Source organism: Melanerpes formicivorus, unplaced genomic scaffold, assembly GCF_026170545.1.
Source record: "Melanerpes formicivorus ecotype bairdi unplaced genomic scaffold, bMelFor1.0.p_v2 SCAF_1, whole genome shotgun sequence".
NCBI lineage: Eukaryota > Metazoa > Chordata > Aves > Piciformes > Picidae > Melanerpes > Melanerpes formicivorus.
In genome coordinates, this window is record NW_027142353.1 from 49,177,943 (window position 1) to 49,316,833 (window position 138,891).

Sequence of the window (138,891 nt, forward strand, 5' to 3'; positions counted from 1 at the left end):
TAACTGGCAGTTTTAAAAAAATGTCTTTTAATTGCCATTTCCAAAAACTCCCTTCAGTGTCGTATAAAGGAAAAAGATTAATGGTGTGCTGCTTAGCACCGCCTTGTGCTGACTTGTCCAACAAAAGGAATGCAGTCAAGGGAGAGAAGCACATTCAGTGTTAGCAAACAGATAAGATAAGTAGCGTTTCCATGGATGTCCCTGCAACTCACATGGATGCAAAATGCCATCTGGTTTGGAAAGCAGAGGTAATAAAGAGATGGTGCAAATGGCACTTCACCTGTTACACTGCTGTGAGATCCTAACTGTGATAAAGTTTACATGTGAAACTGTAACAGTACTCCTGGAGTACAGGATGCTTTTTAAAGGGAGAATTGAATATTTAGCTTCATTACATTCAATAGTCCAGAAGGATTTGGAGAGGTGCCCTATCAATTAATTCACAAATTGAACTATAATCACAAATCATTGATAAACATACTAATACAAATTGAACTATAATCACAAATCATTGATAAACATACTAATACAGGTCTGCCACTCATTATCACACCTTGGTTGTGTTCAGATTAATAGCTGACATATCTAGAGGGTTTGTACCTAACAGATGTCAAAAGGAAGCAGCGAGTCATCAAGTGATCTCCCTGAGAAGGTACCTAAAGAAGTTTAGACACCACAACAAAGGGACTTGTAAACAAAAATTATCGAAGCAAATACTTCCTTTAGTATTTCTAACAACTAATTATGGTCTTACAAATTCTGTAATGCTCTGAAAACAGCCTGTGCATAATGACAACAAAACAAGCAAGCAAAACCCAGATAAAGGAAAGACAGATTAGACTCTAATTGGTTTAAATTGATGTCTCTGGATTGGTACAAGGCTGTAAAATAGGTTAACAATGCGATTTGAGATGTGAGGAGCTAACTGAAGTTGAACCATGAGGAGTTTCTTAGTCCAGATGAAACTGGGAAGAAATTAGTAAATCTACTACTTCTGACCTGCATGAACTGCATTAAAGACAACTTTTTGAAATATGGGATTTTTAGAGGCCTCAGGCTGGGTGTGAGGAGGAAGTCCTTCACCATGAGAGTGGTGAAGCCCTGGAATGGGTTGTCCAGGGAGGTGGTTGGGGTGCCATCCCTGGAAGTGTTTAAGACCAGGCTGGCTGAGGCTCTGGCCAGCCTGATCTAGTGTGGGGTGTCCCTGCCCATGGCAGGGGGGTTGGAACTAGATGATCCTCGTGGTCCCTTCCAACCCTGACTGATACTATGAATATTGAGTGTAATCCACAATGCACATCTTCATTTTACACTTTTCATTCATTTGATGTTCAGTGGTTGCCTCAAGAAAATGAGTCAGACCTTCTAGAATTGGTACCCAAGCTTCTGATGACCTCTGGAGAGAGATCCTGCTTCCCAGTTCTGTATTCATAGAAATGGGTACCTAGATCCATTTTGGATCCAGCCTACCTAGATCACCTATCTTTCACCTGAAGGACTAATGACTTGGTGGCCACATCTCCCACCTTCTGTTGAGTGACTTACCAAAAGAGCACTTGCAATGAACTGGCTTCCTTTGGTCAGAAAATATTTAAACTCATACCTTCCACAAGACAGTCCTGGACTTCAGGATTGTAGGTCACTCAGTAGAGGTGATCTGCTGCAGGCATATCATCTACCTGTATGGTCAGGCTGGTCATTAGGCCAGGAAGAGAGAGGACAAAGGGAGCATGATTAGAGGCTAGTGATGAAGACATTCACCTGGGGAGAAGTGTGGGAAAAGTTTGTGAGAGTCAGCAATGAACATTTCGGATTCAGTCCCCCACTTTCCTTTATCTTTTAATTCACCCCTGTACATTGGTGAAAAAAATCTTTCATGACAGTATTATTCTCTTGTATAATTTGTTGATAGAGATTAACTCCTCCTGTGCTGTAGTTTAAAGAGCCTGTGTAATGTTCCTGTGTAATAAAGCTTCTGCTCATTTTTTGACTGATGAGCTTTATTGCAGTAGTTTACTTTGGTGTGATTAACTGAATTTTAACAAAAGACAGTTGTCTGGTCTTTTTCAGCCACAGCCTTCATTCACAATGAAATCGAGCTGCATTGTCTGAAACTTGAATATAACCTGGAATTAGTGGGTTGGGGAGCATGAGAAGGAATGGTTGATTTTTGTTTTGAAAAATGTGTTTGTGGATAGAAAAGCTCTTATATATATGCACGAATATGTTCTTTTCCTAGGCATATAAACCACGTTTTTTTTTTCTATAAAATCATCAGAACTATAGTTTTGTTACCAAATTCAGCAATTATCTGTTACATGACAAATAATAAGAGTCCACAAATGAGTTCAAAGATACCTACCCTTAGCAGTGGTAAGACTGCCAGATAGTCAGCAGCGTTATGAAAACTACCATACTTGAGAATTTCCCATTATTAATATCTTCTGGGGCGGCTCATTGAGGACTGTTAATTCAGCATCCCTTCTGCTCCACCTGGGCAGATTTTAAGCTTCCTTCTAGCCAAAAAAAGCCTTACACTTGTTGTTAGATCATGTCTAGACACAGTCTAGACCATTCCTAGTCCCCACAGACAGGTCCATATACAGGATCTCAGACCCAGATGTCCGTATTCCAGCTTCTCATCTGAGTGGGTGTGCCTTCCTGCCTACATCCCTCATACTCTCATCTGCCTTATTTTGCAATGGAAATCCACGTGTCTGCTCTGGACAGGCACAATACAGCCTTCATGAGCTGCTGAAGATGCATGACTGAGATTCCAGGAGTCTGGAACAATTGATGTAGTCAAGGTCAAAGTTAACAGATCAGATTCATGAGAGGCAGAGAAAAAGCAAACCAAGCTGACTTGATTGTCTGGACACTCATATCTAGTGTCATATTCAGTTACTTACAGTACTGAAGACACAGGGCCAGCCGGTATGACAAGAAGCTATAGATGATCTATGTGTCTAAGGAAAGGCAACTGAAGCCCATGCAGAATACACTAAGGCCTCTGACATGTTACTAGAAACTCCAGCTACATACCTCAGAGCAGTATCATAAGGCAGGTGGAGGAAGGTGAAACGCCTTTTGTTTTTTTAAAGAGTAGCCAAAATATTTGCAAAATGGACACTAAATGCAGAAGGAATATCTGAAATGGTTTATATCCTCTGACTTGATTTCTGTAGTTTATTTTTGGTTCCTTCAACAAATGTACCTCAAACTCATAATTTTTTTTCCCACACTTCACCATAACTAATGTGCATATAATGTACAGTGCATATACTTATTCTTTTTCCTTCAGTAAGTCCATAAATATCTATTTACCTCTCAATGGCACTGTAATCAAAAGGACTGTAATCAAAATGACTGAGCATTAGTGTCCAGTTTAAATAGGGTAAGATGTGTGTCAACCACAGCAACTATGATGAGTAAAATTCAAATTACACAATAAGACAGCCTTATCATTCTTCGGGGTTGTGTGCACAAACACGTTCACAAATAATAACCTTTATTAGAATAAACCAAACCAGGTTGGAAGAGACCTTCAAGATCATCGTGTCCAACCCATCAACCAATCCAACCCACCCAAACAGCTAACCCATGGCACCAAGTACCCCATCAAGTCTCCTCCTGAACACCTCCAATGACGGCGACTCCACCACCTCCCCGGGCAACCCATTCCAATGGGCAATCACTCTTTCTGTATAGAACTTCTTCCTAACATCCAACCTGAACCTCCCCTGGCGCAGCCTGAGACTGTGTCCTCTTGTTCTGGTACTGGCTGCCTGGGAGAAGAGACCATCATCAGCCTGTCTACAACCTCCCTTCAGGTAGTTGTAGAGAGTGATAAGGTCACCCCTGAGTCTCCTCTTCTCCAGGCTGAGCAACCCCAACTCCCTCAGCCTCTCCTCATAAGGCTTGTGTTCCAAACCCCTCACCAACTTTGTTGCTCTTCTCTGGACTCGTTCCAGCAAGTCAACATCCTTCCTAAACTGAGGGGCCCAGAACTGGACACAGTACTCGAGGTGTGGCCTAACCAGTGCAGTATACAGGGGCAGAAGGACCTCCCTGCTCCTGCTGGCCACACTGTTCTTGATGCAGGCCAGGATCAAACCCAGGTGCTCTCTGCTTCTCCACTGAAGAGATTAAACATTGTCTTAGCTGCCAATTAGCTGCACTGTATCAGACCAATCAAATGCTGCTAATTATGAGTACAGTGTGGTCTGGCACAAAGTGTGCAGTGAGATTATACACATTTGACATTAAGCTTCTCCAGCCTGAGCCAAGCATCTACTACTCTTTAACACTATCAGAGCATCATGGCTTCAATTCAGTCCTTGCTGTTGATCATTTATGTCTTGGGAGTATGTAATGCCTTAGCAAAATATACAGACTTTTTACATAATACTTTTAAAATTACCAAATCCCACCTTGAAGTTACATTGTAGATAATAGAGAAGGATGTTGTTTATTTTAAGCTTAATTAAATGTTTCAGCCCTTTTCAACATAAAATAGGAGTTAAAATATTTCTACATAATTTTTGCTTCACCTTATTAACTATTTTGTTTTTATTAGAAATGTTCTTTACCTTAAATACATTCAAAGAAGTAAACATCAGGATTCTCTAGGTAAAACAAATATTTCCAAATGGTATCTTGAATTTTTTAGTAACAGCTTAAAGATGAGAAAATTAAAGCCAAAGATTAAACAGTATCAATGGAATATAATTAAATATTAACATAAAGCATAGGGTTAAATCCAAGTCCAAATACCTCATGGCATGAATGGGTATTAGACCTAATTCAAACCTGGTCCACCAGCCTCAGCAGATTCATAGCTAAGCATATGGAACTCCATATCTTCTATATTATTTCATTAGTTTCATCCAACAAGGAAGAGATTATGCTGTGAATGCAAACATCTAACATCATCACATCAGTGTCACTCATAGGATTTCCTTGCTTGCACATATTTGCTTCACAAACTGAGTCTAACACTATGGTTGTGAGCACAGGATGAAGCCAGAGATAGGCAAAAATATTCTGCCCACTCACTCTACAGACCTATTCCTTCTTTATAGTGTAGGAGGAGCAGAAGAGACACTATGATGGCACACAGCTGTTAGGAGACTGAGTTGCCAGCACAGCAGCATGGGAGCTGGAGAAGGTTCAAACAGGGACAAAAGGCATCTTTTCATACATTCACAGATTTATAGAAAGGTTTAGATTGGAAGGGACCTTGAAGATCATCTAGTTCCCACCACCCTGCCATGGTCAGGGATGACTTCCACTAGACCAAGCTGCTCAAGACCTCATCCAACTTTGCCTTGAACATCTCCAGGCAGGGAGCATTCTCAACTTCCCTTGGCAATCTGTACCAGTGTATCACCACCTCCTCTGTAAATTATTCCTTCCTAATATCTAGGCTAAATCTACCCTCCTCAAGCTTAAAGCCATTCCCTTTCATCTTATCACTACAAGTCCCTTCCCGTCTTGTAGGCCCCCTTCAGGTACTGGATAGACTAACATCTGTTTCCAGTATTTGTAATGAACTTAGAGTTCGGTACACTGTTTTGGGGTGGGATCTCCATCATAGGAATGTATGTGACAGAAGTCACTGTAAGGATCCAAGGATCCAAGGATTCATCTAAGAGATGGGAAGAAAAAGAGCTACTGGCATAGTGTTTCAGCAAAACCTTTCTCGTTACAAACTATTAATGAGACAGTAGGATATCAGGCATTGAATGAGCTCCAGCTGGCAATTTACTATTCTGAAAAAGTGACTAACCTCTGTGAAAGTTATTGTAAAACAGCATTCATGCTTATCAGGCCAAGCACATTGACTGCATACTGAACATATGAAAGTATTTATTTACTATCACAAATCCAAACAACTGTGCAACTGTTTTCTAGGCTGTATTATTTCAGGTTCATGTAACATGGATAGAAATTATGAGATTAGAAAGAATCTACGGCTAGTTCATGAGCTTCTGCAGGCTCCAGGTCTCCCTACATAAGATATCAGATGTTTAATGCTAAAAGTAATGAAATCTAAGGGCAACATCTGTCATGGTAGGGCCAAATGAGCCCCGGAACAAACCCAGACAGACCCTCATGTGTCTAGACACAGTCCCCCTCTCCCCCCTTCTTCCTGCAGAAAGTCAGGGTAATACAGGAAGAGGAACAAAGGGGACAGGACCATGCATGTCTAGTAAACAACCCTGTATCTGGAGTAAGAGTACATGTACTTCCCATGGCTCCTGCCTGACTAGGCCTATGTTTCTGCCTTTTAAGGCCACAGCCTGGCAGAACCTCTTCTCATTGAGTAACTATGTGCTGGCTTCAGTTGCCCTATTGGCCCAATCGAATCTCAGGCAAGATTTATATACAGGCTGATTTCTAGTCGCCTTGCCTTGCTTAAGCCTTGCCTTGCTTGGACCTGTCTGGCTTGAAGTTGCTTTGAGTTGCATCACCTCAAGTTGCCCAGTCCAGAGCCCAGGATAAAGCCACGAGCCTACACACCACCAGCTACAAGAGAAGCCACAAGCTTAGGAGTCAGAGCCAAGCCTGCTTCCCCTTGCAACTAGGATTTTGCCATGCCTCAGTTGTCTCAGGACAAAGCAAGCACTTGTCTTGAAGAGCACATCATAAACAGCCCAACACCTGCTGAAGCCAGATCAGCCATCGAAGACTGTATGTCATTCCTGCTGGCAATCTGCTGTGCCTGGTGCAGGAGAGCACCCCAAAGCCTCAACAACTCACACATCAGCAGCACTCCCTACTTGGATGGAACCAGCTGTGAGTAATTAATTCATTGCCGCTTTGGCTTAACGGTTCATGTCAAGTTTCCCCCATGCTGTGTGGTCAAGCACCACTTCGCTCCTGGGGATATTCTCTTGCTGTTATCTCCTCCCTGTTTGCATAAAATTGATAAAGTTGCCTAAGTACTGTACATCCCATTGTAAATATATATTCAAACTGCACATTGAACTGATTTAATAAATTTGGGCAAGTTTCCATACTCATAAAATGTTATTAATATCTTTATTAATATTTGCTGTATCATTTATAAATTAAGGAACCATATATTCCTTAACAGCATCCTCAGAGGAAGTTTATATGATGTAGAATTATGGTGTTGGTTTTTTACATGTTCCATCAGTGGACTATATATATACTCATATCCTCAGAGTAGTGTTATTTGACATCCTGTCAAGTCATTTTACTTGACTATTGGAAGGAAGGAATTATTCAGAAGGCAGGAATTTGGGAGGAAGGAATTCAGAAGGCATGAAGGAAGGAATCTGGAAGGAAAGAAGGAATTTGGAAGGAAGGAAGGAATTCGGAAGGAAGGAAGCAAGCAAACAAGCTATCACTGTTTCAGCAGTTGAATATGGTGTAATATGACTTGTTTCAGCATAAACTGTGGCATCTGTCCTGTTCTATGTTTATTCTTCTATGTGATTATTACAGTACACTTTGAGCTACTTTCATTTGGACAGAAAGAAGAACATAAGACTAGGCACTGTGGTGTATTTTTCTTATCAGTTCTCAATGAGCAGAAAACAGCAGAGAGCCAGAAACAGGACAGTTTGGTCCTGTTGCAATTCAGATTTCAATTAGTTTGATGTTTGAGTTTTCTGAGGGGGCTGTTTATTTTCACACTTTAATACATTATGCTTTAAAAAACATAGTCATATGTATTTGTCTTAGAAAAAGCCAGTTTGAAAGCAGAAAATGTACTGAGATTTGTAATGGTCCCTAGTTCCCCAGTGACTTCTCTCCAAATCCTGACTTTGCCAGGAAAACTTCATGGGTATTGCATTGTGCAGGGAACAAAATCATCGACCTAGAGATTTAGGACAGCTTTTAGATATCCCTGGGATGAATCACTGAGTATTTTTTATGAACTCCATACTTTGTATTTTGATGAAAAGCAGTATAGGAAGACATAGAGTTTGTCTGAAGGACAAGTTTGATGTTGGCACATGTATAACTGAGAGGACATGCAGTAGTAAGCTATGGTTTAAAACATTCTAAGAGCTAAAAGACTCATGCCCAGCTAAGTTACATTGCTGTTGTGAAAACAAAATATCATGAACCACCATAACATTATTACACTATGTAACCTGATGCAGAGTGATTTTCTGTGGCACATCTTTCCAGCTGCTGACAGTCAATGGTTTAGGGTCTCCTTGAACGAAAAGTCACATCTAGATTCTGAAGCTGTCATCTGTGGATTTATCCTCCACAATGAAGATGAACTATTTCTAACTACTTCGGACTCAGGCTTCTGCTGCCACAAAAGTTTAATGATTTAGCTGTTCACTACATAAAAGGTACTTCCTTATGTTTCTCTTATCTTCAGTTTATCAGCAGCTCTGTTTGTTTTTGTTTTTTTTTTAATCTCATTAATGAAATTAGTTGTGACAAATTCTTAATAATCATTCTTTATTCACCTCTTGAGCAGTCAGTCTATGGATTGCTATTAAATTCCCCTAGCTATATCTTTTTCAATATTAAGATTTCTAGTCTTCTGTCCTTGCATGGACACAGTTTCACATGTTTCATCTTCATTCACTGTACTTTTAACTGTTATAGTTGATAGGATGACCTGCCTTAACATGACAGTTATTTCTAAACTGCAGACTAGACTGATCAACTTAGTAACTGTGATTCTGTCACTGGTCTTGGCCTTCCATTTATCCTTGGTTTGGTTTTCCTCAGTTTCTCTCTGCTGAGTGTACTAACAGATTCTGCAGCCTCCTTCCTTGTCCATCTTTGGCTGTGGGTGCTTAAGACCACCTCTTGCATGACAGGGCTGAAACCATGAGTGCAGCTGCTGGGAAAGAGCTATGTGATGAAGAGTCGAGAGAGGCCTTGTTGTGGGCTTCCTTCCAGCTTGGGCTCTGCTTTTGTGTTCAATCTTGGCCCACAGTACTTGTCTAAGCTGCATTGTAGGTCTGCCTGTGCCTGGCCTTGTGCTGTGCTTACCTGCTGACCTGCTTTCCCAGGTTGGCTTCAGACCGAGTCCATCACCACAACCTTGTCTAGCAATCAGGGCCATTGGTTGCTCTGGCTAAACCCCCAGATCTGCTTTGCTCCTCCAGTTTGGGATGGGGTTCTAGGGTCTCTGCCCTTTGCTCTGAGTTCACTTTCTCTTGCTGAGCAACAGCCCCAAAAATGTTGAAAGAAAAGATAACACCACAAGTGCAAGATCAAACACTGGAGCTGCAGGCATCTTTTGCAGAAGATACACACCTCAAGGATCTCAGTACACTACCCTGGATATTACTTCTTCTTCAGGCAAGATACTTCATCACCAATTCACTGCTCATTGTTAGAGTTCATCCTAATTTTAATGACAAAATGATGGAATTGATTCCATGAGCCAAAATGAGGATAGGGTGAAGCATAGATAAATATTACATGGACATATAAATGGCATTTAGTCAGCCACTTTGTCAATCTACTGAACAGCAAAGGAAGTAATAAGGATTGTCAAATGGCTAGAACTCCTATAATTAAGAGAGGCTTTCACAGTCCTTTTTTTCAGAAAATTCCCAGTCTTGCCACTTTATAATCTTTTGGCAGGGAAACCTCACTAATAGACAAGGTTCTGAAAGAGTTTTGTATAAAAGTTAAACTTTTTTAGGCTTGACTGGGCTCTGAGAAACCTGATATATTTGGGGATGTTGCTGCTTAGTGCTGAGGACTGGAGTAGATGACCTTTAAAAGTCCCTTGCAACCCAAGGCATTCTAAGATTCTATTCTTGCTAGAGTAGCTAAATCATTATGAATTCAAGACCCTTCATCCTTGTGTAGAACCTTATTGAAGTTAATAGTTCCATAATAGTGTAAAAATCCAGTGTAAGACCAGAATTGTTCATCTTTTCTGATAACTCATCTGTAGCCCAGGCAAACTATAGATCATGCAAAACAAGACCTAAATATTCTAAAATTCTCAAGAATCACTTTAAATACACACAGTTTATCTTATATTCTAAGCAAGGAAGACAGGACTATTCTCAAACTGGAATGGATCATGTTGGTGACCAAAGCTCCACCATGAAAAGGTAAGGTGGGTTGGGTCTGTCTTTTCTGACAGGAAATGTCCATTATTATTCTTAACAGCACAGAAACAGAAATAGAGCATTAGTGTGGAGGCAAAAAACTCAGAGGGAAAAAGCACATAAAAATATTCCCATTCACATGAGCTTGGACATCTACACAAAAAATGTGGTAAGTTATCAGCAGCACATTAACTTAATACATACACAATCAACAAACTTCTTTTATATTTGTCCCTGGCACCACTCACTCTCATTCTAAGCCAATAACTGTAGATAGGCATCAGGTTTGCAAGTATCTTTAGCAATTTTACTTTACTTTTACTGCTTGTCTTCCTTTTACCCTGTTTCTCCCTTTCAGAATTCTTTATGCTTGTGGAAACAGAATTTTCTCCATGAATTCTTGCTTTAATTCTGAACTAGTTAGAATTTAAAAAGCTCCAGATTCTACTTTCCAGGTTAGAATTCATGGACGATGTAGAGCTGCTGAGATCTGAAATAACAGCAAGCTTGCCTAAATTTGGTTTTGGAGATTTTCTTTTGGCAAACTGTCCATTGACAAAATTTATTTATTGTAACTTACCTGGGTCCAGAAGAGATAAACTAGGAAAAAACTTCCTGGAAGAAATTTTATGTGTGAATAAGATAGAATATGCTGAGCTGGAAATAGATGTTCTAGTGTAATACAGGCTCTTTCTATCACATACAAAATACATATGGCAGGGGGACAGGGGGCAGAAGAAACTTTACATAGAAGTACACAGAATACAATAGGGATAAATGAAACAAATTGCTTACTACAAATGTCCCTTAAATTTGTATGAAACTAGTATTTTCTTCTCTGTTGAGAGAATAAACATAAATCCTTCAAACAGAAGCACATAGTGTCAGACAGACTGTCAGAAAAAGCAGATCACAGGATGTGTACAGCCTTTGCTCACATAGTGAAAGCCAACTGGGAAAGGAAGTGCACAAATTTAAGTTCTTGTTCCTATTGATGCATATGCCTGAAGTGTGGGACAGAACATCAAAGCTTCTGCTTCTGACCTCAAGACAAGACATTTAAAGCCATACACAGGGACTTACATCTATGTCTTGATATTCAAGGAAGCTGGAAAGCAGCCACCCATTTAACAACTTCCTCAAATAGGTTTTCTTTTCCCTTATTTCATTTACTCACACAATAAAATTTTATTTAAAACATACTTACATGAGTTACCAAAAATAACCAAGTTGTATTTTAAGAGAAGTATGTAAGTTTTACTACTGTAGATCCTGTATGCATATTTTTTAAGGCTTTATAAGTAGACTGTCTTAATGGCATTTTAAATGTGTTAAGAAAAGTGGTAGTCCAGATGCCTTAGTAAAAGGTTAACTTTTATTGGATTCACTGCTGTTGTCTGGCTAGGCCCCAAAGTAGTTTATGTAATGCCAAAGGAGATGGACAAAAGCTTCATAATTAGGAATCAAACTTCTTACTCAGAGTTTCATGGTTTACTGGAAAATTTGGGTTTCAGTTCCTTAGAACTGAAACCTGGCTTGACTCCAATATCTAACAAACAATGACCAACTCTCATGTAAGTAATTCACTCCCACCTTCCTTCCCCACCTCATCCTCCTCTCTATTGCTTGAATTAGTCAGGCAGATGAACTGATGTCTTTCCACCACAAGTATGTAAAGTTTTTTTAGCTCTGAAAAAGAACAATTGAAATTATCAGGATTGATTATGCTTGTTGTTTTGTTGTTGATTATTTGTTTTTACTGTTTACTCAGGCATATGCACATTTTAAGAATTCAGACATACACAGACATACTGGGCAGTGACTGGTTGGAAAGCAGCCCAGAGGAGAGAGACTTAGGGGTGCTGGTGGACAAGAATCTCAACATGAGCTCTCAATGTGCACTTGCAGCCTGGAAAGCCAATCACATCCTGGGCTGCATCAAGACCAGTGTGGCCAGCAGGTCAAGGGAGGTGATTCTCCCCCTCTACTCAGCTCTGGTGAGACCCCACCTGGAGTACTGTGCCCAGTTCTGAAGCCCCTATTACAAGAGGGATATGGACATGCTGGAACGTGTCCAGAGAAGGGCCAGGAGGATGATCAGAGGGCTGGAGCACCTCTCCTATGAGGACAGACTGAAGGAGTTGGGGCTGTTCAGTCTGCAGAAGAGAAGGCTCCCAGGTGACCTAATTGTGGCCTCCCAGTATCTGAAGGGGGCCTACAAGAAGGCTGGGGAGGGACTGCTCAGAATATCAGGTAGTGATAGGACTAGCGGGAATGGAATGAAGCTCGAGGTGGGGAGATTCAGGCTAGATGTGAGGAGGAAGTTCTTCACTGTGAGAGTGGTAAAGCCCTGGAATGGGCTGTCCAGGGAGGTGGTTGAGGCCCCATCCCTGAAGGTGTTTAAGACCAGGCTGGACGAGGCTCTGGCCAGCCTGATCTAGTGTGGGGTGTCCCTGCCCATGGCAGGGGGGTTGGAACTAGATGATCCTTGTGGTCCTTTCCAACCCTGACTGATACTATGATACTATGACCTTATTTTTAATGTATCAGAATGCAAAACATATTCAAGAAAATAGATACATAATAAGGATGATGCATATTGATTTACGAAGGCCTAGAAAGTCATTAGACCTCACTTGTCTCCCAAATAAATATTTTGTAGTATACTTCACACTTGTCTGTCACAGTAAAATGAAAATATTGTAACTATGAGTCACAATAATTTCTTGGTTACAATTTGTTTAACCTGGAACTAGAATTTGAAAACAATTAGTTGCTGCAAATGTCTGTTGAAAGTATAAACATAAATCTTTCAAACAGGCACACATACTGGTAAAAAAAAAATAAAGAAGATCACAGCATATATACAGCTTTTGCTCACACAGCAAAAGCAAGCTGGAAAGGGAAGCACATAAGTTAGAGCTCCCATTCATATCCATCCCTATACCCAGTGTACAAATCCCACTGCACAGTGCACATACATGCAGCTGTATTCTCTGCCTCTTTAACACCACTTTTCCCACAAAAGTAGGTTAACACCTCCTAATGAGTCTTCTGGGCATGACCAAAACAGAGTGATATTGTCTACAATGGGCCATATCCAAAGCCACATTGTTACACTCTGTCCATATCTGGAAGTTGAGAATTTTGAAGGTATCCCGCTGTTAGGGCATAAACCCAGCTCAAATTTTGATGGTTGAACTACTCACATGTCAGCTTCACAGAGCAGGGACATTCTCAAATCCTGCACTTCTGCATGTTCTCAAAATAGACTAATAAAATCTCAACAACTACCCAGTTATATACTGCCTTTTCATAATTGCGTGCAGATGTTCTCTAGGTTGTTATGATTTGTATTATTATAATGGTTGGAAATCCCAGGCAACATGAAGGGCCTTTCATGGTAGATGACACACTAAAATGCACTGTAAGTCAAACACCCTCTGTCGAGGGTTGAGGGGAAGGCCTCAAGCCTTCTTCCCCCCCCGTAAGTAAAGGGAAGAAAACGGAAAGAAAAAAAAAACACAGCCGGATTAGCAAAGGATCGTGTGCTGTATTTACAAAGCAGTTTAGGAAATGCAGGGGAATATATACACAATTTACAATATTTACAATATATACACAGAAATATACAACAAAGTAACACAGAATGAGATTCCCTTCCCCTGTGAGGAGGAAGGGTTTTCCCCCCCGTACCCCCCTTCTCTCCCCCTTTTCCCCAGAGAGGGTTGGAAAGAGAGAAAAGGAATAATTGTTAATTAAAAGCAGTTAGTACAGGCCTTGCGGTTATCGGTTCCAAGGTCAGTCTGGCCGAAAGCCCAGAAGCTGTGAGCTGCAGGACGGGGAGAAAGTGCGAGACTGAGTGAGAGCAGTCTCACTGGGAATCAAAACTTAAGGCAGTGCTCTGCTTCTCCACCAATGAAATTAGTTTAGACCTGTCTTTGTTTATAAAACATTCGGCCATGGTGTCCCTTTGTTAAAGGCACCGCCTCAAACGGTCACAGTCCACCCCTTCTAAACAATTTCATTGGCTGTTCATACTGTCCACACCCTCCTCTGAGGAGCTAAATTAAGATAAAAATGCTCTGATTCCTGAATTTAGACATCACAAAACAGGGCTGTTGATGAAGCTTACACCTAAGAAGTCCACCTCAACTCCAGCAGAAGGGAAAAAAAAAAAAAGATTGCTAAAACACTTAAAAATCCCCCTCTGGTCTGCCCCAGTAAAGACTACAGCAGATGAAAACTAGTGACCCTTTATTCTAAATCATGATACTGCATTTTTTGCCATGTCATCCACTGATAAATGGCAAGTTCAGCTGTCCTCATATGAGAAAGGATGAAAGGAGAGGAAAGGCAACCCCATTAGCCATCTCACCTTCCTCATGAATTGAAACTCAAAGCAGAATAAACTGAAGAGTGGTAGTAAGGAACATGGTTTACTTGCAGACTCACAATGCTTAGAGTCAATATCTTGAACCCAGACTTTAAGAGTGACATCTCAGATTTGTAGCAGAGAAAACTCCTAGAGCATATGGTGTACTCATAAATCAGTTGATGGAAAGCTAAGTTCTACTCCGGTTAGAATTATTAATACAATGAGGAACAGATGTACATTGTTTTAAACTACTGAGTATCCTTGAATAAGTTTTGACTGGATAGAGTTAATCTTCAGATGAGCTGGTATGGGGATATGTTTTGAATTTGTGCTGAAAACCAAGAAGTACTTACACAGAGTGAAGGCCTTTTCTGCTTCTCACACAACCCTGCAATGAACAGGCTGAGGATGCTCAAGAAGTTGGGAGGCGACACAGCTGGGACAGCTGACCCAAACTGACCAAAGGAATATTCCATACCATGTGATGCTACACTCAGGGGAAAGAACAAGGAAGGGAAGACATTTGGGTTTATCATGGTTTATCTTCCCAAGTAACCATCACATGTGAAGGAGCCCTGCTTTCCTGGTCACAGGTCTGCTGATGGAAAGCAATTAATGAATGCTTGATTTTGCTTTCCTTGCATGTGCAACTTTTGTTTTACTTGTTAATCTGTCTTTATCATGACCCATGAGTATTTTTACTTTTATTCTTCTGATCCTGTCCCCCATCCCATGGGGGCCTACCAGCATATACCACAAAATATTGTCACTATACTCTTCAGCTCAATGAAGGTTATATTGCCTTTTCCTCAGAAAACTATTAAAAAAGCCAGATGAACTAAACAAGAGCAGGAGGAGTAAAGAAGGATGTATTTCTTCTTGAAATGGGTCATAAGAAGTAATATCATTGTAATTACAACAGTTTAAAAAATGTTTTCCCAAAATGTTGAAAATATTTTAATAATTTTTTTGATCAGTAAGGTCAAATGCAAAGTCTTACACCTGGAGAGGAACAACCCCAGGCACCAATTTATGCTGGGAGCCACCCATCTGGAATGCAGCTTGACAATTGAACACCAGATTAACGTGTGCCAGCAACGTACCCTTGCTGCAAAGAAAACCAATGTTTTACTCAACTGCATTAAAAATACTGCCAGTAATTGGAGAGAGGTGATTCTTCCCCTCTATTTGACACTGATGAGGTCACATCTGGAGTGCTATGTCCAGTTCTGGGCTCTCCAGTACAACCATATGTTTAATTCCAGGCATTGTTAACAGTGGTTAAATAGATACTTTTATGTAATAGAAAGCTGAACTAACATCAAAAGGGATGTTTCTACATTCCCCATGCTCCTGCATCCCTCCCTGGAGCCAGGCAGTATGCTGGACTCAGACCTTGATCCTTTCAGTAGCTAATAAAAGAAACATAGAAGGAGCAAAATGGGACAAATAGGTCATGAGGGGGCATCTCCTTCAGCAGCAGTCCAGAGGCATGCTAACTTAAAGTAGGCCTCTGACCATGACCTTAGTCTATTTCTTTCCGCTGACTGCAAAAGAAGTTTAAAAAAATAGTCCAGTATAGGGTCTGCTAGACAAAAATTAATCTCTTCTGCTGTAATTAAACACATTTCATATTAAACCTGATCAACTCTGCTGTGCCTCAGCCAGTGGTAAACTCCTACAGTCTTCAGTAGTTCAAAATCACGCCTTGTGTATCTGTACACAGTTCCCAGTGATGAAAATATACACACAAAGGAAAGGTAGAATTTTATTTTTGTTACTTTGATCAGACATCTGTAGGTTAATTGTTAGCATTGTAAATTTACTGAAAGTATGAATCAAAACTCCTGTTACTGGGATCCTCTTACTGCTATATCCAAATAACAGTTAATGTTAATGATAAATCCTCAGAAAGTGCATGTTTAAATGTTCTACTTAGGCAAAGAAAAATACATTATTGCATAGCATGATAATAATACTGAATGTGCTAATTACCATGAATTATATTAAAACAGAAACACATTGTCTTTGCAATTCACAAAAACTCTCCCAGAGAGAGATCAGATTCCAGTTATTTTTAATATTGTCGGTTTTTATCTGTTCATTATTCTAATTGCTTCATCATTTACAATTACATTTACAGTAAAGATTTGCATATCTAACATGTTGGACATCTGTGTGTTGCTTCCAGTTTAGTTTGTCTGACACAATCATATAAATGTTGCCATATGTCAATGACTTCATTCTAGTACACACAGAAAAGGGTGAGGGTGCCAGTGAATATTGCTAAGCTTCTTCCATAACTGAATCACCATGGCACAAAAAATCAAATACTGTAAAAGAATTACAAGCAATCAGTATAAGAAACAGCTGCATAGTTCCCTGAACCAGATTAAAGCAACATAGCTAATATTGGAACCTCTGAGGCTATGATTCAAAGGAGAAACAGACTGTTTATAAATATTCATGCTACTTCTCAGTCTGCTTTCAGTGTAACACAGCGATACTCCACCATCCTCCTGCTCCAAGTAACAACCTACTGGGTGTTGTACATCCAGAAATTCTGTAAAAATTCCAGCTATGCAGGTGCAAATCTGTTATACACACATGGTCAGTTTAGTGCAGGGGTGAGAGGCCTTTCTCTGCACATGCAAATCACCTGGAAGGTGATGATTACATCAAGAACTGAGGAGTGTCTCAACAAAGATAAGATAAGCGGCCCAGGGGTGTGTGGTGGAAAGACCCCCTGGAATGAGCAGCAAAGATAAACACATCCTGGGTGGCTTGTCTGATAAGACCATTACTGCTCCGGGCTGGGTGTGGTGAACAGGGAAGAGGCAAAGAGGGCCAGAGGCCACTCTAGCACTGACCCCTGCAAGCACACAGGAAAGATCCTCTGGAAGAGACACCTGGAAGTCACATATGCATTGCAATGTGACTAGGCTGTGGGGCTAGGTGGAACTGTGATAAATGAACTCTATAAAAATCCCAATCTATGCTTGCTCTGAGAGAGAACATCACTGAAAACATTACATGCTGGAGCCTGCTCAGAGGAGGAAAAACATCAAGGACCACACTACATGCCAGAACTTGACAGGATTCTCAGACCTCTCCCCTCTTCTGTCTGAAGACATCACAAGCCAAAAAGGACTCGGATCCTGAGATGTCTCCCCACTTCTCCCAGCTGAAGTCAGAAAAGCACCTTGGGGTTGTAATTTCTCTCCTGCTCTTTCTCCATTTTCCCTCCCACTCCCCCCTTCCCTTCCTTTCTATTTTCTTTACTTTATTCTTTCATAAATTGCCTTGCTTTGATATTTGACCTCATTTGTGCCTTAATTTCTCACCCAGGAATGTTTTAAAAGGACCACATCTCTTTCCTAACTTCCAGACTGAGACAAGGAGACACAGGAATCTAAGCATCCCCAATACAGTATCACTAAGGTTCGTAGAGACCTCAAGGATCATCGAGTCCAACCTGTCACCACTGACCTCATGATTAGACCATGGCACCAAGTGCCACGTCCAATCTCCTCTGCTTTCTATAGAAAGTTCATTCCTGTTCAAAGAGCAGACAAATAGTGAGCTTAAAACAATCTTACTGGAAATTTTAATACTTATCTGCCAGAAGTATAAAAATCTGCATTCACATAAGTGAAGAAAGCTGCAGAAGCTATACAATACCTTTTTGAATACTGAAAACATTAGTTTATTATAATATTAGGCCATGTTCTCAATCTGTGTAAGCCACTATGGACTTTGGTGTTGCCAGCTCACTCTAGCTTTCCCTATTGAATGTTGATTTTGTAACAAATATGATCATCAGAGACAGATGCTACACATGGGATCCATCTCACCTAACTTTATGTCTCTATGCACAAACATTATCATTATGATTAACAAATAGATACTTCAATGGCATGCTTTATCTTCTCTGTCTTTGGTGAATGATCCCAATGAGATGAATCACTTGAACCCTTTTAGGACTGATTGTTTCATATGACTGAGCAGAGATTTATCTCATCGTCTTTCAGCTACTCAACAATTTGTGAATCTGAAGTGGAGAGCATGACCCTTTCCATAGTCACCAAGGAAAGGTAGAATAGAATAGAATAGAATAGAATAGAATAGAATAGAATAGAATAGAATAGAATAGAATAGAATAGAATAGAATAGAATAGAATAGAATAGAATAGAATAGAATAGAATAGAATAGAATAGAATAGAATAGAATAGAATTAACCAGGTTGGAAAAGACCTTCGAGATCATCAAGTCCAACCTATCACCCAACACCATCTAATCAACTAAACCATGGCACTAAATGCCCCATCCAGTCTCTTCCTAAACACTTCCAGTGATGGTGACTCGACCACCTCCCTGGGCAGCCCATTGTAATGGCAAATCACTCTTTCTGTGAAGCATTTCTTCCTAACATCCAGCCTAAACCTCCCCTGGTGCAGCTTGAGACTGCATCCTCTTGTTTTGTTGGTGGTTGCTTGGGAGAAGAGACCAACCCCCACCTGTCCACAACCTCCCTTCAGGTAGTTGTAGACAGCGATAAGGTCTCCCCTGAGCCTCCTCCTCCCCAATGCTAAGCAACCCCAGCCTTCTCAGCCTCTCCTCATAGGCTTGTGCTCCAGACCCCTCCCCAGCTTTGTTGCCCTTCTCTGGACACGTTCCAACAACTCAACATCTTTCCTAAACTGAGGGACCCAGAACTGGACAGAGGACTCAAGGTGTGGCCTAAACAGTGCTGAGTACAGGGGTACTCCTGCTGGCCACACTATTCCTGATACAGGCCAGGATGCCATTGGCCTTCTTGGCCACCTGGGCACCTTTACTAGGGTGAAAAGAGTGGTTTCTTTGAGACCTTTTTTCCCTTTTTTTTTCCTGTGTTGGACTGTGATCCATACACAATGCTGTTGAGCAATCCATGGTAATAATGTTCAGAAAGCAGTTCAGAAAACTCTGCAGTCTTGCCTATCAGTCCTACAGGTACTATGCTTTAAATCTCTCAGTCCCAGAAATGCATACTGAGCAGGAGCACCAACCCACCACAGTTTCCACAGGCAAGTTCAGGAAGCTTAATGCTCGCTAGATCACAGAGTCTCTGAGCTGCCAAAGGGTGAAAATATGTAAATAATTTTCAAATATATGGCTCTTGTTTAATCACTGCAGAGTCATTCATCATCTATGCATTACAGTTCCTGAAGAAAACAAGAGATGGATAGAAACAAGATGCCTTGAATATATACTGTGAAAAAGATATCTGACAGTGATACGCAAAAATAATTACGGTACTGGATACCTCATGGCCACATCAGTCTCAGCTTCAGTCATAGGCTGAAGTTTGCTGTAAGCAAGGCAGCAGAAAACTCAGGACTCATACAGATTCTTCACTACTACACAATCTATAGAGTGACAAGGAACACCTTTTGCTTCTGTGGCTCATCAAAGGAATTCAGTTGTGTACAAGAAATGTGTGACACATTGACTCATTTTATGAGATATCCCTGCCCATGACAGGGAATTTGGGACTAAATGATCCTTGAGGTCCCTTCCAACCCTGACAATTCAGTAACCTATTCAGTATTCCTAAGGTTGGAAGAGACCTCAAAGATCATCAAGCCCAACCTGTCACCACAGACCTCATGGCTAGAGTAGGGAGGACACTACTGCAGGCTTGAACTCACAACCTTCCCATTAAGGGTCTGATGCACTACCAACTGAGCCACCTGAATTCTGTGATTCTGTGAGTTAGTAAAGTTCAGATGTTTCCCACACACATGTATGGACATACTTTATTCCTTTTTTTTTTTGCTACATTAACATTTTTCCAATGAGAGGTTCTAAAACTCACAGAATAGTATAAGGGGGAAAAAAAGACAAATACACATGGAAAATAAACACAAAGAAAATCTTACAAATCTTAAATACTACTCTATTTCAGTCATGAAAAAGGAACAAAGGAAAAAGTAGTGGTGAAAAAGGACCCTAAACCAATTAGTCCACCTCTTGCTGGGTTTGCAAGATATTTTCAGTTGGAAAGCTTAGCTAGAATATATTCCAAGCTACGTGGTTTATCATTTATCTGTCCAAAGTGTATCTACTATATCTGCTATGCAAGCCACATGCTATTTTCATTGTGCTGTTGTGGAAGGGGGCAGGAAAGGAAAATCTATCAGCAGCATATCAGAGACATAATGAGGGAATGACATAATCTGTTTTTTACTGAAAACTCTCCCCTCTTTCATGCAGTTTTGAGCTTTCCATTTAATTGTGTGGATAACATTCTTCACATGTAGAGAGGTTACTCTTCTTAAAGTGGGATTGATTGGAAAGAGTGGGACTTTTACTAAAGTAACAATGGGAAATATGAAGAAAATATTTCTTAATGAATAAATTTGCAAGTGCTTTTTCTTTGGATACTTGAAGCAGCAAAATTAAGAGGCCACGCTTACTGGTGAATCCAAATTAATTATGTATTTTATGTGTCATCACACAGTTGCAGTGATTATATTTCTTTTACTTCTTTTACTTCTACTAAGACACAGAAGCTTAGGGGTCTATAGCCTGGACATGATTCCTCCCTATCTTGGGTTCCTAAAGATACAAATTCTTAAATAATGCATGAAAATATGTCTCAGAATTTCAGAATCACAGAATTGTCAGGGCTGGAAGGGACCTCAAGGATCATTCAGTTACAAGTCCCCTGCCATGGGCAGGGATACCTCACACTAGATCAGGTTACCCAGAGCCACATCCAGCCTGGCCTTAAAAACTTCCAGGGATGGGGCTTCTACCACCTCCCTGGGCAACCTGTTCCGGTGTCTCACCACCCTCATGGTGAAACACTTCTTCCTAATATCCAATCTCAATCTACCCACTTCTAGTTTTGCTCCATTCCCCTTAGTCCTATCACTACCTGACACCCTAAAAAGTTCCTCACCAGCTTTCTTGTAGCTCCCCAAAACATACTGGAAGGCCACAATAAGGTCTCCTCGGAGTCTTCTCTTCTCCAGACTGAATAACCTCAACTCTCTTAGTCTGTCTCCATAGGAGAGGTGCTCAGTCTGTCTCCATAGGAGAGGTGCTCCAGCCCTCTGATCATCCTCATGGCCCTTCTCTGGACACATTCCAGCATGTCCATATCTTTATTGTAATAGGGGTTTAAAACTTTTTTAAAGCCTATCCTTTCTGAAGGCCCATAGAGATTACACATATGCAGAAATAAAAGAATGGGTGGAGTGCCCTCAGTTATCAAATCCACTTTTCCACAGCTGTAGAGCTATAAATCCTAAGTTAGAAATGTCCATCCTTGCCCTTACCAAGACCAGAAGCCAGGACACACTTCCTGTTTCCCACACCAGAGGTGATATTACTAATACAAAAGACCAGAAGTAACAAAAAATAGCCCTTGACTTATTAATAGCTTCAGCAATAATTATAAGCACCACAGAGTTGAGAATGTACAAATATGTATGATCTACAAAGTCAAAAAAATATTTTATTTCCCAAGCAGCAGTTTGTCCTGGATATAGTAATTAACATTTATAGCAAAACAAAACAAAAGACACCTCAGATTGTGGAGGGACCCAGGTCAGTGAAAGGTTCACTACACTCCTTTTAAGGCCACAGGCCTTGGGATGCCTAGTCTCTTCAGTTAGCTTACCAGGCTACACACTCTTCCAGGGCTGAAATGAACTCCATAATAAAAACCCCTCAGAATCATGAGGAGTGGGTGTTAGCACTGATAAGACATTTATGTTAACATAAACAGAAATTGCAAACAAACTTTTCATTACCATACGGAACAAATTGGCTTTGCTCACATAAGAAAGGTCCAAATATTCTTGATTTTATTATCAGTTCAAAGTTTTGGATTTATTATTATTTACTGTACACTGTGCAACAGTAATAATACATAAAAGAAAGAAAACAAAAAGCCAAAATGAAAAGGAAGCAAATTCCCATAGGAAAGCTTTCTGGATTCTCTACACAAGAAGAAGATACAATTACTCTATTCTAGCTGGAAAGCAATGAGAAGAAAATAGCTTTGAGTCAATGTTCTTCTTAACAGACACACTTGAGGCTCATAAAGCTCAAAGCAGAGGTTGCCAATAGCTGGAAAGAAAGATACATTCTCATACAAAATTATGACCTGGTATATAAGTTACATCATAAGAATACTTGGCCTCCTCGCCAGGTGATTTTTTCCATGCTATGTCAGTTTAGCAATATTTAATCTGACTTCTTTTCAGAACTACTTCTTCACTTAAAAAAAATTTAAAAACAATTATATTGAATGGTATTTTAAATTGAATTAAAAGAGGGGTATATTGAAAAGTTTTAAATTCTGAGGCACAAGAAGACAACTATAACATAATGGCATTCTTAGTTTCATAGTTTCATTCAGGGTTGGAAGGGACCACAAGGATCATCTAGTTCCAACCCCCCTGCCACGGGCAGGGGCACCCCACACTAGATCAGGCTGGCCAGAGCCTCATCCAGCCTGGTCTTAAACACCCCCAGGGACGGGGCCTCGACCACCTCCCTGGACAACACATTCCAGGGTTTCACCACTCTCATGGTGGGATTGAAAAAAAAATGCAGGATCTTGCTCTCAGATAATTCACTGATCAGATATCAAGTTTACTACAGTTCAAATTTGTATTAAGTAACTCCAACCATATTTCCCTTATGTGCCTGAATCTCACTACAGATAAGTCTCAACTGCTATTTTAGGTGTGTTAATTGGATGGGTAGCTCAGAAAAGTCACCATCTTGTGTCTGTTCAATCTGGAGTGACAGAAACTGTGCAGCTGGTAAAGCTTTTGATAACAGAGTTCACCTGATTCCTAGAATGCTGGTAATTCTCAGAAGAAATGTACTCCTGACAGCCCTTAGAAGCTCAGTACCTGTTTCATGCCTAAACCAGATTAGGTGTCTTTCCAGGGCCAGGATTGTTACCTTAAGAGCTCAAGTCACCAGGCATGTTCAGACTATATGCAGTGGATCATTCTCTCCATAAAGGAGAATAAAGTGTCCCTCTTTCACAGAATCACAGAATCACCAAGGTTGGAGCAAAAAAAACAGGTTAAACAGATCCTGTGGGTTAAGTTATTTATTTTCCCAACACAGAAGTGAGGGAAAAGAATACACAAAAACTCAGGATTGAGACAAAAAAAAAAAAAAGTGGTTGCACAATATTTTCTGTGATTGCAAAAGATGTGAATGATGGGCATTTCAAATCTGTTCCTTTACTGGGAGATTAAAGACACTGCTTGTCCCTGCTTTTCCAGCGAACTCTGGCTTTAGGATGTTCATTAAAATGTGTGTTTGTAGCAGAAGGATGGAGAAACTGGAACTATTTTTGATGCCAAAGCACTTACTCCAGCCCTCCAGCAAGTCAGCATAGAGTGGTGTGCATCCTGGCTAGTAAACTCACCACCTTCCAAAAGAGACTGAGCTTATTCCAGATGTCAGTTAGGCGGCAGAGACCTGAGCACAGAATACACCTCTCAGAGCTTTTACCTACACTCCTCACCAGCATCTCATACAGGCCACACAGTCCCTCATCTGACCCACACAGTTGAAAACTTTATGCCCACAGATGCAGAGGCTCTACAATGCATACATCCTACACCTGGTTTTGGGACTCAGCAATACACCAAAGAAAACTGATAGTAGAACACCCTGCCAAGACCAGTAGCAACAAGGAGGGTCCAAATCTGCTACACATTATCGCTTAAGAGAAGAAAGATCTAAGGCCTGAAAGAATGAACGTCACTACTACTCTCAGGAGAAACACCAGTTTCTCATCTGTTCAGGCTTCTTTTTTTGTCACAAGGTGGAGCTGGCTATCTCAGGCTTATAGTCAATATAGCAGGCAAAAGAATGTGTCCTTTCTTACACCAGAAACTGTACCAAGCTCCCTTGTCTGCCTTTCCCTGGCTTTGATATACACTAACTGGTGTAATTAACCCTTTGTAGAGGTTTGCCACAAGCCTGGTGGCTGCCTTTTGTATGCATGATTTTACAAAAAAGACACTCTTAAAGAGCAGAATAAGACAGTTAGTAAAGTACTGATCAGGGAGTCATAGAATGTATCAGATTGAAAGAGACTCTTGACAGTCATCTTGTTCAACTTCCCCGGCAGTGGACAGGGACATCTTTAACAAGACCAGGTTGCCCAGGGCCCCATCAAGGTTGACCTTGAATGTCTCCAGGGGTAGGGCCTCCACCACCTGTATGAGCAATCTGTTCAAGTATTTCACTACCCTCACTGTGAAGAACTTTTTCCTAATATCCAACTTAACTCTATCCTGCCCTAGATTAAAACCACTGCTCCTCATCCTATCACTGCACACCCTTGTAAATAGTCCCTCCCCAGCTTTCTTGTAGGACCCCTTCAGATATTAAAATGCTTCTATAATGCTTGCCTGGAGCCTTCTCTTCTCCAGGCTGATCATGCACTGTGTTTTATACACCCATAATAGGATGAAATAAGTTCTTATAATGAACAAGTAAAGAGAAAAAGTCCCTGGGCTGTATGTTAAGCTACAAAACGTTACATGCCTGTCCTTTGGATCACAAATCATTACTGTTGTAACCCATTCCTTCCAAACATGGCTGTTAAGGTTACATAACTGGAACTAACTTTTGTTCTGTAGAACTAAGAAGTATCCCTTATACCTGTCTCAGATCTTCTTTAAATAGACAACCAGTGTATCAAATGCAATCACAAAGCTGGAAATAAATTGCTTCAACAGCAATTATACAGAAATTTAGAGATGAAAAAGCATATTAGTTAATATTATTTTTGTCACTGCAAAACCAAGGCTTTTATAATAACAGCAGATCTGCCAAATAAGCCTATTTCATCGGTATTAAACACAATGGATTATTTAATATTAATTTATTAATAAACATATTTATTAATAGATAAAACATATCTAAAATCTCTAAAATCGAGACACCTCTAAATAAATTTTCACTTCTGGCAACATCTTAAGAGGTATCTTCCTAGATGACTTCTAGCAATCCATCTTGGCAGTACAGCCCTGACCTCTAGTGGGTTGAGAGAAACAATCATTTGCAGGCAAGATAACATGTTAATGTGGGTTTGTAAATAAAATCATTTAAATCTGGAAAATGTAGAACTTCCAGCAAAGCCATGCAATCAGCCAAGGACTAGCTGGTCTGTCAGACAAATGCAAATTAATTACAGGCCAACAGCGGCACTGTGTTTGCCTAGTGCCAACATCTATCTGACTGATGAGGTGTTTATGACGCTCACCAGATGAATGTTCATTTTTGTTAACTTACCCTTCAGAAAAACAAATAAGTCAGGTTAGGCATAAGGACATTGTTATTTTTTTAGAACCTAAGAACACCTGACTGCTGCAAAGTCTTATGTATCCCTACTACTTTCAGTGAAAACTTAACACTTCCATGATATACTCCAGACTCCAAAGATTAAGAATCTTAGGTTTCCTGTTATTTTTGTCCTACAGTGAAAATTAACTCCAGAGCTCTGAAAAGATTGTGGAAATGATGTTCCAGTGAAATATGGAAAGCTTCAACATGAAGACGGCAAAAAATGTGCAAGACATAACACTAAATTTAGCTGTCCTCATCCAGAAGGCCAAAGAAAGACACAAAATGATGGGAATGAGGGCAGTCTCCAAAATTCATGACACAGTGTAAACGATGTATGGACAGTCTTAACATGATAGTTATAGTTACTCTGCTATTCTCCTCCTCACATATCCACAGAAGTGCTAATAAAAGCACTCATATAGTTGATTCTGTTAGCTACATCATGTAACTACATTAATGTAAACGATTTTCTGATTTACCATGAACTAAGCAGAAGGGAATAAGACCAAACCAGAGAGATAGAACATAACAAAGGTACCATTGCTGGGAAAAAAAATGTATATAAAAATAAAACAAAGATACATCTTCCAAAGAGTCACAAATATGTTGCATTTTCACATCATGTGTATATGTTTAAAATACAAAAATACAACTATGTTTTCCAGACTCTGCGTACTATAAGAGAAGGCCAACAGATCTGTTGACAAGGAATTCTGGAAAACTCAGCCAAAGCAGATCATCCAAAATTCAATTGTGTAGAAAATGTGTATTTATTGTTTATTTACTGCCTCGATAAAACTGGTCTTTAATCTTTGAAGGAGAAGGAAACATCCTTTTCCTATCATTATTATAGCTCACTTAACTCAATATACACATTTGTTTTATTCATTATATAAGTTGCATACATATATTGCCAAATTAAGAATAATTTGACAAAAAATCTAGGGATCTCTGTAACTGTCCTAAATTTTCTTCTATTCAGATTCTTGCATTTAGACATCATTGCCTTAATTAGAGGTCCTCATTTTATTGTTCCAGGTGGTTTGTCGTGGCAACATCATTGTTTAGTAAAGCCAAGTTGACTGCTATGATCTATCATGTTTTACCAACTGTTACTGGACAAATTCTGCCCTCTGAAATACTCAAAATGTAAGAGATGATTTAAGGGTAGTCCTCCCTTTATATGTCAGAATGTTACAATCCATTATGTAAGCTTGGTGTCAAACACTCACATGTAAATTTTTTACTGTATCTGTATTACCCAAGTTCTTTTCAGAGCGCCCTCAGTACCAAAACTCTCCAGCCACGTTCCCTGGCTTTTGGATAGCAAGAGCTATTCCAACTCCAAAATCAAGCAACATAGTGACCTAGGATCATGCCAGAATTTGTAACATTAATTACCAAATGTATGCTTTGGCATTCTCATAATGGCTTCTGTGTAAGCACAGGACAGGAAAATGCAGAGCCACAGTAGCTCTTCTGTATGTCAAGTATAACCTGGACCGCAGAGCCCCTTCTGGCCTTAGATAACCCTTCCTGCCTGCTTCCAGGGTGGCAGGGAGATGATCTCACTTCCTTCTCCTCCCTAGTCTCAAGGAAACAGGAAAACTGCATCCAAAAATCACTCTTACTAACCTCAGCCTCTGTCTTACTCTCTATGATTCATTACATTTCAGATTCACTATCAGTCTGCTATTAAATCTTCTTGCTTTATCTGCTAACATGAAGAGGATGTTAGCTACTAAATTCAGTGTCCAGTCTCCACATTTTGATGTACAGAAATCCCAGCAAGACTTTACCCGCATAATTTCCTATTGACCAGTTTGCAATTTGTCCCACAGGAACTGTCAAGTTCAAACAAGGGGGAAGCAATGAAGAAGGGATGGTAATTAAACATTCCAAGCCAGATTGGCAACCCTGCTCCTCTTTTGCATCTGTGAGATGCTAGTAAGGGTGAGACAGCACAAGTAAATTCTGGGTAGAGCAAGAAGACAAAGTGATCTGTGGAACAGAGGTTGTCTCCAGATGTCCTATACATCTGTGATGTGAATGTACTGTTCATCCCATTAAGGCTTCAACATGTCCTGCAATGTAGACAAAGTAGTCCAGCTTTGGTAACCCCACTGCAATTGCTATCAGAAGAGAAAACTCAAAATAATACATGTGGTTGGAACTGAGCACCTTCAACTGTTACATTTTCTAATAGAAATAAAAAATGATTTGCAATGCTAAGTCAATTCTTGCAGCTGTCAAACTGGAAACCCAACAAAGATGCCTAAATCACGGAGTGTAAGTCAAAACATTTTGAAAATGGAGGCTGTTTTTAAGGTGTCTTTGAGCATCCCAAAACTAAGGGCTTTTACAGAAAACCTCAGTTTGAGATGGACACACCTGTGCTAATGTTTCCATAATCAGATGAGTCCATCAACACAGCCAAGAAGTCCCAGAGTGACTCAGGCTCACTAAAGATGAGGGTGTAGTACAATTTTAGACTCTGTTAGGTAACCTCCCCAGATGAAGAACACAGATCTCCCTCACATTCTGTATCATGTTTGCCCATTACGAAAAAGTGTTTAAGACAAACAAGGGACATCACAAAATCAACTAGATACTTACCTTTAAGCAACTGCATCTTACCCAAGATACCTACTTTAGAGTAAACTGAATTGATTTATAGACTTTACTGAGTATAATGAAGATCTAAGCTCTTAGCTCACTTACAGTAACTTTCTATGTCCTAATTAAGTACTGAATCCTACCCCAAATCACTTCAAAACATGAATGCCACAGCATTTCACATTTTCTTGCCCTCTAATACCTGAAAATAAACAAAAGGGATTCGCTGTAACCTTCTGTGTGTGCTTTCATGACAGAATAGATGATCAGACAACAAATTGAACATAAATTGAATAAGATGTTGCTAATCTCTGGCTGCCAATAGCAAAATGCTGTTTAAACCATTAACTTAGAAATATCTGCCTATGACTGAATGGATGGTCATACCTGACAAGGTATATCTGACCTTAAAATAAAAGAAGCTTCAGGTCTTCAGCATGTCTGCCAATCATTTAAGTCCTAAATACAGATGTCCATATCCAAGGTAGGAAATGTTATCCACAGGCATTTGTAACTGCTCACACAGAATGTCAGTGACATAACTGAGTTAGAATTCAGGAGTTCATGGCTCTTTGCCCTAAGTTTCATTCACATGCCCACAGTTTGTCTGACTTGAACACAGAGCTTTCTACTCACAGTATGCTGTCATTTCTTTTTTTTAATCTGTACTCAACTGGGAGGGACCATACTTGAATCATTGTCTCAGGCTGAACATATAAATCTGACTCAGATTCATATGCCTGCATGCCATTTAATTTTGAAACAGCATATCAAAATGAGAAACAGCTTTGCAATTTTGTATTTGGGCAAGCATATCACTATAGCTGCAAAACTCTGTCTCTCTGTTCCCATGAAGGCATCAAACACACTAATGATGGGAATTGGTTTATAGACAGGTATCTATTATGAATGAAGGGGGGTTTATTGTTAAAAAAATAATCCAGTTTAGATAGTTTAACAATGAGACTGTAATCTCTGAGGAGATGAACAAATTGAAAAATAGATGGAAGAGATTGTAAGGTAGTATATTCTATATTCTGTGGTCCTGCTCTGGCAGGGGGGCTGGACTTGATGATCTTTGAAGGTCCTTTCCAACCCCTAACATCCTATGATCCTACCAACCCTGAGGACTGATTTTCCAGTCTTTTCACCAGGAAAGTCAGTAAGTTCCCAGATCAGCTCTATACCTCCAGCTTTGTTGGAACACCTGGGTTCAAAATCTTCAATCTTTTCCACATGGACTGTAGAGAGCACAGAGAGAACACAAAGACATCTGGATTAAGCTAACTGAAAGCAAGAAAATAGGACTTGCTATAGGAAAGTCTGAGACTTCTAAAAGTACGAGTATTTCATCATGAAAGTCATTGAGGCCCTTCAGATGGGAAAAGACTACACAGGAGTTCATATTTCAGATTATCTCAGCCTGATGTTCACAGGGTAGTGAGGATGTTCACCTAGCATGATGAATGGCTAAATGACTAGGAAAGCATGCTCAGTGCTCCAAAGTTAACCACTGAACTCAGAAAAAGTATCTAAATGTATAGGCTCTTATTCTGAGCAGGTATAACAAAATGTATTGCAGGATGTGTATCTCCATCACCCATCTTTCCTATCCCAAACACATCATTACAAATCCTACAATCTTTCCAGGATGATAAAAACATGTATAGAATATTCCAAGGGATTCTTCCTGCATATTTTTCATTTAATTATGAAGAAATTAATAGCTTTTATTTACACAGATGCTTCACAACTCTAGCTTTAATGAGCTTAGATGCATCAGTCATATATATGATTTTTAGCTAGTTAGCTCCAGTGCTAAACTATCTGCAGTTAAAAGACTAATTTTCAATAAAATATGTGTGATTAACTTATGTCAAGCCAAGCAGAAGAAGGAAAATGACCATAACAGACCTAGGACAGATAATGGCAAGTGTTCAGAACACCATAATTACAATGCTCTACCACTGTGTAAAAGTTGGCCCTGTGTTTATTTATTTCCATGTGCATACAGTAAGGAATACAATTTATTTCTGGCAGGGAACAACCAGGGCATAAAGAGGCAATATGTTTACAGAATATGCAAAACCATTTGTTGTTGTAAGAGATCTGGTTCCTCTTCTGAGAAGAAAGCCCATTTCTAAATGCAACACTGAGATGTCTTTGTAAACAAAGGCTCACTCTGAAGTGGTGGTAATATGCTGTTTCTCACCTACCACAGCATGAGGTTAGGAAAAGATGGGGTAGCTTCAAAGTTGGCTCAAATGCTCCTGGAGAATTGCTGTACTATGCATCAATAGGTGCATTGATGAGTTCAGGAAGAATTGCCACCAGCTGGTTAACTTTTTTCTCACATTCAGGAACAGCATGGGCTCCTAAACAACTGTTAAAGCAGCTTTTCAAATGCTGAAATCAGGGGTCCATCTTGTTTATCCCCACAAGAATGCAAATAGTTTCATAGTTTCATAGTTTCATAGTTTCATTCAGGGTTGGAAGGGACCACAAGGATCATCTAGTTCCAACCCCCCTGCCATGGGCAGGGACACCCCACACTAGATCAGCCTGGGCAGAGCCTCATCCAGCCTGCTCTTAAACACCCCCAGGGATGGGGCCTTGACCACCTCCCTGGACAACCCATTCCAGGGCTTCACCACTCTCATGGTGAAGAACCTCCTCCTCACCTCCAGCCTGAATCTCCCCACCTCCAGCTTCATTCCATTCCCCCTAGTCCTATCACTACCTGAGATCCTGAGAAGTCCTTCCCCAGCCTTCCTGTAGGCCCCCTTCAGATACTGGAAGGCCACAATTAGGTCACCTGGGAGCCTTCTCTTCTGCAGACTGAACAGCCCCAACTCCTTCAGTCTGTCCTCATAGGAGAGGTGCTCCAGCCCTCTGATCATCCTCGTGGCCCTTCTCTGGACACGTTCCAGCACCTCCATATCCCTCTTGTAATAGGGGCTCCAGAACTGGACACAGTACTCCAGGTGGGGTCTCACCAGGGCTGAGTAGAGGGGGAGGATCGTAAGATTTTGTTATATGTATTGTCCATGCTGAGGGACAATGAATTTCAAATGCTTTCTGTTCTTTTAAGGATACAAATTCTTCTTTAAAGTGTTTTCCTAACATGATGATGTTCCAGTCCTTTATCACAAAATATATTAACAAGTAATCAATGTTTATCAATCTGTAAGAACATATTATTTATTTGCAGATGGATCTGATAATTGATAAGAAAAGTAACTGCTAAAAGCAACACACGCATTATTTAACCTCTCTGGAAGGAGAGGTCACAGCAATGTTTTGTTCTCAGGCTACTTCCAGTCCCTTTGTTGCAACTCAAAGACATTCCCAGTATGCACACAAACACATACATACCAAATTCGCAATTCTGCTTCATTTGTTTTGACTTATTTCACAGAAAATTGAACATTCCAGAAAAACAAATAGACACACAAACCCCTTAAAACAGGCAAGTTATTTTTTCATGCTACAAGCAGCAGGTTTTTAATGCAATTTTAAAACAAGCTTTTATCAGTTCGAACGGATAGCTGTTCGCATAATGATCTGATGACTCCCCTAGCAGCTCCAGCAAGCTACCCAGAAGCATCTTCGAAAACACTCACAACAGTCTATTCCGGGCTTAAATGTCCCCATTCTTTAGAATAGCTCCCATATACCTCAAGCGGAAATTATGAAAACAAAGACCATTACGATGAAGCAAAATTTACACTCAGGCACTGATCTTATGCTAAGCAAAGATTCCCCACAGCTTCCCCAGATAATACCCCGTCCTTGAATTGCTGTCACACCAACCACCACCCAGCCTTTCCTCTCTGCCTTCACAGAAACCAATTTCCCCAATGCGCTGCAAATGCATATGCACCCAAAGTCTTCAAATATCCCTGAGAAAAAAACTGTAGGAAATCTATTCAGATCCTCAGAGAGGCATTACACCCTCGGCCTGAAGAAGTACCCAAGTACTTTGCTACCACTAAACCCTACGGACCTCTCGGCCCCGGTTCACGCCCCTCCTGCGGCGACCGCCCGCCACAGACGCCCCGCCACCGCCCCCTCAGCGGCCACTGCTTATTCCTGGGACCGGCCAAGCCCGCGGGCGGCCCGCGGAGGGGCGGGACGTAGAGGCCCGCCTTCCTGTCTCTATGGCGACGCCGCGAGTCGCTTCCCACCCTCAGCCGAGCCCACCTCGTCGCCATGGCGACTGCCCCGCCCCTTCCGGGAGCGACTCGGAAGCGACGGGGCGGAAGCGGCTCGGGGCGCCGCGGTGGGCTGAGGCGGGGGCGGATGAGCGGGCGACGGGGGTCGCTGTGTGGGGGGCAGGGCCCCGCGGGAGGCCGGCAGGTATTGGCGCTCTGTATGGCGGGTCTGCTCGCGCTGGGGTGGGGAAGGTTGGTGGATCGGTGGCGGCGGCCCCCTGCGTTCTGCCGGGCGGGTGGTCCCCGGGAAGTGGGGGCCTAGCCTGTGCCCTTCGGCCCAGCCGTAGTACGTCCCGGCCCAGCCCTTTCCGGTTGGCAGTGGTCGGTGCCTCCTTCCGGTCGCTCTCCGCCTTCGCAGGTAGGCCCATGTCCGTGGAGGCGGCGGCAGCTCTAATGAGCACGGAGGTGCGGTTGGCCTGACGGGATTCGTCGGGACTTACAGCAGGGCCTGGACGGATTTGGCCTCCCCTCCTTCGCGGGTCTTACACCTCTGCGCCTCGCTTTCCGTCGTGCAGGGTGTTCTCGGTCTCCCACTCCCAGAATCTGGTTTCACCCTGAGCCGGGGCCGGGGCGGAAAGGCTCCCCGGAAACCAGCAGGGCTGCTGGGGCAGCACGGCTGGACGCCGCTCTGGCCGACCTGTCTTTTTCGCGCATCACCTCACCGTCTGCCAGAAGCCAGCTGGTTTCAGCCTTGCAGGGACTGAAGAGTTACTCTCTATGATATTTTTTTTTTTTTTTGTTCCACTCCCCCCAAAGCCTGAACAAGGTTGAGAGAGGTGTAAAGTAATCTGAAATGTAGGAAGGTGTTCACCAAAACTAAGGCCCATGTGGGATGTAGCTGCAATACTTCCACAAATTAAAATTGTGTGTGGTGGAGTTTCTTAGGTAAACATTTCAAGTATAATGAGGCACTGTAATGTCGAAAGTAACACTGACTTGAATTTTCACATCTCTTCATTGCGAATAATGTGAAGAACAGGACTTAAAGATTGAGTTCTTTGAGCTAGTTTTTCTTCATACAACCATCTAGCTGAACTTATAACTGAAATGACAGAGGGACATAGTGTGTGGAGGCAATGACATGTAAGGAAGGTGCTAGTGCTGTGCAAATTGTAATTCATGATTGACAGTCTACTGTGAGTCACTATGAAGCTAGTATCTCAAAATAATGCTAAGAAGGCACTGCTAGTGGTGGTGTTGTCTGTGAAATACATCATCATGAAAGCAAAACAAACCTATTAAAGTGTGCTCACTATTCTGAGTGCTTGCCACTAAATGTCCTAGCCTCCTGCACATTTGTGGATGTCGTATTTGGGGTGCCTAGCTACTAGGCCACTGCAGTGGAGTACTTGGCTATGTAATTTCAAGTATTTACTTATTTCACTATTTAGCTAATGTAAAATTATCATGCAAAGCAGTCATGGCTATTAGAATAGGAGCCTTGGCACTTAGCATAGAACATTTTGTTTATGATTTGGAGGAAAGGGTGCTATGCAAATGAGATTTAAGTGATTAATTAGCCACTGAAAATGTTAAATAAAATGGTTATTTCCTAGTGATATATTTTCTCCTTGTTTTTTTTTCCAGTACCCCAAGTGTAACTATAAAATATGATTCTTTGCCTGCTGCACCAGACTTCTTAAGTACTTCTTTTGCCATTTGGTCACCTGGCTTCAGCTACAATGGTATGTTACGATTCAGATACTGTATTTTCAGATTGTAGAACCAAGTCTGGTAGCTGTGTGGCTGATGAGCAAAATGCCACTTATGTTTCACATTTTCTTTAAGCGAAGGAAAGTTAGGGGTCAAGGGAGACTTTTTACTGACAGCAGTACTTATTTATTTTGGTTTGAAGTTCTTGTCAAATTTAAGTTCAAGAACTCAGTATTCATATCTATGAAGCTGTTTGCTCTTTTTTGAAATTGCATGTATGCTGCAGATACACTGAAGTGAAAGAAGTTCCAAAGAAGCTAAAGCCTTTGAATTAAATGCTAGTCTGCATACTATGCTTTGGGATATAAAAAAGCTTTTGCAGATTTTGGTATCTTGTCCTAGGGTTGGTCGTCCTTAGCCCGCACTGGAGGAAATCTGGAGTGGAGGCTCTGTTTGTTTCTTAGCCATCAATAGTATGTCATAAGAAACTCTTCTCAAATTTTGTGTGCAGAAGTAACGTTCTGAGATCTTTGTTTCCATTCTGTAGAAAAATAACTGTACTAATATTTAGGAATCACTGCCTAAAAGTTAAATGTTTTCTTCCTGGACAGCTTCTGTGGAATACGTTGGTCTAGTCTTTGTGTTAAATTATTAGCAATCTTAAGAAAGGAGAATAGATTTTTCTGTTTGTCATCTCTAATTGTTTTGGTTAATGTTTGTTATTACTTTTATTAGATATAATGTTTATTCCTACTTCTAATTGCCTTTCATTGTTCTAAGACTTTGTAATTTAGCCAAAACCTGACAAGCACAGGCACTTGGTAGTGGATTCATTACTGTTGATGCAGTTACATGAAGCTTCAGATACTAGGTTTTGTATATATCAAAGAATGTGTGAGCCCATATTCTAACTATAAAGACATATAAGTAGTAATAGAGGGTTTTGTGGATTTGTTTTTTTATATATGAGGATGAATAAACAGCTAATATGATTTCTAAAATCAACTGTTTAATTCTTGCAGCAACAAGCTTTAGAACTGGCATTGGATCGTGCAGAGGTAGGGAGTAGCTAAGTTACTTGTTTTCACATAATAATATATTGGTCTTCAATATATTGAAATAAGTGCAGCTGTACAGAGGTATCTGACAGAAATACATGGCAAAATTCTGTTTGTGTTTTTAAGGGTTGCCCAGTGAGAATGAAGAGGCAAGTGCCTTCTCATTCATATTCTTTCATGCTGACTACCTGATGTATAGTTACCTATTAATTATGGGATATACATATTTCTGTTGGAAAACTTCTCGTTATTCAAATGCTGAACTAAGCTGCTAATTAAAGTGCTTCAGATACACAGTAGAGATTTGGAAAAACCTTGGTGGAATGTAAGCCACATTGAATGGAGGATGACACCTTTTGTCCTTTTTAGTTCATATATTTCATGTACCTGAATTGTATTTATAATGCACAGCTGTCTGGACAAAGCAGTGTAAGTGCAAGAGACGAGGGGAAAATTAAACTACAAGTTGGTTTTGTTAAGGAATAGTTAGTTGGTTTGTAAATGTTGTCGAGCCAGAAAGCATGAACTGGATTGTATATTGACATGTTAATTTCAGTAGTGCTAAGTACAGTAGTGTTGCTACTAGGGTAGTGTTATTTACTACTGTAATGGCAAAACATGAGTATAAAGTCAAGACTTTATGCGCAACTCATGCCATAGCCATGAAATGTTGCACATCACAACTAAACTGATCTGTGTCCTTGTTGATAACATATACTAGATCATTATCAGTTTTGAAACAGTCATGTACCATAACTTAATTACTTTCTGTACACATAGAACACTGGTAATGATCTGAAGCTGCATGGCAGCAAGCATGAAATTTCTTTGTAATATATGTTGATTTTTTGCTTTACTTTTCTCTCCTAGTATATCATTGAAAGTGCTCGTCAGAGACCTCCAAAAAGAAAATATTTATCCAGTGGAAGGTAGTAAGAGTTTCAGTATTGAGTTTTAAAATAGCATTTCTTTAATTTAATTTTGGTTACATTTTAAGCTTTTTTTTCATTTCAGAAAATCTGTATTTCAAAAACTGTATGATTTATACATAGAAGAGTGTGAAAAAGAGCCTGAGATAAAGGTAAGTGGAAATTGCTGGGTAACTTTTCATCTCTGAACTTGCCCATTTAGACAGCAAATACTTTACTTATTTCACTTAATTCCTTTGTTAAAAAAATAATAAATGAACTATGGTTATTGTTGTAGTTGTCTAGGATTAAGACTACAAGAGAAACAACTATTGTGACTGGGATTGTTTAGCCTGGAGAAGAGGAGGTTCAGGGGTGACCTCATTGCCCTCTACGACTACCTGAGGGGTGGTTGTGCCTGGGAAGGGGTTGGTCTCTTCTCCCAGGCAACCAGCACCAGAACAAGGGGACACAGTCTCAAGCTGCGCCAGGGGAGGTTTAGACTCGAGGTGAGGAGGAAGTTCTTCACCGAGCGAGTCGTTCGTCATTGGAACGGGTTGCCCAGGGAGGTGGTTGAGTCACCATCCCTGGAGGCATTCAAGAGGAGATTGGACGTGACACTTGGTGCCATGGTCTAGTCATGGGGTCTGTGTTGATAGGTTGGACTCGATAATCCTCGAGGTCCTTTCCAACCTCAGTTATACTGTGCTACTGTGACTTTTGTGGACTAAACTGTGTCATTTAATAGTATAATCTTAGTTCCATCTGAAATAAAAACAAGGTGATGGGAGGGCCAGTGACCATGTGGTAACCTTAAATCAATTTTTAAAGGTAATAAAGTAGAATGCTGTAGACGACGGAGATTGGAATCAATACGGCTGACCAATGTGATCGAGTATTGTTCCTTTATTGTTCCAGTGTTGCAGGCCTATGGTGCAGGCCTATGGAGCAAGCCTGTAGTGCAAGTATAGCACAGTAAAGTGTAGAAGAAACAGGAGACAGGAAAGTGCGTAGCAAGGCAACTGCTACAACTTATATAAACTCGGAGAGCCTCGTTGGCATAGCTCCATTGGTTCCCTATGAGTGACCACACATTGCACTACTACAGATTATTGGTCCAACTACTAATGACACAACGAGGTTGTTGATGCAGGTGCATGTCCTGTTGTCCCAAGATAACTGTCCGTGTTTATAGCTACCAGTGTCTTGTTTTAGTTACATGCTGCAGGCACAGCACTGTTTTGCTCCACTGCTAGCTGGCTCTGCATTTATGCTGAACATGGCCTACCACCATGTCAGGCTCTAGGCCTGCACTGCCAGATTGCTCACACTGCTCATCGCTGGCATTGCCACAGAATGCTGGCAGATGATTTTAAAGATTGTGCTCTTGATGTGAAAAGAGAAAATGTAAAAGAATGGTCTAGAATGGAGAGGTGTATCTAACAAGGTTATTAGATTATAGTACTATTAAAATAGTGGAATTGTATAATATGAGTAGTAAGACCTAGACTGGTTTGAGTGACTTGTTCATTCTGACTGAATCCTGTGTCACACAGTTACTGTCAAATTCAGGGCCAGTGTTAATGCCATGTGCATTGCCAGTATCCCTGTTTCAGATTCAATTGCTTAACATTGTTAGAATCTGTGCTTTGTTGTAAGTTAGATTTATTTGTTGGGTGACTGATGTTCAGGAAGGAGTGCCATTTTTCTGTGCATGAGGTCCCAGAGAGTTAGGAGTTTTAGCCTATGTAACCAGGCAGTGTAAGTGGCCTGGTTACTTTGTATCTGAACTCTTGCTATATACTACTTGAGTGTTTACAAAATGTAATTCAGCACCTCAGGCTAATCCTTGATCTTTAAAATCTTTCCAGACAAGACCTGAGTTTAACACCAGGTCTGAGCTAGTATCTCTAATAGCCAACTCAAAGGAAGAAAGACAATTTTTATAGTTGCAATTTTCATGCTTATTGAAATGTGACTTTACCTGCTTATTGTTTGTATGCTTAGAATTACCAAAAATTTTCTCAAGCCTGTGTGATTGTCCTCCTTCCTTTGCTTGTCTTCCATCCCCAACATCTTAACCACTGGAAAAAAAATAAAAATGAAGCAAACAAAAAGCCCCAAATTGTAAATGGCCAACTATTACTGAACAAAACCTAGAAATAAAATTAACTTGGCATTCAGTGATTAATACAATTTAATACAATTTAATTACATTTACAATTGAACTAACCATTTTATATTTTACTCACAAGGTGTTTAAGGAGCAAAGAGCTTCCATAAAATAAATCTCATTGTTATTTCTTGCATACACACATTTCTGAGGAAAGAATGAATTGTTTATTTCAAAATTCTGGGTTATTACTCGTTAGTATAATTTATTCAGTGGTTGTATTTTGGATGGAATAATGCCTGGTTTTAGCTTGTGAAAATAGTAGTTTGGTTAGAAAAGTAAGTAGTATTGTTAAAAACAACTTACAGAAGTAGTATTGATGCTGTCCAAATGGTAGAAGAATGGAATTGCTTTGGGGTGAGTTTATTTGTTGTGTGCATTTGTTTTTTGGGGTTTTTTATTGCTCAGGAAATGTGGCATAGAAAATTGGTCAGTGAGGTGGATTGAAAACTGGCTTGACAGCAGAGTTCAGAGGGTTGTGATGGGTGGCAGAGTCAACTTGGAGGCCTGTGGCCAGTGGCGTTCTACAGGGATCAGTACTGGGCCCAGTTTTGTTAAACACCTTTATTAATGACCTGGCTGAGGGGATTGAGAATACCCTCAGCAATTTCACTGCTGATACAAAACTGAGGGGGGGGGGGGGTGGCTGACACCATGTCAGGCTGTGCTGCTATCCAATGAGATCTGGACAGGCTGGAGAACTGGGTGAAGGCAAACCTCATGAAGTTCAATAAGGACAAGTGCAGGGTCTTGCACCTGGGGAGGAATAACAACAGGCACCAATACAGGTTAGGGGCTGCCCTACTGGAAAGCAGCTCCATTGATACAGACCTTGGAGTCCTGGTGGACAGCAAGTTCCCCATGGGATGCAATGTGGCCTTGTGGCCAAGATGGCCAATGGTATCCTGGGGTGCATCAAGAAGAGTGTGTCCAGCACATCTAGGGGGGTACTTCTGCCTCTCTACTCTGCCCTGGTGATACCGCACCTGGAGTATTGTGTCCAGTTTTGGGCTCCCCAGTTCAAGAAAGACAGGGATCTGCTGGAGAGAGTCCAGCAGAGACCCACAAGTATGATTAGGGGACTTGAGCATCTCCTCTATGAAGAGTGACTGAGAGACCTGGGACTATTTAGTCTTGAGAAGACTGAGAGGGGATCTGATCAACATCTATAAATATCTGAGAGGTGAGTGTCAAGTGAATGAGACCAATCTCTTTTTGCACAGTATGCACAGTAATAAGAAACAAAGGATGCAAACTTGAACACAGAAGATTTGACCTCAACATGTGGAGAAACTTCCTTACAGTGAGGGTGATGAAGCACAGAAACAGACTGCTCAGGGAGGTGTGGAATCTCCTTCTTTGGAGACTTCAAAACCCGCCTAGAGGCATTCATGTGCAGACTGCCCTAGGTGATCCTGCTTTTGGCAGGGGGGGTTGGACTTGATGATCTCTGGAGATCCTTTCCAACCTCTAACATTCTGTGATTCTTTTTATATTCTGAAATAGAACTTCAGTATAAGTAATTTCTTCTTCGCTTCTCATACATAACCTGACAATCTGTTTTGAAATCTACTCTTACAGAATTCTCATACTACTTTCTGTATTAATCCCAATGTGTAACTAAATATAAATCTGTCCACACTGAAGACAAATATGAAAACTTTTCCATATACTTAAGAGAAAAGATAGAGACATTAAAGTTGGAAAAGACCTCTAAGATTGAGTCCAACCACTAAACCACATCCCAAAATGCCCTGTCCACAGTTTTTTTAACACCTCCAGGGATGGTGACTCCACTGCCTCTCTGGGCAGCCTGTGCCAATGGCTATTATCTAATCTAAACCTCCCCTGACATAACTTAAGGCCATCTCCTCTTGTCCAGTCGCTGGTTACTTGGGAGAAGAGGCTGACCCACAGTTCACTACAGTCTCTTTCAGGGAGTTGTAGAGAGCAGTGAGGTCTCCCCTCAGCCTCCTCCAGATTAAACAATCACAGTTCCCTTAGCCACTGCTTATAGGACTCATTCTCTAGACCCTTCACCAGCTTTGTGGCCCTTCTCTAGACCAGCTCAAGGAACTCAATGTCCTTCTTGTAGTGAGGGGTCCAAAATTGACCATAACGTTTGAACTATAGCCTCAGCAGTGCTGAGTACAGGAGCACGATCACTTCCCTACTCCTCCTTGGCTGTTACAGGTAGGGTTGCTGTTTGCCTTCTTGGACACCTTGGCACAGTGTTGGCTCATGTTCAGCTGGCTGTCAACCAGCATCCCCAGGTCGTTTTCTGCAGGGGAGCTTTTCAAGCCACTCTGCCCCAAGCCCATAGAGTTGCATGAGTTTGTTGTGACCCAAGTGCAGGACCTAGCCTATATGAATCTCATGCAACTGACCTTGATCCAACCTGTCCAGCTGTGTTTGGAGAGCTTTCCTACCTTTGAGAAGATCCACACTCTCACCCACTGTGGTGCCATCTGCAAACTTGCTGAGGGAGCACTCAGTCCCATCATCCAGATCCTTGATAAATATACGAAACAAGACTGGCCCCAAAACTGAGCCCTGAGCCTCTACATAGTTGTTAAAATGATTTCTTAGATTATATTGCTATGGGATTTGGGGATTTGTTTTCAGTCCTTTTTTCTTCTTTTGTTCCCCTGTAAGTAATGTTACCACTTTTTCTTCTCAGTATCTCTGGAATTATAAATTTGCTTAATAGTCTACTACTACTTAGTTTGGTGCATGGGGAAATGAGTAGTTTGGCACGCTTAGTATAGAGATGGCTCCAACCAGACCTGGTATTCAGTGATGAAGTCTAGCCTCCAACCAGAAGGTGCAAAATCATCTGATATTTAGAATTTATTGTTTTCAGTTTTAAGGGGTTTTTAAAAATTTTGAATTTGTAGGATGCATATGAAGACTTTGAAACATACTAATTAATTGTTTAAAATCTGTTCTACATGGGAAAGGTTATTCTTAAAATTAAGTAAGGGAATAGTCTCTACAGCTGCTGAATCAGTTTTCAACAAGTGCATACAAGCCAATGCAATTAAGAAAGCTTCCAAATGCTGTAATTCAGTATTTTAATCCTGAAAAGAAATACATGCTTCTGTTAGGAATATTTGAAAGCACTAAATATTTGGTTGTGTTATCAAACCACCTTAAGTGGCTCAGTTGGTAGCACATAAGACCCTTAATAGGAAGGTCGTGAGTTCAAGCCTGCAGTGGGCAGTAGTGTCCTCCCTACTCTGGTCAGGAAGTCTGTGGTGACAGGTTGGACTCGATGATCTTTGAGGTCTCTTCCAATCTTAGTGATACTGATTACTGAATCTAGTTGAGGATGTCCCTGCTTACTGCAGAGGGGGTTGGACTGGATGACCTTTGGAGGTCCCTTCCAACTCAGGCCATTCTATGATTCTAATATGCAGTGTTTAAATGGTGGTACAAATGATGGGTATACAAATGATACAAAATGCACTGCAGATTGTAGCACAGGGTCATTCTTGTAACTATGTTGTCTGCAGATTTGTAATTCAAAGCTTTCTTTTAATTGAAGTGAGTGATTCTTTGAAAAAAGACAAACCCTCTATGTGCATAAGCATGTATAGTAATATGTAGTGTATGTACTCTGCTGAATAGAGCCCAGTTAAATTTAACTGGGCTTGTTTAAGTACATACTTCATTATTCATCTAATATCCTAGAAATTGGTTTTATTTCTACTAATTACTTGATAGTATTATGTTCATGAGCAATGTTTACTTTTAAAGCAGAAGCTGAGGCGAAATGTGAATTTACTGGAGAAGCTCGTTATGCAGGAGACATTGTCATGTCTGGTAGTGAACCTCTATCCGGGAAATGAGGGTTATTCACTTATGCTCAGGGGAAAAAATGGCTCAGGTAATATTTTTGCTCTTTAATTTTTAAAAATACTCTGAATACTCTCTGAATAGTGAGAATGTGGTGTTGCTTATGTTTAACTGTTTCACTTTTAACATCATCCCTTGGCGGGGGTGGGGGCAGAACAACCAAAATAAAACAGCTGCACTTGAAGTAAACATTTACATAAAGCTGTGGGGGGCTCAGAAGGTCTCTTAATGGTGCAGCATAAGTGAGTAGATATGAATCTTTTTAATAGCCTTCCGTTCTGTTTCCCCTTAGCTTCCTGAGTTGCTTCACTGAGTTTCTTGTGTTTCAGATTACTTCCATCAAATTTTCTTTCACTGCTTTCTAACCAAAGGCATCTGTGTTCCATTTTGGTTGTGTCTTCATGCCACTGGTACTGCAATGTGCAACAAAAGCATACAATATCTCATCAGGGAGCAAAAATTCCATCCCATGGAGCTATTAAGGCATGTTGCCTTTTGGCACAGTGAGCAAAACTGGACGTAAAAATACTACGCCAAAAATTTTGCCTTTTTAGATAGGTTTCTACCATTCCTGTATTTTACTGTGGCAAGGTTGTTTAAGATTTCACATTTTTGAAGTTTGGACTTGAAAAGCAATATGTTTTGTTTAAATTCAGATTCTGAGACCATTCGGCTGCCTTACGAGGAAGGAGAGCTGCTCGAATATTTGGATGCAGAGGAACTACCACCTATTTTGGTTGATCTTTTAGAAAAATCTCAGGTTTGAAAGTTTGGTTTTCAGAAAGAACACATTGTTTGTAACCCTATAGACATTGATTATTATTTTTTTTGAATGCTTCACATAGGTGGTTCCAAGACACAAAACACTTGTGTATTTGGAACTGAAATATTTAATGTCCCAAAGAATTTTTTCTTGCTGTATATGAGAAAGAAAAAACTATATATTGGGGAGAAAGGGTTAGAAGAGAGATTGCTATGGCTAAGCTTGCCAAACATCTTCAACTCCATGCTCTAGCAAAATATTCTTTGTTCTTTGTCATTATGAAACACTTGATGTGGGAATTTCTTAAAACTGCATTTCTGGCATATGAAAACACTACACTTGAAGCTTGTGTGTGAGGTATGTCTGGGTATGTAGTAAAGACCACTGGTCTGACAAAATTAGTGCTTAGTTTTATTAATAGTGTCACTGAATTTTAGATGATATATAATAAAGTTTTTAGGCAGCAGAGGCCTTTGCTTACAAGCTGTTTTTTTTGTTTCAACTAGGTTAATATATTTCATTGTGGATGTGTCATAGCAGAAATACGTGACTATAGGCAGTCCGGTAACATGAAATCTCCAACGTACCAAAGCAAGCACATTCTTTTACGTCCCACAATGCAGGTAGGAAGTGATTTAAGTCATTCACAAGTGCCATGGAAGTTCCTAAACTGCATATCAACTGTTACTGAATTTAAGAAGTCTTATTTAGTTGAAAGCTAATTACCATTATGTCTTCTTCCTCAGACTTTAATCTGTGATGTTCATTCTATAACAAGTGACAACCACAAATGGACACAGGTGGGTTAACAATTATTTTAAAACTTTACTGTGATATGGAAATAGACAATAACATTGATTTTAAATGTTTATTTGTTTAACAAAACCTGAAAAGCAAAACACAGGTGCTTCTTTATTAAATTAAACTGTCAGGCTATGAGAAGTTGTGCATGATGTGTCTTCCAGAGAGCTACCAAACGAACTTGTTAAAAACATCTTCCCACAAGACACCATAGCAAACAATAGGATTTGCTAAAAGTTTTGCAGAATCAAACTTTAATTTTTGATAATGCAGAATGGCAGTATTGGAGTTATATTAATTCATTTACCTTACTTCATTCATCCTTGACATACTGTCCTAGAACAGCATTTGGAGTCAAGTGACACAATTGCTCCTTTACCATCATTTTGCTAGTGGTATTGCTCCAGTAAAGAAAATTGTAAATAAGTACAGTTGTACAGTTACAGTAGGCTAAATGCTGAATAGCATGGTGTACTCAGCATGCTCTTGGAGGCCTGTAACTAGTTTGGTCCCTCAGGGGTCAGTTCTGGGACCAGTGCTGTTCAATATATTCATCAATGACCTGAATGAGGGCACAGAAAGCACTGTCAGCAAGTTTTCTGGTGACCCCAAACTGACTGGAGTGGCTGACACACCAGAAGGTTGTGCTGCCATTCAGCAGGACTTGGACAGGTTGCAGGGCTGGGCAGGGAGAAATTTAATGAAGTTCAACAAGGGCAAGTGTAGTCTTGCACCTGGGAAAGAACAAGCCCGATATAAGTTGGGGACGGACCTGCTTGAGAGCAGTGAAGGGGAAAAGGACCTGAGGGTCCTAGTGGATGGGAGGTTGACCATGAGCCAGCAATGTGCTCTTGTGGCCAGGAAGGCCAGTGGTATTGTGGGTTGTATTGGAAGGGGTGTAGTCAGTAGATTCAGAGAGGTTCTTCTCCCTCTCTACTCTGCCCTGGTGAGGCCACATCTGGAATATTGTGTCCAGTTCTGGGCCCCTCAGTTCAAGAATGACAGGGAGCTGCTTGAGAGAGTCCAGTGCAGAGCCACAAAAATTGAGGGAGTGGAACATCTCCCTTACGAGGAGAGACTGAGGGAGCTGGGAGAAGAGGAGACTGAGCGGTGACCTCATTAATGTTTATAAATACGTAAAGGATGAGGGATGAGAGGATGGAGCCAGGCTCTTCTCAGTGATACCCAATGACAGGACCAGGGGCAATGGATGGAAGCTGAGGCATAAGAAGTTCCATGGAAACAGGAGGAAGAATTATTTCACAGTGAGGGTGACAGAATGCTGGAACAGGCTGTCCAGGGGGGTTGTGGAGTCTCCCTCTCTGGAGATACTCAAGACCCACCTGGATGATTCCTGTGTGGCCTGGCATAGGTGATCCTTCTTTGGCAGGGGGGTTGGACTAGATGATTTCTTGATGTCCCTTCCAGCCCCTAACATTCTGTGATTTGTATTTCAGAGCCACAGTCATGCTCAAATCCATTTCAAATTTAATCTAAAATCATGGGTAGATCATCTTTATGGCACTGACAAAAAATGGATTTCATTGCCACTGGTACCATGTTTAAAACAAATCCCACCCAAAGCTTTTGTAACTCATAGTAATTGTTAGTGATGCTTAGCTGTTGAATATTTTATTTTGTTGACTTTTCAAATCCAATTTATTCAGTTTTCTTTAACTTGCACATACATGGAAGGTATATATCAACTTAGAGTAAGAGTCTAGAGATTTTTACATTTATTAATAGCTGTGTATATTGCAGGAGGACAAACTCCTACTTGAGAGCCAACTTATTTTGGCTACAGCAGAGCCTTTGTGTCTTGATCCTTCAATAGCAGTGACCTGCACTACAAACAGACTCCTGTACAACAAGCAGAAGATGAATACTCGCCCCATGAAACGGTAGTTTTCAGTGTGAAGCATATTGAGACTTTCTTGGAAAATTTATGAAGCATTTCAAAAAAAAGCATAAGTAATTCTTTATGTGGAAAACTTTGCTTCTCATGTGTAGTATCTACTTAAATATTAGGAATATGAAGGATTACCAAGAAACTAATTTTTAAGGGCTGGATATCATACCATATATTAATTAGTAGTCGATACATGTCATGCTAGATTTCATATATCAAAAGAATGTGTGTGTATAATTTTCTTAACATGAAGTTATATTCCAGTTTTGACTTTGTCCTTTTTTTTTTCATAATTCAGATGTAAGCTGAGTCAGATGTCAGCTTAGTAATGTAAAATATATCAATGGATACGTTTCCTATTGGTCTCCAACTTACTGAAAGCTAAGAAAATCAAATGAATTATTTATGTGCTTACTCTTTAGAAAATCTAAAAGTAATGTGAAACATACTATATACAAAACATTGAAATTGTTTCAGTTTTGTGCATGGCTGTTGACTTTTTTCCCCACAAAAGCTTGGGATGCTTCACATTTGTTCTACCGTGAGGTGCATTAACTCTGTTCTGTCAGAATTACTGAAATACCGAAAGCTAGATTTGCGTTGAGTGTGGATGAGTAGATGTGTGTATGCCAGTGTACAACCAGTGGTGATGTCTACAAAAACATCACTAATGAAATCAAGCTGTCCTTAGGATTAGAGCTTGGTGATCAACTAATATTCTAGTAGAAAAACGAAGGTGTTAAATGTATGTCCAGGACAGCATTAATGTATCAGTGGGTTTGGCATAACGCAGAGAAATGAGGCCAGTTATTGTCACTTTATAGTTAGATTAGCAGTACACAAATCTTTTGACAGAACTGAAATCTATGGTAATATGCAAGTATCTTCTCAGTTAGTTACCCATTTTGACATGGCATTTCAATTATGCATTTCAGAAATAATGCCATTCTAAGTGCTGAAACACCTGAGCAGAAAGCTGGTATTTTTTACACATATGAAATTGAGAGTTTGAGTACTGTGTCATCCAGAATGGCAATTTTAAATTAGTATTTTGAAACCTGCCTTTTAGTTTTAATATAAGTGCCATTTCCATGCAGAGGAGAATTTAATTGAGATGGGTTTACAAGCTTATCTATTATTTTGCCACAGGTGCTTCAAAAGGTACTCCAGGTCATCTCTGAACAGACAGCAGGAAGTAACTCACTATTCAACTCCACCTCAGCTCAGGCTACTTGACTACTTACAGAAAAGAAAGGAGAGGAAAGGAGCCCAGCAGTATGACCTCAAAATTTCTAAAGCTGGAAATGTAAGTTCAGACTCATAGGTGGCTATACTTCTAATAATTTGAAACTTTTAACACATTAATACTGCTTTTTCATCTTCCAGTGCGTAGACATGTGGAAGCAAAACCCTTGTTACTTGACTGCACCTTCTGAAGTGGATGTAAGTTTTTATCATTAGCGATTGTATTGAATGTTGTATTGTATGAAGAAGTGACTAAAAAGTAGCCAGTATCAAAAACTACCTTGAACAATGGGAGTTACTGACATTTAAAATTACTTTTCTCTACCCCAAAGTATAAGCACAAACTAAACCATGTAGTAATACATTGTAACTATAGCACAATAATTTGGATGAGTTAAGAGTGTAAAGAGGCCTTTAGTATTGTTTATCTGTAGGTTCAGTGTGCACAGGTCTATTTGAAGTTGTATGATAAGATAGGAAATGGGAAAAGAAATGAGGTAAGAAAATTATTGAGAAATTAGTCAATTCTCAGCATGGCAGAAATCCTTCTTTTTTGACATGTTGTTATACTGTGAGACATAATATTTCCAATAGTTTAATTTCTTTATACAGAGAGTTCTAGTTGGGAATTCTGTTGGCAGCATTCACATTCTTGGTTTCTGGCACTGCCAAAACACATGCTGCTAGCATACAGAAGGGACTAAGTAGACTAGACAAGATTGTAGCTTTGATCTTAATAGGGCTGGCAAGAGTATGCATTACACAGGAAATGATGCTGTACGTGCGTACAAGCCCTCTCTTTGCTCTTCAACAGTGTTGTACCTGACCTAATCAGTCGTTAGGGGTTACTAGTATTGTGAATTCACTTAACAGTTTCAAATGGCAGGCAGTGATTTCAGTCTGTAGTCTTAAGATACTTTTCATGCTTTCATTAAGTATTAGCATAGCAAATATGGTGTAGCAGAAAAAAGGTAAAGTTCTAAAGGTTCTCTAATTTACTTGAATGCTTAACGCAAAGAAGGCATATTGTACAAAGTGTCAAGCTATCCTTGACTGTTTCTTGCTCTCACTATTTAAGACTATTATGTTAGCCACTGTTAAGAAGCTGTGCTAAATTGACTTTAACTGACCCCATATGACCATTGTTCGTTCTTGTCTGATATCTCTATTTTCTTTAAGGTGGAAAAATATGCCAAAGTGGAAAAGTCTATCAAGCCTGATGACTCACAACCAACTGTCTGGCCAGCACATGTGAGTAATTTGGCCACACTTCTCTATCTGTAGTTAAAATGCCTCCTATTTCAATGAAATCAATGTGGGAATACTCATCCCTCCCCAGTTTAATCTTCCATGTGTTATATAGACATAGAAAAATTACCACAGATGCATGCTGCACTGTATGAAATTAAAAGTATGTGCTTGGTCTTCTAATTTTCTCAGATTTTCCAGAATTACAAAGAAAAACACCTTCAATCTCCTAAGTAACAGGTGCTGTTCTTCCATAGCTAAGAAAGCATAAACATTTACTGGGAGCAGTACTCTGCTCAGCTAATTGCTTTCTTTACACAGATGCCCAAGCGATCAATGGAAAAGAATTTCTATTAATGTGTTACATTTGGAAAGAGATTAATATTAAATACCTCTTACAAAAAGCTTTTTCTATATTGTCTAAGTTGAACCTTGAGATTAATATTAAATACCTCTTACAAAAACCTTTTTCTGTATTGTCTAAGTTGAACCTTAAGAATGTGATACAAATTGAATGATGTGCTAAGCCATAGTAATTTAATGCAATTAGCCATAAATAAATTCATTAATTCCTCATAGTTTTTTTAAGTAAGATACTGTTGTTACTAGCAGCACTTATTGTGATGTCTTTGTAGTTTCATATTAGCAAAAAGTAATAGAACTTGATCTTCACCTCCAGTGCTTTACTTGGAAAAAATATTTCACATTGTCATAATTTATAAAAGAAGTTGTTTCTCTCCATGTTCACCCAGTCTGCCTTTCCATATCTAACAAGACTGGAGTTTGCAGTCTTTATTTTTTAAGAGAATTTTATTTTCCTTCTCACCCCTTCACTTAACTTTTTCTCAAATCATTGTCATTTTAGATAATTCACCAGTTCTTACAGAGTTTGTCTTACTGTATTGTATAGAACTGGCGTATTTCATTAACTTGTTTAACCTCATTTTCTTTTTCTTCTGTGTTTCCAGGAAATAAAAGATGATTATGTGTTTGAATGTGAAGTTGGTAATCAGCTTCAAAAAACAAAACTGACCATTTTTCAGTCTCTTGGCAATCCCTTGTACTATGGTAAAATTCAGACACTCAAAGGTGATGAGGAAAATGACAACCTAGTAACTCCATCACAGTAAGTTACATCCTGTTTTAAACTGTGCTGCGATCTGGTAGATGGAGGACAAACATTACTTACCTTTTTAAATCATAAAAATACTCTAGAGTTAGAAATGTGATTTAAGGAGTTTTGTTTGAAAAATTGAACCAAATGAAGCCAATTAAAAAAAAAAAATCCCAAAATAATATGTCCAAGCAACCATCCTATATTGAATGTACTTTTATGATATATCTGCGTGCTCTTTAACATTAAAGATACATTGTAAGCAAACAAAAAAAGCAATATAAAACTTACACCCACTCAAATTGTGGAGCAACCTTGAGACACTAATAGCACTCTTTTATTTATTTATTTATTTATTTATTTTTAGTGCTGCTCATTTTGATTGTTGTCAAAATTTGCCTGATGCTCTAAAAATATGTGACTTGATTATATTACATTTATGGTTCTCCAGAGAAACTTAGGCTAAATAAACAGTTAAGCGTGGGTTCCAAAGAAGCTTACATCTTTTAAATTGTTTTGAGCCTTCTGCTGCTGCTGTGGTTCTACAAAGTTTTTTTCCATTCTTGGCCCTTTTATTGTACATAACAGAATCTTTGTATGGAGATACCTGTGCAACAGAATAAACCTTACAAGTGCAAGCAGCAGTGAGCCTGAGCAAACGCTGGTTCTGTTAATGAAAGTTATTTATTACCTAGTATGTAATTCTTATTTTTTAATTAAAATCTTGAATTCTTCTTAATACTCAGGACATTTTATCCCTAGACTGAGATATTTACTGTTTGTTTTCATGCTGTCATGGTTCAATCCCAGCTGGCAACTAAACATCACACAGCTACTTGCTCACTCTGCCCTATGTCACCACGCCCAGGTAGATGGGGGAGAGAATCAGAATGGTAAAAGTGAGAAAACTCATGGGTTGATATAAAGACAGTTTAATAGGTGAAGCAAAAGCCACAAAAAGAAAGCAAAACAAGGAATTCATTCACCACTGCCCACCAGCAGACAGGTTTTCAGCCATCTCCAGGAAAGCAGGGCTCCATCACGCGTAATGTTATGTGGGAAGACAAACACCATTGCTCCAAACATCTCCTGTACCACCTCTTCCTCCTTCTTCCCCCAGATTTTTATTGCTGAGCATGATATAACATGGTATGGAGTATTCCATTGGTCTGTTTTGGGGTCAGCTGTGCTAGCTGTGTCCCTTCACAACTTCTTGTACATCCCCAGCCTGCTTGATGGTGGACTGGTATAAGAAGCAGAAAAGGTCTTGACACTGCAAGCAGCACCACTAAGCAGTAACAAAAAAATCCTGTGTTATAAACACTGTTTTCAGCACAAATGAAAAACAGACCCATACCAGCTACTGGGGAGAAAATTAACTTTATCCCAGGCAAAACCAGCATACATACTTAGTGCTGATCTAATTAGAACAACAATGTTAGCCTGCAGTTAGCTAGTGTGATAAGGCTGGGAATTGAAAGGATTTGTAGATGCTAAGTGCCTGGGGCTTTTTCGATATCACTGCATTACGATTTGAAGTTTATCAAAATTTGGATACTCATCTTTAAACTGTGTCATAAAAAGTGAAAGAGTGCAGAAGATACTTTGGCTGTACTGCTGTAAAACAAAACATTTATTTGTTTATTTAGATAGAGAAAGATCTGTAGTGTTTTATGAAGTAATCCATTTGCACACAACAAAGAAATTCTGATGTAGGAATTCTGGAAATGCATCTAATTTTTCCCTTGTACTTTTTGCAGTAGCAATTCTGTAGCAGTTATTCACTTTTTTATAGCATAAAATGTGGAAGTTTTATCTTCTGCCTTTTGCTTTGTAGGTTATTTACTTGTAAAGGAGTCTGTGGTAGACCATGTGTCTATATTGTACATATAGTTGTGAAGCCAAGTTTGCATTTCAAGTACTGAATAATACCCAGTTCATTAAATGGATATGGTGTCTCCTGTATTTTCAGCACATCTGAAAGAGCAGCAGTGACATTCCTTTAAGTTTTGTGATTATAAAAACTTGTTCTTTTAGTCCAATTCATGACTGAAAATGTGTTACACGTTTTATATTGCAGGTTCCTTATTGGTTCGAAGACTGATGCTGAAAGGTAAATTAATATAGTATGTACATAGCTGTTTGGCTTGATGCCAAATAGTGAATTTTGTTTATTTTAGTCATTCTGGCTGCTAATGTTGTGGTTATGGAAACAGATGCAGAACAAATGAGGAAAATAAGAACCATTAACTGTCAAGAAGTAGGATATAGTGTGTGGTTTATTTAACAAGCAGTGAAGACTGGAGGAAAACAAGTGTGTCAATACAGTTTGTTCTACTGTCTAAATTTCAAGTATGTTACAGTTATTTCATAGAGTCATTAAGGTTGGAAAAGAGTTCTAAGCTCAATGTGTCCAACTATCAAGTCAGCACCACCGTGCCCACTAAACCATGTCCTGAAGCACCTTATCTACACTTGTTTTTTAACACCATCAGGCATAGTGACTCCACCTCCCTGGGCAGCCAATTGCAATGCCTGACCACTTTTTTAGTAAAGAATTTTTTTCTGTTATGCAATCTAAGCCTCTTGTGGTGCAACTTGAGGCCATTTCCTCTCATGGTATTACTAGTTACTTGGGAAAAGAGTCCAACTCCCACCTCACTACAATGTCCTTTTAAGTAGTTGTAGAGCAAGAAGGTTTCCCTTCAGCCTCCTCAACATTAAACAGTTTGTACAATTATTCATGATTGCACAGATGATAATAAAATCATGGGAGCACTTAACATGAACTTGATCTTGACATTTTGTACAGTAAATTAGCAATCATCACTGAACTTCTTCAGGTTCTCTTCCCACATATCCAGGTCTTCCTACATTTCTTTTCCAAGTATCCATTTCCCTGCTCAGTTTGGTATCATCAGGGTACATTTGATCCCTTCAGATCACTTACGAAGATACATTAAACAGCACTGGGCCCAGTATCAGTCCTTGGGGGACCCCACTTTTAACAAGTTGCAGTTAGAAAGTAATTTATGACCACTCTCTGGGTGCAAACTGTCAGCCAGTTCCCCATACATTCTACAAACCACTTGTCTAGATTGTAATGTGTCTGTTTCTCTTCACGGAGGCTATATGGAACCATATCTAAAACCTTGGAGAAATCCAGGTAGACAATGTCCACTGCTCTGTCCACATCAGCTGAGCAGGGTACTTTGTCATAGAAGACCATTAAGTTTGCCAAGCATGATTTGTCCTTGGTGGATCTGGGTTGACTTTTCCCAGTCATGTACTTTGAATTGTGATAGCTCTCAGGAGTGTCCATTCCAGGGACTGAAGTAAAACTGGCCTATAATTTCCTGGGTCCTCCTTTAACCCATTTTTGTAGATGGGGCTGACATTACCATGAGGGGAACTCTGCAACAGGTTGCCCAGGGAGGTGGTTGGAGTCCCATCCCTGGAGATATTCAAAGTGAGGCTCAACAGGGCTCTGGGCAGTCTGATCTAGTTGTGGATGCCCCTGCTTACTGCAGAGGGAATTGGGCTAGATGACCTTCAGAGGTCTCTTCCAACCCAGACCATTTTATGATTCCATGATTAGCCACCTTCCAGTCTTGCGGGATGTCCTCCAGTCTTCATGACTTCTAGAAGATTATGGAAAGTGGCTTCACAGTGATGTCAGCCACTCTTAACCACTCTCAGGAGGATGTCTGGGCCAATCAATTCATAAGGGACAAGTTCCTGTAATAGCATATCATCTCTTCTTTCACTGACTGAGCTTGGGTTTGCATCAACCTGGATTTTTGTTCTTGAGGCCGGGGGCCCAACAGTGCTGGTAAAGATAGAGGTGAAGAAAGTGGTGAGGTTTTGCTTTTTCATCAGTGTTGGTGACTAATTCACCTCTCCCATTCAACAGTGGGACAATATTTTCTGTCTTTTTCTAGTTTGTGTTTACATATCTGAAGAGCCCTTTCTTGTAGTTTTTGACTTGTCAGGCCAATTTCGATTTGAGCTGAGCTTTTCCTATTCTAACTGAATCTCTGCATGCTTTGTCAATGCCTTTGTTCTTAACAGATATTCATCCACTTTTCCATCTCTGGTAGACTTTGCTTTTTGTTTTGAGCAGACTCATATTTCCCTTACCTTAAAAGGGGATGAACTGATTTTGTGCTTCCAGGAGAGCATTGTTGAAAAGCTCCCAGCACTTGCTAGCTCCATTGTCCTCCATGGAGGCTTCCCACAGAACCTCCCAGCTGAGCTCTGTAGAGAGATAAGTTTGCTTTTTCTAGAATTCTAAACCTTTGTCTTAGTACTAACTTCCCTAACACTCAGCAGGATGCCAAACACCACAATATTGTGATCACTGCAGCCGAGGCATCAGTAATCAAGGTACCACAAGACAGTTTTTCTTGGCTTGTGACTTGCAAATCCAGCAGTGCCTCATGCCTGGTTGGTACACTTAATGTTTGTATGAAGGAGCAGTACTCTATACATTTCCAGAAGCTTGATGGATGATGTTTGGGCTGGTGTATTTTTTTCCAACAAACATGAGTAGTCACCAATAAGAACCAGGTTCAGCTGACTTGAAGCTTTCTTAAGTGACAGTGCTTAAAGTGACACAAAATACTCAGTGTTTAAGTGACACAAATTGGTGATATGCCTCCAACAGCAGATGCTTGCTGAAAGATACCCCTTGGATCCCCATTAACTGACATCCTGAAGAGCTCAAATTGCTTTTGGGGTGGAAATTGTTCTGTCTACTATTTTGCATATTCCTCCAAAAGAATGCTTCTTAAACTTGTTTCTTATACTGTATTTTGCATTAGAAGAAAAGACCGTGGTTGAAAGAGACATTAAACCGGAATAAATTTAATAAAAGGGTCCAGGAATTTAAAGCAGTAAGATCTATAGAGATATGTTTCATATAGATGTATCTCTATTTTATACAGATAGGTACTTGCCTAAAATATACTTACATGACTGTGTAACATGTGTTTACATATATGTGACTACTTTAGAAGTTCAAAGTTGTTCACCTTTTTGTGTCCTCATTTTATTTGTTTCAGAGTGGTGAACCAGTATCAAGAGCTAGTACAAAATGAAGCGAAATGTCCTGTGAAAATGTTTCACAATTCAGGTGGATCAGTAAATCTTAGTCATCTTTCTCCAGGGAAGGAAATGGAAGTGAGTCTATCAAGCCATACATTTCTTTAACTGGCATTTAATTACTGAACTATTAAAATGGTTTTTGCTATCCACATGTAAACATAAAATAACCCATGAATTTCATTCTAAATTGTTTGTAAATGCTTTATCATCATCATCATTCAATGGGAGCTTGTTGGAAAAATTGGAGGAAAACACTCTTATTTTCACTGTCCAAATGTTGCATCCTTTAGCCATGGCTTATTTATTTTATTACTGTGTATAAAACATTTAGCACCGAGGTTTTGGTGTAGCATTTTCCCACTCAAACGAACCTTCCACAGTGAACTTTCCATACTTAAATGCAGCTATGTGTTTTATTTTGCAGGTCAATAAACACAGAAGCAGATGTATTAGCTGAACTTCTTTTACCTTTAGAAATTACTGAAATTATTTTATTTTAACTTTGAAGAGGATAACTCCTTTGAAAACCCAAAACAACAACAAAACACTAACACCCCCCCACCCAACAAAATAAGCACTGCAAATGTTAAAGTGCACATGCTTACAGGCACACATACAGTAGAAATTCCTGCATTCTCAAATTTCTCTCATGCCTGTTGTCACTGCCATGTCTTTTACTTGCTGCTTCTGGCTTTCTTCATCAGATTCAGAAGTCTAGGGATGAGCTGTATGGATTCTGTACTCCTTGGGCTATTTATTTTGCTGTAATTGCCCTAAATACATTTCAAAAGCAACAGTGTTGCTCTGCAGTGGGTAGTTCTGGGTGTCTGCCAGAGCAGCATGCAGAGGCCAGCAGTGGCAGAAAGGTATAGGAATGTTACTGGATGCATATATATATATATAAAAATCACAGAATAACTTAGAGTAGGAAAGTGCGTTTGGAAATCATCTTGTCTAGCTGTCAGTCCTCACTGAAAGTGGACTCCTTTTGAAGAGTGCATTATACTAAAGAGGAGGATAGTCCTCAGAGTTTTTCTCAAAAGATTCATTTTTACAAGCAAGCAATTACAAAACTGTAGAGGGAGTGCCACTTATTACTCAGAATCAGTGGAAGCTTAACTCTCCAAAAGGGCTGATTCTTCATAGTGCTGAGTGCTCTGATTTGTTACCCCACGCACATCTAATCTGGGCTCCAGCGTTGAAATATTCCATTCACTATACCAGCAGCCTCATTTTCTAGTTTCAGAACTTTGTGGAGTCTATGCTTGTTAGATGTTACTTTAATTTCTGGTTTACCTGCTTTATAGGTACAAATGTATAGACTGTACCTGTCAATGTGTTTGACTGTTGAGTATTTTGACTGTGTCAGCTACTGGAATTAGGGATTTAGGGCCTGAGTTAGTACCACAGATTTCGTTAGGTGAAAATTTATGTTCAACCAAAACAGGTTATAAGAACAAACAAAAAGGGAGCACTTTTCCTCTCAAAAAGTTAGCAGAGCTCTGATCACATTGAAGTTGGGGAGAAAATGTGTGTTGATTTCTGCACATGCAGAACTTTCCTGCATCTATTTAAATTCCTCTTCCCAGAATCAGGAAATCTGATTCTGCTCTCTAAATCTGTCTTTGTTGGAAATGGCAGATATGTACAGCTGGTGAATGAATGAAATGGAGTAATTTTTCAAGACCAAATCATCTTTTTATTTAAAGTGCATCTGTCACTCTTGCAGTTGTCAAAATTGCTAACAAGAATTTCAAAACTGCAGAGAAAAATGAAACTGCTTCATTGTTTTGAAAGGTTTTGCTTGTTTTAAATTGTATCAGTGCTTTAAAGGTGCCTCTTGATGGTAGGCATTTTGCCTAAAGAGAGTGTGTCATAGGTTATGTTTTTAAAACAAAGAGAAGTCTGAAGATTTTGAAGGGAATCTTGTCGTGAGTTTGAGAAGTCTAGTACAAATTAATTGCATTGTCTTTTCTGTCAAATATGTGGAAGCTCATATTGCTGTGGTAGTGTTAATTTCTCTTTCCTCCTAGCAGCCAGAAAGTATATCAGGCTCTGTTCAGTCTTCAGTATTGGGGAAAGGTGTAAAACACCGACCTCCTCCCATCAAATTACCTTCAAGTTCAGGAAGTAGCTCTTCAGGTAATTATTCATTGACTCTGGCGTTTCCTTTTCACATGTCCTGCCTGTTGTAAAATGACATTTCTTGAGTAAAGATTTAATGAGAAAAACAAGACATGTATCTTATCTGTTAAAAGAGCATAATTTTTTTTATTTCTGATTATATTGTTCACAAAATCAGACTCTAACATATTCAAGTTAACACGTTCTCACAGAACAATGATGTGTTTTAATTATGCTTTTCCAGGTAATATTTTTAGTCCACAACAGTCAAGTGGCCACCTAAAGTCCCCAACTCCTCCTCCTTCTTCTAAGCCTCCTGGTCTTTCTCGGAAACAATCTATGGATCTTAATCAAGTTAGCATGCTTTCTCCAGCTGCCATGTCCCCTGCAAGCTCTTCACAAAGTGAGTCACGACCTAAATTCTCCATTAAATCTTAGGCTTTTGCATAAATGCTTCCTGAGATAAACTTCTTAACCTGTGGAACGATGAAACTTAAGTGTACAGTGTACCGTAAATTGTATAAGTTGTGCAGCTTGAGGCAGGTCTCTTGTTCACTGTATGTATTTCATGTTTATTGTAACTGTGTTCGTTCTTTCTGTATATATGTATGCACCCTCTGTGTATACGTTTTAATACATTTTTATGCAATTAGTATGATGATCTCTTTTATGAAAGGCTGGTAGATTGTGTGATGAGATGAAATTCCAAAGTGTAGATATATTTTTTTTTTATCCCTCCAGTGTAAAAACAGTATGTTAGATCAGTGTGCTTTTACATAATTTAAGCATCTCGGGTTTTAAATGTTCTAGGAGCTGGTGCAGTTGTATCTCTGTGTATGTATATAATCTGATCAGTCCTAAGGTGGTGATACAATAAACAATAAGATGACTTTTTTAAAACACTCCTACACTGTTTTACAAATCATTGCTGATTGCAAGTGTGGTGGTGATGCTGATGGCGATAGCACCATACTCCCAGGTGTTAAACTGGAAATTCTAGTAATAAGTAGCATCCTAGTGGAAGTATTTTCCTCAACACTGACAGGATCGTTGTAACCGTAGCTACAGGTCACGAACAGCTTTAAAAATACGTGCGCGTCTTGAGGCACTTCGCGAACAGATTTGTGCAAAGAGAACTCACAGCTGCAGTCTTTTCATTTTTTAATGAGTAATTGTACACTGCACGTTCCAGTACCCTGCACAGTAATTATAATATGCTTTTTGCATTAAATAGTTCAAAAGCTGGGTAGCTCAAAAAGTGTAACTTTTCTGCCTTCTTGTTTTGCACAAAGAAAAAAAGAGGACAAGTCAGAAAATTCTTCCAACATACTTAAGGCTGGTTTTATGTTAGTGCTGTGAACTGTGTCAATCTGCTGCACGCAGTTGTTACTTTAAGGCTCCGGTCACGACAGCTGAACATTCACATTTGTTTACTTTCTTTCTGCAGGACATGAAAGCTAAAAAAACCAAACAAACAGAAAAAAAACCACCCCACCCCCTCTAAAAGAAAGAAAAAAAAAGAACAACAAAGAACCCCCCCCCAAAAAAAAACCCCAACCAAAAGAAACTTAAAACCCTCCCAAAGAAACCACAAAAAGCCACACCTCATGTTTATGGGAGCTTTTGTTTTTCAATTGACAAATTGTTCTTACTGCATCCACAACAAATCTAGCTATGCATACTATGCTTAAGAACAAGGAATTGCACAGTAACTTTTAAAGATGCAGTATTACCCTCTGGTTCTCAAACATCTCTAAATATATTTATATTTCATCAAAATTTGGCACATGGGAGATCAGCTATCTGAGGAAATTTAGGCCAACCCCATGATTATTGAAACAGTCTGTGTTCTTTGTTGAATCTGTTGTTTTCCATGATATGTTTATAACATGATGCAATTGTGCAGGCAGTGCATAGAGACTATATGTTTAACACTTGAGGGCAACAACATTAATGAGGTTACAACGGTCACCAAGAATTTTTTAGGGTTTTTTTAATTTATGTATTTCTGAATGGAGTTATGACAGTGTATGGTAAATTATTGAAGGACTTAATGGAGGATACAAATCTGTGTATGGCTGAAGGAATTAAGCATGGGGAATGAGCTTTCTGTGTGATTCTACTGCATCCTTAACAATGAGTGCGTGCTGCAACACTCGTGTCGTGCAGAAATTAACACTTGCAGTCTGAGGAGCAAATTGTCAGTGCTAAATAAGATTCCATTAACCTTATTATACAAAAAGGACTGGCCTTTTATAACAAACTAGTACTTTCTATTTTTCTCAATGAGCAGGGTCTGGAACTCCTAAATCATCTACTCCTACTCCAACCAACACCCCTTCATCGACCCCACACCCTCCTGATGCTCAGAGCTCAACTCCTATTACCCCTTCTGCCATCCCTACTCCCCAAGATTCAGGCTTCACCCCTCAGCCCACTTTGTTAACCCCGTTTGCCCAGCAGCAGATGTCTCTGAGCCAGGCACTGCCTGTAATGACCATTCCTCTTTCCACCATGGTAACATCCATTACTACAGGAACGACCTCCACCCAGGTCATGGCAAACCCTGCAGGACTTAACTTCATCAATGTAGTGGGCTCTGTGTGGTAAGTCTTTTGTTACGATGGTTTTGTAATTTGCCGTGGGTGGGTTGGTTGTTGGGGTGGTGGTGTGGAGAGTTTGGGAGTGGTACAGGACTGTCCAGCATCCATTAGGATAGATACATTTCTGGATCTGCCACACAGAAATATTACTGATTTTGTAATATGAATTGAAAAGCCACTAGAAACTATTTGTATTTCTCAACCATAAGGCAACTACTATGAGAACACTAAGAAAGGGTTTTTATTGCTTTCAGCGTTTTGGATGTGTATAGTTCAATTTTATAAGCTTAACCTTAGTTTAAATGTTTTTTGAGGTCTTGCTCTTTATGAAGACATCTTTTATTAATCAGAAAAGAGGTGGAATATCATACGCAGACCACTCTAAACGAAGAGTGGAAAGAGATTCAGTAGGCGCTTTACTATGAATGAAAGATTGGATGTAAAATACCAGAAAACACAAATCAGGTTTTTAGCAATTTAACTGAAGTTAAATATTCTTTAATCCTTCAAACTCATTTTGTGATAAAATAAAAATGCTGCTGTCAAGATTAGATTGTGTGGTGTAACGTGAACTGCATTTCTAAATACAAGAAATTCTATGATCAATGTAAGATGGGCAACGTAAGATGCATGGTGTGCTTCAATGCAAGCATCAGACACTTGACTGCTCCAAGGTGTTCCGCAGTTGGCCACAGCTGATGAATTGGATGCCTTTTCTTTTGGGTTTTTTTTTGGTGTATATAATACAAAAAGAAAGCACAAACCTGTTCCTTCACTTTCTGTTACAATATTACAACCATTTTGAAGACGGTTGATCTCTCAGTATTTCTAGAATTAAAGAGCCACTTGTGGTTTATTTTCCATAGATTGTACCAAAGGAACAAAACATTTGGGTTTGTTGTGTATTTGTTATGCCCTAGGTGTCACAGTTTGTCATTCTGCCTTGATGCTTTGTCTGTAATCCTATTTACAGAAAACAGTTGGTCTGCTTATCGTGAGACAGAGGGCAAAAGCTGACGCGTATTTACTCATACCACTTGGGTTTGATGTGTTGTCTTTCCTCTTCTACAGTGGAGCACAGACACTGATGAGCGGGTCAAACCCTATGTTGGGGTGCAACACTGGTGCCATAGCCCCTGCAGGTATAAATCTGAGTGGCATTTTACCATCAGGAGGTCTGGTACCAAGTGCGCTGCCTGCTGCGATGCAGTCTGCCTCTCAAGCAGGTTAGTGCAAACAAGTTGAAAAGCCACCCTTCAGGTAGGGACAGTGTGAAAACATATTGTAAGAAAGGTGGACAAAACCAGCTGTTGTGTGCGTAGGTTGTGTATTTGATGACTGATGCTCAGGAGCAGTGAGTATTTTTGTGTTCCAAGCATGGGCTGCGTTTGAAATTCTTTGAAATGGATTTTTGAGGAGCTGGACTGGCAATACGTGCTCTAAACCTGGATTGTTTGGTATGTTCAGTAGGGCAGTTGAGAGAGACTCCAGAATCAAATTCAACTTGGATGGTGATGACTGACAGGAAAAAAGGCGAGACTAGCTTTATAGACAGGCCTACTTTTTAAATATGCAGGGTGTATTACCCTGTCACTGGTACTGCTTTATTCTAGTAGGACAATTATTAGTTCCTTATTGCTTTCAAAGAGGATAATATAAATTACTGTACTTCATTAGACATTAAAGCAGGGTTTAAATTCTTAGCTTTGGGGGTTTTGATAAAGAAAAAAAACCCTAGTGTTCTATACCATGCTTATCTAAACTGTCTAATTACCTTCACCTAAGAAGATTCCCACCTTTCTCTGTAACTGTTTGGAGTAGTTCATTATCTGTACAAAATGTTTCCTTCTAATTACGATGTATCTTCTTAATTGCAAATTAAATGAATTTTTTCCTCCTGTTCCTTGCAGACATGAAAAGTAGTCATTCACCCTTTCTCTTTACCTTCTAAGTATCAAACACGCTGTCATGTCCCACATTTGTCTTCTCTTTCTGATAGCTCGTATTTTTCAAACCTTTCATAATCCTGTCACTCTCTTCTAGACTGTCCAATTTGCTTACATCCTTCTTAAAATGTGATAACCAAAACTGGACACAAGCCTGAGCTTGGCTGATTTACTACTATGGAGCACAGCAGAATAAATGCATCTCATCTCTTTCACAACATTCCTGTTAACATTTCCCTAAATGAGGTCTGCTTATTTTTTATCTGTTTGGGGGTTTTTCAACAGCATTACCTTAACGTAAGAATGCTTTACTGGGTTAGGCCAAGAATCATTCAGCTTATATTCTGTCTCTGGCAGTCGCCATAAGAGGATATATAAGAGAGAGTTTAAGATGAGACAAGAGAGAGTTTAAGATGAGACAAAAGTGTGAAGCAAAAACGTTCCTTGTATACAACCATACCTCTTCTGGCAATCTACAGCTTTCAGACTTTCTTAGCTGAAGACTACATACATGGATCTTTGGGCTTAATATTCCACGCTAGACTTCTAGTCTGTGGATTTAGCTCATTGGTTCTTGAATACATTTTTATTTTCAGAATCAACAGCAGCTTGTGACAATGAGTTTTATAAATGTAAACTGTGTGTAGAGGTTCTTCTCTGTGTTCTGGAGTTTGTGGTATGGATGATTTCGGATATGTTTGTGACTTACTGTAGCTTCTCCTGTCCTTTCTTGCTGTATAGACACAAAGCTAGTTGCTCACAATTTTGTACCTTTTCATTTGCCTTTTTTAATTCAATGTTACTGAATTTTGGACCCTTTCTTCAATTAACTACAATCATTTTGAATTCTAATTCTGTCCTTTCAAGCACTATCAGCCTTTCCCAATTTGGTGTCACAGATCTTTACAATGCTACACTGTTGCCCACATCACATTTGGGAGTAGTGAGCTAAGCTAGGGCCATGGAAGACCTCAAGGGATTCCGTTTGGGAGCCACTGTTTTACTGGACTGGTTCAATCAGTTCTGCACCCACGTGGCAGCTTACTACATGTACATCTTTTTTTAGTATAGCTTTGAGGAGTGCCATGTGGAGTAACGACAGAAGCTCTAGAAGTCAGATAACCTTTTGCCAGCAGCTCTTGGGGGAGGTGGGTGGGCAATTGCTAAGATTTTAAGGGGGATTGCTTCTGTGAATGATTGAGAAACTAAGAGCCTGTTACTTCATTAAGCTCTTCAACATTTCTGGATTTACTGTACAAACAGTAAAGGTTTTTTAAAGCCAGAAGAATACCTGAAGAGTAACTGCTGTGACTCTTCACATTCACCTTTGTGTAAAGGCTTTAAGAGGATACAGGGTACACTCTTCAATAACAATACAGATTTCTTTGTTTAGTCAGTTCTCTTTAACTTTACATCTGGCTAACTTTGAACTTATCAGCATTATGGAAAATGCAGCACTTGCCAGTTTACCAGCTTCCAAATGCTTAGAAATAATCCCAGTGGAAAGGTGTATTAATTGCAATACACATGTATAATTAAACAAAGACTTCCTACTAATAAAAAGGTGTTTTCTTTAACAGGCAGCCCCTTTGGTTTGAAAAATGCATCAAATCTTCGGTCCTTAAATCTTCTACAGGTAATTGTTCTATTTGGACACAATAATAATGAAAATTTTCTATATTTATTTAGAGACATGTATAGTGCTGCTTGCTGCATTGCCCACCACCAATCTTTGAAGCCAGTTGATCCAACCAACCATTTACTGTAAACTTACCCTTATTTAAAATGCTCAGAATAAGAGGAAAAGCTCCTTCTATTAAGATGCCAGGTTGAAATGATAGATCTAGCTCACAGCACCTAGTTCACAGTAACAGTCTAAAATTGCTGACATTTGAATCCAAGGGATTAATCTGAAAATACAGTCTTCCATTTTCAGGATTTGCTTAAGCTTTTACTCCAAATCATTCTTTAAACTGAAGTTACAACTATTTTAAAAGTACAAAGCAGCACAATAGAGGCGCTCAGGAGTTACATGTACAATGCTTAAAAAGGCAAGCTCAGCATGCAGAGTTGTGTGCAGTGACAGCTTTACAGAGCATGTGGTACTGGAAACAGAAGTTCGTGTAAGATAAGAAGTTTAGAAGGTTGGTAAATGTTTTCTTGCCATTAAGAAAAACTCAAATAAAAAACATGAGCAAAAGCTGCTTAGTATGTCAGAGCTCCATGTAAAAACAAAACAGGAAGTGTTTGTGGAACCAAGTGGAATTCCTGGATCTTGAAATGAGCTGCAAGTTACAGGTGCAGAATTGCAGCTTCAGCGTTCCACCAACGTTGCACCGTGCTTCAAAAAATTAATACCAGTAAAAAAAGAGATAAGCTTTAGCTTTGCCACTTCCTTCTACCACTCTATACGCTCTCCAGAAACATGGAAAAGGACTGGCACAGGAGGCAGTTATGCCACAGTAGAGCTCTTCTATAAATTGAATACTTGTCTTTGTGTCATTCCACATTGAACTATATCTTTTCAAGCTACCTCTGCCACCCACGTAAGCCAAGAACAATTTGTCTGAAATCAGTGCAATTAAAGCTGGAGTAAGGAAGAGGAATTGAGTCTGTTTAACATTTTCCTGCATCAGACCTTGCAGCTTGGTGTTTGGAAGCAATCTACTAAAATTAGATGGAATATTCCAAAAGGGAGAATAATGGTCAGTGTTTTTGAAGACAAGCCTTTACATTTCCAGTAGCAGCACAATCTCTACTTTTATAATTAGAATAATAAAAATGTATTTTCCTGTGGAACTATCTCACCATAATTTTAATGCAGGTTTGTTTTTTGAGGACCAGGCTTTTTCACAAACAGCAGCAACTGTAAATTGAATTATTTTTGAAGGATTTATAAACAAATAAAGCACCAATAAACAAAAACCAATGAAAAACAAACCTCCAAGGAGAGCATCATTATCAATGTCATGCTCATCCTAGGACAGTGGGGAAACTCAGCAGTTTGAATTATGCCTTTTGGTCTTAAATCTTCAACAGCTTCCAGGTGGTTCCGCAGTAACAGCAGCTGTCACAGTTCTCTCCACCAACAATCTTAGCAGCCTGCAACCTGTAGCTTTCAGCAATAGGGAGAACAATTGTGTGCTAACAGCCCCTCAGCCTGGGGTGCACGGATGAAACAGTTCCTCCTCCCCTTGTCTACAAGTAAATAAGCCTTTACCCAACAAATCTGAGACAGGAAGGAAGTCTTCCTTCAAAATCTTCTCAAACTGCAAAGGTTGTAGTGGCTTAGGAGCTGAGTTATACTCTTTTATTTATATCCTGTATAGAAGAGCTACAACAAAACAAGTGGCTAAGCATTGTGTGACTCTAGGGAGACAGCCCACTGTATGAATGGTGTAAAATCAGCTTAGTGTGGTCCTGTTTAAGGTACATCGAGATGAACAGAGTAATGCACCATCATGATTGCAACAGCAACTAAAACTTTCTTACATTGCTGTGAGCTGGTTTACAATCCTCACTGCTGTACCGTTATTCTCTTTAAGATGGAGAAACCATCGTTTGGCTTTAAAGCTGTAATCTTAAAGACACTTGCTCTATTGCTGCCTGTAATCAGTGTTAAAGGCTTTAAGCACTGAAGAAGTCTGAAGCCTTTAAAAGGATGAATAAGCCTGTTCTCAGAATGACACATTTTGAGGGGTTGGTTCTACCTGTGCTTAAAAATCTTTACCAGCACAAATGTAGCAATTTGAGAAAACCAGCTGCTTTGCTTTTGTGTTATCTTTTGCCCTCCCAGACATGCAAACTTCTGTTTACCAAATGGTCTCTGCTGGATACTTGTTTTGTCATGATGATTTTGCTTGTGCTACTGTAGACTGTTCATCAATAAGATGCCTCTTTCAAATGTTTTAATGGTGTATAGTCTCCCCTGTCACAGGCTTTGTTTTGGAATGCGGGACAGTTTACTGGGGAACTTCCAGATTTGTTCTTAGAATCCAAATGTCAGTTACTAGTTAAATTACTAACAACAACAAAAATTTACGTATGCTCTTACTGTTGGGTTTTATTTTGTAAGCCTTGGGCTTCTAGGGCATTTACAATATAAGCCTATAAGCCTAGACCTTCTTGTGGCAGGAAGTTCTTCTGGAGGAAACCAATCTCTCTGCATTGGCTAATTTGCCCTCTCTTACAGGACATTACAGAGTAAGACTGGGGTCATTATCTAAAATGACCAGTTAGGAATACTGAATTCTCTCACTTTCTCCAAGGATAACAATGTATTCAGTGCTGTAATCCAAGTGCTTTGTGGAAAGCACCTGAGCCCAAAAGGACCCAACAGTTTTCTCTGATACCAACAGAACATGTACATTCTCATCTCATGCTTAGGGCTTTTTCCCAAATGTTGGTTCTATGACTTTGTAATACAGTCTTTCTTAGTCATCTTCATCAAGGTGATGCCTTCTTAATGTGCAATCGTTTGGGCAAGCTTGCCTGGATACTAGTAGCATGATTTCATATGGTTATTCTAAAGGAGCATTCCACTCCTGGAAATGCACCGGCTCCAATCTTCAGCTGGTTGTTTTACTTTCTGACTGATAAATCCTTGCAGCTGGCGTGAACTGCATATGTAATACTTCATTTTCCCACATTATGAATCAATGCATAACTTCAGTTCTAGAAGAGGTCCTAATTTAATAGTAGCCTTTGACATCATTTGACAGTACATAAGACTCCACTAATTCCATTTGTGCAATTACTGTGAGAACTACTCTGTTCTGAAAATAAAATCTTAAAAGTAAGGGCTTTATTTTTTATTTAAGGAGTGTGTGGCACAATGTGAATTGAAATGTCAGACTTTTCACACTTTGGTGGGTTAGAACCTTTGCACATGGATGGCTTCAGGTGTTACCTGAAGACTTTGGGGCTGGGAGTGGGACAGGAAATTGTCATGCGATTACAACCATAAACTGTAGTCTCTGCTGATTGTAGCAGGGAAGTTGACAAGCATGTGGGACTTCTGGTGGGCAAGAAGCATAATATGCTGCTTCTCTGCTGAAACAGAGCTGGTTTGGGGTATTCAGTATCTGCTCATTCAACTTTGATAGTGACTGTGTTATAGCCTGTATCTACATGCGCTGGAATGTTTCTAAATGGATCTTCAAAAGTTTGCCCTCACACTAGCTTTGTTTACTTATTCACTGATACTGAAGTTTGGTAATAAGGATCAAGCTTTTCATTTTTGCTAGGGCTCTGACCAAGGTCCATCCAATCAAGATCAGGCATTATCTGCCCAACAAGCTGCTGTAATTAACCTGACGGGAGTAGGGAATTTTATGCAACCTCAAGCCACAGGTATGTGCTTGCTGAGCTTCCTTTTGCAGTTAAATGTGTATGTTGATCAGTTCATACTGAAATGAAGTTTGGTCTTGAAGTCATGCTAGATCAGAACAATTTACTATTTATTATCAGCACGTTTGGCAGTTGTGTTCTAAATTCATAGTATCACATGAAAATAAGTCATACGTGATAGAAAAAAGACAGAGAGCTTCTATGCCAGACTTCATTGAGGAATGTTCAGCTGTGTCCTCAACATCCAGTACAAGAAACCTCTTGTTTTTCCACAAGCACTTCATAATCTAGTATGTTGTAACTAACAAACTATGTATATCATGTGTACTTACTCTGCACTGTTTCCAGTTTGACTCTGAAACTAATTCTATTGATCCTCCTGTTCTGTTAACACTCAATTCTTGTCTTCCTTCCCTGACCCTTACAAACATGACCTGACCTCTTTGACCTGCCTGCTTTCCCCTTCTCCTTTCTTAGTGTTGTCTCAGCTTGGCTCTGCCATGAACAGACCTGGGCAAAGCCTTCCTCAGCAGAGACTCCAGCTTTCTTCTGCCTTACAACAGCAACAACAACAAGCCTTGCAGCAGCAGCAGCAACAGATACAAGTAATCCAGCAACTTCACTCTGACTGTGTTCAAAAAAACAACACTAAATTAAAAATACAATTCTCAGCTCCAAACCCCAAAATCCTGCCCCTTTGTGTTTTCTTTATCTAATCACTATATAGTCTCACAATATTTAAGAAAGCAAAACAAACATTGATTTGGCAAACAATGTAATGAACATTTTTAAATCTGGTCCTCAGCTTGGAGCACTGAATTTATTTTTATTCACTTACAGCCATTCACCTTTCTGATTTGCTAGCATTCAAGGAGTGCTTGTGGCACATATGTACATAAGCTCTGCCAGGTGCCAGTAGATTTTAAAACAGCATGAATGTAAGCACCTCTAAGTTCAGATCTAGCACTGCTACAGTCACTACATGGAAATAACAGCTCTCACAAAGCATTCCTTAAGCCATCTCTCATTTGGATGAGAGGTTATGACAATAACACAGTCTCCTCTTTGTGATATATATAAAAAAACATGTACGCTACATACACTGAAAAAGTATTATGTGAGAAATTGACAACATACTCTAAATACTCACTGAAGTTGCTGAGTTACTGCAGTTACTGCAATGGAGAGAAAGGGCAAAGAAACAAAGCTGTCCAAGTACGTGTGAAATGTTAGCTATGCCCTTAGCAGGCTTCTGTGCCACTGGTGCTGCTTGACTGTACTCATTGCCCCAGCACATGGTGTTTTCCTTTTGTCAACCCTGGTGCTGCTTCATTTTATTTTCTTTTTCCCCCTCCTTCCCTTCCTTTCATTCTTCCTGACATGAGACATAGCTTTATAGTCAACGCTAACAAGCCTTTTCTCATTCTCCATGGCAGCAGTTGCGATTCTTGCAGCATCAAATGGCTATGGCAGCAGCAGCAGCAGCAGCACAAGCAGCTCACCTGCATCGTCAACAGCATTCAGGCAGCCACTCAAAAAGTAAAAGGAAAAGAGGCACACCAGCCCCTCCAAAATCCTGAGACTTCTCTTTTTTTAGTCTCCTCCCTCCAACTGAAATTTTGATTCAGAGGAGATTTGTTTTTCTTTCCAGCTTAAAATCAAACCAGTGTTTTGTATTACTGGTGGGAAAAAGAACTTTTGATATTACACTGAAATAAATTAACTGGTGTTGGAAGGCAAGCCTATTGACCTTAGATTTCATCTATAAAGGAGCTAGGGTCTGGTTTTCTTAAGTCACTTAATTTTTTAACAGAATGTTTTATCTTGTATTTTTTACCACTTGGCAGCATTGTACATAGTATAAGGGTGAAAAACATTTTAGAAAGAAAAAAAAAAGAAAAAGAGCTTTGTAAATGTAGTATTGGTATTTGTTTATTTAGTATAAAAGGTTTGTGAACACTGTAACAAATACAATTTTTACAAATCCCAGTCTTGAAAGCGTCTCTCCTTTTGTTCACTTGGGTTTTATACTTTTTATTACTTTGTCTATCAGCTTCTTTACTTCTTTGTGTCTCGTAATTGCTCTGGTGATGCAGTCCTGAAGCTTGGCTCCTGTAATAGGACTTCCTCCTAAAAATTAGAGGAGAATCACTTGATTTCATACTTTGCTTAGGTTCCTGTCTCTAAAGAAGTTTCCCAGATGAGAGTATTCACTAATACAGTTGTTCTCAACAACCAACAACTTTCACTTGGGATGCAGAGCAGCTTCCCCAACTCCAGTCTAAGGCCCTACAGCTATAACAGGAGATGTGCTCAGAACCTGCCTTTTGCTCTATGTAGGTCAAGCTGTGACATGGTTTTGAACTTCTGTCACACCATCTTTTTGAAAACTGAAGGAGCGAGTCCCATAATCAGCATTGTCTGTTACCATAAAGCACCCACATTTTACAAAGAAAAGCTGGTATACAACATCGAAGTTAAGAGAAGGTTATCATTGTAGTTTCCTCTGTAATAAACTTCAAAGTACCTGGTTTATGGACAGAACAGAGTCTGCCTTCGTCATCAGTTACAACAGTTACTGTTCCAGTTGCCAAGTCTTCTTCTTCAGCGGTTGGATCAACGATCAGTAATGTGCTTGTGAAAGTAAAACACGTGCAGACATGTTAGTGTATGTATGTAACATAACTGAGGTTTACAAAATACTTTTATTTAGTTCTCAGGCTTAGCTGCTTTCTTAGCAGAATGCACTGATTTCAAACAAACAAACAACAAAACACCCCCATAAATGAGGGAAATTCCACATACTCCAGTGCATGTGTGTGTTAAAATGCCAGCTGTTCAAAGTACAGCTTAATGCCTAGATTTCACAGATGTGCAATACCCATGTGTTACAGGAAAATGCCATTAAACTGCCATTTGCAGTATGTGTCACTACAAAATCAGTGAATCCAAGACGAGGGCACAGGGTTGAGATATAGGCTACACTAATCTCTACCAGACCTTAATGCAAAGCTTAACTTCCGACAGTACATTCACCAAAGTTGTTCTCAGTTTCTTATCAAAGAACTCTTAACACCACCTCAGGAAGGGAATAGTTCAAAAATGAATGTAGTGGGTTCCTTAAGGCAGCCAAAAGAAGCTGTTGTATCACAGATGATGCACGATGCTGAGATTAAATAGCTATTTGTTAACCATGAGTTCAAAACAGAGCAAACCAGTGGGAAAAAAATGAAAAAGGACCTAAACTATAAAAGCCACTTTTGCACAATAAGAAAAACCTGAAACTTAAAAAAAGTTCAACAATCACTGTTCAGCCTTAGCTTCATTTTAAAATGGAAAAAAAATAATCACTCCCATAACAAACATTTGGCTGAAGTGCAGGTATGACAGGAAATACTTCAGCTGTAGTTTTCATGAAGCCTTAGTTCACACTGGCCAGTTAAGATTTAGTGTCAATGTAAGCCAGCTCAATTTAGCTGGAGTACACCAATGCTGAGTGGTGACAAGCGTGGAGGGGAAAACAGCAGCAAGGCTAATCACAGCAGATTACACAAACAGCTGGAAGGATAAAAGAATTTGTCAGTTTGAACTCCTATGGCATGCATAAATTTTCTGGGCAACTTAAAATTTCACTAGAAATTTCAGATTGCCATTTAATAGCAATACTGTAATGAAACAGAAGTCCTTAGCTACGCTACTCAAAAATACTGCATTATTCTACCCCACATGCCCTGTGCGGCACTGGCTCATTGCATGACACAGGGAAGCGGCACAGATGGAGAGCCTGAAGCATTAGACTTTCATCTGTGTAGAGGCTGGCTCCACAGGAGCCACCTGTGGCATGGCATAGTGCTCTGCACCAGCACTCCCTGCCCACAGCTACATAACCAGCAATCCACAAATTCTATTTACTCAGGGAGGGCTTTTACATACAGAATACAGAATTAACCAGGTTGGAAAAGACCTTTGAGATCATCAAGCCCAACGTATCACCCAACACCATCTAAGAACCATGGCACTAAGTGCCTCATACAGTGTCTTTTTAAACACTTCCAGTGATGGTGATGCCAGCACCTCCCTGGGCAGCCAGCGGGGAGACATAAAAAGTTTCTGGAAGCCAGAGTATGGACAGAATATTCTTTTTAGAGGGCTGTGTCAACACCTGTAACAAAACTAATAAACCAGATTTAAAAAAAAACAACACACACCAAAACCCACACACAACACAAGCACGCATCTCCTTGATATTTAGTTTCAAGAGCTAAAGTGAGACTTGAGTAGTTGACGCAAGTCAGTTTCAGTGCACAGAACAAAGCCCAACAGCCAATCCCTGAAAGCTTTCCTCCAAAGGCAACTTTTTTGTCTATTGGTAAGTACCTGTGATTTATATGCAAACAATATCCTACTGACAACTGTCTGCCTGTTGTGCTAGTCAAAGAACTGGTATTAAAATAACTAACAGAAGTTCTCTAAAGTACTGATGACTTTCTGCTTTGATTAATCTTAGTAATCACTTGGTCAATATTTGAGTTCACTGCTCCCTTCACCCCATCTCATATTTGAATGAAAGGGCTGTTTATTGCTTCTCTGAACACAGGTTGATATGCCATAACCCCCTAAATATACCTAAACCTTTTTCCCAGATTCATAATGCAGTCAGCAGTATCTTAGTTGTCATTTTGTGACTTTCAAAGGGATACTACCACAAATAAATCCACTTCTTACAAACACATACTACTTGGACTAATAAAGAGCCAGCAAACTATTTCAGGGGAGAAATTACCACATGTGATTATTCTGAAGTCTGAGATTGTTTAAATACATGAACAATGACTTGAAGTGCTGGTCATACTTCATCTTGGGTAATTGTTTTCAGTTATCCACAGATTCTGTTGTTCTAACTGGACCATTCTTTCATCCTCTGCTGACTCAATCTTTGGTATAAGCTGCTCAAAAATTGCCATCGTCTCTATCAGTTGTTCACATAGGCTTTGAAAATGTTACTTGCATTGGTGGTGACATTCTTGCATCTCATAGATACTGCAAAAACATAAAGCAGTACCTCCTCCCTGGTGTTCAAGCATGTCTTTTAGGTTGGGAACCAGTTCTGCTTTAAGTCGCAGGAAGAAGGTGTACAGACTTCGTTTTGTGCTGCATACTCACTCACATCACAGAACTATGGGTCAGCTCACCAAGAGAGGTGGCAGATTTAAGATCATGCGAAACAGCAGTGCCCAAGACTGCACACGCTTCACCAGGAAAGTGCATAGGAAGTGCAGAAACATCATTGGTAGCATCCTCGTTTTTCACACTTTTTTTTGTATGTACCCAGTTGTTTTCAAACATACAAACCAGTTCTGAACTTACTCATCAAATATAGCAAATGATGTGGCCACTGGATGCTTTCGGATAATCAGAGGATTCTTCTGTTTTAAGTTAACTTCTGATGAACCAGTTTCTTCATTTATAGTAACTGATGGCAATTGAACTGAAGAGGTGAAAAAATTACAATGGTATGTTTTTATAAATTATAATAGTATAGGAAAATTTACAATGGATGATCAGAGGGCTGGAGCACCTCTCCTATGAGGACAGACTGAGGGAGTTGGGGATGTTCAGTCTGCAGAAGAGAAGTCTCCCAGGTGACCTAATTGTGGCCTTCCAGTATCTGAAGGGGGCCTACAGGAAGGCTGGGGAAGGACTTCTCAGGATATCAGGTAGTGATAGGATGGAATGAAGCTGGAGGTGGGGAGATTCAGGCTGGATGTGAGGAGGAGGTTCTTCACCATGAGAGTGGTGAAGCACTGGAATGGGTTGTCCAGGGAGGTGGTTGAGGCCCCGTCCCTGGAGGTGTTTAAGCCCAGTCTGGATGAGGCTCTGGCCAGGCTGATCTAGTGTGGGGTGTCCCTGCCCATGGCAGGGGGGTTGGAACTAGATGATCCTTGTGGTCCCTTCCAACCCTGAATGAAACTATGATAATATTAAAGAATGCTAGACATGGGTGTATAGTAGGCCTAGAGATACCCAGACTACTGAAATATTTAAGCTGCTCTTCAAAGCCACTGAAAATCAAACAGAATAGAGTTTTGGCCACATTAGCAGTGTTCTGCACACACACACAAAATCACTAATTTGGGGAAAGTGGCTTAGAATTACTCTTTCAAAGGAGTATTTTTTTCTCTCCTCAGAGTAACCCTCCCTTACACAAAAGCATTTTCTGCTTCCAAAATACTACACAATTACAAGACTTTACAGTCCTATTTAACAAAAAAGTAGTTTTCCCCAAAAAGCCTACCAGACATGTAAAAAATAGCCACATCATCTCATCTCATTTTATGTATTTGTAGAAACATTGCAATCTAATCCTTAGATATCTCTTGTTCTGACAACCCAGTGATGGAGACAGAATTCAGGAGCAAAGTACCTATAGGAACTCAAAGGCAAGCAACTCATAGCTGGAAAAACGAGGCCTTGCTGTAAGTTTCCTTTCACACTGCCTCCTACATGCATTTATAACCCACATGCCTGCCAACAGTCAATCCACATGTTGCATGCTTGAAAAACTGTAATGCATTAAGCAGTTGTTATTGTGACAAATAAGCAAAGCCCCAAAAAACTTACTCTGCCTACACAAAAATAGATCAACAGGATTGGACCCAGATGTGGACACTGAAGTTGTTTAGAACCACTGCTGAAAGATACAAATCTCTGACACAGAACAACACATGGCAGAATAGCTATTAGTCCTGTAAAAGAGTGGCAGTACTCATACAAAAAGATGCTACTCCCCAGTTGTTACACACCTATGGCAGCCATACTATCATTTGCATTTTGTATTTGTATTACACAGAATCACAGAATGTTAATGGTTGGAAGGGACCTCAGAAGATCATCTAGTCCAACCCCTGCCAGAGCAGGATCACCTACACCAGATCACACAGGAACACATCCAGGGAGGTTTTGAGTATCTCCAGAGAGGGAGACTCCACAACCCCCCTGAGCAGCCTGTTCCAGTGTTCTGTCACCCTCACAGTGAAAAAAAGTTTCCTCGTGTTTGCATGGAACTTCCTATGCCTCAACTTCCACCCATTGTCCCTGACTCCATCCCCTTGTGTTTTAGTAATTTAGCATTGAAATGATAGGACAAAAACAGCCTTAAGGAATTGTGAAACAGTTACTCAGTCACCATGATTCAAAGCCAATATATTTCTCTAAGCAACACTAACCAGAGAGCCTCTTGCTCTAAAGAAGACTTACCATTTTTTAATGCTGCTAACAAAGCAAAGGCACTGGCATCCAAAATGTTTCCATCGTAGTCCAGACAAATGATATCGCAGTATAACACCCAAGCAAGCTATCAAAAAAGGTTTGCACATGTAAGATATTACAGCAGCTAAGCAAACGGTGCAGTATCTAAGAAAATGCTAGCTACATGAATGAAAATACTTATTTCCATCATATGATTTTTACACTTCAGATGTAAGCCAAACTATGAAGACTAAAAGCAAAACCAACAAAACAGCCTACAACCCCAAATACCTTCTTTAGCATCTCAACACGGTGATCTTGTTAGTAAGTCCCTCTTCATTCTGAGATACAACTTACCTTGCCATTCGCTATACACAGATCTTCTTTTGCTATCATCTGTGAACTAAAATAAAATGAAAATCAGGAAAGACAAAACTGTCTTGCAGAGTTGTTTAATGTTTTGAATGCACTAGGACAGTTCTTACTTTTCAATCACATCTGCAATGAACTGGCTTGCTGCTTGAGCCTCTTCACCAGGTGGTCCAGAGCGAAATCTCGTTGAACAGAGGGATGGAAATTCTACGTTCGGAACTAAAGAGCAAGAATCGTTATTTGTAAACTAAAGAAAGCAGGCAATGGGATACAAAAATAGAAATAAGACAATACACACTCTTTACAGCATTTTACATACTTCAAATGAAGGCCAAGACCAAAAATTTTTCAGTCAAGCCTTCCTATTCCTCTCCTCAAAACTGGTTATGCACAAGTCTGTACTAAAGAAGCTGTAGTACTCTACTCAGAAACTATGTATGCCATGGTGGAACACGTACTCCTAACTACCATTTTCTGTTTGCAGTCCTGCTACAAATATCATGACCTCACACAAACTCTTCCTTAGGTGTTAAGCATTCTTAAGTAGACCAAGAAACAACAGCATTTTCATCCACTGCCTGACTTTACTGGTATGCTGTCTGCTTTCCATCAACCATTAATACCTAATGCTTTAGACTTGAAGCACAAACATATGTAAACATTCATTTTACAAAACCCCAGAACTCTAAACAGAATCAAGCTCACTGAAAACAGCATGGAGCTGCACTAGAAAAAGAGAATCTAGTGTAAGCTCTCAGTTCCACAGTATTATTTTATTTCAAAAGAAACCTGAAGCAGCAGTTAGGATGTACCCCCTGGACTTCTACAGTTCTCTGACAAATACGCAGGGTTTATGTAATTGTTGCAATTTTTTTGTCTTCTGGGACTTCAAGACAAAAGTTAACATGCTCCTGTACAATCTTGCAGGATACAGTCTCTTACAGATGAGTTAGGTTCCCCCTCTTAATGTACAGTTTTTCCTGCTGCAGGTTTGTTTTCAGTCTCACGTGGAATCATTAATAAGAAGGAAGTTTTACATGAAAAACTCAGCACCAAGAGTCCTGAAGTTTCTGAAGTACCACTGATTTTAAGGAAAGAATTTTACCCAAATTCTTTCTCTTTAGAAGCCATCACAACACACTCAACCTGTCCCACTATTACAGCCTTTTAGACCTGAGTAAGATCCATACTGAAAAGCTTACCAATATATCCCTTATCGGCAGAATCTGCTGTGGGTGTGGCAAGTTCCTGAAGAACACAAGAAGAAAATGAAGAGCTGAATTTTGTACAAAAATCCTTTCAAGCTAAGCAGTATGCAAATTTTCTTTCCAGTTATCCTTACAATGAGATTTACAAGAGCTATTTTCATCAGCCCCTGTCTGTATTTCTCCTGTGGAAAAAGATCCACAGGGGGATGTGCAGTAACGTATCCCATAGTTCATGGCAGGCCAGCAGTAAAGCTGAGGTAACAAGGCACTTATTGTCCACCCATCTAATTACCAATGCATTTATTGAGCAATAAGCAGTAATTCTTCAATTGTATAGCTTTAATCTAGAAGTAACAGACTTTATTTTTGTGTATCTCTTTCCCCATACACATCACAAAAATACACATTCTCAGGCTACAAGGGTATGATTAGACAATTGAATTACATATTAACTTTCATGTCCAAAAGAAACTCAGGTAAACAACTGTAACCATGCCTGACTGGCACATTGCTGTAATTCTGCAGGAGATTCATTCCAAACACAAGTTCCGCTACCAGCTAAGTTAAAATAAAAGCCAGCCATACCGCTTTGACTCCACAAATCACCGTAGTATTTCCTAACTTCACCAAGGCAGAACCATCTGCAGTGGTAATTGAACCTGAAGAGAAAAAGTGCTGTTCAATAAAGTCTGGCTTTCCATTCGAAGCGCCTTAAATAGCACCCACCACCACAAAGCGTACGCTTTCCATCATTTTACATTTAGAACAGGCCAAGCAGTCTTGATGAATGTAGGGTTGGAACAGAACCTCTGTATCAAACATTCAATCACATGGAATCAAACAGAATGGTTGAGGCTGGAAGGGACCACTGGACATCATCTGGGCCAGCCCCCGTGCTCAAGCAAGGCCACCTACAGCCAGTTGCCCAGTACTGCGTCCACATGGCTTCTTAATATCTCTAAGGATGGAGACTTCACAATGTCCCTGGGCAACTTATGCCAATGCTCTCCCTCACACTAAAAATATGTTTCCTCATGGTCACAGACAACCTCCTGTGTTTCTGTCTGTGCCCACTGTCTCATGTCCTATCACTAGGCACCACTAAAAAGAGTCTGGCTCTGTCTTCTTTACACCCTCCCTTGAGGTATTTATGTACCTTAATAAGACCCCCCTCTCGGCCTTCTCTCCCCATATGTCCATGTCTCTGTTGTACTGGGGAGCCCAGAACTCAACACAGCGCTGTAGGTGTGACCTCACCAGTGCTGAGTAGAGGGAAAGGATCACCTCCCTTCACCCATTGGCAGGACTTTTCCTAATGCAAAGCAGGGTAACACTGGCTGCCTTTGCAGCAGGCACACTGCTGGTTTATGTTCAGTCTGGTGTCCAATCCAACTCTCTGGTCCTTTTCTGACAAGCTGTTTTCCAGCTGAGTGGCCCACAGCATCTACTGGTGCCTGAGATTGTTTCTCTCTGTTGTGGGTTAAGGCTTAGCTGGTGGGCAGATGGGAGTCACCTGATCCCAGGTGGGAGGTACCAGACTTGGTTTATCCCCTTCCCTTTTATGAGGTTTCTGTTAATCCATTTCTCCAGCCTGTTGAGGGCCATCTGGATGACAGCACAACCCTCCAGCATATCAGCTGCTCCTCCCAGTTTGGTGTCATCCCCAAACTTGCTGAGGGTACACTTTGCCCCATTATCCATATTATTAATGAAGATGTTGTACAGGACTGAATGCAACACTGATCCCTACTCTTATTTTTTTAAGCAGAAATCATAGATGGTTACTATCCTTAGATGGCCCATTTTCTGGTTGGCTTACAGCAACACCTAACAGAAAGCAGTGTTGTACAATGGAAGGTACCTGCAGTGTCAAGTGTGAGCAATTCCCAGCAACTATTCTGTGGTGGTGTATATCACAAGGTGTAAGAAGGGCGGGTAAGGTGCTGCCGTTCACTCCGTAAGACATGTCTTGCCTCTGCTTGAGACAGTTGCTCATCAAGCAACAAAGCAGATGTCAGGAGTCATTGCCTCATTGCAGGTGCACAGATCGGTGTATGAGTAGACACTGCCTTCAGCATCTATAACATACGCTGCTGGTCTTAGAGACAAAATTCCACAACCACACAAACTGTGCTATGCATCCCAGCCTGGGAGCAGAACTAAGTAACGATGCTCAAATGCATTACTGTACCAGGCATTCTCTTTAGTGCTTGTTGAAACTATAAAAAAAAGTCCTTCCTTTTTCTTGTTTCAAAATGCAAGTGCCAAGAAACCTGATTATTAAGTCACTGGGGTCACTAGCTATTATAACCCGAGAATAAAACACCTCCCCCATTATCATTATTCCAAGTAAGTACTTGCCGATGTTGACAGTGGTCGCCCGGAATTCACCTAACTCCCTTCCATCAGGTCGGCAGTTCTCTTTCTAAACATAAAATGACAAAGTTCAAAGCAGAAAACACATCTTACTTCATAATATCCATGATACATGCATTCATATAAAACAGTGTTCTCTTTTTAGCCGAAATAGAGAGTTACAAAAATACTAGGGGAAACCTGATCGACTCACAAAAATCCCTGTGTTTTTAATGCATCATAATTTATTTAGAAAAATCAATATATTGCTTTTTCTCAAGGGTAAGTACTACAGGCTAGACTCAGAATATCACCCAAGAATGAATACTCAATGATACCTTAAAATGAGAGTTTCTACTCATCTGCACTGCTTAGATTTTATAGACAATTCCCCTCACCCATCCCCACCTGGTGGAGCTCTTAGAGTGAGCTGAAGAAAGACAGACAACAAACCAAAAATCACTAAATATCCCCCCCCCCCCCAAAAAAAAAATCCCCAGCATTCAAATATCACCAGTCAGAAACTGTACAACACTTGAACCTTAAGCTAGAAATTCCACCAATTCACCATCACATTAGACCTAAATTATTACCCTTCTCAGCCAGCTTTTTTTTTTCTTTCCCCTTATAGTTCCAGGTTTCCATACAGGCAAATTAGAAGAGAAGAAGTAAGAAAGAAAACATTGATTACAAGCAATTTATACACACATATTTCACTCACCAAAAACCTTCTGTAGTATTCCAATGGTTCCACCGTTCTAAAACCAACAGAAAGGGAAGTTTACATGCAAGTTCCCAAGCAGGCAAGAGACAACAACAAAAAAGATAAGCAAAACCAAACATACAACAACAAATAAGTGGAAAAATCAAGATGACTGGCTGTGAGAGACTAATAAGTTTGTCTCTCTCGGTGTACTCAACAAAGATAAAATCACTTGCTGTGTGCCCAGACAATATGTATTGGGCAGAGCCACTAAGGACTCTTGGAAGGTGCAAAGGTAACATTGCTCACTGGGCCACAGCTGGCCTACAACAATGACCCAGCCATTCACGCCTTCAGGGCAAGACAACCTCCACCCATCAAGTACCCTGGGTAGGGTGATGTGTAAGGAATGTGGGGAGATTGTCTGAGTGGAGACGGGGGAGATGGAGATTCCCCCCCCCCCCATACAAAATCTTGCCCAAACACACAGCAATACACAGAACCTAAAGATTATTTCCTGCTCCTGGAATTCCTGAGGGACAATTTTTGAATACATGAATACATACCTAAGGACTAAAAACTGTATAAAAGACTGGAGCAACTACTGGGTTGGAGAGAGAAACAGGAGAGAGAAACAGAGGAGAAAAACGGCGAGAAAAACGGAGATGAAGGAAAACCCAGGAGACGGACCATGCCGCTGAGAAGGAAAGCCGGGACAATGCTGCTCCGGAGAAAAGAAGCTGCCCTGAGGACCACAGCTCTTCTCCAGCCAAAGCCTCAGCACCCTTTCTCTACAGACCCAGGCTGCCCAGAGGAGCCTCAGCAGCGTTCCTGTACAAACCCAACATCTCCCCAGAGGACCACAGCTCTTCTCCCGCAAAAGCCTCAGCACCATTTCTCTACAGACCCAACATCTCCTGCAGCACCTTTCCTCCACAGACTCAAACTGTCTTGGGGGGGATGAGGGGTGTGGTAATATAATTCCTTTCCTCTTCTCTCTCTCTTCTCTCTCTCCCTCTCCCCTTCTTATGTACACTTTATTTATGCAATAAATAGTCTAGCTGTTGATACTTTGGCCTCGTTTGTGCCTCTAATTTCACAACATGGGAATATTTAAAAGAACTGTGTCTCCGGACCGAGGCATTTAATATCTCCGGACCTTGACAGTGGCAAAGCTGTTTATCAGTGCAGTCACAGAAAGATGAGGAAACTCTAAACTGATGTAAGAAAAAGATGCTTTCACACATTCGCTTCCAAAATGCTTCTTCCTCACAAGGAACCTGACTGCACATGCACCTAACACAAACTAATAGCTTTCAATTTCATAATCCGGACTATTAGTTTTTAAGAAAGGCTTTTAAAGAAATGCAGAAAGGATCCTTTTATTACAGGGTCTGAAATACCTTTTAGTTCAACAACTGCATTCTGATGTACAGAATGGTTTAAAACAATTTTATAGTCTTGAAATGTCACAATTTTTCTCAGAATCTTTAAGACAATACAAATTCAATAAATATGTTGCATGCAGTGCTTCAGCTCAGAAATAATTAATGATTATTATTTATTATAAACTAAACAAATTTGTGTATTAGGTTTTTTTTTAAGCAAAGAATATTAAAAGGGTCAGTAATATTTGTTTATTTTTTTAGAATAAACCAAACCAGGTCGGAAGAGACCTTCAAGATCATCGTGTCCAACCCATCAACCAATCCAACCCACCCAAACAACTAAACCATGGCACCAAGTACCCCATCAAGTCTCCTCCTGAACACCTCCAATGACGGTGACTCCACCACCTCCCTGGGCAGCCCATTCCAATGGGCAATCACTCTCTCTGTATAGAACTTCTTCCTAACATCCAACCTGAACCTCCCCTGGTGCAGTCTGAGACTGTGTCCTCTTGTTCTGGTACTGGGTGCCTGGGAGAAGAGACCAACCTCTGCCTGTCTACAACCTCCCTTCAGGTAGTTGTAGAGAGTGATAAGGTCACCCCTGAGTCTCCTCTTCTCCAGGCTGAGCAACCCCAGCTCCCTCAGTCTTTCCTCATAGAGCTTGTGTTCCAAACCCCTCACCAACTTTGCTGTTCTTCTCTGGACTTGTTCCAGCAGGTCAACATCCTTCCTAAACTGAGTGGCCCAGAACTGGACACAGTACTCGAGGTGTGGCCTAACCAGTTCAGTATACAGGGGCAGAATGACCTCTCTGCTCCTGCTGGCCACACTGTTCCTGATGCAGGCCAGGATTTCATTGGCCCTCTTGGCTGCCTGGGCACACTGCAGGTTCATGTTCAGCCTGCCATCGACCAGTACCCCCAGGTCCCTCTCTGCCTGGCTGTTCTCTAGCCACTCTGACCCCAGCCTTTCAACAAGGCCTTCCCAGTTTTCTTAAAATAAGCACTTCTGGGGAAAAAAACCAAGAAAAAAACCCCAAACCCCCCAACAAACAAACAACAAAAACCCCAACAAGCACCCATAAAAAAGATAAGTCTTCCAAAGGTAAACTAACATATCACAACTCATGGCATGCTTACTGTCTTAGTTTTATCCACTTCCCATCCTTTACCACCAATCCTGGCTAAGTCGGGAGGTCCCAGCTGACTAGAAAAGGGCAAACATTACACCCATCCACAAGAGCTGGAAGGAGGACCCAGGGAACTACAGACCTATCAGTCTGACTGTAAAGCCAGGGAAGATCACGGAGCAGGTCAACTAGGGTGCCATTATGCAGCATGTGCAAGGCAGCCAGATGATCAGGCCCAGACAGCATGCATTCACAAAAGGCAGGTCCTGCTTGACAAATCTGATCTCCTTCCACAACAAGGTGATCCACTTAGTGGATGTCATCTATCTGAACTTTAATAAAGCCTTTGTCACACTTTCCCACAGAATCCTCCTGGAGAAACTGGCTGCTTATGGCTTGGATGGATGGACAATTCACTGGGTTAAGAACTGGCTGGATGGCCAGGCCCAAAAAGTGGTGGCAAATGGAGTTAAATCCAGTTGGTGGATGGTCATAAGAGATGTTTCCCAGGGCTCAGTATGGGGCCAGTGCTCTTTAATATATTTATCAATGGTATGGATGAGGGGATTGAGCATACCCTCAGTATGTTTACAGATGACACTCAATTGGGTGGGAGTGTTGATCTGTTTGAGGGTAAGAAGGCTCTGCAAAAAGATCTGGACAAGCTGGATCAATGGGCCAAGGTCGGTTGCATAAGGTTTAACAAGTGCTGAGCACTGCAGTTGGGTCACGACAGCCCCAGGCAACACCACAAGCTTGGGGCAGAGTGGCTGTAAAGTTGCCTGGTGGAAAAAGACCTGGAGGTGCTGGTTGACGGCTGGCTAGCCAGAAATGTGCTTAGGTGGCCAAGAAGGCCAACAACATCCTGATCTGTATCAGGAATAGTGTGGACAGAGGACTAGGGAAGTGATTGGGCCTCTGTACTTGGCACTGGCATTCAGTTTTGGGCTCCTCACTACAAGAAGGACATTGAGGTGCTGGAGCACATACAGAGTAGGGTAACAAAGTTGGTGACGGGTCTAGAGAACAAATCTTAGGGGGAGTGGTTGAGGGAACTGGCATTATTTAATCTGGAGGAGTCTGAGGGGAGACCTCATTGCTCTCTATAACTCCATGAAAGGAGGTTGTAGTGAGATAGGGGTGGTCAGTCTCTTCTCCCTAGTATCAGGTGGTAGGATGAGAGGAAATGACCTGAAATTGTGCTAGGGGAGGTTTAGTTGGGTATTAGGAAAAGTATTTTTTCTGAAAGTGATCAAGCATTGGAATAGGTTGCCCAGAGATGTGAAGTTACTGTCCCTGGAGGTGTTCAAGAAATGCACAGACATGGCACATCAGGACGTGGTTTAATGGCCATGGAGATGTTAGGTTGATGGCTGGACTCAATGACCTTAGAGGTATTTTCTAACCAAAGCAATTCTATGTTTCCATGATTCATTACAGCAAGTATAAATTAAACCCTTCTGGTTCCCCATACGCTGGTCATGTACTACTGGTTTTTAATTCCAACACACAGCCTGTTCTTTTCTAGTTCATGAAAGAGTACTTGTGAAACCTTGTTTCACACATTTACGATGTACAGCTGGAAGATGCAAGGACACAGGAACAGGTTGTCCCGCAAAGAAGTTGTGGATGCCCCACCACTGGAAGTGTTCAAGGTCAGGCTGCATGGGCATTTGAGCCACCTGATCTAGTGAAGCATGTCCCTGCCCATGGTAGGGAATTAAAGATCTCTGAAGGTCTCTTCCAACCAAAGCCACTAAAGAATTCTAAAATGAGAAGTTACAAATAGGAAGCCAATCATTCGCTACTGTTCAAAGCTCTGTGCAATGCTTTACTAAGTTGGTTCTGCCTGTACCTCATCCCTTCGACAAAGGAGGCTGCCCTCCTCCTAACGTCACAGGAGCTACGGGGCAGCTAAGGCTGAAGGAGTCTCTAGCGGCTGCTGGATCCAACCCCTCATCCAAACAAGAGGTATACATCACTCAGGACTTTGTCCAACAGCACTGTTTCCCAGGATGGAGATACGAGTCACCCTAGATGACCACCCTTCACTATTACTTCCCCAACCCCTGCAGCATTTATTCTGAATCAGGTTTCAACCTGAATAGAATAGAATAGACCAGGTTGGAAGAGACCTTCAAGATCATCATGTCCAACCCATCATCCAACACCACTTAATCAACTAAACCTTGCAACCAAGCACCCCATCAAGTCTCCTCCTAAACACCTCCACTGATGGCAACTCCACCACCTCCCTGGGCAGCCCATTCCAATGGGCAATCACCCTCTCTGTGTAGAATTTCTTCCTAACATCCAGTCTAAACCTCCCCTGGTGCAGCCTGAGACTGTGTCCTCTTGTTCTGGTGCTGGTTGCCTGGGAGAACAGCCCCCGCCTGTCTACAACCTCCCTTCAGGTAGCTGTAGAGAGCAATAAGGTTTCCCCTGAGCCTCCTCTTCTCCAGGCTAAGCAACCCCAGCTCCCTCAGCCTTTCCTCATAGGGCTTGTGTTCTGAACCCCTCACCAACTTTGTTGCCCTTCTCTGGACACGTGTACCCAGGGTCTACCTCTTCTGCCTTCTCCACACCCCATCGCCATTAGGCAGATCAAGGCCTTACTGATCTCTGCGCTTAGCCTTGCCTTTTAAGGCTGAACAAACCCAGCTCGCTCAGTCGCACATCACAGGGGCTCCAGCTCCCTCAGCACCCTGACAGCTCCCCGCTAGCCATGCTTTCGCCTACTCATGTCTCGCCTGTAATGCGATGCCCCAAAGCAGAGCCAGCAACGCACACCCCCAGTGCCCCGGCCACGAAGCGCCCTGCGCTGGGGTATCCAGCGGGATGCTCCGCAGGAAGCCCTCTACACCCGCCCGCGACCCAATGCTGCCTGTAATACGGGGTTATCTCCGCCAGCGCCGGCGCCTACCGCGAAACAGGAGGCTGCCGGCTCTGCGGTGCAGCTCACACAGCAGCGGGAAACAGCACCGGAAAGAAACTGGCAACACTCAAAAGATAACGCACTGAAGCCCTCTCCCTTTCATTCGCACGCTGCCGAGAACGAGCGCAGGGCCGTGGAGGTAACGGAGTAAAGGCCCCAGTGGCCCCCGCGGCCCCCACGACGGTGCTGCCTTAGGCCCTCGGGATCGGGCAAAGGGACGCCCGCCCACCTGCCTCAGGAGACGCGGAACGAGCGGGACCACCCCAGCGCCGCGCAAGGCAAACTCCACAGCCCCCAAGCGCGTCGCTTACTTGAAAGCCGTCGCCATAGCGGCACTGCTGCCGTCCCGGATGTGCTATCGCCTCGTGACCCGGCCAGCCGGAAGCCTTCGCCGGAGGACTGGAGGCAGCGGCGGCCCTAGGAACACGGCGTCTGGCGGGACCGAGCCGCCAGGGGGCGCCGGCGGATGGATTAAAATGCCACTCGCCGGCCCCTCTTGGCGGCGCGCTGCTGTGCCGAGTTCGCTTCCGCGTCGCTGTCGCTGCGCGATAGGGCTCCGCCCCGCGCCGCTGCCGTGCGCCGGCCGCGGGCTATGGCGCTCCTGTTGTCCGTGCCCGCAGCCGTGGCAGCTTTGGCGGCCCTGGCCGCCCTCCTTCTTGTCCTGGTGAGAGCTGCTTCGTGGTCACCGCGGGCCTGGGGAGCCTCCGGGGCGGGGGTGGTACGTAGGGCCGCACGTGGAGCCACCCAGTCCACGCCCCTGCTGCTTGGGGCAGGGGCTTTGGGCTTGGCGGCGTGTAGCGGGCCCCAGACCCCCACCATGTCTTGAGAGGGGCGAGGGGTGGCTGGGACTGGTCGGCAGCGCACGTCACTCCGTCGCTCTGTTTCTGCAGCAGCTGGCACAGATGTGCCCATGCGAGGTTTTATGCGGGGAGTGTGGTTTTGCAAGGCGTGGGGTGAAAAGTCTTGCAAAAGAGACATAAAATGGAGCATTTCATCCTTATATCATGCCTTGTAAAATATTACGGCTGCGTGCTTGCACGGCAACTGCTTGGAACCCCCGTTTGTGCCTGGGTGACCAAAATACCAGTGCAAGGTTGAGTCCAACACCTGGAAAGTGATATTCAGCTACGCATCAGCAGTGCCACGTATACAGTGATTCCACGTAAATGTACTCCAGAAGACAAATACTATGGTTTTATTTTAGGCATACATTAAAATTATCAGAGCCTTACCGAAATCACATTTGTCTGCCTAGTTGTGATTAGTATTCAGCGGGCCTGTGCTGGGTCAGAGGAAGCACCAGCTTCTTGACTGATAGAGGTTACTTTGGTAAAGGGGAAGTGGGGCATGGACCACAAGTTTGGAGCTATCTGCATGCTTTGCAGCTGAGAACAGCAGCAAGCCCGTGATGCTGACAGTGGTCAAAGTAAATGACGTGGAGTATTCGAACTGTGTGATGTTTTGGTTCTGTGTGGTTTGATCCATGGATAACCCACCTCATTACTGAAATATAGTTGGTTACCCCCTTGCAGTACATTGAAAAGGTAGGTAAACCTTCAATAGACTGGTCAATGATTTTTCTCCTTTCTTTTTCATCACAGATATGTATGATTGCTCATGTAACTGCCAGAAAAATGCCAACCCTTCACCGACACGAAGAAGAGAAATACTTCGTAAATGCTGAAGGCAGGAGAGAATCTGTACCAAATATACATGATCCCCCCTCAAAGGAACTCTCTGTTGTTGTGCCTTCTTACAATGAGGAAGATCGGTGTAAGATTTTTCTTGTTTTGGGAAAAAGAAGAAAATCTATCTGTTGTTACTCTAATAGTACAGAGGTCGGTTTATATTAGGAGTAGAGTCTGGCAGGCCAGATTACGTATCTGATTTTGGACACAGTTTCCAGAAAACCATCCAAGAACATTGAATTTCAAAATTAAGACACTGTAACTTAATTGCTGCTGCTGCTGCTACAAGTGGCATGGGGCACGTGTAAGAATCCTCTTGATTTTATTGAAATTCAAGCAGGATGGCGGCTCATTGTCCTTGTAAATGCTGTAAGTCAGGAAGTAGAAGGTTACCTTTAAAATTTGAGAGCTACACACTGTAAACAACAGCAGCAGCTTCAAACAAACAGGGAAAAAAAGGATGATCTCATTGTTTTCTGTTTGACTTAGCCATATGTGCAAACACCTGAGAGTACAAAGTGAAGACTTTGAGATGGGACAGAAATAACCAAGCTCTGAAACTGTACTTGGGGTTGACATGGTAGCACCTATTGTCATTCCTTTTTTTGGCAAGTGAGAAAAATGAGCTGTTTGTGATTCCATTAAGAGAGATGTTGACAAATAAAGTGTACCTGGACACAAGGTAGGCCTGGCCCTTTCTCGAGTCCAGAGCATTCCTCAGTCCTGGTTCTCACACACCTCTTTTCAGTAAGCAGGGTCTTAATATGTTGCATGTGATTTTCAGTTGCTTCTCTCCTTGGAGGTAAAACACTCACCTGAGATGTGCTCAGGAATTAACATATTCTTGCAAAGACAACCATAAGGTTGAATGTCTTTTTAACTTGCAGATAGATCAGCTGCAAAAGTAGTACTTATTTGTTGACTGAAGCATCATGGCCAGCAGCCTTAGTAAAAGAAGGCATGTAACTGACTAGTGTTAGGAATTTCTCTTGTTGCCCTCTCTGTCAGCTTCCTTAAATAGGTAGAAGTCAGTGCTGGTTTGCAGAGTTACTCAAGGAGAATAATTACTGATTTTCTGTTAATACTGTGTAGAGAATTATATATATCAAAATGGAAAATCAGTTCTTCTCTTTAGAAGAAATGTCTTTATCCTGTCTTGTATGTGTGATTTTGTGTCTGTGTTCTTTCTGCAGAGTTGCAGGTGCTAAGCTTGTTTGCTGAAGGTAGTGGAAGAGGCAATTCGCTCAGCTTTGCTTTGTGGTTGTTTTCAGCTTGCTTATACAGGTGTTTTTTGGTGCTTGTCCTGTTATAATCTACTAATCTGATGTCCTCCACTTTTCTTCTAGTACCTCTTATGATGGATGAAGCTTTGGATTATCTAGAAAAAAGACAGGTATTTTCAGTCTGCCCTCAAAATTCCTTGGTTTTCTATATGCTGTGTATAGTAAGTCAGTGATCTGTTGTCTTTCATCTGTTGTCTTTCTTGTTTTGATGTATGTTTAAACAATATTACTTAGCCACTCAGAAATAACACTTCTATCTCTTAACATTTTTTGGTTTTTTTTAGCTTGAATGCTGGAAAGGATTTTTAAATTAAGTAAAAATCTAATACACTGCTATACAATGTTTGCATGATATTTGTTCGAGCTGGGGTTGCTTAGCCTGGAGAGGAGGAGACTCAGGGGTGACCTTATTGCTCTCTACAACTACCTGAAGAGAGGTTGTAGACAGGTGGATGTTGGTCTCTTCTCCCAGGCAGCCAGTACCAGAACAAGAGGACACAGTCTCAGGCTGCACCAGGGGAGGTTTAGGCTGGAGGTTAGGAAGAAGTTCTTCATAGAGAGAGATTGCCCATTGGAATGGGCTGCCCAGGGAGGTGGTGGAGTCACCATCATTGGAGGTGTTTAGGAGGAGACTTGATGAGGTGCTTGGTGCCATGGTTTAATAGTTTAGGTGGGTTGGATTGGTTGATGGGTTGGACGCGATGATCTTGAAGGTCTCTTCCAACCTATTCTATTCTATTCTAACCACACATTCAGCTTTCTACGTTAAATCCTAATTTGTTCCAACAAATTTCTTAAGTATGTACTTTTCATTAGGATTTGTTCTCTGAGTATGAATCCCAGTGTGAGGTTTGTGGGGTTTGTTTTTCTTCACAGTGATCTTATTCTAAGCTTTCATCTTTTGCAATTAAATTGATTTCTTAGTTCTAGATGGTAGCTGAGGAAAAGCTATGTCAAGGCGGTGTAATAGAATTTAGCCATATTTGATGCATGGTCTATAATTAGATTCATAGAATGGTTTGGGTTGGAAGGGACCTTAATGATCATCTAGTTCCAACCCTCTGCAATGGGCAGAGACACCTTCCACTAGACCAGGCTGCTCAAGGTCTCATCCAGCCTGGCCTTTAGAATAAGAATAAACCTTTATTAGAATAAACCAAACCAGGTTGGAAGAGACCTTCAAGATCATTGTGTCCAACCCATCAACCAATCCAACCCACCCAAACAGCTAACCCATGGTACCAAGTACGCCATCAAGTCTCCTCCTGAACACCTTCAGTGACGGCGACTCCACCACCTCCCTGGGCAGCTCATTCCAATGGGCAATCACTCTTTCTGTATAGAACTTCTTCCTAACATATTAACAAATGTACTGTATCATATAGGTGTCTGTTTGCAACCCTGAATGAGTTAAAAACTGCTAGGAAGAGAAGAATGCTTATGTTTGAAAGACCTATGACCTGCTTAAGAAATTGGATTGAATGTCTTATTTTTGTTTTTATTTTCAAGAAACGAGATGCTTCCTTCACTTATGAAGTAATAGTGGTCAATGATGGTAGTAAAGATCAAACTGAAAAGGTAAGGACAAGAAGTGTCTTACCAGATAGTCAGAGGTATGGGAGGTTGTGTTCTGCACTTGTGGATTATAAGACTGTTTTGCATTTATATTTTAGTATTTGAAGTAGTTGACAATGTTTCTGAATGCTTTCTGTCATTGCCCTGTGTGCATTGCAGATGTCACATACACACATGCATGAACATGTAATTCTTTTGCAAATGCTAGTATTGATTGGCAGCCATGGGAACCATTTCCCCACAACTGAGATTCTAAAATTTAAAATCATGAACTTGAGGAAGCTAAAAAGACTTCTAAAATAGCTGGTTTATGCTGTGATTGACAGAACAGCAGGCATAGAATCATGGAATTGTTAGGGTTGGAAGGGACCTCAAGGATCATCTAGTTCCAAGCCCCCTGCCACGGGCAAGGGCACCTTACACTAGATCAGATTGATGAGGAGCCACATCCAGCCTGGCCATAAAAACCTCTAGGGATGGGGCTTCTACCACCTCCCTGGGCAACCTGTTCCAGTGTTTCACCACCCTTGTAGTGAAGAATTTCTTCCTAGTTCTTTTCCATACCTTTCATGGTATTGTTCATTTAAAAATCTCCAGGCCAGTTGTAGTGTTTTCAAAATAGTTCTGCATTCTGCTGCTGTGACTTTGATACATGTCACTGGAAAGGAAAACTGGCCAGCTCCAAGGTTTTTTTTCACTATTGCTTGGAAGATATTCCAGTTAGCTACTAAAATGAGTGATGCTTTTTCATTAACTTCCTGTAAGCTTATCCATTAAGGACTACTCATATGTGCTTTTTTGACTGCTTTGCGTTCTTTGTGGAATCATTTCTAACTGACCACACTATGGCCATGGGTCTCTGGGCTTGGAGGACGGTGAAAAAACCTTTAGAAAAACTCATTATTTCTCTTCCCCACAACATGGAACAGAATTTGCACACTCCCACAGTGTGAATGGGATTTTAGGTCCCTGCGAATTTTCTTTTTTAAAGCCACAGGTAGCTGCAGGACAAGTGAGAAACAGGTAGCAGTAGTAGAAAATTATTTCTTGTTGATTACCTATTGGTGTTGCTAGAAAAGGTCTGTAATACTGTGATATAAATTACATCAGTACTGAGGTTTTTGGACTTGAATGAATGGGGTTTAGAACTGCTTGGGGGAATATCTCGCTCTTATTGAACGTGACTGTAGTGGGTTGGGGCAAACCCCCTCCCCACCACAGGGCAGAAACAACGACTCAGACAAAGGGATTGCAAAAGTGATGGAAAGTTTAAATAGAAAAACAATTCAAAAACAAACACCAATGAAAGCTTTACAGAGACCCACAAGCACCGTGACAAAGAGAGAGATCCCAGAACATACCCAAGAACATCCCATCCCCACCTGGGAGTACACCCAAACCCCCCCCCAGGGCTCTTTCCTCCCCCCCAACCCAGCCTTGGGCCTGGGCAGGCCCAAGGGAGGCAGCTCAGGCCATTTTACCTAGGCTGCAGCTGGGGACGAAAGAGGAAGTGAAGACCCCGCATGGGCATTTCATAGGGGAGCAGGGCATTATGGGAAATGGAATACCTGCCTGTGACCACCCCCTGGGCTGGGCCCACCCCTTGGGACCTTCCAGGTATGTTCTGTACAGTGGCATCTGGCAAGCACCCAGCCTAAACCATCACAGTGACAAGCTTCTTTAGTCGTCTTGTGTCGACTGTGACCTGGTTTTTGTTTTCCCAAACAGACTCTAGCAAGCACTGGCAGTGTGTTTGTGCCGACTGTCATGGTTGTAGCTCTCTGCTATTAATTTATGGGTTTTTAAACTAATTTTTGAAGTTAATTTATGTTGCTTTTTTAAAAGGGCAAGCAAATGTAAACTTCTTCCTTGATTCCTGTTTTCGTTTTAAGCTGGTTTTTTGTGTGTCTGTCAGGTTGCAATGAAGTACTGCAAGAAATATGGAAGTGACAAAGTGCGAGTGCTTTCTTTGGTAAAAAATCGAGGGAAAGGAGGAGCAGTCAGGATGGTAATTGATACTTTCATCTCCTTCTCTGTCTGAATTACCTGTGCCTAAATATGCAGAAGATAGAGCTGTGCCAATTGGCGGTTTGAATTCAGTGCATTAACAAAATGATTAATGGAGACCTTGAGTACAAGTTCTGTAAATTAAGCCAAAACCTTTTTTTTCAAAGTTTTAGAGATTTGGATACAATATTTTCCCACCAGGAAGATCCATAACAATTTTATTTTTTTAATGTGCAAATTCAAAAGAAAAAGAAAAAGTTGGGCTTGAGTTTCATGTTCCTGTTAGTTCCAATTAGAAATAGGCTGGTGTTTAAAAAGCAAACTAACTGAAAAGAGAAAAACAACAACAACAAAAAAAGGACAAAACAACAAAACAAACCTTACAGATTAAACTAAAGCTTTTGTTGAGAAAATACAGCCAAATTTGCAAACATTATTTTCCAGGTGGAAACTTGGGGTTTGAAGAATGGCTTTCGAACACTCAGCAAAGTTTGTGTTTACTGAAGCTTACTGCTAGCACACTCAACACTAGAGCCAACAGGGTTTATGCTTTCACATATTACTTTTCAACTAAATATTGTAACAAAATCATCGTGTTCCAAGTATAAAATAGCTGTTACACAGGCAGAACAGGTGAATGACACCTTCTGTGAAAAAGGGCAGGATCATTTATGAGTTATCAGTTTCTGTATTTTAAGCTCTGTCCTGAATCACCCAGAATCAGAGAGTGATAAGGGTTAGAAGGGAGATAACTTTCTTTCTGGAGATCATCTAGTCCAACCCCCCTGGCTGAGCAGGTTCACCTGGAATAGATTGCACAAAACAGCATCCAGGCAGATTTTGAATGACTCCAGAGATGGAGCCTCTACCACCTCCCTGGGCAGCACTTGACCAGCCTCAAGGTAAAGAAGTTCCTCTTCATGTTTAGGTGGAACTTCCTATATTTATGTTTGTGCCCCTTACTTCTTGTCCTGTCACTGGGCACCACTGAATAAAGAATAGAATAGAATTAACCAGCGTGGAAAAGGCCTTTAAGATCATTGAGTCCAACCTATCATCCAACACTATCTAATCAAATAAGTCATGGCACCAAGCACCCCATCCAGTCTCTTCCTAAACACCCCCAGTGATGGTGACTCCACCACCTCCCTGGACAGCCCATTCCAATGGCCAATCACTCTGTGAAGAACTTCTTCCTAACATCCAGCCTAAACCTCCCCTGGCACAGCCTGAGACTGCTCTGGTGCTGCTTGCCTGGGAGAAGAGACCATTTCACTAGAAGGCTGTCCCCATCCTTCTGACAGACAGCCTTTTAGGTATTTATAATCATTAGTAAGATCCCCCTTCAGTCTTCTCTAGTTCTAAAGAGCCCAAAGTCCCTCAGCCTTTCTTCGTAAGAGAGGTGCCCTAGTTCCCTAATCATCTTCAAAGCCCTTTGGTGTAACCTCTCAAGCAGTTCCCCAATATGTCAATTTTTTTAATGTTTCATTAGAACATACAGAGCTTTTGTAAGGGATACAACACTGAAGTTATTTCAAGAGAAGGAGAATGATTCCCTCTGTGATACATTTTTGCACTGTAAAGGGGATGTATATACTACTGTTTCCTTGACTGGCTCTTCCAAAGTCACACGTGCTTGGTTACAACAGCACTTTTGGCAGACTGCTCCTTTCTTCCAGTCTGGACCCCTTCAAAAAATGTCCAAAATGTCTAACCAGGAATATGGCGAAAGCAGCTGAGAGCCCTGTGTGTCACAAGTGTTTTGCAATGATTCTGGGACTCAAGACTTCCTTCTCACAATTAATTTGTCTCTCGAATTCCCTTGAAACAGTGTTAGGAAGAAGCAGCGCTGCATCCTCCTCTCCACAGTTCAAATGTCAAAGAAAAGCTATCCAGTGCAGTGGCAGCTACTAATCACTGCTTCTCTGTGCTCCCTAGTAGAGCTGACTGTAGCAACTTCTTGTCTCTTGGGATTTTGGTTTGTAAAGCTTTTAGTTTGCAAGCTTCCCTGGAGAGGGATTGTTAACCTTTCATGTTCACGCATTGTCACTGTGGGATGCTACTCGGTGTGTGACTTATCTAGATGTTATTACAATATGCATTGATAATTAGTTGGTAGCAGCAGAATATTAAGGTTCATCTATTGTGTGGTATTTTGAGATGTCACTGATTTTTGCAGTGCCTTGCAGGCAGCTTAAGACAAATAGTGATTTCAGAGGTGTTGATTTTTACTGGCTGTTTTGATTGCAGGGTGTCTTTAGTTCTCGGGGGAGAAAAATTCTTATGGCTGATGCAGATGGAGCTACAAAATTTGCAGATATTGAAAAAGTAGAAGAAGGTCTAAAAAATCTTCAACCATGGCCTGTGAGTATAAATTCTCATGGTTTCAGTTTAATACTCATGCATACAGATTGGTTTTTGTAGTTCACTTCAATTGGTGTTTTTTGAGATCTGGTTGAAGATCTAGGTGTAAGCCTGAAGACCTAGGTGTAAGCTTAGAAGCTGCAAATGTGGGCTATTGTAAGGTAGTTCCCAGAGAATTCTTGCCTCTTTTGCATTCACTGTGTCCACTTCAATGCAGTCCATCATGTTCTAGTTACCATTCTTCTTTGAAGTTGTTCTACTCTGTATAAATGCAATATGTTGCCTACTCAGTTAAAAAACAATTTTGTCTTTGTTAACTGTTTTGTATTTTCTTTTTATCTGATGTGATCTTGTATTCCTTTAAGGATGGTTATTAAATCCACCCTATTCTATAGAGGTTCTCTTTTCTCAGAGTTGTTAATTTAATGACAGTACTTGGAAGAACTTTTATTGTAAATAAAAATTCAAAAACCTGTGGAACCAGGGCGCCTCCCTGTATAGGCATTCTCTTTGGATGCCTGACTTGAAAGAACTGAGGTTATTTTCTGCTTAGATGCAGATGAGTGAGGTACCTGCAGCTGGTTGCAGCTGGTTTCCCTCAGTGCCCGAGCATCGGCGGGGGGCGCGCTGCTGCCGAGGAAGGGCTGCAGCCTGTGGGCGCCACAGGGCGGCGCTGTTTCCCCAGTGCGCTGGCTGCCGTAGCAGCCGCGGCTTCTGGGCCAGCGCCAGGGCAGGCACTGCCAGATACGTTTGGTGGGACAATCAGTAACGTCCGAATAATGTTAACCCTTTTGTTTTGATCACGTCGTCTGGATTAATTCGAGGTTATCGTTCTGGCTGATACCGTGGCACCTGTTCATCTGAAGGTGCATGGGCTTTGTTATCCCTTCCACAGTGCAAAACTTAGAGGAAACATACATTGTAATGTAAAGTGCCTAGGAGCACAGAGCACTCATCTGTGCTGTTTAACACATTTGCTGTGTGTACCTCAGAGGAGTACTGTAAGCTAAACTAGACCTGATAAATTACAGCAAATTTCAATTACACATCTGCAAAATGTATTAAAGTTTAGACTCTCTGTTAATTGTAGAAAAGACTGATTTTAGCCTCAATAATCCAGTAGAAAAAAAAATGCAGTTAGAGGAAACAGGAAAGTATAACGCATTGAAGTTTTTCATTATGCAGTTCTTAGCACAAGATTTCACTGATTCAGGAAATATTAGTTTAAATAATAATTCTTTGGTCTGTATTCCTTTGCAGAACCAGATGGCTATTTCCTGTGGTTCTAGAGCTCATCTGGAGAAAGACTCAATAGCAAAGGTTTGTTTCCCTTTCCTGCTGTGTACTAATAGTCAAATACTTCCATTGCTTAAATCCACTCTGCAGATTGTGGGATTCAATAACCGGTATTTGTGGGGAAAAAAGGAAGCTAAAAAATAGGAAATGGGTGTCCTGAATGTAGTGTGTGCTCCATCACATGCAAGGGATGTGTTCCAGATTTCAAACTGGTGTCAGTTAGTGTTCCAATATATGCATTTGATTTTCCTAGTTGAGAGCATCTTGCAAGCAGAGCTTCTGATCCCTGACAGAGAACTGGTTGCAACTAGCCAGTAATAGTGCTGGAGTGGAAGGTAACTGATTAGTTCCTTTTCACTGATACCCTTCCAGTGCAACAGGTTGATCTGCAGATCTTGAAACCTGTTTAAAACGAGTTAGGGATGATAGGCAGCAAGATGTTGGAAGAGTATCTCAACTCATGAGAAAGCACTGTAATTTTTCTCTGTTATTCCTAGTAAAATTTCTGAGTTTTGACCACAGACAGTGCTGTTCTGTGTGTGGCTCTTGTGGAATAAACAGTGATGCATAGGCGCACAGTCTTATCTCGCATCTGTTTTTCTGATGTCTTGGCAGACAGTAGTTGACAAAGCACAGGCATGGAACTTGTATTGCAACAGACGCGTTGCTGGGCTAATTTTTTCAGCATCATTGGATGTGCTCATCATGTTGAATGTTCTCAAGAGTAAGCTTTGTTTATACTGGTGTTTAAAAGTTGAGATGATTCTGAAGTATATACGCAACTGCTAAAACAGTTACAAAAGTTCAAAAGTTGTTACATTAGGCATGTTCAGCCCATAGGAGATACGTAATTTTTCTCTTCTAGTTTATCAGGTAGTCTTAGAGTGGGTCAATGAAAAGAGAATAGAATAGAATAGACCAGGTTGGAAGAGACCTTCAAGATCATCGTGTCCAACCTGTTATCCAACCCACCTAATCAACTAAACCTTGCAACCCAGCACCCTATCAAGCCTCCTCCTAAACACCTCCAATGATGGTGACTCCACCACCTTCCCGAGCAGCCCATTCCAATGGGCAATCACTCCCTCTGTGTAGAATTTCTTCCTAACCTCCAGCCTAAACCTCCCCTGGCGCAGCTTGAGACTGTGTCCTCTTGTTCTGGTGCTGGTTGCCTGGGAGAAGAGACCAACCTCTACCTGTCTACAACCTCCCTTCAGGTAGTTGTAGAGAGCAATAAGCCTTCTTGTAAATGCTGCTGTGTATATATTAGCATCCTGACCAAAACTAAAAATGAATATATGAAAGTTTCTTCACTATCAGAAATCTTTGACATGCTACTTGCTTGCTTGCAGTACAAAATACACCATTTGCAGTTATTTTTCAGCTGTTCAGCAAGTGTGTCCTGGAAATGTTGTTACTACACGGAGACCATGTAGCTGATAAATCTGAGCCCATTGTGTAGTACTAAATGCAGATAAACTTTCTTCAGTGCATTCACATTGTTTTGTCATCTTTGAAGGTCTTGCTGCAAGGAGGAGAGAATTGGAGCAGGGCTATATCTTTTAATACAAAAGCACAATGTTTAGGATGTGTTCATCCTTTGCTCCCTCTTTCTTCCCATACTTCTGACTTTTTGATGAATCAGCAACTGGTTAGGTAGTGGTTATTTGAGATAGAGCCTATTTCAACCAACCCTCTGTCCCCAGACTGGAAAGGAAAGCCTGCCTCTACCAGATTGGGAAGAGACTGTCAGGTAGTGCAGCAGATATTAAAAAAAGAAGCAACAAAATGCAGGACAGTCTTTGAGAAGCTGAGATTTCTCCCTTCACCTAATGGTATCTAAAACAGTAGAATGAGCCATATGACCAGAATGTCGTGCTATAATTCAGTCTCAAGACACTGGGAATTCTGTTCTTCCTCAATAATTGTTAATGTACTTTAATGAATCCTTTTTATGACGTGTATAAAGAGTCCTGGGAGTGACAGACATAACGCAGGAACTCCTTTTTTTGAAGCAAGTGGACAGTTTCATCAGCCGACAGTCATGCATCCTCTCAGTCCCTTTGGGACTGGTAGCCTTGTGTTCTTAGTCACACAGTGGTTCACCTTCATGAAGAGAGCCAAAGAATCCAAAAAAGCTGTAGAACCCACACAAGATCTGCCCTTAACTTAGGGTTAGAGCACTTTCCTAAGAGGCACAAGTTGTGTTTCAATTTTCTTAAGCCAAAGGCTATTACATAATAAGCTGAACATCTTATAATTTTCCAAGTGAGGTTTGAAATCATTACATTTGAAGATCTCTTATCACCTGGAGATCCTTACCAGGTAAATTGTTGGCTCCTAAAGATTTTGCCTGCAATTTGGCTTGCAGTCTTAGATATAATCACCTAAATTGAGCTTAAGACCAGCAGTGAGAAACTGGTTTTGAATCAGAGTTCTATTTGTTCAGGAGCTGTCTTGAAAAAAGACTAGGAGAGACATCTGCAAACCCAGAGTCCAGCCTCTGGATTCATTGGACAATCTTAACCTGTATGCTTATTATATCAAGAACAAAAATGCAGTCAAAGAGTAAGCTGGCAGAACATTTACGAAGGGCCATAAAATACATTTTTGCAAGCAGCAGCACAAAAGAAGTGACTATGTAATATTGCTGGAAATATAAAATTAAATACTGTCTTGCACAGCAGCTGCTTCTTTAGTCCTCTTTTCAATTGGTCCATCATACTGCCAAAAGGTGCATTCTCTAATTGAATTGCCTTAAGTGCCTTAACACAGTGCATGCAAGCTCTGGAAATCGTGCAGTCCCAAATGAAAGAAATGGGTGGCAGACAGCAAGATATGCTCCTGTTTGGAGATTTTTTATAATATAAATCTTTTGTTTTCTTTCTTGTTTTTCTTCTCCATTCTTGTATCAAAGCAGCAGCTGGAACATTTTAAAGTTATAATGTGTATTCTTAAGGAAAGAAATCTTTGTGCAGCCCTGCTGGCTTATTCTCCATTGTTTGTCCTGGCAATTTTTGAATCTGTTGAACCTGTTCACACAATTTTTAGGAAAACAAGAGGACTAGAGAGAGAAAAAAAAAATTGTAAGTGTCCAGTGGAGTAGAGCATGTACCATGCCACCTCCTTTTCCCTTCACCCTTCTTTTCCTGGGGATTTCATAGTTTCATAGTTTCATTCAGGGTTGGAAGGGACCACAAGGATCATCTAGTTCCAACCCCCCTGCCATGGGCAGGGACACCCTACACTAGATCAGGCTGGACAGAGCCTCATCCAGCCTGCTCTTAAACACCCCCAGGGATGGGGCCTCGACCACCTCCCTGGACAACACATTCCAGGGTTTCACCACTCTCATGGTGAAGAACCTCCTCCTCACCTCCAGCCTGAATCTCCCCACCTCTAGCTTCATTCCATTCCCCCTAGTCCTGTCACTACCTGAGATCCTGAGAAGTCCTTCCCCAGCCTTCCTGTAGGCCCCCTTCAGATACTGGAAGGCCACAATTAGGTCACCTTGGAGCCTTCTCTTCTGCAGACTGAACAGCCCCAACTCCTTCAGTCTGTCCTCACAGGAGAGGTGCTCCAGCCCTCTGATCATCCTTGTGGCCCTTCTCTGGACACGTTCCAGCACCTCCATATCCCTCTTGTAATAGGGGCTCCAGAACTGGAGGCAGTACTCCAGGTGGGGTCCCACCAGGGCTGAGTAGATGGGGAGGATCACCTCCCTCGACCTGCTGGCCACACTTCTCCTGATGCAGCCCAGGATCTGATTGGCTTTGCGGGCTGCAAGTGCAAGTTTTCCCAGAAAACTGTGTGGAAGATAACCATGGGTGTCCCATTTGTTAACTGACATCCAGTTGCAGGTTCCTGTTCTGTTTAATAAGGCACTAACCAGAAGGAAAAGCTGCTCTGCTTTAGGGAAAGCAGAAAAAAGCCTTGGACTTGCGATAGGCCAGTATCCTAACTGTGTGCTGGCAAGTCTTTCCTTTGCAGCTGTAGTTCTGCTTCACTGTTAAGAATCAAAAAGTTCTGATTTTATTCTAGTGCAAAACAAAAGGAGTTTACAAACTTTGAAAGTGATCATGAAACAGGATTATTGTCTTGTGAGCCAGCTCTGTTCACTTTGATAATCACTTAAATAAAACCATCTGACATGTTGCTTTTTGTCCACAGCGCTCTTACTTTAGAACTCTTCTTATGTATGGATTCCACTTCCTTGTGTGGTTTCTCTGTGTCAAAGAGATCAGGGACACGCAGTGTGGATTTAAGCTTTTAACCAGAGAAGCAGCCTTGAGGACCTTCTCTACTCTTCATATAGAACGCTGGTAATTTTCTTTTTTCCTTTATTTGTTGGTGGTTTCTTCCTAGCTGAACATGATTTTGAAAAAGTAATTTCAGTACTGCAGCTACTAGGAAGTGTGTGATGTCTGTGTGGAAATCCTAGCTGTCAAATTTAACCAATTACAGTACTAGTTGCTTGCCAATTTAGCTTTCTTCTTATTCCAAAACCCTGGTATTTGCTAGGAATTCCATTTTTCTTTCATTAAGATGCACTTTAGGAAACAGTTGAATACTTAATTTTATTCTTTCTATTCATGATGATAGAGAGAAGGGGAACAGATAGGCTTACTAAGTTTTAATTTTAAAAGAGCATGCAACATAAACTGCAAGAAAGATGTTGAGACTACATTGCTATGATTTTGAGTGCAAACAATGGGCTTCTTGCAAGTCCGTTTTACTTTGGCATGTGGTGTAGAGTTGTGTAGAAGTAGGATATTTTGAGTTTACCTTGTGAGAGCAATGGGTAATTGGTTACAGGAGCAAATAAAAACAAACTCCTAGGAACTCTTCTCTCTTCACCTCTAGAAGGAATCCCATACAAACAATTTTTGATTGTGTTGTAATCCACTCCCTATTTGTGAGAGTCTTCTTTCCTTTTACACATATGAGCCATGCGAGCAGAGTAAGAAATGGAGCGAAGCTCTTATTTCAATAAGGAAAGTTAAGAGTTACTAATTATAGAATCATAGAATACTGTGGGCTGGAAGGGACCTTAAAGATCATCTGGTTCTAACACCCCCACTGCTGTGGGCAGGGGCACCTTCCACTAGACCAGGTTGCTCAAAACCCCATGCAAGCTGGCTTTGAACACTTCCAGGGAGGGGGTATCCACAACTTCTCTAGGCAACCTGTTCCAGTGTCACATCACCCTCACAGTAAAGAATCTCTTCATGTTTTAATCTGCTCTCTTTCAGTTTAAACTATCTTCTTTTGTCCTATTGCTACACTCCCTGATAAATAGACTGTCCCCATATTTCCTGTAGGGTCCCTTTAAGTATTGGAAGGCTACTATGAGGTTTTCCTGAAGCCTTTTCTCCAGGCTTAACAACCCCAGCTCTTTCAGCTTGTCCTCATAGGGAAGTCCTCCAGTCCCCTAATCATCTTTGCAGCCTTCCTGCTCAAGCAGGTTCATGTCTTTCTCACTCTGGAGGCCCCAGAAATGGCTGCACAACTCCAGGTCTCATCAGAGGAGAGTAGAGGAGGCGAATCACCTCTCTCAACCACTGGTCAAGCTTCTTTTGATGTAGAATAAGGTTGGCCTTCTGGGCTGGGAGCAAACATTGCTGGTTCATGTCTGGTTTTTCATCCACCAACACCTCTAAGTCCTCCACAGGGCTGCTCTCAATCCACTCATCAATGACTCAGTCTGCATTTATATTTGGAACTGCTCCAATTCAACAGCAAGACTTTACACTTGGCCTTGTTGAACTCCATGAGATTTCTACAGCCTCTCAAGCCTGTTGAGATCCCTCTGGACAGCATCTCTTCCCTCCAGCGTGTCAACTCCATGACACAGCTTGGTGTCCTTGGCAGGCACAATGTTCATGTCCCCAGCATGTTCCTTCTTGTTATTCGTGTCCCCAACAAAGATGTAAACATGTAAACTCCTGAGGGATGCTGTTAAATCTTCAGTGCTGCTTAACCAAAACATTTTACCTAAAATACATATCTGATGTTTGTACTTGCTGAGGGCTCCAAGTGAAAGGACATGCTTACTCTTAGTTTATTTTCTTGCTAGAATATCTCATGGGAGAACTACAAGAGAGGAGAAAATTATGCATGGTGTTTGAATTAGTTTAGAACTCTTTCATTATAGGTTAGCTACAACAGTTCCCTTATGAGTGCAATGCAGCCATAACTGTTGGTGTGGCACTGAAACCCTTTTTCCACACAAATACCATAATTTCTGTAAATTTCCTACACTACAATTTTTGCTGAAAAGGATGGTGATAGTCCCTAGGCTTAATTAAGTATAATCAAATCTTTTGTCTTCATCAAAGATCTCTCATGAGCTACTGCTTGCTGACAAGGAGCAGAATTACTGGGCAGTGTTCTCATACAAAAATGTGTGTAATCCTGCAGTCCTAGTCAATTCCAATTAGGCTGAGCTTTGGCAGTGATAGTTGAGCTATATGGCTCCTCCAGAATGAGGATGCAAAGATAGTGTTTGTGTGTACAAATCTGATTCATATCATGGAGCTTCTGTGCAATTGAATCTGGAATTGTGAGCAGTCAGCGTTCACAAAATTACTTTCCTGGCTGAGTGGTTTGTTTATTACCCTACAGAAAGCTATAGCTGAACCAGAAACAAGATTTCTTCTGCTGCCTCCAAACCAAACTTTCTAGATTGCTCTGTAAATTTCATGTGCAAGAATTTTCTAAACACATGGTTTAACATGTATGGGTAACCCAGAAGTGCACATTTCAAAGTTCCTTTATTTAACTTCATTCTTGAAATGAAGAGTTTCCAGGAAAAAATTACTGAAAGAAAGCAATAAGGATAATGAGTTTAATCTGTAAAACCACAATCTTCAGCCTTATTATTTTGTAAAAGGAAGATTTTGAAACAAGTTGTGCTTACTGAGTGGATATATTATTTACAGTGTTCAGGTTTTAATTAAAACAAAATCTTAGCAAGCTTTCTCCAGGTACTCACAGTCTCTAGCAACAAAGGAACAAAAGAGTAAATATAATTGTGTTGTACATTATCATCTGTACCCCATTATCCAGGAAAAATGACAGTAAAAAAGGGATATTGGTAACTTACTTTGTGCTAATTATATTGCTGATGGGAAGCACAGCGGATCTTCAGGTCTTGATGTGTTAATTCATGGTGCTTATATGTGTTGCTAAAACATTAGTCTTCTATTTTTGGTCTCTTATTTACAGTAATCCATAAACTAATCCCCTAAGTGTTTTCCTATTTATATGAAATGTACTGGTTAGCAGTGAAAAATGTTTGTTTTCATAGTTAAGAAAGGAATAACTCACATTCTTCCAGGAAACAGCTCTTCAGATACTTCCAAGTCACAAAATGGCCTAAAACAACACAGCAGAGTTTTTTATTTGGCTTGATTTTCTGCCAAAACGGGCATTATATTACCTGCTTTTATCCTCACCTGTCCATCAGGCAATCCCTGTGCTTGCCTGCCTTTATTTTCATGCTTACCAGCTCATTTCAACAAAATCTGGCATAAGAGTACAGATTTCAACGTGGAAGACTTTGGCAAGTTTTGTGGGCAACTATAGCCCTAGCAGAAGAGAGAGACTCATTATTTCTACTGCTGAAGAACAAGCTTCAGTATGGACTCAAAAGTTGCTTATCATCAGCTTCATAGATAACCATTCAGTATGTGTAACTGAAAGGTAACACTTCACTGCACAAAACAGAGTACTGTCCCCTTCCCAGTTAATATTCATAAGATCTGGGAGATGGGCAGAAAGTGGGGAAAGTAGGTTTATTAAAGGAGATGGTAGTCAAAAGTGAAGTGTATGTGATGTACAGGCTGCTAGGATAACTGCAGTAGGAAGTGATACAACATTAATCTCATAGAACCATACTTTGGATTCCTTTGTATGTGGTAATGAAAGATTCTGAAAGAGCCCAATAATGGAAATTCCTCAATTAAAAAAGAACAAGCAACATGGCCTCTGATGTCACAGGCTCACAGGATGTTAGGGGTTGGAAGGGATCTCCGGGCATCATTGAGTCCAACCCCTCTGCCAGAGCAAGACCATAGAATCTAGCACAGGTCGCATAGGAATGCATCCAGATGGGTCTTGAAAGTCTCCAGAGAAGGAGACTCTACAACCTCTCTGGGGGAGCTTGTTCCAGTGCTCTGTGACCCTCACAGGAAAGAAGTTCTTCCTCACATTGAGGTGTCACTTCCTGTGTTGTAGTTTATATCCATTGCCCCTTGTCTTATCATAGGGTGCAACTGAAAAGAGCCTGTCCCGTCCTTAACACCCAGCCCTCAGATATTAATAAACATTTATTAAATCCCCTCTCAGTCTTCTGTTCATTAGACCAGAAAGCCCCATTGCATAGCTTGTGTGTAAACTGGTCAGGCATTGTGCCATGTGGGGTTTGTAAATCATGGGAATAAAGATGTAAAAGGAAGAAATAGTGACAGTATTGTATTTTTGCTGGTTTGGAACAATAGTGAGTCCCTAACTAGGTCACAGAACAACTTACTCATGCTAAGGCCATCAGCAGGGGGTTGCAGAGAAACTGCTGCCTTGATACTGGAGGAAAGGCTCTGAAATCTGGGTTTGTTACCACCTCTGCATCACTGCATGGGGGCTATTGGACAACTGAAGAAATTGGTTCTTTTGGGATCTTGAAACCCCATTAGTGAAGTGCAGATGTTAGGTACTCAAAGAAAAATTCAGTTCAGTGTAGTCAGTGCTCAGATATGTTGGTATTAATAGAGGAGAGTGCTGGGGAATATTCAGTAAAGAAGCAGCATTTTAATAGGATAAAAGCCATCTGAGGGACAGCACTGTAGTCTCTAAATCTGTCAGGGCCTCCTCTACTGTGAACTGGAGTGTGTGGTGAGCTATTGAAGAGAATGAACATGATTCAGTTCTTGCAGAAGCTTCATCTGTCTTACCTGCTCAAGTTTCATCAGACTCAGATTTTTTGAGGTATTATGGTGTTAAGTGAATTCTTAGGTGAGGACAGAAATATTTAGACTAAACATTAATACATATTTTACTCATGATATCAATATAAAATGGCTGTAAAAATGGCTATCTAATAATTCCTACCCTGAGCTGTTAATTGATTAGACTATAAACACAATCAGTGGACAGGACAAACACAGGATATGGGGGCATTGTTTCAAACTATTGAAGAGTAGCTTTAGATTGGATATTAGGAACAAGTTCTTTACCATCGGGGTAGTGGAACACTGTAACAGGTTGACAGGGAGGTGATTGAGGCCCCATCCCTGGAGGTATTGAAGGTGAGGCTCAACAAGGTTCTGGACAACCTGATCTGGTTGAGGATGCCCTATCATACTGCAGAGGGATTGGACTAAATGACCTTCGGAGGTCCCCTCCAACCCAAACCATTCTATGATTTGCTTCATCACACCCAGACTGCATATATACTTGTCATCTAGGCTCCCTTTTTAGACAACAGAAGAAGAGACAATTTTAGGGTATAATATATTTCATCCTAATAAAAGATCTAAAATATGCCAGATGAAGTGCAGCTGAAAAATGTATGTTCTTGCCCTCAACCATAAAGTGACTCAGACAATTTGTATAGGAAGAGCTATCTTTACTGTAGACGACTGAAATTCATCAGGGTAAATCTGACTCAAAGTGTAGTAGTATGTCGTCATGTAACTACATGTGTCATGCAACGCTGTGTCAGGTTGCTGGTGCCTGAAGTGCATCAGAAGGATAAACTATTCAGTAAATCCTGAAACTAGTGGCTTAGAAGCAAAACTACTGGAACAATTTTGTGTCAAAGGCCCTCTCACTTTCTGGGCTGTATAGGCAGCATTCCTTGTTTCTGTAGACAGAAGGCCCCAGGAATTCTTCCCTCTGGATAAAGGAATCCAATAGTGTCTTTGCATGCAAGAGAGCAATTACCACCAAATAGCAGGACACTGCCCTGAAGTGCTATTATCAATACTGCTCCAAAAGGCAAAGCAGTACATGCAGTACAAGCAGTACCCCATGCAGCGCGACAAGTTGGTGTCAGAGTGGCTGGAGAGCAGCCAGGCAGAAAGGGACCTGGAAGTGCTGTTTGACAGCTTCCTGAACATGAGCCAGCAGTGTGCCCAGGTGGCCAAGAAGACCAATGGCATCCTGGCCTGCATCAGAAATAGTGTGGCCAGCAGGAGCAGGGAAGTCATTGTGCCCCTGTACTCCACACTGGTTAGGCCACACCTTGAGTACTGTGTCCAGTTCCGGGCTCCTCAATTTAAGAAGGATATTGAGACCCTTGAACCTGTCCAGAGAAGGGCAAAAAGGCTGGTGAGAGGCCTTGAGCACAAGCCATACAAGGAGAGGCTGAGGGAGCTGGGATTGTTTATCCTGGAGAAGAGGAGGCTCAGGGGAGACCTTATTGTTCTCTACAACTACCTGAAAGGAGATTGTAGCCAGGTGGGGGTTGGTCTCTTCTCCCAGGTAACCAGCACCAGAACAAGAGGACACAGTCTTAAGCTGCACCAGGCGAAGTTTAGGCTTGAGGTGAGGAGAAAGTTCTTCACAGAAAGAGTAATTGGCCATTGCAATGTGCTGCCCAGGAAGGTGGTGGAGTCACTGTCCCTGGAGTTGTTCAAGAAGGGATTGGATGTGGCACTTGAAGCCATGGTTTAGTTAGTCATGAGATGTTGGGTGATAGATTGGACTTGATGATCTCTGAGGTCTTTTCCAACCCTGTTGATTCTATGATTCTCAAGAAATAATAGAGGTTTTATTTCTGTCTCTCTCCTCAGGCTGATAACATGCCTCGCTCAAAGCACAAGTGTTAGGAAGCTGAGCATCTTACACTGTTAATAGATAAGTCAATGTAAACAACATAGCTGTCTTGCTGCAAAATTGGATAGGCTGAAAGACTTGTAAACTTGCATACTTAAATACATACCAGAGACATCAAAGGTAAATGTGCTTTCAGTGTTTCAGTGGCATCCCCAATAAAATGGACTCCTGTGTTTCTGTGTTCAACTTTCCTATGCAAAAAAAGAGAAGAGCATTAGGACCTTTATATGATCTTATGTGCATCTTTGACAGTTTCAATATTAGTTTAATCATGAGGAAATAACCTAATATCAGCTGTAATAAAAACTCAGTGCTTAGACCTTCACTTTTATCTGTTTCATGCTCTTTTGATTCCAGTTCACAGTATCACTGAGGTTGGACATTGACACTGAATTGAATGTCACCTCTCTAATATTAAAAAATGCTAGGAAACTTGTACCACAGGTTTCTTCTTGCAGTGCTGGATTTGATTTATCAATGCTTATACTTAGGAAATCTTAAAAGCAAACTGAAATATACAAAGAAAACTGCTGGCTGTTTATTATGGTGTTAAGGTTCACGTAACACTTTTTAAAGAGAGACTAAGATATTTCCTAGACCATCTTGTTAATCTAACCATAAAGTTTAGAAAGCATGTGAAAATTAATAGATGCTGAGAACTGTTTATACATTTGATACTCAGAAATAATGCTTACATCCTAAACTAGCCTTTTTTGTGAGTGTTCCTGTTGACTTACTTTGTTTAGCTGTCCTTTGGTGAGCTGGCTGTGTATATACAAACACAAACCAAACATGCTTGAAATTTACTTTTTAAACAGCAAAGTTTTGACATCAGTTCAGAGTGAGAGCAACCTTTTTAAACAGACAGCATATGCTTTGTGTTTTGGGTCCTGAATCTGATTACACCACTGATCTATTTTTCAGAAATGGTTGGAGCACATTTTTTAAATTAAAACTTAAAAGCAAATTAAAAGAAGTATTTTGAAAACATAAGGGACAGTTGGAATTGCTCACTTTCAGACTCCAAGAGAGGCTCTAGTTCTGCATTTACGGTCTTAATTGACCTGAGATATGACTGTTTATGTTAAATTTTAGTGCACTGGAGGAAACTGGGAAATTAGATGGCCTCACTGGCAGAATTTTCCTATCCTAAATTTAGTCCTTGATTTCTTCTGATTAAAAAAACACCAAACCAAAACATTTTCTTCTAGCCAGAAAATGTCTTTCCTTACCTAGGAGAATTAGACACAGCAGCCGTTACTGTCCTGCCTGGAATACTGATAGAATGAGGGAAGATTCAAAACATAATTCTAGTCCTTCTTTATTTGACATACTTTTGTAAGAAGTGTGGCATTTGTAGTGATATAACACAACTCAGGAGATCACTGATTAAATCAAACCGTTGTCATTATTTGTGTCTCTAGAGATTGCCTGGTGCCCTGAACAAGCCACACTATTTTATGCTTAAAACTTAAAAACTCGGTATGAAAAACGAATGCTTATGTCTCCAGTTTGTCACTGAGCTCTAAATGTGAGTCTCTGTATAAAAACTACAGAAAAATAAGCATTCATACTGCTCCAGCAGCTGGGTTTTTTCCACTCCTTTGGCGTTATAGACCAACACAAGCAGTGCAATTACTTGTTTTTTCCCTGTTTTGTGCACAACAAGTAGTATCTTTTATGAGCATCGCATCTGTTATATATGTTTTATCTTGTAAAAAATCCTCCTCCTGGCAGACAGATGTGAACTTTCAAAAGCCCCACTATAGCTAGAGCAGCACTGGCAGACTAACTCTTGAAATCTTATTTCATTCTTAGACCTCTTTGGCCACTGAAAGTTTTCAATGCCCATTAAGAACTTGCTGGAACGACATATCACAGATGTAGAAAAGTCCAAAATTCCAGTTATAACAGTACAACTGAAGGCCTAATTTTGGTATTTGAAACATTTCATATTGGACCAGTATAGAAAAAAAAAAAAAAAAGAAATCCTAGTGCAACTTTAAATACAGAATAATCACAGTATCGCTTAGGTTGGAAAGGACCTCGAGGATCATCGAGTCCAACCTATCAACACAGACCCCATAACTAGACCATGGCACCAAGTGCCACGTCCAATCTCCCCTTGAACTCCTCCAGGGTCGATGACTCAACCACCTCCCTGGACAACCCGTTCCAATGCCGAATGACTCGCTCGGTGAAGAACTTCCTCCTCACCTCGAGCCTAAACCTCCCCTGGCACAGCTTGAGACTGTGTCCCCTTGTTCTGGTGCTGGTTGCCTGGGAGAAGAGGCCAACCCCTTCCTGGCTACAACCACCTTTCAGGTAGTTGTAGAGGGCAATGAGGTCACCCCTGAGCCTCCTCTTCTCCAGGCTAAACAATCCCAGCTCCCTCAGCCTCTCCTCATAGGGCTTGTGTTCAAGGCCTCTCACCAGCCTTGTTGCCCTTCTCTGGACACATTCAAGTGTTTCGATGTCTTTCTTAAACTGAGGGGCCCAGAACTGGACACAGTACTCAAGGTGCGGCCTAACCAGAGCAGAGTACAGGGGCACTATGACCTCCCTGCTCCTGCTGGCCACACTATTCCTAATGCAGGCCAGAATGCTATTGGCCCTCCTGGCCACCTGGGCACACTGTTGGCTCATATTCAGGTGGCTGTCGATCAGTACCCCCAGGTCCCTCTCTGTTTGGGAGCTCTCCAGCCACTCCGACCCCAGCCTGTAGCTCTGCATGGGATTGCCGTAGCCAAAGTGCAGCACTCGGCACTTGGACTTGTTGAATGACATCCCGTTGGACTCTGCCCATCTGTCCAGTCGGTCGAGGTCCCTCTACAGAGCCTTTCTACCCTCTAACTGACTAACATCTGCCCCCAACTTTGTGTCATCTGCAAACTTGCTGATGACTGACTCTACCCCTTCATCCAGATCATCGATGAATATGTTGAAGAGGACAGGGCCCAGCACTGAGTCCAGGTAGACCACATCCACAGGCCTCCCCACATCCACCAGATGGGTCACCTGATCATAGAAAGAGATCAGATTGGAGAGGCAGGATCTGCCCTTCCTGAATCCGTGTTGGCTGGACCTGAGCCCTTGGCCATCCTTCAGGTGCGCAGTTATTGCCGCCAGGATAATCTGCTCCATCACTTTCCCTGGCACTGAGGTCAGGCTGACCGGCCTGTAGTTTCCAGGTTCCTCCATCTGACCTTTCTTGTGGATGGGGACTACGTTGGCCAGTTTCCAGTCATCTGGGACCTCACCTGTGAGCCAGGACTGGAGGAAAATGATGGAGAGTGGCCTAGCTAGCACATCCGCCAGCAGGATAGCTATTTTACCAGCTGAAGCATTTTAAAGATTCAGTTTAAAGGGGTTAAATTCAATTAGACACCTACCAGCTTGGTGCTCAACTGAATTTTAGCCAGCATCTTCTTAAATTGTAATTTAACCAGAAATACCCCTTAGCATAAACACAACCACATGGAGAAGTTTTCACTTTCTGTATTTTATACTTCATGTTTGTGTCAATTAACACATAACAAAGCCGCTGTTAGATAGGGAAGTTGTTAACACTATACAAGCTTGGGGGTCTCTGACTTTGGATACTTGAGTTGGATCTGAATTCAGTGAGCTAGATCCAAACTTAGGTATTCTGAGCTGTCTCCCCCACCTCCCCAGAGGCACCTACTTTCACTCTCTGCAGCAGAATCTGGTGAAGTACATGGTGTGAATAATTCCCTAGTATTCCTAACATGGTTCTGTTAGATGTTAACTAGTCACAAATGGCTTCATGACAAAACAGATGCCTTGCATCTGTTGTAATAGGTTGGACTTGATGATCTTGAAGGTCTTTTCCAACCTGGTTGATTCTGTGATTCTGTGATTCTTGCACTCACCAACTCATTCACTGGTATTACTTTGATCTTCTCTTGAGTAGGCTCCAGCTAACATACTCACACTTAAATGCTGACTGTGGAAACTAACGTATGCTTCTTATGTGCCATCTGGATCTGGTGATCTGCAGCACAGGTGTAATACTACCAGTGTATTGAATACAATACCAGTGTATTGAATACACTACAATCTGTATTGCCTGATTAACTGATGTAGTATGTGTATGAGGTGTACTGAAAGGTGGTGGGGAACAGTGGAAGAAGAAAGTTATCCCAGCAGTGTACAACAGAAGTCATTCTCCTTTCACCTTTGAGTAGTTTGTTTTGTTTTGTTTTAATTTCAGGATCTGTTCACTTTTACACACATGGCAACCAAATGCAACAATATTAATGTTCAACCTGATCAATTCCTGTGCTTTTAATCTTTCTCTTTGAGTTCTGTAGTTCACCAGACTCTTTAATGTTGTTGCACTGTGGTGTATGTGCTGACATTCCAGTAATCAGTTGTCCATAGGAATTGTTGCAAATAGCTATTAGTTCACTAGGCTAATACTTTATGTAGCAATGTTTTTAGAGCAGCTCATACAGTATAGTTCATCAGACAATTATTCTGTGTCTTTTAAGATTTTTAGTAGGTTAAGCAATTAGTATTACAAAATTAGATTTGGTCTTAATACACATGACTCATAAACATTCAAAGGTGAATACTTGGGGATTTTGGCTTACACATGTAAAATGTCAGCAAAAAATAAGACCATGGCATAATTAATGTAATAACATGCAACTCTTATTTGAGGAAAATAGTGAAAGATCAAGACTGCGTGGAGCAGATGCAGTTCACTGGGGCAGAAGAGCCTCATGTTTATTCTGTAACCGTTTTTGTGACAACTAAAAGGCCTGTGTCCTAAATCAAAATCATATTTACAAAGTGGTTCTAGATTCTCTCTATACAGTAACTGTGGTCTCTGTAGATAACCTCCGTTTATGCTGCTTTGGCATGTTTTAATGCTGTGCAGAATGCTATCAATGGCTGTCCTGTAATATACACGTACAAAACAAGTTCAGGTTGATGCATGTTTGAAAATTATTTCACCAGCAAGCCAGAATGCTGCGGTCTGTACTTCAATGGGAGCCCTCATGTGTGTGTCATACCCAAGTGTACATTTCAAAGGTGACTTCTACTGTTGAATTCATTAATAGTTTCACAGAAATACACTGCACTGCTTAATAGGAGAGGGTGGCTTAAAGCAGAAGGAAACAGCATCTGAACTGAGCTGTCAACCTGCTAAAGTATGTCTTTTTGCCTGCTCTTGATCACCTGTCTGTCTCTTTCTACACATCTACGCATTCCATAGTGTTAAATGGGGTTACCGATGATTTGAATTCAAGCAACCCATAAAGCATGAACGAATAATGTTACTTGGTTTATTGCATATGTCTTCTCCAGTTTCAAAAGAAAATTGTCTTGGATATAGCAATGACAATTTAAGGAGATTCTAAATTTAGGAAGTTACTGAGAGAAAATGAGGACTAGTGTTGAACTGTACTTGACTGCCTCGCAGCCACAATTTCAAGACCTGGGTAAGCTGGTTTGGGTCATCTGTTCCATTGTCTTTAAGCTGGAAACATTACCAATAGCTGGGCTAAAACATATGCCATTCCTTAACCTTTAAGGTTTACTTCACTGGGAAAAAAAAAAAAAAAAGCCTCAGTGTGTGAATATATATTGAATCTAGTAGAAATCAGATGTGGATGGCCATGGACAGTTTTTTCTCCAATACAGATTAGTATTTTGAAAAACATTTTTATGGGAGGAAGGGGACTAGGGGCTGTTTAGCTTCAATTCCAATTACTAGAACTCATTTAAGGAACAAAACCATCTCTACTGGCATTTAAAGAGTGCAAAGAGGGTGTAAAAAAAGACCTAGCAATCAATAAATCTAAGAAATTTAACCAACAGCATCAGAATGTGTGATTTGCATTTACCCCTGTCAATAGCAGCTGCCGGTAGTTTTCTATGCTGATGTCTACATGGGTATTACGAGCTGTAGTTGCCTAAACACTTTTCCTACATAAAAAGCCTCAGCATCACAGATCTAGAAGGCTCACTTGAGCATGCAGTTGCTGGAATGAAACAAACAAACAGTTCTCTGAGAGGATTCAAGTGTATTTTGGATAAACTGATCAGGGAGGGACAGTTGACTTAGAGTAGGGTCACTTCGCCAATTCATTTTGCTGCACAACCTGGAAACAATTGTGCCAGCAACAACGACTGGTTGTTCAATTTCACAGTAATATGATTTCTAATTTCTGTCTGATGCCTTTATTCTTGACTAAGAAAGTACAAGGAGAAAGCATCAGATTAGTGTAAAGCCACAGATTGTAGTTGTCCTCTTTGAAAAAACTACTAGAAATACAGATTGACACTCTACATTTGACTGCTTGGTCTTTAAATATGTTGAAATTGTGACTGTGCAGATGGAAAAGTAAGAAGCAGTGTGAACACAGCATGACCTACACCTTCAGAAGCAGGACACAGTGAAACACTGCTGTCTGCATATGGGCTGTGTGCTGAGCTGTTTAGTCAGGGAAACTAATTTCCCTTTCACGTGCATCTGACCTGTATCAGAGAGAGATATCATTGATATCAGCTTCATAACTGAACACCAACCTCCTTAAATCAGGCTAGGGATTTAATTAACAGTGCCCCCATCTTTCTTCTGGAATAAGTGTGACTGTATTTGCAATTTCCTGTTCTTCCTCAGGGCGTTTGATGTGGAACTGCTTTATATAGCTCAGTGCTTGAGAATACCTATAGCAGAAGTTGCTGTCAACTGGACTGAAATTGAAGGTAGGAAAATGGTTTATGTTTTCATAAGATTCCTTATATGTCAATCCAGAATGAAATATTCAAGAGTCTTCCTGTATTTTACTCAGTTTGGATAACACATAGTCTTCTTTCCAAACAAATTTTGAATTTCATATCTTTGCCAGTCTTGTGTCGTGGTGTGGTACAGGGAAGAGTAGGTGAAGGGGTAGCGAGGAAGAGAAACTGCACTCCCACTGGAAACAAAAGTAGGTGGTTATACTGCTAGGATAGACCACTGCTTTGGCTTGGCTTCTTCCTGTACTGTGATAATGAAAATACTGCAGTTGTAAAGCACTGTGCAGAGCATCTGACAATCATTGTTATTGATTCAACTCCATTTCACCGTGTCTTGCCTTCCAAAAGTCTCAGCCCACCTATTAAGGCCTTGTCTATGGCAGCCTCTTTTCTTAAGATGTGATGTTCTTTCAGACCTGTAGGGAGGTGTCTGTTACTGAGTTACTGGAAAGTACAGCTCCATACTTATTTAAAGTCATACAAACATTTTGGTTGGAAAAAACCTTTAGGAACACCAAGTCCAACTATTATTTAATTCTGCCAAGTCTGGTGTTAAACCACATCTATGCATCTTTAAAACTCCTCAGGGATGGTGATTCAGCCATCTCCCTGGGGACCCTATTCCAGTGTTTGATAACACTTTCAATGAAGAAGTTTCTTCTAATACCCAAACAAAATCTCCCCTCGTGCAACTTGAGGCCATTTCCTCTTGTCCTATCACTTGTTACAAGGGAGAAGAGACCAACACCCACCTTGCTATGACCTCCTCTCAAATAGTTGTAGAGAGCAAGAAGGTCTCCCCTCAGCCACATTTTCTCTGGGCTAAACAACCCCAACTCCCTCAGCCACTCCTCTTAAGACTTGTTCTCTAGATCTTTCAACAGCTTTGTTGCCCTTCTCTGTATCTGCTCCAGTACCTCAATGTCTTTCCTGTAGCAAAAGCCCCAAAACTGAACACAATACTCAAGGTGTGGCCTCAACAGTGCTGAGTACAGAGGGACAATCACTTCTCTACTAGTGCTGGCCAAACCATTCCTGACACAGGCCAGGATGCTGCTGGCCTTCTTGGCCACATGGGCACACTGCTGGCTCATATTCAGCCAGCTGTTGATCATCACTCCCAAGTCTTTCTGGACAGCTTTCCACTCTTCCCCAAGCCTGTAGCACTGCATGGGGTTATTGTGATCCAAGTACAGGACCTAGAACTTGGCCTTGTTGAATTTCATACAGTTGACCTTGGCCTATCAATCCAGTCTGTCCAGATCCCTCTGCAGATCCTTCCTACCCTCAAACACATCAACATTCCCTCCACCTTAGCATCATCTTCAGGTTTACTGAGGGTGCACTCAATCCCCTCATTCAGATTATTGATAGAAATATTAAATAGAACTTGCCCCAGAACTGAGCCCTGGGAAAAACCACTTGTGACCATCCATCCACCAACTGGATTAAACTCCATTTGCCATCACTCTCTGGGTCTGGCCATCCAGATGGTTTTTAACTCAGCAAAGCATCCACACATTCACCATAAGCAGATGGTTCCTCCAGGAGGATCCCTCATCCACCTTGTCATAGGAGGAGATCAGGTTTTTCAGGCAGGTCCTGCCCTTCATGAACCCGTGATGACTGAGTCTGATCATCTGGTCGCCCTGCACATGCTGCATAATGGCACTCAAGAAGATCTCCTCCATGACCTTCCCTGATCAGACTGACAGGTCTGTAGTTTCCTGGGTCCTCCTTCCTACCCTCTTGTAGATTGATGCCACGTTTGTCAGTCTCCAGTCAGCTGAGACCTCCCCATTTAGCTAGGACTGCTGGTAAATGATGGGAAGTGGCTTGGTGAGCACTTCTACCAGTTCTCTCAGTACCCTTGAGTGTATGCCACCTGGCCCTATGGACTTGTGAATGTCCAAGTGATGGAGCAGGTTGCTAACCATCTCCTTTTGCTTTATGGAGGCTTTATTCTGCTTCCTATCCCTGTCTTCCAGCTCAAGGGGGCTGGGTAGCCAGCAAACAACCAGTCATACCACTAAAGACTGATATAAAGAAGGTATTGAGTACCTCAGCCTTTTCCTTATACTTGATCACTGTGTTTCCCCCTGCATCCAACAAAGGACAGAGATTCTTCTTAGTCCTTTTGTTGCTAATACATTTGTATAAATACATCTTGTTGTCTTCAACAGATGAAGCCAGATTAATTTCCAGTCAGGCTTTGACCCATCTACTTTTCTTCCCGCACAGCTTCACAGCAACTTTGTAGTCCTCCTGAGTGGCCTGCACTTCTTCCAAAGACCATAAACTCCCCTTTTTACCCTTGAGTTGGAACCAAATTGCTATTTCTTCATGGTAAAACCAGCTTAAGCTTCTGCTCACTTCCTCCCTACCATCAAATGCAATTCTTTTTTTCCATTTCATGTTTTTAGTTTTTGTTAATGTACTTTGCATCTCTTTTCCTCAAGACAATCTCTAAACAGCAAAGTATAATGAGCTGCAGTGCTGTTGAAGGGTGCAAGTTGAGAACATCCTAAGCCAACTTGACTAGAAGTGTTTCCTTTCAGTGCAGTTCCACGTGTTCATTGCACCTAACACAGACCTTGGCAGAGGTGGAAGAGTGCTTTGTTCCATATCATGGGTTCCTTACCTTACCTGAAGTTCGTTTAAGATAATGTGGTTGTCCTCTTCTCCAAAGAGAGATTCTACTAAGAAATCCTTTGCTTAACTGTTGGTGTTCAGGTTCCTCTTTACTTGAACAAAGCCAGAGAAGACGATGCATCTTGCAACATACAAGGCATTACTGTGGTGATTGCAAACTGAAATCTTCCATCTATGGTGCAATGTAATTACTACAAAGCAATAACTTTCACAATACAGATTTGTATTAATCTTAAGGTCTAGGTTGTGGGGCTGAATATGCTGAGAATGCAGAGGTTCATGATTGCTTAAATGCATGCCTTGCCAATGCTCATTTTTTTAAGCAATGTCCTTTTGCTTTTCTTCTTCATTAATCACAGGTTCTAAGTTAGTTCCCTTCTGGAGCTGGCTGCAGATGGGCAGAGATCTCCTTTTTATACGACTGCGATATATGACTGGTGCCTGGCAGATTGAAACAAGAAAATGTAATTAGGTTATTTACATTTTCCAAATATATTATTATACTTACTGGAACATGAGAACAGTTTCAATCAAGTGAAGTGGTGATGAAAGCTGAGGTAATTCTTCATTGCTTCTGTTGTATGTTTCATTTTTGCAGCTTGTATGCGTTTTATAAGACTGTCAGCAGGAAATTTATACAAAGTTTTGAAAAGAGAAATCATTTCCAAAAAGATTTTCATATCTGGTAATCAAGTTTTTATTTTGTTAAATAGTAACTTTACCATGTCTTGCAAATTCACTGAAATAAATACATCTGCTTTTGTCTCATCATACATTTTGAATGTCCTTATACATATTAAAAAGGTGCACTCTATTCTGCATTGTGCAATATCGTGTTGTGAATGACCACAACCATTTGTTTCTGTGCTACCTGGAAATACATGACCATATGGCAACTTGAAGTTATCAATCATGGTTCATGCTGATGCATGTTTAGGTTCAGTGTTATGGGAAACACTAATGGGTTTTACGGCATTGTAACAGTCATCTTCTTAAGGCTGTTTTAAGAACTTTCAGTAGTCTCTTGACATTCCAAACATTTTGTCTGAAGCTGAAATAGTTTGTCTGAGATTAAACTGCAGATTGTCTCCAGAATGTAGAAGGTCCAAGAGATAGCATCATTTTAAAATGTTGTCTTTTTATGAGTATGTTTTGTTCACATGTACTAATTAATACTGCATGCTCAAGGCTACCAGTCCTTGGCATATACAAATCTTAGTGAAAAGGGTATGGAAACCCAATTCAGAGCACACAAAATGAGACCCTGCGTGCACCGGGGACCTGTGCATTAGCAATGGCAACCTGGTGTTGTCAGGTTTCAAATGAGATAAGAGATGGAGGGATCTGGAGTCTTTCTTTGTATTGTCATACTGGGTTGCAGTGCACAAGTTTCAGTAGTGCTCTCAAAACAGTTGTGAATTGCCAACAAGCTCCACCAGACTTTCTTTTGTAAACATACAAATGTGAAGGATGATTTAAATGATGAGCAGTGTATGATTGTACTTTCACATATGAGTTCACTGGGTGATATTTTTTACTCCTTCTGCAATGAGTTGAGTTTTGCTTCTGTTAGGGTTACCTCAGTTTTCTATAAATTGAAGTGTTGAAATAAATTCTCCAAAAGCGCCTTCAGTTTGATTTCTCGGCCTTTGTTCTCTTGCTTAGTCCATGTACATCTCTATTGCTTCTGAAAAACCAGTCACATGACTTCTTGGTGCCATTGCTAAATGAAATACCAGCTTCTCATTTTTGTAAAGTGAATTTTCCTGATCAGTGATAGCTCTGCCTTTAATGAAAGTTGCCAGCCAGTTCTTTTAAACAGATTTCTAAAATTTCCCTTACATCTTCCCTTAAAATGGAGCAGATTATGAAATACAAGACACACAGGACAAGACTCCACCAGGCAGATACTCTTAACAGAAGGTTAGTCTCACACTTAGTGTTAGGTTTTTGCTCACAGTCATTTATCATCATTCCTCTAAATGTGTGTTGGCCAGGTACATGTAAACATCACACTCGAAGCAAAAGTGCACTAGCTTTGGAGAGCCCAACAAGGAGCAAATACAAGATAGCAAAAAGTGGCTTTTTCACTGTTAAAACTGAAGTGAATAAGAGCATGTCTCTAGTGAAATTTAGTACAGCTGAGAAATTTCAAGAGATTTTAAAGTCCGTGCCTTGTGCATGTTTTCAGAGTGAAGATTTAGAACCCTGACAAATCTCAGGTTTGGGTCAGAGGTCTTAAATCCACTTGTTTCTTGAGCCCTATATCAGTATGCAGGTCAACATTAATTTAATCCAAATATTTACTGAATGCAGAGAAAGCACAATGGAAAGTATGCACTGAAAACTATCAAACAAATGAGAAAGATAATTGGATATTTTTAAAAGCAGCTATGCAATGGCTATGGATTATTTCAATAAGAGATGACCACGTAGCAGAGACCCCAAGTTACAGTACACAAACATGTCTCTGATGTCTCTGACACCAAAACATTCTACAGGAACCTAAGTTTTCAAGAAATGTCAAAGGCAGAGTGATGTGAAACATAATTAATTTTGAATTGCCAGAAATCAGATCCTATATAAATTAAGGAAAAATTTAATGGAAATCTGTAGCTGTCGGAGATCAGAGATGTGTTTGTATGAAACATAGTCTGAAGCTGTGCCAGGGGAGGTTTAGGCTGGATGGTAGGAAGAGATTCTTCCCAGCAAGAGAGATTGGCCATTGGAATGTGCTACCCAGGGAAGTGGTGGAGTCCCCATCCCTGGAGGTGTTTAAAAAGAGCCTGGATGAGGCCCTTGGTGCCATGGTTTAGTTGATCAGATGGTGTTGGGTGACAGGTTGGACTTGATGATCTCCAAGGTCTTTTCCAACCTGGTTAATTCTGTATTCTGTATTCTGTATATATCCTAACAGTCATTCACATCCTGATCTTCCACAAGTTTTTACCTTAAATGGAAGAGTTAACTCTTCTTGTTAAATCCACACATCTTGCTAGGTACTTGCTAGTTACTCAGTTTCGGTTGTCTCCAAGTTTATTTAATTTATTACCACTATTTTTCTGTGTAGCTATCTGAATCAATGGGAAGTTTGCAATTGTGTATCTTGATTTTCCCATGAAGATCCTATCAGGTGACAGAGGGTTTGGACCAGACCCAATATGTGACTTCAGAAGTTAAGCATCATTTCCCAGGTGCCTACATTTAAGGTTATTGGAATCCAGAATCCTGAACAAGGCGCCTTTTACCTATGTGAAATACTACACATCCCAAGCCAACCTGCTGACTTTAGTCAGAGTTGTCTAACATCATCCTATTCAGCATGTGACCAATATGAGGCTCAGGGATAGCCTTGGTTGCAGTGACCATGAAGTGACAAAACTTAAGATCCTCAGGGCACTAGGAGGACATATCCCAAGCTTACAGTTCTGGACTTTAGGCATGCAGACTTTAATCGCTTCAGGATCTGCTGGCCTAACTACTGTGGGACAAAGCCCTAGAGGGAAGAGGGGCCCAGGACAGCTGGTTCTAGGATCACCATCTCCATGTCCAGGAGCAAAGTATACCAACAAAGAGGAAGACAGGAAAGAATGCTAGGAGACCTGGCTGGATGAGCAAGGAGCTCCTGGGCATGCTGTCACACAAAAAGAAACTCTACAGAGGCTGTGTAGAGAACCAAGTTCCTCTGAGCATACGTAGACAGCTTTCCTGATCACAAAGTCTGTTATTCAAACCAGTGCTCTGTCTGCTTGTCCTGCCTCTTCTCTTTACAGACTTGCAGAGATACAAAAGGTTACCTCATTTGTATTTCAGTGGAATCTTAATCTTTACTATTTCCTCCTACTCTTGCACTCTCCGGGGTGACCCATGGAGATTCAAGTCTTCTAGCTTACTGCTCTTCATGATCCCACCCCTCAGAGACACATCAAAGCAAGGTATTCTCATAGACTTTGAAAAGGAAATAAAAACAAATAGAGAAAAACTACATGGTAATTCTGTAATGTTCATACCAGCATCAATGCCTGCACAGTTAGTGCTTTCATAAATGCAGATTTCAACTTAAAAATTTTTGGTATCTGCATAAAAACTTACGCTTCACCACTACTTTACCAAGACTTGGTAAGAGACTTTTTGAATAGGCTAGTTTGATCTTAGAGGTCTTTTCCAACAGAAATAATTCCATGAGTCTGTATCAAACAGTTCTCTTCAAAAAAGACATGCAGAAAAACAAGTTACTGAAAAATGTTCTGTAGTTTACACAAGTTTTCTTCACTGGTAGCATGTTTTATCACAGCAGCAATGCAACATCTCCTGATACACACTTAGCTTGTATCCTTGTAAGTATTTTTTTTTTTAATTTGTGCTTTAAGTATGGATTGGAAAAAACGGTAGAAGTTCTCTTTTTAGTCTCCATGCATATGCTGCTGATGTGGAGCATGTTTTCTGTGGCAACTCTAGCAGTTGACTCAATATCCCTAACTGGTTCCAGTGACATTGCAGCATTATTTAGAATAAACCTTTATTTAGAATAAACCAAACCAGGTTGGAAGAGACCTTCAAGATCATTGCGTCCAACCCATCAACCAATCCAACCCACCCAAACAGCTAACCCATGGCACCAAGCACCCCATCAAGTCTCCTCCTGAACACCTCCAATGATGGTGACTCCACCACCTCCCTGGGCAGCCCATTCCAATGGGCAATCACTCTTTCTGTATAGAACTTCTTCCTAATATCCAACCTGAACCTCCCCTGGTGCAGCCTGAGACTGTGTCCTCTTGTTCTGGTACTGGGTGCCTGGGAGAAGAGACCATCACAAAGCAGAGTAACTCTTAAGTGAGTTATAACACAGCTTTCATCGGTTTTAATCTATGGAAAGCATTCAGAGATCACTAGTATGAAATACAAGCAGCCAAACATAGGAGACAGTTCTAGTTCATTCTGCAGAACTACATTCAGGAATAGGGAAGTTTACAACTCTCAAAACTTCTATGCAGACCCTTCCACCACCACGAATGCAGAGGAGTCCAGGTTAGTTTTTCACCACAGGAAATGAATTTGTATTAATACAAACAAGCACAGCAACATCTCCCAAGTCATTGATTAGTGGTAGCCAGTATTTAACTTGAATCCCCTGCAAATGTTTAAGGCTTGGGAGACCTATCCATAATTATTTATGTACCTACTGTCCAAGTGTTCCTTGACTTCACAGTCATAATGCTGACTGCAAACTAAAAATAGTCAAAATTAAGAGACAGCCAAAGATAGAAGGCTGCAGTGAAGTTTCTGTATCTCAGAGTTTATTACTTAAAATAACATCTAACCTTATTTATGATCCGTGTATGTTTCTTAGGGATGCAGTGGCATGTCTGTTATAGCTCACAGGGCATGAATTAAAGTACTGTTCCAGCACTGCTGAAGGCTGCACCCTGCCAGCTGAACCATAAGTTATCTACGTCTTTGGGATGGGGATTCAGAGGTTAAGAGTTGGGTGCTACTGTGTCGTGCCTATTGCGTTAGCCAGCAGCACATAAGGGAGTCTCAAGCATGCTAGCCCAAGGGGTCATCCGGGCTCAGGGGAGAAGCTACAGACAAACCTTTGTTTCTTACTGGAAAAAAAAGAGATGGTATTTTTATATGACCAAGCTTAAGTAATAGTTGTGAGATCATAGCTGAGAGGAGCGTGCTAGAAATGAGTTCATTTAATAGATCCATCAGAAAAGAAAGTGCTAACTAGCTTCCATTCTTCTGGGTATTTTTTAATCCATTTTTCTTTATACCATTCATTAATCTGTTCAACTGCCCTAACTTCATAGTTTTATATTGCCCTGGTGTTAAAAATACCCAGCCAACATTCCTGTCCCACTTTCTGGGCACAGCCTTCAAAGTACCAGTACACTTCTGTAGTTAACAATGAATCAGTCTGCAAGTCACCCTGTATCTGATTCTTAGACTGCACACACAGTCTCACTATATGCACATGAGTGCAAAAGCTAGGTCATTGTTTGCTAAAGCACTGTTCTCCATGTCCCCCTTTCTGCAGAACTCTTGCTGGATGTGTTAATAGCAATCTATACCTGACAAATGTAGGACACCCTTTTTAAACTGTCTAATCTGTTTTAGGCCAGCAAGCAGGTCAGCAGTAGCTCTTCAATGGACTGTAAATGCATGATTATAGTCACTAGAAATAATCTGACTTACTTGATCCAAGAAGAAAAATCAGTAATATCCCAGACAAAACCAGGACATTTAAGGCAAACAGCACCAAGAAAGCTGCAGCAGCAGTGGGTGTGGATCAGCTGGGCATGTTGGCCAACTGCAATGTAAGCATTATTGCAGCAATTCACAAGGCCCAGGGGAAATGCTTCCAAATTCTCTTGGGAGAGCCACACTAGCATGCAGTACTCCATTACACAGACTTCCTGCAGCTGAGTATTGCATTAAGGCCTCCTAATTCTCCTATCTTTTCTAAGAACAGAGTCTACCACCAGTGAGCAGTACTTGGTCATAAGCTCTCCAACAGACTGTGAGTGGTTATCCTTCACCTACTTCTACTCTACCATGCTTCCCAGCATCCCTGTGCCAGCAGCAAATTATGTAAGCAACTTGCTCATACTTACAAGCTCTTTCTACATGTACACTTAGTATTAAAGGAACAGCTGCACACAAATATCCTCACAAAATTGCTTAGTCATGTAGTTGATCCTTCTTACCTGCATCTTTACTCCCTCTCAGGTCCCTGCCTTTGCATCAGTCAGGCTCTGCCTTCCTTGGGTCCTTGTGTTATGCTGTCAAGATGACTTTCGTCTTGACCTTTCATCAGTTTCTTGTTATAGCAGAGTGAACCTCAACATCTAGACTGAATCCAAGCCTTTGTTGCTGGCATGTTCTATATGGTATTCTTTAAGAATGAGGTGACATTAATTCTGGAATTCTTGTATAATTTTTGCCAATGTTCTAATGTGTCATCTGGGGTTGTTCTGAAACTGTTTAAAGATCCTGTTACAAAACAAAAGGAAATACTGAGTGTCAGCTTTTGGACTGGAGATCAGAAGAGCTGTTTGAACCACAGGATGATGAAGAATCATTGAGTTCTGCAGTCAGTTTTGGCAAATTCACTTTGCATGGTGTCTGGAAAACAGCCTTCCACATGTGGGACAAATCTCTGTCTTCCTATATTTGTAGAGTAGGGAAAGGTTTAGCTAATTATGTCAAGGACAAGCTTGATCCTGTAACCATATTACAACCTCAGTTGCACAGGCTGTCATAAACTACCCTACTGCGTACTCTCCATCATCTGCTGTCAAACTAGGAACTAGGTTGAAACCACAAGGAATTTCTGACTCTTTTTGCCTGGCTAGGTTTGATGCCATTTAAGGTCTTAGCAACAGAACTGCTGATAACTTTTGTATCTTGCTGCCAAAAAAGCAAAAACACCAAAACCATATCCATGGCCATCTTCCAGTCTTTAAGCCAAGTCATAAGTTTTGAAAATGGTAATCAACTGTGTCAGCTCTTCCCTTGGTAGTTTCACAAGTCTGGGTAGGTCCTGCCTGGTAGAACGTTTCATGATAATGAGAGCTTAAGCCCAGACAAGGTTGGAACAACCTTTACTGTTTTAGAATCAAACAATAAAATTCTGGTCTCACAAAAATGTTTTCTGATGTTATGTCTCATTGTACTATTCTTGACAATTAATTTTCTCAATAAAATGCTTTATAAGAGCAAGAACAGAAGAAAGCCAGTTTTCTGTAGGAGCATCACAGTGGGACTACAAAAAGGTGCAATTATTGTCATAAAGGAGACAGCAAGCAATTTCATTCCAGTATTTGATAAAAAGCTAGAGAAGAAAAAAAAGGTTGACTGCCCAAGAATATATTTGATTTAAGCAACTTCCCTGTGCACTATTGTTTTCATGTTTGGGGTCGGAGTGGCTGGAGAGCTCCCAAACAGAGAGGGACCTGGGGGTGCTGATCAACAGCCACCTGAATATGAGCCAGCAGTGTGCCCAGGTGGCCAAGAGGGCCAATGGCATCCTGGCCTGCATTAGGAATAGTGTGGCCAGCAGGAGCAGGGAGGTCATTGTGCCCCTGTACTCTGCTTTGGTTAGGCCACACCTTGAGTACTGTGTCCAGTTCTGGGCCCCTCAGTTTAAGAAGGACATTGAAACACTTGAACGTGTCCAGAGAAGGGCAACAAGGCTGGGGAGAGGCCTTGAACACAAGCCCTATGAGGAGAGGCTGAGGGAGCTGGGATTGTTTAGCCTGGGGAAGAGGAGGCTCAGGGGTGACCTCATTGCCCTCTACAACTACATGAAAGGTGGTTGTAGCCAGGAAGGGGTTGGCCTCTTCTCCCAGGCAACCAGCACCAGAACAAGGGGACACAGTCTCAAGCTGCACCAGGGGAGGTTTAGACTCGAGGTGAGGAGGAAGTTCTTCACCGAGCGAGTTGTTCATCATTGGAATGGGTTGCCCAGGGAGGTGGTTGAGTCATCGACCCTGGAGGCGTTCAAGAGGAGATTGGACGTGGCACTTGGTGCCATGGTCTAGTCATGGGGTCTGTGTTGATAGGTTGGACTCGATGATACTCGAGGTCTTTTCCAACCTAAGTGATACTGTGATACTGTGATACTGTGATGTATTGCCTCGATTTCAGTGACACTGAAATTCTCCATTTAATGCATGTGAACCCAAAGCAAAAAAATCTGGGCCTTTTCAATTCACTTACCAAATTAACTAATTATTGGGAAAGACTGTTTACCAAAACAACTAAATACAGATAGACAACTTACTAGAGCCATTTATCGTTAAGTGGTTAAAAAGGAATAAGGAATACTGGGATCTGTCAGACCCTAGAGAGTAGAAATGTTACTCCTCATTTTGTCTATGTGTGTGGTATTTGTCTGTCACATACTTGCCAGTGCCTTCCTAAGCCTCATGCTAACCAAGGAAGGGCTAGCTTCACATTCTGGATGTTGCCTTCTCCAGACAATAGAACAGGATCATGGTAGAATCCCAAATACAGGGTCACTGCTGAAGTGCCCTAGAAATTAATTACACCTGGACAGTCATTCAAAGGAGGGGGTATATGACTGCATCTTACACTAAGGAGACTGAAGGAAGGAAATTCCAGTGCAAGGACAGTTCCCTCCCTGAAACCATGAGTGCTCTGCTCTGATACTGAAACAGTTTTGGAGAAAGTAGCAAGGGAAAGTTATCTTGCTGTGTGCGCCCTCCCCCATCACAAAGGAATTTCAGGAGTGGCTCGAACAGACCTGCATATTTAAGGGAATTTAATTTTACATGTACTGATTTCTCTGGGTTGTAAAATAATGAAGCATTCTTTCTATTCCTGGCTACTTGTGATTTACTCAAGATTATACAGTACATCAGTCTATCCCTAATCTGGAAGATGGGCATGATAATTTATTTACCCTCAAAAAACCCCTGCTGAATTTTCCAGTGGTAAGCCAAAGATTTTAATATATTAAAACAGAAGCTCGTTGCTGAGAAGGGCAAACATTAACAGGGGGGTATGAAGTGATTTTGTTGATTACCTAGGTCCCCAATTACCGTGCCTGCAGCCTGCACTAAAAATCCTGAGGTTTTAGCTCCTTTTCTCCTAAGATGTTCTCTATTAATGTAAGCATTATGCACATAGCTCTGTAGGTGTGCACTCAGCAAGCAATTACATTCCCTGCTTTAAAGAAGTTTTATTATGTACAGTGATTACTTTGGGGAGAATACCATCTTTGCTACTAGGTGCAAATCTAATGCATAATATAGGTGCATGAGTTTGAGCAGTGTGCAAGAGCTTTTATTTTTCCATCAAGCAAGATGTTTGGGGAAAACTTCTGCAGAGTGGTCATTCATAAAGCAACTACTGCACTCAGGCAGCTATTTAAGGATTAGGGAAAGTCAGCAAGCATGTAAATTGCTGTTCTCACCTCTGCCTAGATAATAATTTACAAGGATCCTAAAAGTTTCATAGGAAACTCTCATTGCTAGCTCTGCGAATGGATCATTCTTTCCATGTTTCTGCTCCAAACTTGACATTTCACCCCTAACTTAATCTGCATTTATAATCACTCACAGCTGAATCCCATACAGTCCTACAGATGACTGTGTCCTGTATAGATTAATTCCTCATTCTTGACAAAGAGGACAGATCAAAGTGAGCAGTGCACCTGAGATGGCTGTTGCCTTTGCAGACAGTAAGACATGGAAGAACTTCAAAATAAATTGGCTCACATTTCCCAGGACTTTGCTTAACACAGCAAAAATGCTTATAGGGAACATCCACTGGATGTAAAGTCAGCAGCAAACACTATCTTCCATATCTGAGAGATAATGTAATTTAAAAAAAAAAAAAAAAGAAGGGATTTGTAATTTTGCTAAGATGCCAACTTGATACCCAAGTGTTATGTGGCAACACGCTGCTTGTGTTTGATAAGTGCCACTAAGTCAGAGGGAACAGACCTTCATATAGAAGAAGAGTTTGCAGCATAGAAGGTTCATACAAGAAACTCACCGGATGCCAGAACAAAGCCACAACATGGCAATTCTAGCAGCATTTTGTTTTGTATTGCAAGGCACTATGCATGCCACAGTATTTCAAATATAGATGTCATTTTGGAGATTGATTACATTAGTGCAAGGCTTCTCCAGTTTTATGATGCTGTGGCTTTCTCAACAACAGGGAACAGTCACTCTTACAGATCTACTACATTTTTACCAGAAAATAAAAAGCTAATGACTTGAAATATGAATGCCACAGTAAGGCACATGATTAATAGCCATTGAGTAATAAAATCACTGCTGACAAAATATGACCAATGAAAATTTTAAATCTTTTCCAATAAAAAGTTTAAATATCCCCTTGGGAAAGGAGTCCTCAGTCTTGTTTCTAGTCCTGTGGAGGTATTTTATGCAATGGTTTGTCAGGCAAGTGTTGTGAAGCAGTTCCCAGCACATGGACAAGAACCAGACTTCCCGTTCTCAGATACTTTGTAAAAAATGATGCTGTGTAGCTCTCCACTTAGTCTGTGTCCTCAGGAGTCTTACACTGCTTGCTAAACTGCAGCCCAATTTCAACAAGAGTTCAGTGACCTCATGCTAGACCTTTCTACAGCTCAGTGGCTATTTTAGAAAGGAGATACCACAGAGTTAAGTTCCTTTAAGCTAAGGTAGACCCAGAACCCCTCTGCTCCACTTTTCTGTAACCCTTATGTTGCTGTGATAACACAGTCTCTACTTTGAATCTTCCTCAGAAGATGGCCTGGTGCTTCCTCTCCTACAAAGAAGTCCTTCATGAAGCCCTGAGTCAAGTGCCTCTTAAAGCACCCATTCCAAATTTATCTTGTGTCTTCTAGCAGCTGACTTCTAATGGCTTTTCTCTCACACACATAAAGGACAAAGCCAGTAATTGCCATGCAGAGGCTTATGGAGCTCTCATACTGTCGAGAGCTAGCCATGTCACTAAGCCTACATAAGGTTACCCTGCCGATGTAAGGTGTGGTCTTGATTTTCTTGTCTGTCATCCTCATCTCTTCTTTCATGTCACTACTGTATAACCACACATACGTCAGCATGTTGTTCAGCTGAATGCTAACACATCTGAAATGTGCTTTGTTTTCAGCTGGACCTTTACCCATCAAACTCCTCACACAGAGACCCAGTAATGCCTGTAGAAGGGACAAGAAGGCATAGCCAGGGAGGGCTCGATGATCTTACTGATTGCAGCCCTGACTTCATCAGCTGAAGACAATGATGGAGCCACACACATACTGCACTGACCCCACTGTGGGAGGACCTAGTCTTATCCATGACAAAGAGCCCAACTGCCTACCTTGTGTTGTTAAGAATCATTCCACTGTGACCATGCACCTACTCTAATGCTCAACAACTTTCAACAGAGGCCAAGGCCAGGAGGCAGAACTGTAAAAACTGTCATCAAAACTTTCCCAGAAGGGGATTACACAGCCATATAGTGGAAATGAGATCCATTCCCCAACTCTTCATTAAGGCATACTTGGGAAACCATTGTTTTGTAGCACTAGACTGGAAGCAACAGAATGGTCAGTTACTTTTGATAGAGAAAACTAGACTGGAAATACCATGGGGAAGAAAAAAAACAAACCAACAATAACAACAACAACAACAAAAAAATGAACCACACAAGATGAGCAAGGAAAATTTTCCAAAATATGCCCAGTCCATGGTCTCATTTCTTCATCCCCTGAAGAACCATTGTGCAGCAGTTGTTTATAGTAGTCATAAGCCTTGTCTTCACAAGACATGCAATACAATACCCCGGCACCATATCACTGGAGGTACCAAGTAACATTAAAGATATCTGAAGGAAGAAGTTGCTTCAGCCAAGGGGTATGTAGGCCAGGTGACAAACTCCAGTTCATGGAGTGGCTGCCCACATCAGAAGACTTCTGACACTATACATCACAGAGCCAGAACACAGACACCTAAGACAAGGCAAAAACCTGACCTGATGTCTAGGGCTGGAAGGTATCACTGCTACACCCTGGCCCAAACCACGCTGTTTTCACATTCATTGCATCCTTGACCTGCTTACACCTCAGTCTAGGCCCAGCTAACTAGGCCTTTTCTTCTGAGGCTTTTGATCACTCTCCTTGCTCACACTAGTTGGCCTTCTAGCCATGATACAGAAGGGTACAACAAACACTTAAGTGTCTGCCCATCATCTTCCCTATTGTGGTGGTTTGAGCCTTAACTGTGATTTAAGAGTTCAGATGGGGGGCAAGACTGAGAATCCCTCCCCCACTCCCTCCTCATCTTTCCTAATAGAGAGGAAAAAAAAAAGGAAGGAGCAAATTCACCAAGAAATAATTTGGAGTTGGTTTGGAAGTAGTGAGGCAAAAATTTTCTTTAAACTATATATATATAAAACAATAACAGGAAGGGTTCACAAGGGTAAGGATCAAGGATGGATGGGGGAAAATATGTATACAAACCCAGTCTTTTGGAGCCCTTTGAAGAGGCGTGGATGTAAGCAGGGAGGAGGAGGACCAGGCCTGACCACGTGGAACCAGGAAGCCAGCAGCAACTCTCTTTTGTCCCCACGAGGCAGAAGTAAAAGAGCACAAATGGCTGCAGTGTCTTCCTTTTTATAGGCTTGCTGGACAGGGAGGGGGAGTGGAACAGACTAACTCAGTTTCCCAGGAGGAAAACCCCCTCCAGGGGAGAGCAAGGCTCTCACAAGCCCTCCCCCCAGCTTTCAGGATGGGCATAACCCATCACAGCTATTCATCTCTCTTCCTAGCAAAGTCTCACAAGCTTGCACCCATTCCATTACATGTTAAACACAGTGCAAGCAGCCCAGGCAAGTATTATTTCTAGCTCCTCATTACTTTCAGCAGATCTCTGCAGTGACTGTCACTCTTATTACTGGAACAACCAGAACCTGCAGCTGCTGATGTTCCTACAGCAGGATTTCTGAGTCTTTATTTCCCTAAACTACAACTCAGTTCTTCACCACCTGGACACCACTAGTCAAGACACCTCACACATGCTATAGAAGAAATCAAACCTCACAGGAGCAGAGGGTTGAATAGTAGGCCCTTGCCTCATTCACCACAGAAGTGCCACCCTTCCAGGCAACCTTCTATTTCCCATGACTTCCCCACACAACCTTCGAAAACCAAGTAAACCAAAACAACTCACACCCAGGAAGCCTTTAAAATCTGCCAGCTAGGGCATAAATTTCTGTGCTGATTCCTTAACACCTGCAGCCTAGTTTTCCTACACAGCAGGGCTGCTGGTAGCCTAGATCATTAAAGGACCTAGATGCCCTAATGCAGACACATGTCAATACAGTTCAACATACAAAGTCAATTAGATATATAGCCCTTAGTACAGCAAAGGGGAACAGAACTGTGCCACTGATGCATTATACATTAACTATAAGGCGTCTTTGCCTAGGACCTGGTATTTTACACAATGTTGTGATTTGTTATCCACACCAAGGCAGAGATGCCCAGACCACATCGTATTTTCTCTCTCCTAAGAGCTTAAGAACTCTGGCTTCCCTAAATGTAAATGGAGAGTTTGAGGAAACACAAGCCTTTGATGTGTGGGGGGAGATGTAATGCATTTAGGCAGAACATTTTAATTATGTGAATTACAACAGGACAGCCTGCTCTTTTGCTTTTTTGCATGCTGAGTCATTTCCACTTGGACTCTGCAAACATGAACCCATGCACTGAGTGTTTAAGTATTTGGAATAAACTATTAATGTTGTGCTCTTGCTTTGGCAAGTCTTAAGCAGAAATAAAAAGAAATCACTTCTGTTCTTCTTCATTTCCCTGTACTTGTTAGTGCCTCCTTTGGAAGCGACTGGAGCTAGCTGAACGTCGTGGTTTGAGGTACACAGTGCCAAGGGCCAGTATGCTGAAACTATCTCTCCCAGTTCCCAGGGACTGACTTCTGAAATGTCTCTGAGGCTTTCAGTTGCCATCCAGTCTCATTTGTGTACAAAATATGGAGAGATGAGTCAGAGTAATTTCTTGCCCTTTATGAAAAAAACTTGATATCTTCTGCATAGTTGTGGTGTTTCTGTACACAGTTTACATACTTGCCACCAACCTAGTTTTATTTTTGAGTCCTTTGATTTTTTTTTCTTAATCCAGTAATTGTTCCACTGAAGTCTGTAGCTAAATGAGGTGTTTATTCAGCATCTGTGCCTTCTAAATATTTACTAATAAAGATCTTCTAAAAAACTTTTTCCCCTCAGCCTGTTCACTAGGCGGCCTAAATTTTTCCATTTCTTTGATCCTGAAGCCCCCCTTATTTTTAATTATTCTTCCCTTGGCAGCTGAAGGAAAATGTGGCAATATATACCAAGCCCTTCTCCACCCCTCCAGTTAACAAAGATACCGGTTGTAGATCAAAGAATCCATCAGAACAAGCTGCTTCCTATGCAATAAGCCCTCTGTCTCTGGAACAAGCAAGTTTATCTTCATTGTGCATTCCGATAAGATGCTATTATAGTAGTGACTTTAATTACATTTCTCATTATTACATTAGTGTGCAGTAACACAGGGTTTCACTGAATCTAAATGTGTTAGTTTGCAGAATGTGGTGCCTTCAAGTCTTGTGATGGACGGAAGTAAAACTTTGGAGGCCAGAAAACAACCAAAAAAAGGGTTCATTTTACACTCAGATGGGCAGATGTCCCTACGGAAAGAATGACAGCATTTTTCTGGAATATGGACTGAAGGGTGGAAAAAGATAAGAGACATCATAAAAAGGCAACAGTATATGCACCCCTGTACATCCTTGTAATGCAGGTGGGGCAAGATTCTAGAAAATAGGTAACTGCTTTATGACTTAAGGAACAAATAATTTCCATTCAAAGTGTTATACCTAGAGATATATTCTAGTGGCACATCTTTAAATGTTGACCTCTTTTCCTCTATAGGAAAACGGCTTCTTGTCCTCCTATTTCTTTTCTTTTTTATGTTAAGACTAGAGACTGTAAGGCTATTACGCTGTCTCAAAGTATTTCACCTTAGCCACTGACTGGGTTAAAGAACTGTTTGGAGGTATACAAATATTTGTACGCATATCTAACAAATAGTCACTGAGCTGATACCCAGTAAAACAGATTTTCATGTAACTCAGCTTCTCTGGTAACTTCATTAAATGTGAGGCCTAGTATTTGGTGCCAGGTAATTCCCAGGGGAGTGAATTTATCATACGCCTCATCTTGCAATCCTTATTCAATACCTGCTTGATCTATCACTTATCAAAATGGTGGTAGTTCCCATGAACTGTAGTCAACTTTAAATCAGGGCATAAATTGCTAAATGCAACTCCCTTGGAACATCATCGACTTCCAAACAGACCATTGCTACTGGTCCTACAAAGCATTAGTAACTCCATGATCTCCGAGGCAACTGCTGTTAACATATTTGCAAGGAGTGGATTGGAGCTCCACAGCTTTCTTCTCAGAACCCCTAGGCAAAATATTCAGTTGGTCCCCAACTTGTTTTAAAGCAAATACATGGTAAAATGATACATTGCTTGACCCCTGTTGCTTGAAGCAACTATAAGTTTATGAGGCAATTTTTACTTCTGCCAGATAGTGAAATAGAGATAAATTGATCCATATAAATCAAGTTTTTAATTAAAATACTGTGGGGTTTGTAATGCAAATGGCATTTTCCCTTCTACTTACTGCATCCTGCTTTGATGCCAACTAGGAACAAATAAGCTGTGCTTATCAGTACAATGTTCTTGCCTGTCAAATATCACTGAGGGTTTTTTCTTCTCATTATATTTCAAGCAATCTAGATGCCTTTACCTCCCCCAACCACAAACACATGTATACTGTCTTTGTTTAAACCATGGGAATGCTTTAAAATAAAACATTATTAAGAAGACGTTTGCTATCAACATTAATTTATGAACATCTTTTCCTGTTTTCATCTAGAGAGGGAAGTCCAAGGACACAATTTAGTAAAGAAAGTTTCAAATGACATTTCAACATGGGCTATCTCCCATCTTTACAATATCTGTTTTGACTCATTTTTTAGTGATACAGTAAGTCCATGAAAACAAAGGGGAAAAATACCCAAAATGTTACCTGTCCTGTTGTGACCATTATTTTCCTTTTCTACAGCAAGAATATAAAGAAACCACATAAATGTGTGAGGATCCATGTAACCATACTTTCCAAATAAACACAACATGCAAGGGCTTTTTAGGGATCACTGCTGGATTATGGCTGCTTTATGAAGATGAAACATAGTGAGAACTACTAAGCAGTTCACAGGCAACTGATATAATGCTTCTGTATGCACATCCCTTAACATTAGAAAGACAAAAGTACTTTTCACCAAATGTCTGTAGATGGAAATGTTTCAACTGAGTTTCAAACAAACAAACAAACAAACAAAAACAACTCACAAGAATAGAAATTAGCCTGTTAAGATGATTCCACTTTTAGTATTTTTGAAACATGCTGATCTTCCTCATACTTCTTCATCAATAATAAGACTAAAAGAAAAATTTCTCTATGGACTCACTTTTAAACATATTTTCAGGAAGAGTCAGGAAGAGCATCCTATCAGGCTAATGATTTATTGTAAAAAGTTCTGCTCAGCAAGGATGGCTTCCCTACCTCCAAAAACTCTGCACCTGACATGAAAGGAATACATGTTGCACTCAATCTTGACTGCAAGGTATCATGACTTGATTGCATTTGTAATATGTGACCAAAAAAATGTTCAGACGTCTATACACATTCTTGGTAATTAAAAAAACTAAAACCAACACACCACAATAATCCAGTCTCACAAAGATGAAAACAGTTAAAAGCTAAATCATCTGAAAAGAAAGAAAATAAATAGAAAAGGGAATAATAATTAGGAACTGCTTAAAGCATTCTAGGAGATGCTTTAAAAACCACAATCCAACTGAGAACGGAGGCTATTCTGGTTAACAGAGAACAGACGGACTCAGAAAGGGCATGAATGCAAATGTAGTCTATAAAACATAGGAGACAAAAAAGAAATAGAGATTAAAAAAGAAAGGAAGAAACAAAAGGAGAAACCCATGGCTAGCAGTCTTAACAATAAGAAAGGAGTTAAGTATTCCAGAAAGTAATGTAATTTAAGCAATTGCTTGTACCAGTACTAGGTGCAAATTATAGAATTGGGAATAATAAAGCAAAGACTTCAGAAAGTATCTGGGGAAAAAAATGTACAAATGATACATTATTTATACAGAAAGGTAATAATATATGTTATATTTTAACAATAAGTGAAGATATTAAAAAGCAAATTATAAGTTAAGCCATTTTGAAGTTGTCAGGTCCTGACACTTTGCTCACAAGAATGTTAAATATGAGTGCTCAGGAGCTCCCTGACTGATGCACAGTGCTTCATCTGAATTTGGAGGGCTAAGAACATTAGAGTGGAAGACAGCCAATATTATGCCAGCATTTTTAGATGTATATGGACTAGGTATTTAGAGGTCTTTGAGAGCAAAAGCCCATTCAAGGTAAAACAGTGGAACAATTTACACAGGTCATAAGTCAACAAAGAACTAAAGGAGAGCACCATCTGTACCACAAGTCAACAAAAATATCTCATGAAATTAAAACTGTATTAAAAGTTTAGCTGGTAAAGGAAATGGGTTTGATATTGCAGTATTTTCAAAGGTATTCAGCTTCATGCTACCTGACATTTTAATTCAGAAATTAATGTAAGCCATATTGGATTTCTATTATTCTAAATTGATTAAAAACTGACTGGTTCCTAGGTCTGAAAATGTCACCACAAATGGGAAAAATTTTATCAACTTGATGGGTTTTTAACGAGGGCTCAAAAAGATCATTTCTTGACCTTACAGTATTTAACTATGGTTTAAACAATGACACAAAACACACCATGAAGTTGTTACTGAGGACTTCTCCAGCAGCTAAAATTAAGGCCTTATTGAATAGGGAAGAGAAAAAATCAAGGGAATCATAGAATTATAGAATGGTTTTGGTTGGAAAGGACCTTAAAGATCATCTGGTTTCAACTCCACCTGCCATAGGCAGGGACACTTTCCACTAGAGCAGGTTGCTCAAGGTCTTATACAATGTGGCCTTGAATACTTCCAGGGAAGGTGCAATGAGGCAGGTAGATTGTCAACAGGGCACACGAGGATCTCTCTATCCCTCCCCTTTTCCAAGGAAGGACCAATTGTTCTGACAGAGTTTTGCCTAATCTGCTCTTCAGGAGAGAAATTCCAATATCTGATTGTAAGCCTAGTGCAAGAAAATAGAGTATTTCTTCACACTCAGCATAAGGTGACATGCAAGAATGAAAACCGTTTGCAGATAGAAGTATGAGAAGATGAGGAGTTTAACCTGGAATCTCAGCAAGAGCTAAAACTATTAAAATGCTAATGTGATCTCTATAGGTTGAAACACAGTCATAATAAAGGAAGGTGACAAAGTTGACTAAGCTCTGTGTATGTCCCCTTGCACCTGGTAGAGCAGGAGAACCCCGAGTTCTTAACATCCACAATTCCAAAAGATATTGAAAATTTAGAAAGAGCTCAAAGGAAATCCCAGCAACAATTAAAGTGGTTTAAACACCTGATATTCTAAGGTCCAGTATCAAGTGTGTGAAAGAAAAGGTAGCACAAGCACAAGCTGTAAAGGACAGACAGGTATCACAAATGAGATTTTAGCTTCAAGCATAAAGCTACAAGATCAAATTGCTAGAGGATGAAGCTATAAAAATTCAGAGTAGAAAAAGCCATTTTTCTTTGCAGCAAGGATAAACCTAACCACAGAACAACTTAGCAAGACTTGTAATGGATTTTCCATCACTAAAGTTTCCAAAATCCATTTTTTCCAGAGGATTTGCTCTAGCTCAACCATAGCTGTTGGCTTTAATGCAAGAGTTCAGGGATATACTGGGACCTCTGGATATGTCTGAAGTCAGAGGACAGTGGTTCATTCTTATTGCTTACGAATCTTACCGTACTGTTTCTTTTCCATACTGTTTATTTTCATCCAACCAAATCCTCAACAGCAGGAAAACTGTTCAGGCTAGTAAGATGAAGAGTAGACTCAGATGAAATGGCTGACAGTTTGTCTGATTCTGCCCAAGTTTAGGTGTGAAGTTCAGAAGGTGAAGTGAAGGCAGAGGATTACAACAGTTCTTGAACCAATGCCAACTGAGACTGAGACATAAATATTCCACCTGAGTCAAGCAAACAGCAGGGAAGAAATTTCTTATTACACATTTCAGACAGTAAAGGTTAAAAAGAATGGAAACAGAATCCTTCTAGAGTTTACCTTCTAAGGTTTACTGAATCATCAGCATGGAAAAGGAACACTTAAGTACAAAGTAGGTTGTCTCCGTCCCCTTCTTCCATATGCTTCGAGAAGGCAGTGATAGACTTTGTCTACCAGAAGATGTTGCAATTCAAACAAATCTCAGTTTGTCTGGGATTGATCCATATCTCCTGGAATAAGAAGAAATCCCAACAGTCATATTGTTCTGAGCATCTCAGTTATACTCTCTGCAGCAGAATAGCAAGTCAGATAACTGGATCTTAATTCATTAAAATCTGGTGGATTAAAGGCAAGTCTTTGCATATGAGTTGAAGAAAGGAAAAAAAAATAACAATAAGTGGGTCTATGGAGTTTCAGTGTAAGATGATGACAACTTTCCTGGAATGACTTAAAATTTATATTCTTGTAGCTCAGAGCAGAATTTCCCCCCAAAATCTTTAATAAAAAACAATATGACTTCATTCATGTGCAGCCGCTTCAGCAGGTGCTTCTATACACAATAAGAAAAATCCTTTGCTCAGTTACAGTGCTGGGTATAAAACTATCCTTTCCAGTTCTTAAATCAGATATCTTCCTAAGTCTCTTTTGGTTAGTAATTGAAAACTACCAAGAATGTTTTAAGTTCATTTATCCATATCAAAGTTTATTCACACACTTCTTGACACCTCTTTAAACTCTGGATGAAAAATTCCGTGAAGCTAAATGATGGATTTTTTTTCTTGGTCATTTGGCCCAAAAGGGACAAAATCCACATTCTGGCAGCACTACATGAAGCCACTCTGACTACTGCTGATTCCCTTTTCCCTTCTCTCCCTTTAGACATGCATTTCCAAAGCTGCCTGCCTACCTCCTTCTTCTGCTTCTCTGAATTTACAGCTTCATTTTTAGAATCTGATTCAAAGAGTGGTGATATGAGCAATTCTAATGCCTTTGCTGCAAGGCAACAGAGGACCCAGCTGCCTGGCACAGCCTTTGCAATGCTGCATTTACCAACATTTTGCACGAGATTGCAGCTGCTTTTCCCTCCTGTTTTTCTTCTGGTAATGAAAATGTTAAGCCACAAACATGCAGGAAATTGATGAGAGGAGCATGAAACATGTTTGTGCAGAAAAGATGTGACAGAGGGCTCCCTGTTGGTTCAAGCATTTATTGTTAAACTTGACACAGGTGTGTCCAAACTGCTCAGATCTTAGAATCCTGAGCTATGCAAACTGCCTCTGAACAAGAAGCAGGGTAAACTGAGCAAGCTCCAAGCTGCTAGAGAGGAATAACTGGCAATGTCACACCTAGCCAAACCCAAGGGTAAGGGGTTGAGGCTGGCATTGTTCTACCCTTGGAAGTGAGCAAAATGTGTGGAGCTAGGCATCCTGACAGGGTTTGGGCTCACTGTTCATCTACCCACCAAGGGAGTGAGATGGCGATTGCTGCTGCATGAATAGTCAGCTTCTCCTTCTCAGCAACACTACCCTGCACATCTGACTCCACCCTGCATTATAGGAACCCCCCCTCGCTTTCCAGAGCTCTGTCACAGGCAAAGTGAGCAGCAGAACCACAGCTATGTTGCTGTTCACAAGAATTTGCTGCCAGAGGTAAGTGCCTACTGTGTCTTTACCTAGAGAAAGTAACTCACATAGTAAATCCACGATCCTGTTGCTAGAAGTCTTCCAGTGCCCATGCCAGCACAGTAGAAGCCATTTGAGGTTATTGAGAAGCATACAACATTGCTATAACAGCTATTTCTTGTTCAGTGGTGGACAGTGCCAATACTTCACTGGAGCCCTGGAGCAGTACATGCAGAGCCAATACATTTACAGCTCTTATGAACTTGCAGTTCCTTCCAAGTGGAAAACTCGTGTTATGCTATGTGTTTTACACAGTTTCAGTGCTAAAAGAAATTAGAACCCTTCCTTCCCTTTTACAGATACAACCAGGATTTACTATTTTTTATATATACTCCCACTGATTATTTTCTTTACAGAGCTATCCAGCATAAAAAGACAAAACACAGGAAAAAAAGGAAGGAAGGAAGGAAGGAAGGAAGGAAGGAAGGAAGGAAGGAAGGAAGGAAGGAAGGAAGGAAGGAAGGAAGGAAGGAAGGAAGGAAGGAAGGAAGAAAGAAAGAAAGAAAGAAAGAAAGAAAGAAAGAAAGAAAGAAAGAAAGAAAGAAAGAAAGAAAGAAAGAAAGAAAGAGAGAGAAAGAAAAGGTTAGTAGTCTATGTTTTACAGGACAGGATCCGAGAAAGAAACTTACAATGTGTGCCAGCTGTGGAAGGGCATTTGCACTTAAAAGGGGCAGGATGTGAAATAAGGCACTCGAGAGGGGTAGTGGCAGATGAGAAATGGAATTAGCAGAGCCCTGGCGGTGCAGAGAAGTGACAGGTGATGAGTCATGCTGGCAGGAGAAGGGGAGAGCAGAGCCTTACAACGAGGACAGTTTTTGAAAGCCAAGTGGATGAGTGTTTTGACTCAGGGATGGGTCTGAAAGCATGTGTGTAGAGAGAGAAGAAAGGAGAGGTGGGATATATGAGCCCTGCTCCTGAGAAGATGCATAGTTCAATAGTTTTAGCAGATCACAGGTAACACAAGCATATATTCAGTTCTTATAAGAAAACTGCTATGCACACATGCCCCATGATCCGAAATACAACTGTATGAAAATAAATACAAATGTTCCTGCTCTATCATCTGAAATACATTGAACCCTAGTTATATATATAACCATGAGATCTCCTTTAGTTAGACTTTTTCAAAATGAGAGAGCTAAATTTGCAACACACAAATATGAATGCCATTCAGTCATTTGACAAATTGTTTGTGTCTATTTAAATTGAAGCTGCTGTCAAACTAAAGATTTAGAATATGACTGATAACATCTAAGCAGTGGCTCTGCCGCTATCCCGCAGTGGTTATGATTCCTCCCATAGAAGAATTGGCATTTTAATTCACCCTGCCAGCAAAGATGGACTCTAGATAACACAGTAGGCTGCTCACCAGAGAGGTGAGAGGGTAGACCCATTTTGCTCCACCACCTCTTTGCTGGGAGCAGCAACTGTGAAAAGAGCAGAAATTGGAGGCTTCAACACCTGAAAGAGATGCAGTGAGACCCAGGAGAACTTGGGTATAAGAGTCTTCAGATTCATGATAAAGAGCCATTCCTCAGTAAGTTACACAGCACACCTCAGCTGAGCCACCCAAAGTGTCTGCGTGTATGGCATTTGCAGTGTGACGTCTTAAGTGCGTAAGTTAAAAATAAACAGCATTATGGATACAAAATCTCTAGTCATGCTGAGTTAGAAGGTGTGATTGGCACTTTATAAATATTTACAGTGATTTATAAATAACAGCATCTCTTCTGCCACTCATCTGTCAAGAAGCCTTCTGTAGAAGGAGCGAGACAGCAGTGGGGAAGCTGCTGGTATTTGAAGATGTTTCTAGCCAAAGTGGGAAGCAGATGTATTTGAGTCATTACATTGTATCTCGCTGTCCCATCACAACCCTCACACACACGTGCAGTGGTAAATTTGAGCTATGGAGTTGTAATTCCCTTGTGGCTTTTTGATGTCTACTCAAAAAACATTAGCTTTTCTGTCATGTTTTACAATGAAGAAAAGAAAAGAAAAGAAAAGAAAAGAAAAGAAAAGAAAAGAAAAGAAAAGAAAAGAAAAGAAAAGAAAAGAAAAGAAAAGAAAAGAAAAGAAAAGAAAAGAAAAGAAAAGAAAAGAAAAGAAAAGAAAAGAAAAGAAAAGAAAAGAAAAGAAAAGAAAAAAAGAAAAGAAAAGAATTCTGTGAAAATGTCAGCAGGATGGTAGCTTTAATCATATTTATTGATTGATCTCAAAAGGCTCAGTGCAATTTAACTGGAACCCCTCAATGCAACCAGCTGGGGTCATGTTCAGCCAGTACCTATTCTTAGCACTGCCTAGAGCCTCAGTTTCATGGGTACCTTTTATTTCTAGTGTCCTTGAAGCCATTTGACTTCTCTGATATTTCTTTTTTGGCCCCTACTTATTACAGCTAATACAATGTGCTCATAGCCAGAAATGGTTACTCATAGGTAACATGAGGGGTTTAATAGGTAATATCTGGAGCAGAAAATATATCTACTCACCAGTTAATGGCTGTGGTTTGCTGTTCTCTGACCAGTCCCATGAATGATAGGACCATTCAAAACAGGACGTGCAGGTCCTATTTATAAATGTGCATCCTATTTATAAATTATTTTAAAAAAACATTTCTTTTTCATTGCAGTTAAAAGCTAAATGGAGATCCTACAAGCCCAGCTCATTAAATCTCCAGAAAAGATTTTCAGAACAGCAAATTCAAGATGCTGACTCTGCAGCCAGTGGGAGCCCAGCAGCTCACTGCCATGGCCCCAGACCCTGGTGCAAATACTGGATGATGGGGATTTCTGTCGGACACCCCACACTGGTGGGGTGCCAGTAGGATAAGCCCTGATGTGGGGTCAAGGCAGAGAAGCTGGGGGCAGGCTTCAGGAAAGCCAGTAACCTTTGCACAATCTGTTGTAGGAAGCACAGCCTGGCCCTACATCCATCTGCTGCGGTCAGCCACACCAGAGGGGTGTCTTTCCAGTCTCTCTCCACAGCTGAAATTTATGCCCTGGTCCAAATCCCAGGTCAGCATCACCTGGAGGTCAGCATCACCAGCAGGACAAAGGCGAAGTTGCCCCGTGTCTTGTTTGGCCACTGTGGCCAGCCTCGGGTGC

General features: G+C 40.9%; 3 protein-coding genes across 13 annotated transcripts; 2 read left to right on the top strand and 1 right to left on the bottom strand.

Annotated features, from left to right (window-relative positions):
- Positions 1-6,411: 6,411 nt before the first annotated feature.
- On the top strand, positions 6,412-68,062 carry SUPT20H (SPT20 homolog, SAGA complex component). 9 transcript variants are annotated; one of them, XM_068142605.1, is made up of 23 exons: positions 6,412-6,798; positions 34,249-34,346; positions 35,337-35,372; positions 36,243-36,301; positions 36,387-36,453; positions 42,213-42,342; positions 42,968-43,071; positions 43,581-43,697; positions 43,821-43,874; positions 45,637-45,776; positions 46,934-47,090; positions 47,171-47,227; positions 48,209-48,280; positions 49,246-49,403; positions 51,472-51,504; positions 54,455-54,572; positions 56,531-56,639; positions 56,866-57,024; positions 58,915-59,227; positions 60,296-60,450; positions 62,751-62,806; positions 66,417-66,522; positions 67,956-68,062. In XM_068142605.1, the coding sequence occupies exons 2-23, from the start codon at positions 34,344-34,346 to the stop codon at positions 68,060-68,062; spliced, it is 2,310 nt and encodes a 769-aa protein (XP_067998706.1). In that variant the 5' UTR covers positions 6,412-6,798; positions 34,249-34,343. The 9 variants fall into 9 exon arrangements, with proteins under 9 accessions (XP_067998706.1, XP_067998688.1, XP_067998732.1 ...); XM_068142587.1 differs by lacking the exon at positions 6,412-6,798 and adding an exon at positions 32,739-32,806; XM_068142631.1 differs by lacking the exon at positions 6,412-6,798 and adding an exon at positions 32,739-32,806 and having other exon boundaries at positions 67,959-68,062.
- Positions 68,063-68,533: 471 nt separating this feature from the next.
- On the bottom strand, positions 68,534-84,260 carry EXOSC8 (exosome component 8). The gene is made up of 11 exons (XM_068142697.1): positions 84,172-84,260; positions 78,424-78,460; positions 77,709-77,772; positions 75,933-76,006; positions 75,342-75,387; positions 74,253-74,358; positions 74,125-74,170; positions 73,777-73,873; positions 71,887-72,007; positions 69,047-69,153; positions 68,534-68,649 (listed from the first exon to the last, which is right to left on the bottom strand). Exons 1-11 carry the CDS (start codon positions 84,186-84,188, stop codon positions 68,534-68,536), a joined length of 831 nt encoding a protein of 276 aa, XP_067998798.1. The 5' UTR covers positions 84,189-84,260.
- Positions 84,261-84,417: 157 nt separating this feature from the next.
- Positions 84,418-115,967, top strand: ALG5 (ALG5 dolichyl-phosphate beta-glucosyltransferase). 3 transcript variants are annotated; one of them, XM_068142666.1, is made up of 10 exons: positions 84,419-84,524; positions 85,462-85,633; positions 86,895-86,941; positions 88,341-88,409; positions 90,322-90,414; positions 92,664-92,777; positions 94,038-94,097; positions 98,244-98,395; positions 111,565-111,650; positions 114,695-115,967. In XM_068142666.1, exons 1-10 carry the CDS (start codon positions 84,453-84,455, stop codon positions 114,805-114,807), a joined length of 978 nt encoding a protein of 325 aa, XP_067998767.1. In that variant the 5' UTR covers positions 84,419-84,452; the 3' UTR covers positions 114,808-115,967. The 3 variants fall into 3 exon arrangements, with proteins under 3 accessions (XP_067998776.1, XP_067998767.1, XP_067998784.1); XM_068142675.1 differs by lacking the exon at positions 90,322-90,414 and having other exon boundaries at positions 84,418-84,524; XM_068142683.1 differs by lacking the exon at positions 84,419-84,524 and having other exon boundaries at positions 85,552-85,631.
- The last annotated feature ends 22,924 nt before the right edge of the window (positions 115,968-138,891 follow it).

Coding starts and splice junctions, on each gene's coding strand:
- EXOSC8 (XM_068142697.1), bottom strand. Junction 69,154..71,886: donor TCATTTGCTATATTTGATGA/GTAAGTTCAGAA, acceptor TACTTTCACAAG/CACATTACTGATCGTTGATC. Junction 68,650..69,046: donor CTGTTCTGTCCATAAACCAG/GTACTTTGAAGT, acceptor TCTAATTTTTAG/GAGGAAGTCCTATTACAGGA.
- SUPT20H (XM_068142605.1), top strand. Junction 47,091..47,170: donor AAATTTCTAAAGCTGGAAAT/GTAAGTTCAGAC, acceptor TTCATCTTCCAG/TGCGTAGACATGTGGAAGCA. Junction 56,640..56,865: donor TTCAGGAAGTAGCTCTTCAG/GTAATTATTCAT, acceptor ATGCTTTTCCAG/GTAATATTTTTAGTCCACAA.
- ALG5 (XM_068142666.1), top strand. CDS start 84,453: ATGGCGCTCCTGTTGTCCGTGCCCGCAGCCGTGGCAGCTTTGGCGGCC. Junction 84,525..85,461: donor CCGCCCTCCTTCTTGTCCTG/GTGAGAGCTGCT, acceptor TTTTCATCACAG/ATATGTATGATTGCTCATGT. Junction 90,415..92,663: donor AAGGAGGAGCAGTCAGGATG/GTAATTGATACT, acceptor TTTTGATTGCAG/GGTGTCTTTAGTTCTCGGGG.